The 111,122-nt window shown below is 40.4% G+C and overlaps 6 protein-coding genes across 7 annotated transcripts in view; 2 read left to right on the top strand and 4 right to left on the bottom strand.

Moving 5' to 3' along the window:
- Nucleotides 1-20,987, top strand: part of LOC120723511 (heparan-sulfate 6-O-sulfotransferase 3-B-like) — a 23,088-nt gene extending 2,101 nt beyond the window's left edge. The window contains exon 2 of the mRNA XM_040014995.1: nt 19,916-20,987. Coding sequence (XP_039870929.1) covers nt 19,916-20,684 — 769 coding nt within the window. The 3' untranslated portion in view covers nt 20,685-20,987. The remainder of the gene's footprint in view (nt 1-19,915) is intronic.
- A 6,033-nt stretch (nt 20,988-27,020) lies between these two features.
- On the bottom strand, nt 27,021-32,030 carry LOC120723498 (2-oxoglutarate receptor 1-like). The gene is made up of 2 exons (XM_040014973.1): nt 29,989-32,030; nt 27,021-29,090 (listed from the first exon to the last, which is right to left on the bottom strand). Exon 2 carries the CDS (start codon nt 29,079-29,081, stop codon nt 28,092-28,094), a length of 990 nt encoding a protein of 329 aa, XP_039870907.1. The 5' UTR covers nt 29,082-29,090; nt 29,989-32,030; the 3' UTR covers nt 27,021-28,091.
- Nucleotides 32,031-32,126: 96 nt separating this feature from the next.
- LOC120723497 (kelch-like protein 41b) lies at nt 32,127-41,246 on the bottom strand. The gene is made up of 6 exons (XM_040014972.1): nt 40,005-41,246; nt 38,940-39,097; nt 38,457-38,564; nt 34,534-34,719; nt 32,634-32,780; nt 32,127-32,531 (listed from the first exon to the last, which is right to left on the bottom strand). The coding sequence occupies exons 1-6, from the start codon at nt 41,115-41,117 to the stop codon at nt 32,420-32,422; spliced, it is 1,824 nt and encodes a 607-aa protein (XP_039870906.1). The 5' UTR covers nt 41,118-41,246; the 3' UTR covers nt 32,127-32,419.
- Nucleotides 41,247-44,171: 2,925 nt separating this feature from the next.
- LOC120723496 (collagen alpha-1(XXVIII) chain-like) lies at nt 44,172-78,518 on the bottom strand. 2 transcript variants are annotated; one of them, XM_040014969.1, is made up of 36 exons: nt 78,041-78,518; nt 77,752-77,909; nt 76,171-76,745; nt 73,762-73,782; nt 73,611-73,670; nt 71,121-71,174; nt 70,985-71,029; nt 70,769-70,795; nt 70,371-70,415; nt 70,215-70,259; nt 69,821-69,874; nt 66,700-66,768; nt 66,530-66,598; nt 64,744-64,812; nt 62,069-62,137; nt 61,210-61,278; nt 59,084-59,152; nt 58,409-58,477; nt 58,223-58,294; nt 57,373-57,441; nt 57,214-57,285; nt 57,036-57,104; nt 56,479-56,547; nt 55,215-55,283; nt 54,526-54,594; nt 53,516-53,584; nt 51,942-52,010; nt 51,736-51,804; nt 51,564-51,644; nt 51,328-51,363; nt 51,213-51,249; nt 50,491-51,048; nt 48,930-49,216; nt 48,671-48,845; nt 45,275-45,469; nt 44,172-45,113 (listed from the first exon to the last, which is right to left on the bottom strand). In XM_040014969.1, exons 2-36 carry the CDS (start codon nt 77,900-77,902, stop codon nt 45,106-45,108), a joined length of 3,633 nt encoding a protein of 1,210 aa, XP_039870903.1. In that variant the 5' UTR covers nt 77,903-77,909; nt 78,041-78,518; the 3' UTR covers nt 44,172-45,105. The 2 variants fall into 2 exon arrangements, with proteins under 2 accessions (XP_039870903.1, XP_039870905.1); XM_040014971.1 differs by lacking the exons at nt 76,171-76,745; nt 78,041-78,518 and having other exon boundaries at nt 77,752-77,845.
- Nucleotides 78,519-91,798: 13,280 nt separating this feature from the next.
- Nucleotides 91,799-95,583, top strand: LOC120723491 (ATP synthase subunit beta, mitochondrial). The gene is made up of 10 exons (XM_040014965.1): nt 91,799-91,935; nt 92,724-92,897; nt 92,999-93,173; nt 93,355-93,476; nt 93,556-93,740; nt 93,833-93,991; nt 94,177-94,299; nt 94,476-94,688; nt 94,773-94,974; nt 95,115-95,583. Exons 1-10 carry the CDS (start codon nt 91,833-91,835, stop codon nt 95,210-95,212), a joined length of 1,554 nt encoding a protein of 517 aa, XP_039870899.1. The 5' UTR covers nt 91,799-91,832; the 3' UTR covers nt 95,213-95,583.
- Nucleotides 95,584-96,751: 1,168 nt separating this feature from the next.
- Nucleotides 96,752-106,295, bottom strand: LOC120723492 (retinol dehydrogenase 7-like). Its single transcript, XM_040014966.1, has 5 exons — nt 106,177-106,295; nt 102,291-102,605; nt 97,365-97,623; nt 97,130-97,293; nt 96,752-97,049 (listed from the first exon to the last, which is right to left on the bottom strand). Exons 2-5 carry the CDS (start codon nt 102,601-102,603, stop codon nt 96,826-96,828), a joined length of 960 nt encoding a protein of 319 aa, XP_039870900.1. The 5' UTR covers nt 102,604-102,605; nt 106,177-106,295; the 3' UTR covers nt 96,752-96,825.
- Nucleotides 106,296-111,122: the final 4,827 nt, after the last annotated feature.

Consider the following 111,122-nt stretch of genomic DNA (forward strand, 5'->3'; position numbering starts at 1 on the left):
AGAGAAAATGCTTTTCAGATGTGTTCCAGAGCCCATGCAGTGATTTCCATTAGAGAAAGATTTCTGTTTGTAATACTCTTTCAATGTCCACAGTTATTTTCAAATCACTGTATTCTTTTGTGTGTTTTTAAATGTGTTTGTAATTTTATAGTTAATAGGCTAAGATATGCATTGGGACAAATAATTATTAGATTCCTTGTTGAATTTGTAAGTTTGCTCACTTACAAAGAAATACACTCTCTTCATGTTTATGGAGAGAGGCAGAAATGCAGAAAAAAAACACATAAAATTGATATCATTGCATATCATTCAATAAAATAAGTGTTTGATTCCAAAGCAAAACATGACTTAGCACTTGGTGAAGAAATCCTTGTTGCCAAGGACAGCGGTAAGACGTGTCTTGTAGTTGATCACCAGGTTAGCAGACATTTCAGGAAGGATTTTGGACAACTTCAAAAAGTCTTTTAGTTTTTTGGCTGCTGTTTGGCAGCTTGAAGCTTCAGCTCAGCTGAAGGAGGAAGGTTCTTGTCAAAGATTTTACTTGGCCATGCCCATTGGTCCATCAATCTGTTGAAGTCATTCTGCACCCTTAGCAGAAAAAGAATTCAATTCAAATTTTATTTATACAGGGCCATATTACATCAACAGTTGCTTCAAGGTGCTTTATATTGTAAAGTAGACCCTACAATTATACATACAAAGAAAAACCCAACAATCATATGACCCCCTATGAGTAAGTACTCTGGCGATAGTGGGAAGGAAAAACTCCCTTTTAACAGGAAGTGATAGTATATGGTATCACAATGATATAGATGGTAAGGTGATATGTTAAATCACCAATCATCAATATGTTAAATCTAATCCAAACATGGCAGATCAATTTGATGCCACAGAGCTCCGTTTTCTCTGGTGGGGAGGTTGGAATGGAAGAAATCGATTCTGTGGCAGATGTGCTTAATACACATAACAAGCTGCCATCAGGAGTATTGATTAACTGATTGACTCTTTTTTTTTGTTTTTGAACATGTAATGATCTGTAATTGATTGATACTAATGTAATGTGGCCTTGAGGGTATTTAAAGGCACCTATAAATAAAATGTATTATTATTATTTTTATGTTTTGTAAGTTGCAAACTTAGAAATTCAGAAGGGGATCAAATAATTATTTTCTCCCACTGTATATCTGCTTTGCTTATCTTGAAGTGCCAAATCAACATTGTAGGTCATGACACCAATTCTCCTTATTGGCATGTAATGCAGGGTATAGGGCTGATAAAGCTGCAGTGTCAACATGAGCACCGCATTGCATGTCCACTCCAGCACACTTGCAAACAGCTGAGCAGACAAGTCGCTTCCTCATCCGCAGGTTTGTTTCAATTTGCTGTAATTACAGGAGCAGCACAGCTAAGCTTAAGGTAGTAAATCACTTAAGAAGGGCACGGTCCTCTGAGGTGTTCCGGCTGCGTGTTGAAGCCAATTTGCTCTGCAATTGGTTGAGAGAGCAAATCTCCATATGTTACTGTGAGTGTTAAAGGGGCTAGACGAGGACGAGGAGTGCCTTCAAGAATCCTCCAAATCCATTAACTGCTCTCAGTGGCAGCCATCAGACTTAATTTAAGGCTTTGGAATAGTTTTGAGGAGTCACCTCAGAGCCAAATCAGCGCTATGAGTGAATCAACAACACTTCAGTCAACACTTGTCAACTCAATATAATAGCTAGAGAATAATCAGCACTCATTAGCGTTGACATTCAGCTGGCTGGCGAGGTGACTTCATGTTTAAAGATGGAAACAAATCTGGTTTATGCAGCCCTTTCTATTTAAAATAGTCATTTTATATTGTGTTGTGAGTAAAAGAAAACAGGAAGTGGTAGATGGGAGATCATGCTTCCACTCATGGAGATAATGACTGTAAAATGAACACTTGTGGGTGTCAATTATTCTGTGGCTCATATGCACCAGACAATCGCTGATATAGGACACCAAAGTACCTCGGGGGACGAGCTCACTGGTAATGTGACATTGATCCATGCAGAGAACCACTCATTCTGCCATTCCACAGCAAGGTCAGAGGTCACTGCTGCTCCTGAGTGGCTTTTAGGAATCTGGCATCTTAATAAGGATCGAATCAGCGTCTGCTGTCTAATGGCATTCAGTGTGCTGCTGCAATTTGCTGTGTGTATGTTCTAGAAGAAGGTATCAAATCGGAGCCAAATGCACCATGAGTCACAACTCAGCTTATACCCGTGAATTTGTTGGAAGAGCTGTGAGTCATAACTCACTTAACAGCCACAAATCTGTCACCCGAAGTTTTCATTTCCCGCAGCATAATGCTTGCTTGATTTTCTGTCCGCCACCTTTAGGAAGAAATATTGGGGAACCATTACGCAGCGCAGAGCGCCGTGGAAGGAAAGGAACAATTAAGGGAAGGCTTTCTGTCGTTTTAGATTAAAGCTGCTGAATCGCAGAGTCATCTGTATTGCCACCAGGTTTCATGCAGCTTTATCAGAACTGAAAGACTCTTGTCTTGTCACTTCAGGCGATGCAGACCATTCACGATGGACTGTGACGCACACAGCGAAGGGAGCAGGAGAAATAGAACTGAGTCCGTGTGTGTTTGCGTTTTTATAGAGACGTGTTACGACTCATCTTAATACGATATGTAATGCTACTCTGATCCGTTCTGTAAGATCATCCTGCCTCGCTAGATTTATTTGTATTTCAGCCTTGATCCCTGTGTTCTAAAGAGAGGTTAAATAGTGTTAGAGCTGTTTTCCCAAATATCTATAATCCTCGCTGCTTTATACTATACCGAAGTTAGGGCATAATCATAAGTAGCAAAGCACTCAAAATGTTTTCCCTTGACTGACTGCAAAAGAAAATCCAACTTAGTCAAAGCATGTTGATATTAAAGTCACAGATAGCAACGAGAGTGCAGACGGTCAGTGATCAAACCTGGGAATAGATGAAGCCCACTTTTATCTCAAGGCTACATTAAGCAGGATGTGATGTAGTTTGCAGACAGAGACAGACAAAAACACATAACATGGGTAAAAAGTTTATATTTTATCATTTTCTGCTACTTTATGTTTCAGAGACCTTTATTAGCTTGATTTTTTTCATCAAGGTTAAGCTTGTGCTTTTGTACCTTTTTGGCTTGTGCACCTGCCGTGTATAGTTGGAGGGTCCGTGCATAAGTATCATTTATCTGGAGCTGATCTCATCACATCCCAGATGAGCGGGCATATCCTGCTTCCATTGTTTAACTCCTGCTATTGCAAATGTAGATTAACCCACATCAGCTTGTTCTTCAATACCGATGCCGCTTGAGTGGTCATAACTCTTTTCTTGAGTTGTTGTCACATTAAGTGAAGACATGTAATTCAAAGTCGTAAAGCATCAGCTTGCTCTGTTATCAAAGTTTGTCAATGAAAGCTTTAAAAGGATGTTAGAAAAAGGCTTAAAAGGAAAAAGGAAGGGCCAATGTAGAAAATCCAGGAACTGCCATTCTTCTAACAGCTGCTTCAGGCTAGTCATTCCCCACAGACTCGCAAATAAGGTTTTGTATCTAGTTTGTTGCCTCTTTCCTGTGTTGCGCCTTTAAATTTCATTGAATTAAATTTTCCAGCATTTAATGGCTTTAATTAAATTTAGACTTAAGCAAAGTCCTTGTAGAAGCAAGTCTTGCAACTTGGCAGCCATATGGAAATAGCTCTGGTTAAGCTTATAAGACTTGATGTTTACATCCCTAAGAATAATCAGTGTTGTAAAGGTGGGAGGGGTAAGAAATTCACCAGGGTCATCAGAAGGGCACTGTCCTTCATGGGTTTCTCCTTAATAAGCCTACGAAACTTCAAGAGAGCATTACATTAATACTTGGCATCCTGGGCGTGCCCTCCTCTGATTTTACCCCTTACGTTGGATATCTTGTGGCCTAGTTAAGAATTTTTTCCTCTTCTTCCAAAGGTACTGCTGCTTCTTCACTCAGCAGGGTGTAACAGTGACTTGATGGTACAGTAAGTTGAAAAGCCCATCTTTGAACCCCCATGTTCTCCAGGAGTCTGGTTGTTGACGTGGCCACACACAAATCTGCTGCATCCCACCTCAATAGGGAACACTTGAGTACACCAGCTGCGTTGTTCTGCCTCTGCTGCTGTGTCTCTATATTTTAGCCTTTTGCATTTATGTGCTGCCCACTGCAGTCTCCTTTAGCTCTGTGTGCAGGGACCGCTACAAGATTCACCACAAGATCTGTGAGTAGTTGTAGCGATCTCTGGTGGAAAAGAGTTTCTGCTTCAGATCTGCTCCTTTGTCTTTCAGTATCCAGTAGGGCAGCTTCCACTCTTGCAGATTGTTTTGATATAACACTTCTTGGTCTTACAAACAGAGTGAACTTTATAGGACTAGGCTTAGGAGAGGGCATTGTGGGTACTTGTCCTTCCTTCCAGGATGACCATCAGTTGACTTAGGACCTCATTTTGCCTCCAGGTGTGTCACCCTTGACAACGGCAATTATATTTCTATGGCACATTTCATTATATATAAACTCAATGTGCTTAACACATAAGATAAAAACTAAAGAACCTGTGTAGGTTTACAATGGCCTAAGACTGTGAGAATGGCAAAAATAAAACATGGAGAGAAAACACAGCTGTTAAGTGTAAGTCTGTGCGGGGAAAAAAGGTTTTTAGTCTGTTTTTGAATGTGTGCACAGATGTAATTGATCTCAGGTCAACAGGAAGCTTGTTCCAAAGTACAGGAAGACAGTAACTGAAAACACCTTCATCATGCTTGGATCTGATTCGAGGAAGATTTAAAAGATCTCCACCTGATGACTTGAGAGACACCGTGGTTTTTTAGCCAATTAATGTAGTGAACACTAGGCGGATCTTCTTCAGTTTGCTGCTTTAGGTTCTTAGATATGGAGAAAATAAGATAAGGCATGGATAAGCTAACTTGGATAAGGCAGCTTGGATGATGAAGCTCATTTGACTTCCATCTCTCTCTATGTGAACCGATGGTGTTTCCCATTTTCCCATTTCGTCCATTGGGCATTATTCTGGTTAAAAATGTTTTTCTTAAAAATCACACAGAAAGCAGTTTCCTTATAGACTGCCATTATAAATAAGACATCAGTGAAGCTGCTGAGAGGACTCCTCCAGTTGCTACCAAGGTCGATTGTCTTTTTCAATCCATCAACATTTCATAGACTGAAGGTTTGCATAATCTTTCCACCGCCTGTGAAATATTTCTATGATTTTGTCCCAGTGTAAACACAAGGGAGGCTCCAGCAGGTGAGTTCCTTTAATAATCATTGTTTTTAATCATTTTGATTATAGAACTGCTTTTGACTACGGTGGGAAAACTTTCATATTAATAAAAAATAAAATGGAATGTGGCAACTGTATGAATGTGGCCCCTAAGGTAAAAAACAATGCATTTGATAACTTAACTACAGTTTTTTTTTTTTTATCAGGTCATGTCATGCAAAGCGACTGGTTACTAGGCAAGAATGTATATGTCCACTGAAGCTTCCCTGCTTTCTCTAGCTGACTGCATAATGAAACATATTTTGGTCTCAGGGGATTTTGAAATGAGGTGAAGTGTGTCTAAAAATTCTTTGCTGTACCCTGAATGTGGAGAATATTTCAGGGCATGTTCACAATCTACACCTTGGCTGTGTTGAAATCGGTCTCTTTTCATGGTCACACAATTCAGTGATGAAATATCTTCTCTACCTGGATTCTTCTTATTAATGTACTTCGGGAATATTTTGCACATTTGCTGTGTGTTGTTGGTCCTGCTGGTATGTTCTGGATACAGAAGCACCATCTGTCTGCTTTTGAGCAGCACTTCATAGTCACCTTGAAGTCACCTCTCTCCCACACACACTGGCAGTGTGGAAACTAATAACACAAGAAAATACATAAACTACAGCAGGGTATTAGAGAAACTTGACCATACCTGCACTGTAATAGGTGGAAATGTTTCATATCTGTAATTATCATTTTATTCTCTTTATGCTGCTGTCATTGTAGGTTGTTGACATATTGAAAGATTTTTCAGTGAGTGAGTAAAAAAACAACTAAAATTAGAGACTGATCACTAATCAACTCCTCATTTTTAGGTGAGTTGGCATAAAACAGGTTCAGTGTTCAGCTATAGGGATGCATCATGCAAACAGTTTTTCTTGCTTGTAAGACCAGCAGCAAGCTGGTGACAGTGAATTTGATAACACACAACACAACACAAATACTCCTTTCACAAAAGTAGAATATAATGAGAACTGTGATTGCCATTTCCCGTTTTTTCCCCCCATCCACCCCTGACTTAATCTAAGCAGCATACCCAGCTATCCTTATGTCTCGTAATTTCCCTCTTAACACGTAAAACTTACATGGCCACTTCAAGTAGTTTTTGATAGGCACACCACTGCCAAAGCCTCCTTCAGGGCTGTGCTCACAGCACGGGGCTATAGCATTCAGATCGCAACGGGGTATGAAATTGCTGTAAGGCCACATGTCAGCCCTGCTTGAATTGCCGGGCAGTCTTGCTCGTCCTCGACTGCTGGCCTCACACTGAGCAGTCAGAGAGTGTAACCTTACTACTGACCTCATTATTTCAGATTTAAACAAAGAATGGCCAGAACACAGATGAGCCAGGGTTTTAATTAGGATTCCTTACACATATAATGTGGTCTTAGCTATTAATCTGGCAATGGCACCCTATTACTGATGGCCATAATGGCTTTAAAGGCTTTAAAATATGGAAAGACAAGAAACAGGAAGCTGACATGGTTTAGTAACCAAGAAGGAAAAAAGGTAAGAAAGTTTTGATCAAAATACTGAAATACTTTATTATTTATGGAAATAATAGTCTATTGGGAGAAAAACGTCTCTTGACATTAATCTTCCCTCACAGTGGCAATGAGTCAGAGAGCCTTATGTGGAGATTTCAGAGAGGGGTGTGTATTATTGAGGTTTTCTTTCATTCTGAAGGGGGAAACCTTAAATGTCTGTGGGCATAATGCTGTCTTTTTACTGTCAACCTTGCCTTTGACTGTAATTCAGTGTCTATGCTTTCGCATGAGGTCATTTCAGGCTGCTGACAACAACACAGCTGTTAAAAATCGGTGTGACAAATGCAAAAATAAAAGAAAATGAGAACTCCAGGAACCAGATATCATAAAAACACTCCAAGTGGGTGTGGGATTCCTTTAAATGACAATTTGTAACTTTTTAAAGACAACAACATTAATTACACCAGTTCATAGTCAGTAAAATCTACTTCTGCGTTTAATTTCATACATACAGTTTACATCTTCTGGTATGACAGTAGCTTATAGTGGCTAGTTTTTATGAGAAATATTCCTGTGCATGTTATCTGCTTAACTTATTGCATTTACCATTTATTAACTTAGGGTTATTAATCTGAAGCCAAAAAAAGCTAGCACTGGCTGGTGTGACAATGCTAGTTTGTGCTACTGTTATAGTACAATTTAAAACAATGGGGGAGATAGAAATGCAAAGCTGGCAGGCAGCATACCCGACAAGCGACTGAAGAGACAAACAATGAAAGTAAAGGATACTGTTGATTTAGTGTTTTTTAAACATTAGTGGGTAGTCTAGGCAAGCCAACCCTGGAAAGTTCAGGCCTGACAATTCTGTGATTTAATTTTAGACAATAAACGTCTATGGCGTTATTTTTGTGCCACTATTCTGTCAGTTCAGCCTTATATATTATGTTTAACCCAAGTGACCACCCGGTCAGCTGGTGGGTAACAGGCATCTCCGAAAAAGTTAGAGCACTTTTGCAAATATGTGATGTCTTGATAAATTGAGCAGATATTTGAAGTTTACACAGCACCATTCTCGCATGAAAATATCTTAAAAGTTTATTTTGTGACCCAGAAAGAGTAATATTTCAAACTCTGTGTTCCTCCACCACTGCCTCGTTTGAGTTTTGGACGAAATGGATTCTGGGATATTGCATTTCGTCATTTTGAGCTGATTGGAGACCAAAACAGCCAATCAGATTTTTTTGCATCCAAGTCTGTGATTGGTTGGTTTTGTGGCACAAATATAATGGTGTACAGAAAGGGCAGAAATGTTGAGAGCGCAAGCAACACATTGCGAGCGAGCACAAATGCAAAAACTGAGCGAGAGGGGCTGCTATTGTGTGTGTGTGTGTATGGATAATAGCAAACACTGAAATACATTTTTTTACACGCAGCAATGAATTTAGTTCACTCAAATTTAGCTTTTCTTCATTCAAAATAAATTTCTCCTCAAAATGCAACACCTGGAATTTTTTTTTACGTGCGCTCAAATTCTTTTTACGTGCGCTCAGAATAGTGGCACAAAAATAACACCATAGACGTCTGATGTATGTTTCTGATATTCGTGTTTGATGCCCCTAAGACTATTATGTCTACTATCTTTTTTGTTGTCTTTTTTTTTTTTTGTAATTCTGTGCGACTAATTTAAAAAAATTAAGAGATTTTAAGTTAGCCACTTACGAGATAAGTGGCATTATCTAATACGAAACTATAATCTGCCTAAATGTTACACTGTATCGTTGAAAGAACAGAAAGATACCAGTCTGAAATGTACAGTGTAGATTTTTGCACACCTCTGTATAGGAGACATTTCACAACTTCTAATTTGTCACTTGCTGTGGGTGGGAAAGTAGATGTACAGTACCTGACACCAGAGTTTTATTTTTAGGAAAGGGTAAATGTACAGGCCTTTTGGGAGATCCTATGCGGCAGTCTGATATTGTGATGTAGGCTTACAAGGGATAAAATCTCCACAGGTTTAGCATTGAGGGGTTTTTTTTCCTTTGCAAATTCTTCCTATCCTTATACAGCTCTGACTAGCCTTTGGTGGCAGCAGACGAGGTATATGACACCAAGTGTTTGATGATGAGGTGTAGACGCTTGATGCGCTCAATCCGAGGTATGTGTTAGCGTATGTCTTTTCACACTCGTGACACAACATATCCTCACCAGATTCTTAGTGACGTCTGTCTGCATTCAAAATATCACATTTTGAATGACTTGTCAGAGGGTGATTTATCCCCTAGCTAGCCTGTTATGCCAGTATCATTGTAAAGGTGACCTCAATCACATGCTTTATGATTCAGGTCACATTTACAATATATATATTTTTTTATTATTTTCTTTTCTTTTTTCTTTTTACCAAACTGTTGACCTATTGATATTTACTCTGATTACTTATTATGCTTTATTATTTATACTTTATGTATGATTTATTTTTATTTATTGTTTTAAGTCTTTAACAGATCACTGATGCATTTGACATCTGATGAAAATCATGTATAACTGCCTTGAAAAACTGCAACCTTATGGCCCCAGTATACATGTAACATTGATTGGTTTGCTTGAGGAAAGTTACTACAGCTATGTAGCATTTACACCAGTGCTTAGGGTGTAGGTAACTGCAGCAGTATTCTCCTGAATGACAGGTGTCACTTCTCAGACAGCACCTTATTTCAGAGAAGTAATTCTTGCTTCTCCATTTTCAACTGGAAAAAAAAATGACATAAGTGCCAATCTTCCCTCCCTGAGCCTGGTTCTGCCAGAGCTTTCTTCCTGTAAAAAGGGAGTTTTTCCTTCCCACTGTCACCAACTGCTTGTTTAGTAGTCTGGTTGTTGATTGATATCTAACCATAATAAGAGAGACACAGAGTTACACAAACAAGTATCTTTTATCTAGACATTTCTTTTGTGTGTAAATGTCTGGTTTAAATCCTTCTCCTAAAAAGTAAAGAAATAGTGTTAAAGTAGAAGGAAAAAAAGTAAAATTGCCCGAATTCTGAAAAAAATCAAAGCTTTCACTGCACTCTTTAAGGCAGTGAGCAGTGTCCTGTATTTTAGTGAGAAATAAGAGATATTTCAGAGGATCTTGGTAATCTTCATACTCCTTCGGGGGATTAGGGACAGTCGAAGACAGACTTTATTGTGGGGGAGGGGGGTGGGGATGGGTGGGGACTGGCTGTGTTTTGGTGTGTGTTTAGATTTTGTTCAAACAAGGGGAAAAAAATCAAAAGCAGGAAGTTTTTGTTAAAAAGGATTAAAATCGGTTAGATCTTTTGGTATAAGACAGACGAGCCAACATGAAACTGCTAAATTGTTTAGGGACTACACTTCAGATTTAGTCCTTTTTACTTCATTTTAGTATCCTTTTCAAGTGCAGTCTTCCTTTTATCCCTACTCTATGTACATGGACCGAGAGGAAAAGCTGACACCTGACAAAGCTGCAAAGATTAAGATGTCAAAGTAAGGTTGAGGCTAAGACACTGTAATGACTAAATCTGCACATGCCAGGTAAGTGTGCTGATGTCCCTGGTGCTATTCTTGACATGGTTGTGTCTAAAAAAGGAAAAAAAAAGAACCTTATGGAGAATTACATCTGAAAGGCAGACATTTTTATTTTTTTCATAAATGGAGATTTCTGTTGCAAATATAAATTTATATTGAACTGTTGATTACTCAATTCAAATATAAGTGGCCTCCAGCTCTTCAGGTAGTCTATCACCCAGTTTTTAGCAAAACCACACCTTCACACCCGGCTTGCCTGGACACCGCGTCTTTCTCCGTCCCCTTGTCTCCACACCACCATCCCTGAGGCTTTTTTTATTGCTGAAAATAGCTTTTGATATCTCTGACCAATGAAGATCACAGTGCAGCCCTTGCCCATCTCTTCTCTCCTCAAGCTCTCCCTCTAAATCTATGTTCTGTATCAGTTATCAAGCAGTGGTACCTGCAGATACTCTCCACAACTGGGTAATGTTTCGGAGGGGAGAGTGCACTTCTGAGAGACCATTTACTACTCAAAGAGAAAGTACTGTGTTGTAGTTTCTGTGTGTGCTGTGCTTGGTGGATGGTGAACCCGCTGTGCTGCAGATGGGGACAGGGATCATTTTGCTTGTAATTGGGACACAAAGATTAAATTAGTACAGAAGAGTGAAAATGGATCCCGCTTGACCTCTTGGCCCAGAGCCTGATGAGATGAGATTTCTGTGGTCTCAGTTCGTCTGAGCAGCTTCACTTGATCATCCTGATAACGTGCCCTTTACCTCTGCCCTCTGACATTCCTCTTCCAGTTGTCTAACTTGTTCCTGGATTTGCAGATATCCGCTGTCTGTAGTGGGGTTTTTTTTTTTCAAACTCTTCTAACTTTTTCCTTCTGCTCTTCTGTAGCCTTCCATTCACCAAGAGGCAATTTGAGAAAGAATGATAGCTAAATGCAGCGTTAGCTGCTGTAGACATTTATATACAGGCTTATTCTGGCCTCATAAAAAAAAATCTAAGGATTTTTTTCCATGGGTGGGACTGGGGAATTTATTTATACAGTTTAACACTCAGATTATCTTCTTCATTGGGGTTGTTTAAGTTTGTTTTGACAAGATTTTCATTATTTGATGAATTAATGAAAGAAAAATATTTTCCACAACCTCTATTTGATGTTATTCTGACTGAACTACAAATACAAATTTACATTAATATATTTGTATTAATAAATCCTAAACTTGGATAGACAGCTGGGTGATCTTCTATGTAGCTGGATTGTGCTATCATACCAGTCTGTGATAGCTAGTAACTGATACCATACGTCAGGGACAGGGTGGTGGATGGAAATAATGTGCACCGATTCATACAGCTGCTATGTCATCCACATAGAAAAAGTAAATGCACAAAGAGGAGTTTATTTCCAACTTGTAGCATGAAAAGAAAGGAAGTAGATAATGCAATAATGAACTTACTTACTTAAATTACTTACTGACTAGTAACCACAAGTTACTATAAACACTAATAACTAGTTGTTTCTTCTCTATTTACTCAAATCATAATATTGTTGGCAAATCAGTCAATTTTAGCATTTAAAAATGACTTCTGGAAAGATGAAACTGAAATGTGGAGACAGCAGGAGCGTGTGACTAAGGATGGCGGTGGCTGAGGCAATTTGTAATTCCATGTTAGATCCCTTGGGGGCAAAGAAACACCTTTAAAATTGATCTGCTCCAACTGCGTAAGTTATCAATCCCCGGGCTTCAGGAGCGAAATTGTCCTGCCCTGTGCTTGTTTTAAGAGTCACTTCTTCTCCCATCTTGGCTGATAGAAATACCTCAGAAAGCGATACTTCATTCACAGCGTGTATTGGAACAGTACAAAGCTGAGCCATAGCAAATACGAGGGTCTCAAATACAACATAATCCATTTTCAGGTTTTAAAAGAGAAAATAAACAAGATTGCTGTGGATCCACACAGCTTCTCTATTGGCTGGTTTTTCTGTGGCATGAAAAGCTTCCATCAAGGCTTTTATCATGAGTCTGATGGCGTCCTTGATGGTAGTGAGTGAATTAACAAGGCACATATCGATCTTTTGCTGTGAGTTTCCTCTGTAGCTTTTTGATGATGATTTAGAGAGTAAGAGAGAGACAATCAGGAAGAGAGATGGAAAGAGGGCGATCAATAGTGTTTGCAGGTTTGCTGTGTGGGGTAAGGTGACAGGCAGCAACGAGGACATTGACAAGGTGTCAGATTGATCGCCAGCAAAATACGACAAGCCGATTTAATTTTGCCTTCAGGACCAACATGCATGATCTCACACCCACTGTTGTGTGTTGGCAATGACTGAGCTATTATTTGACCGTAGCTTCAGGTAGCTTTGTTCAAACTTCTCTGAGGTTTGAATGAGCATCAGGCTTTGGCTCGATCGACCGAGAACCTGAAAACATTGAAAATGTTCAGGCCTGAAAGATTTGACACATGTGGAATTAACTAGGACTGAAGGCAGACGATATCTGATATAAATGGATGATAAAGAAGAGATCATGCTGGATAGAACTAACATGCAAAAGCAATGAGCATCACAGGAAAAGGTTGGAAAGCTAGAGTTTCTCAGCTCTGTATTGCAGATTATAGAATGTCAATTACTTGGAAAAAATAATCATTGGCAAGACTATGTCAAGTTTAGCTAATGTTAATGTTAAGTAATTGGTGCACCTAATGCTAAATGTTAGGGGGTATCTACAAACATAGAGCCTGTAATCTCAGGCATCAATCAAATAGCCACTAGAACAGTCATTGCATTTATAAAGAAGCTTTATTAAAAACCATAAAAAAGGGTTTATAGTTCAATTGAATACAGTTTTATTTATACAGCGCCAAATCACAACAACAGTTGCCTCAAGGTGCTTTATATTGTAAGGTAGACCCACAATAATACATGCAGAGAAAACCCAACAATCATACGACCCCCTATGAGCAAGCACTTTGGCAATAGTGGGGAGGAGGAAGCAATAGTACAGGGTGGGTGGGCCATTTATATGGATACACCGTAATAACATGGGAATGGTTGGTAATATTAAAGTCCTGTTCGTGGCACATTAGTATATGTGAGGGGGCAAACTCCTCGAGATGGGTGGGGACCATGGTGGCCATTTAGAAGTCGGCCATCTTGGATAGAACTTTTGTTTTTTCAATAAGAAGAGGGCCATGTGACACATCAAACTTATTGGTAATGTCACAAGAAAAACAATGTTGTGCTTGGTTTCAACGTAACTTTATTCTTTCATGAGTTATTTACAAGTTTCTGATCACTTATAAAATGTGTTCAATGTGCTGCCCATTCAATTCAATTCAATTCAATTCAATTTTATTTATATAGCGCCAAATCACAACAAAAGTCGCCTCAAGGCGCTTCATAGATACAGAGAAAAACCCAACAATCATATGACCCCCTATGAGCAAGCACTTTGGCGACAGTGGGAAGGAAAAACTCCCTTTTAACAGGAAGAAACCTCCGGCAGAACCAGGCTCAGGGAGGGGCGGCCATCTGCTGCGACCGGTTGGGGTGAGAGAAGGAAGACAGGATAAAGACATGCTGTGGAAGAGAGACAGAGGTTAATAACAGATATGATTGTGTTGGATTGTCAATGCAACCCTCTTCTCCCACTCTTCACACACTGATAGCAACACTGCAGGAGAAATGCCAGCACAGGCATCCAGTATCCGTAGTTTCAGGTGCTGCACATCTCGTATTTTCACACCATAGACAATTGCCTTCAGATGACCCCAAAGATAAAAGTCTAAGGGGGTCAGATCGGGAGACCTTGGGGGCCGTTCAACTGGCCCACGACGACCAATCCACTTTCCAGGCAACTGTTCATCTAGGAATGCTTCCTATTGAAAAAACAAAAGTTCTATCCAAGATGGCTGACTTCTAAATGGCCACCATGGTCACCACCCATCTCGAAGAGTTTGCCCCCTCACATATACTAATGTGCCACGAACAGGACTTTTGATGTGAATGGTGAAGTTAACAAACAAAACCACCGCTATTGGTCTGACACTAACCCACATTGGATGGATCCCTCCAAGATTGTTGGAACAACAAAAGTGATGGTTTGGTGTGGTATATGGGGTACAACGATAGTGGGTCCATTCTTCATCAATGGAAACCTCAAGGCCACTGGATATTTGAAATTGCTACATGATGATGTGTTTCCCTCTTTATGCACTGAAGCTGGCACGTTCCCTGAGTTTTTCCAGCAAGATGGTGCACCACCACCTTATGGGTGCCAGATCCGAGCATTCCTAGATGAACAGTTGCCTGGAAAGTGGATTGGTCGTTGTGGGCCAGTTGAACGGCCCCCAAGGTCTCCCGATCTGACCCCCTTAGACTTTTATCTTTGGGGTCATCTGAAGGCAATTGTCTATGGTGTGAAAATACGAGATGTGCAGCACCTGAAACTACGGATATTGGATGCCTGTGCTGGCATTTCTCCTGCGGTGTTGCTATCAGTGTGTGAAGAGTGGGAGAAGAGGGTTGCATTGACAATCCAACACAATGGGCAGCACATTGAACACATTTTATAAGTGATCAGAAACTTGTAAATAACTCATGAAAGAATAAAGTTACGTTGAAACCAAGCACAACATTGTTTTTCTTGTGACATTACCAATAAAGTTGATGTGTCACATGGCCCTCTTCCTATTGAAAAAAACAAAAGTTCTATCCAAGATGGCCGACTTCTAAATGGCCACCATGGTCCCCACCCATCTCGAGGAGTTTGCCCCCTCACATATACTAATGTGCCACGAACAGGACTTTAATATTACCAACCATTCCCATGTTATTACGGTGTATCCATATAAATGGCCCACCCTGTATATGGTATCACAATGGTAAAATGACCAAATTAATACTATCCTTAAATGACTGTGTGAATTGCTAGTCTTGGTAGCCAGGGATCGGCCCACCAGGAGCTCATAAAGCACCCGACCCCTATGGTGCCTCCTGCAGGTGGAGGGCCCATGTCCCTTTTTCGGGCTGTGCCTGGCCGGGCCCCAGTAACCCTATCCCTGGCAGGATGAATTGTTCCCTTGATGGTCTTCTGATAGGGGTCTTCTGAATCGCTCTCTGTCTGGTCCCTCACCCACAACCAATTTACCATGAGAGACCCTACCAGGGGGCAAAAGCCCCAGACAATATAGCCCCTGGGATTTCTGGGAGACACAAACCCCTCAGGTAGTGATTTGCGGAGGGGCTACACTGCAGTTCATTTCACATTTTCTTTTATGTGAAAAGAAAATGATCCCTTCACTCTGCAGGACTCCGAACCTCTGCTATTGTTTTCGCCCTTTTTAGCTAATTATGCTGGTCCTCTGTCCTGTTCGCTCTCTGCCCTGTCACAACTAGTGGACAGAAAACGTTAGTTCATGAATGCAGGGAAACATTTATTCTAACAAATGAGTTAATATTCCCAAGTAGCCAAAACAAATTTACTTTACTTCAGCTTTCAACAAATGCTCTTTAACAAGACCTTCCGTTTTAGAGTGAAATGTTTCTACTGAAAGCACTTTAGCCACTTCAGATTCAAAAGAACACTTCCTATGGTTGAGGTCATGGTTATTTTCTGCTTTCATAAACGCCATAAAATTCTCGATCAAAGTGAGAGTTTATGTTTGCTGCATGAGAAGACTCCGACTACACACCCAGTGAGGAATCATTCTTGACCTTCTTCGCGTGACCCGCGCCTCTGTCCCTGACACGAGTAAGCAGAGAGCTTTGACATTTACTGCTCTTTGTCAATAGGTCATGATGAAAGCACAGACACACAAAGGCTGCTTTGCATGGACATTTATTGATCTGACTGTCTTGTGGTTAGCTGTACAGATAGATGATAGGCGCAGGAGGAGGAAAAGGCTGAGATGTTTTCCAGGAAGTACAACAAAGGCTGTTTTTGTGAGGCGCTCTTGTGTGCCCATCCATCTACTGCTGTCTGTTCAACTCAGTAAAGACGGCAGAGTAATTCACTTAGCTTGCACTGTGCATGGCTATTATCTCTGGATGGTGTGTCTGTCTGCGGGTGTTCTGCTGTGATATCATTACACCACTCACTTAAGTATATATCACAACTGATTGATATTGCTGTCTGGCAATAATTGCTAAATTGCTGACCTTTTAGGGCTGTTTGGCTGTGCAGTCTTTACTCTGTAGCACAAATGCTCTCTCAATTAATCACATTTTATTCAGTTTAGCATTGAAGTTTAAGCTATTACAGCTGTACAGATGCTCTTTTTACATCCGGTATACATTATCCAACAGTCCAGCATTCTGCTAATACCACGTCCTGGGACTCATGTGGATGTTACATTGGCAAGAGATTCAGACGTCAGATTATTCCAATCAAAAGAATTCACTACCACCTTTCTGGCGAGATAAACTACAAGATGTCACCATCTTGTAGTTGGAGACTGGTTCTGCCGGAGGTTTCTTCCTGTTAAAAGGGAGTTTTTCCTTCCAACTGTCACCAAAGTGCTTGCTCATAAGGGGTCATATGATTGTTTGGTTTTTCTCTGTATGTATTACTATAGGGTCTACCTTACAATATAAAGCACCTTGAGGCAACTGTTGTTGTGATTTGGTGCTGTATAAATAAAATTGAATTGAATTGAATCCAGAGGCCCTTTGTCCATACCTCGACGATTCAAAACTGTTTTCACAGCATTCGAGGAACCTAAACGATATTTGGCATCTGGTTTTAATGTTGTGTTGCATCACCCAAAGAAATATTTAATGCTACAGTCAAACACTTCTGCTTTTCTTTCACTAGCAAAATGAGATGAAATTCATCTCCTTTGTATTAATTTCTTTCATAACATGGGGTGGCTGTAGCTCAGGTGGCAGAGCAGGTCAGCCACTAATCAGAAGGTCGGTGGTTCAATCCCAGGCTGCCTCCTGGCTGCATGCCAAATATCCTTGGGCAAGATACTAACCCCGTGTTTGCCTACTGGTGGTGGTCAGAGGGCCCGGTGGCGCCAGTGTCCGGCAGCCTCGCCTCTGTCAGTGCGCACCAGGGCAGCTATGGCTACAACGTAGCTTGCCATCGCCAGTGTGTGAATGGGTGAATGACTGAATGTAGTGTGAAGCGCTTTGGGGTCCTTAGGGACTAGAAAAGCGCTATACAAATGCAGGCCATTTACCATTTTACCATAACATCACTGCAGACAGTTCTCCTTTCATGATAGGTGTCCTTTTTTGATTTTCATTTTGTCCTTTGTAAAAATGTAATCAAAAGTATTTTTCTTAAAGGACGATGACTAAAAATTAAAACAATATGAAAGATACTTTTACAAAAACTCAGTAAAACAGGAATCAAATGTATAATGTCTTGAAAAACAGGTCAAACAAAGGCAAAATTAAGCAGAAAGCTTAGAGCGAGAGGGCTTGAACAGGCAGCAAAAATCCGAGTTCGTTAGGATAATTTTTACCATTGCATTATACACTCAGTACTGCAATGGTTTCGTGTCTGCACTGGGCTCTCTCCACGTACTCTAGGTTCCCCCCAGAGTGCAAAGACACAACTCTTTTATTTATTTAAAGAGTTTATTATTAATTTTTTATTATTAAGAGTTTATTAATTCTAATTAATTGGCCTTAGGTTTGAATCATCTCTTCCTCTGTGTTAGCCATCTGTGATTTTTAGATCTCAGAAGTTGTCGGCTGTCACTCAGGGCAATTTTCAGTGTTTTGTTTTATAAAGAGGCTTCACAATAACTGTGAAGCATTTCAAGCCTGACTGATAAAAACTGTAACTCAAATTAAAGCACCATGTGAAATGTGTGTGTTCCGGCACTGCTTTTATTAGCACCAGCATACTAAACCCACCTTCAGCTAATCACGCAGTCGCACACATGCACACTCATATGCTACACTATAAAAAGAAACACACAAACCATAAGGGATTATTACACCTGCAGGGTAAGAGTTGGTTCAAGAAAGGTACATCAACAAGTCATAAGACCAGTAGATGAGGAAATTTCTTTTTGCGTTATGTGCTGAAACCATTCCTGCAAATAGGTTTAAAAGAGAATTTTCCAGTGCAGCATTGCTGGTAAGTGTCCTTGGAGCTGAAACCTCCCAGAAAGTAAAATTCAGCTGTGCGGAATGAAAGAAAGAAAATGTTCCGCTTTTTATTTTATTTAGGCCTTATGTCAGGCTTCTGCATGACATGGTAAGGTCATGGTGATCTGTGCACACAAGACGAACATTTTCAATTTCTCCTTTATCTATGCTGTTTTCGTTTAGTAGAAGGAATAAAAAAACTTTTGAAAATGGCTGAATTTCTCCTGCCGATGACTCCCTCAGTCACCTTGTTGTTATGCTGGTCATCACTGAAATCAATAGATAAGAGCAGAAAGCTGTGTTTGTTCGCTGAAAGGCTTCCGTGCAGCTAGGTTACAGCAATTTTTGAAACGCTGTTAGAGGCAGATCAGAGACAGGAAAGGTGCTGGAGATGAAAAAACTCATTACTAGAGGCAGGAAGGAGCAAATTGGTGTGACAAAAACAAAAATAATTCCACATTTGCAGGATATTAAATGCTATGCGTGCTTGGTTTGTGTTTCTTTCAATGTCATTATTCTCTAACACCCTCAGACATACTCAGTGATGTTTTTCATTTAAACCCTAATCAGACTTTCAGTGCACTCCATATACTTCCAACGCTGTGTTATCTTTTTTCCGCTCATATTTCTTTTTTTAACTGTGGCAGGATATGAGAAATTTGATGTATAGTTTCATCCTCCTTCGCTGTGTTGAAAATGTGACTCGCTGACACGTTTCTTCGACCTTAGTATCTTTCTCTGAGTACTGCCTGTACTCAATACCACGTGCTGTTGTAACTCAGTTGAAGTTTGAGGTTTTAAAAGAGAATGATAAAGAAAATATATCTATGTAGTGGTTGAAAAAACATCATAAACTGTGAGCGGATCAGCTGAAATATGAATTTTTGCCTTTGTAAGTGAAATTATGTCAGTATGCAAATATTGAGTTACAGGCAGCAGGTGTTTAGTTTAGCGTGGCATTAAAACAACAAACAAAAAGCCTGATTTGTGGTATTAGGGGAAGTCATGTTTATGATTTATGAATTTTTTGCCTGTAAACCTTCATTATTATTTTTCAGCTATGCTAATGTAAATATTGGCTTACTTTTACTCTTCTTTTTTTTGTGCCAGTTAGGCTACGCCCACACATACACGGTCATTTTTGCCTGTAGTTTGCGTGAAAGACACCAACTCGTTTGCTAACACTCGATGCCGACTGGAAATGGAGACCTTTGAGACATTCAAAGTAAAAGCTGGACCTTTTTAAACATGTTTGCTCCATGTTCACTTAGTGAACTTTATGTTTATACAGAAATGAGTGTGGGTTCAGATTTTTTATCTACCTCTTGGAAAAAAGGAGCCTGGTTCTGAATGCTGTTGGGTACCTCCTCCTGTCATGTCCAATATTGTTGGGTCTTTACCTTGGAATTAATTTTTAAGCTAGTGCGATGTGCATGCCAAGCACCTCGTCTAACGCGTCTCTTAATCTGTCTCTGCAGGAATTACTACTACATCACTATGCTACGTGACCCTGTGTCACGCTACCTCAGTGAGTGGAAGCACGTGCAGCGTGGGGCTACCTGGAAAACTGCCCTCCACATGTGTGATGGTCGCCCTCCCACTCAGGATGAGCTTCCTGCCTGTTACAGCGGTGAAGACTGGACAGGGGTGCCCCTTCCTGACTTCATGAACTGCCCTTCGAACCTTGCTAACAACCGGCAAGTCCGCATGCTGGCAGACCTGAGCCTGGTGGGATGCTACAACATGTCGTCCATGAGCGAGCTGGAGAGAGGCCGCGTGCTGCTCGCAAGCGCCAAGTCCAACCTACGCAACATGGCCTTCTTTGGCCTGACGGAGTTTCAGCGCAAGACGCAGTATCTGTTTGAACGGACGTTTGGCCTGCATTTCATCCGGCCCTTCACGCAGATCAACAGCACGCGAGCTGCTAGCGTGGGAATCAGCGAGAAGGTGCGGTGGCGCATCGAAGGGCTCAACGCCCTCGACATGGAGCTTTACGAGTATGCCAAGGAGCTGTTCCTGCGGCGCTACCAGTATAACCGCCAGAGGCAACACCAGGAGGAGCGGCTCAGGAGACGGCAGGAGAGGCAGCAGAGACAGCGGCTGCACAGGACCTATTTGGCTGAACTCTGGAGACTGGGAATAGGAGGAGGAGGAGCAGAGGAGGTGGAAGAGGAGGAGGTTGAGGTGAAGGTGCTAGAGGAGGTAGCCACCACAGAGGACTATGGCAGCCAGGTCGTGCGGTGGTGAGGAGAACACGGGAACTGCAAACACTTCATCGGTGACTGACGGCTGGTTGATTCATTGTGCTTTACTCCCCTCCCTCTGTCTTCCTCCATCTCGCCTCTGCTGTGAATCTGCCAAAACCTCCTGCCCTCCCAGCCTCATAGCGCTTTGTCAGACTGCCGAATGGTGTCTTAATATTTATGATGGATGTATTTCTCATGGCGACATTTTGTATTTACATTTTTTTCTTATGGCTATTTTTGGCACTGTGGTTGCGAAATTGATTGATTGATTTATTAGCAAGTGCTCTGAGTGTTCTCAAAGCAGCAAAAATGTTTCTTAAACCATCGTTAGAAGAACTAAGTGAAAAACAAGTGTTCATTAAGGAGGCCCATTTTAGTAAATTTCAAACTGGTGACTGCCTTGTGGTGAAGGATCCTCAGTGTCATGTGTGTGATCTTGCGCTGTGTTGAACAGTGAAATCTTGTAGTTAATCTGTGGTGTTTGGCTTCGTAGGAATATCAAAGCACAAACCTGGCAATAGTCTGCAGTGTGTTTTCTTCTTTCCGACTGATTAAGCTGCAATATAAGAGAAACAGTCGAAGCAATTTCTCGCAGGAAATGTGTTCAATAAAAATATGCAGCAGCCAGTGATGTTAATTTGTACCTGATGGACTCTCTGTTATGCATGTGTACATGCAAGTGTTCTTGCCTTGCTCCTTTTTTTCACAGCATGTTCTCACCATAAAAATCTGAAATCTTCCCTCGGTGTGCCGACTTCTTCCACCACCATGCACGCACAGATACAGTGACGCACACTGATGAAGCTTTTTCTCAAGGAGAGGAGGAGAGCTGTTGGCCTGACAGACAGGCTGTCAGAGCCAATTTCAGAACTCTTACATCACAGAGACAGAACATTGGTATTTCCACCATTAGGCCATTGATTATGGGGCTCTTTGCTTCCAGATTGATCATTTAAAGTTCAATTGACCATGACTCCGGCTTAGCACAAAGTAACAAAAACCCAGCAGCTTGCTGAACACATTTTCCTCCCTAATTTGACAAACATGTTGCTCTGCTGAAGTTCCATTTACACTGCAGTAGCCCACATAGCAAAATTGGTATGGCCCGGATCTGGCCTACACAATTTGCTTACACATGGCCACATACCACAAAGAATGACGGCCCTTTGGTGGCCCAGATCTGGCTTTGCCAGATGTGGCCCACACATAGGCCAGCACAAGGCCATTTGCAGACACACTGGTGGTCCTGTGCTGGCCCATGTGTGGATTACCTCTGGCAAAGCCAGATCTGGGCCACCAAAGGGCCGTCATTCTTTGTGGTATGTGGGCAATATGTAAGTTGTGTGCAGCCACGGGTCAGTTGCAGACACACTGCTGACCCTGTGCTGGCCCAGAACAGTTTCAGCTCTGACCCCAGATGTCAGCCTAATGTGTAACTTAATCAAGCCATGTAATAACAACATGTGCCGGAACATAATAGTGCAAAAGTAACATGACGAAACTCTGTTCAGACAGTGAATGGACTGATTCTTAGATAACGCTTTTCTACTCTCCCATATTACTCAAAGTGCTCTATACAACATGCTACATTCACCCAATCACACACTTTCTCTAAACTGAGTGCTTCTTAACTACATTCATACACATTCACACTCTTGACATGCAGACTGGAGGAGCCAGGGGTCTAACCACTAACCCTCCGATCAGTAGGTGACCTGAGCTACAGCCACCCACTGGCAAAGATGAGTAAACCGTCACTAGGTTTTGGATAAAGTGTACACTCACAAACCTGTCAAACCTGCATTTGAAATGTTGGCTACCATAACAGTATAACATTGCAACATGGCATTTGGGTTTTCTAACTAAAATAGGAACATAAATAGTGCCATCATTGCCAGACCTGGCCCACATCTGGTTGACTTACACCCCGCCATGACATCAGTCAGTCAGAGGTGCCAGCTTGATGCCGGTTGCAGGGAAGACCTGTTTTCTGTGAGCCTGGGCCACATAACCCAAACCACAATCAAGACAGATATGGCATGCCATGACATAGACAGTGCCATCTATGCCAGGCCTGGTCCATATCTGGATGACATACAGTGGGGCAAAAAAGTATTTAGTCAGCCACCAATTGTGCAAGTTCCCCCACCTAAAATGATGACAGAGGTCAGTAATTTGCACCAGAGGTACACTTCAACTGTGAGAGACAGAATGTGAAAAAAAAAATCCATGAATCCACATGGTAGGATTTGTAAAGAATTTATTCGTAAATCAGGGTGGAAAATAAGTATTTGGTCAATAACAAAAATACAACTCAATACTTTGTAACATAACCTTTGTTGGCAATAACAGAGGTCAAACGTTTACTATAGGTCTTTACCAGGTTTGCACACACAGTAGCTGGTATTGTGGCCCATTCCTCCATGCAGATCTTCTCGAGAGCAGTGATGTTTTGGGGCTGTCGCCGAGCAACACGGACTTTCAACTCCCGCCACAGATTTTCTATGGGGTTGAGGTCTGGAGACTGGCTAGGCCACTCCAGGACTTTCAAATGCTTCTTATGGAGCCACTCCTTTGTTGCCCGGGCGGTGTGTTTTGGATCATTGTCATGTTGGAAGACCCAGCCTCGTTTCATCTTCAAAGTTCTCACTGATGGAAGGAGGTTTTGGCTCAAACTCTCACGATACATGGCCCCATTCATTCTGTCCTTAACACGGATCAGTCGTCCTGTCCCCTTGGCAGAAAAACAGCCCCATAGCATGATGTTTCCACCCCCATGCTTCACAGTAGGTATGGTGTTCTTGGGATGCAACTCAGTATTCTTCTTCCTCCAAACACGACGAGTTGAGTTTATACCAAAAAGTTCTACTTTGGTTTCATCTGACCACATGACATTCTCCCAATCCTCTGCTGTATCATCCATGTGCTCTCTGGCAAACTTCAGACGGGCCTGGACATGCACTGGCTTCAGCAGCGGAACACGTCTGGCACTGCGGGATTTGATTCCCTGCCGTTGTAGTGTGTTACTGATGGTGACCTTTGTTACTCTGCTCCCAGCTCTCTGCAGGTCATTCACCAGGTCCCCCCGTGTGGTTCTGGGATCTTTGCTCACCGTTCTCATGATCATTTTGACCCCACGGGATGAGATCTTGCGTGGAGCCCCAGATCGAGGGAGATTATCAGTGGTCTTGTATGTCTTCCATTTTCTGATGATTGCTCCCACAGTTGATTTTTTCACACCAAGCTGCTTGCCTATTGTAGATTCACTCTTCCCGGTCTGGTGCAGGTCTACAATACTTTTCCTGGTGTTCTTCGAAAGCTCTTTGGTCTTGGCCATGGCGGAGTTTGGAGTCTGACTGTTTGAGGCTGCGGACAGGTGTCTTTTATACAGATGATGAGTTCAAACAGGTGCCATTCATACAGGTAACGAGTGGGGGACAGAAAAGCTTCTTACAGAAGACGTTACAGGTCTGTGAGAGCCAGAGATTTTCCTTGTTTGAGGTGACCAAATACTTATTTTCCACCCTAATTTACGAATAAATTCTTTACAAATCCTACCATGTGAATTCATGGATTTTTTTTTCACATTCTGTCTCTCACAGTTGAAGTGTACCTCTGGTGCAAATTACTGACCTCTGTCATCATTTTAAGTGGGGGAACTTGCACAATCGGTGGCTGACTAAATACTTTTTTGCCCCACTGTACGTGTTATCGTGCCAGAAGTCAGCCAGCAGTGCCGGTTTGATCCTAGATCCGGGCCAGACCTGTCTGCTATGTGGGAGACTGCTCCATGCAGGTGTTTTGTCTATGAGAAGGCAAATGAGGATGAGGAGAAGATCAGTCAGGAGGCAGAAAAGGAAATGCCATAGACAAAAATAGCCTCTTTATTCCCAGCTGTAGCTTCAATTCTACTTGCACAGCTTGTATGAGAGCAAAACAAAACAAAAAACATGTTAGTGATGCAGGATTTTTTTTTCCCCCCGTACAAAACCAGAGGACTGATGGCTTCCTTAACATTTACAACAAATAATATCACGAATTTTAGGCTTTCTTTGTAAATGTAATCTCAGATATAAATCAGGAAAGGGAACAACAGCAGAACAACACGCTGTATCCAGGCAGAAGCAGCAATAGACAAATGATATAAAAGCTTCTGTTGAGGATGTCTTTGGGTTGACAGTATGACTTTGTTCCGGGACTTCTGGGTGATTGTTTGTGTGTTCTCACAAATTTTGTGCTTTGGTTTGACTTAGTAATATTGGCCTCTTTGAAGGTCCCAAGTCCTTGGCTCTTGCTCTTAGAGCATCTAGGCTTGAGAAATGAGAAAATTGCGCAGCCTGTCTTGCTAGCACATGGGAAAGGTGAACGCATCTGCATGGAGAACTCTGCTAAGTGCTCACATATCCCAGAGTCTTTCACAGATCATGACTGGAGGAGGTGTTGTCAGGCTATATAATCGTTTTATAGCACTGTTGGGGAAATGCAACAAAGCAGGATGACTAATGCAGTGTTTTTAGGGCCAGCAATTAAAACATTTCTGACCATTTCCAATGTGATGCAAAGAGAAACCTCAAAGAAAAAAGTGCTAGAGGTAGATGGTGGAGGTGAATTAAAACGAGTCAATTTGCTGATTCTAAATTATATTTGATGACTCCTGTTAGAAAAAGTTCACACACAGAATACATTTATTTATTTTGGTTATTGTTTTTATTTAAATGTTGCTTATCTTGTCAAAAAGCATTATTGCTCACACTATTCATACTGAGACCTTCAACAGCCACATCAAGCACTGTACATGAAATTTATATATACTTTCAACAGATTGGATATAAAGATTGCTGTCTTTTGATGTGCTTTAAATAACAAAGTAGCATGTTGTGAATCACACACAGCAAATTCAAAAGTGTTCAATGTTTTGGTGTTAGTAGTCTTCTTGCAAAAGTAGAGTTAATTTTACTCTAAGTAGAGTCACATTCTTTTAAGGTAACTCTGAGGTGTAAAATGATAGTAGTTTAAATCTAGTGTTAAAAATGAGTATTTCTATGTCAAATCTGGAGGTGTTACAATGGAAACATTAACTCTTGACCTCTTAACTCTGAACTCCTACAGGGGCTATGACACCAATAGAGTAAATTCACAGACTCCGCCCCCAGCACCATAGGCTCCAATCGAAGCTGAAGTGAAGCTGTTTCAGAACATTTTGCTCTACATATTTGAGTTGTTTGCCATGCTTGGTAAGTCATTTTTTCAAAGATTGTTTCAATTATTATTATGAGCTTTTACTTCTGTGGCTCTTTGGAGTTGAGACAAAGCTGTGTGAAAGGCATTAGCCATGTTGCTCGGTGATAGCATAATATTCTGTTTTAGCTAGCTGAAAGGTATTGTTTGCAGGCAAATACCACAGCCTTGAAAAAAAGCTTGCATGTGAATTTTCAGTCAAATTTTTGGTCAAATACACCTAAAACAATGTCTAGAATGTGAAATGTTGGTATAATGGTGCTACTTGAAGCCTGAAAACGATCTCCCATAAAAAAAAATGAGCAAACAGCAGTAGCAGACGTCCTGACTGGATTCTACGTTAGCATTTAGATCTCTCCAGAGTTTTGTGCACACGGTTTAGGTAAAAATGAAAAAGGTTGAGGTTTTACATTTAGTTCAGTATTACCTGTTGCCTGTGTCCTTGTCTTTTGGGAAAATACTCTACACAAGTAATGGCTCAAAGAGGATTCCTTTTTTTTTTACTGTGCTGCAATTGATTACTGGATTATTTGTGCCATTAATTAGTGTCAACTAATTTTTATTCAATCTCCACATAGGATATGCTTGTGAAGATGGAATATGGGGGAGAGCAGAAGTGCGTTGAAGTTCCACAAAGTGATGAATGAAGGACATGCATATTGTATTGAAGAAATAAGTGATGAGAATGCTGTTATTTGCATTTACCAGCTCACCTATGTCAGACCTTTTGATAAACAAAATTCTAATGAAAGTGAGAACACGTACACTGTTACATCTTTCAGAAAATGTTTTGAAATTGTGGTGCACAGTTCAAAATAAATGTTTTTCAAAAACCATTGCGTCTTTTTAGTAAATGTTTATTTCCAAAAGAAATTTTTAGAAGTTCAGAACAGTAAAATTCCCGCTTTTTAGAATTAATTAGAAGATAACTCTTACGTAGTTAAACTAAAATACTCTTTGAGAGTTAATATATAAACTCTTAACACCTAGTTAGCATTAGTAAGTGTTAAATTATCAACTCTAGACAGATTTGGTGTTTAACACTAAATCAGAGTTAACGTACCAACTCTCCAAAAAGAGTTAAATTAACACTCTCTGGTGTGGACCCATATAGACACTTTAATAGTGTTGAAATCAAATCTGACAGTGTTAATTTGGACATGCTGGATTTGCTGTGCAGGTTTAACAAAATGGTAATCCATCCAACTTTAAATAGGTTCGTTCCTTTATCAAATTTAGTCAAATGAGCCAAAGCCTTTGGTGCTTATGGGGAAAAAATCAGATTCAACATTCCAGTATAGGTGTAACTCAATAAAATAAAATATGCTTAATGCAATATGATACGTTTGACAGCATAATATTTTAAGATTATTTAACCAGACAATGATAGGCTAAAATGACTCAGCTAGCTACAACTCCTTTTTGAATTTTAGCGTGTTGTTATAGTAGATGTTTTAAAATGTATAAAATAGCTGTAACAGCAATAATGCCTGTAAAAGTTGCACATATCTATCTATCATGTTGCCCATCAATTTTTGATATACTCTGAAACTTTAAGGTGAGATCTAGCAGTTCTCTATATTCAGGCACAACTGTGGCATCTCGTTGGGGAGAGCAAAGCAGGCAGTGCTTGCCTTATGAAATCTAAAAATAGACACTAATGGAAAACAATGTGAGCAAGTCTCCTAGTATCTCAATGTTCTGTCCTAGAAGCTACCCTCATTGTATCTTGTGGCTTTATTTTTCAACCTGATTGCTCATAGGGGGTTGTCTTACTAGCTGAAAGAATCTGAATAAAATTAGCATGTCAGAGGCTCAGGCATTCTGTTAGGAAATCTGAATCACAAACAAAAGAGTTTAGAAATACAAACTCTCTTCCAAGGTCCATAGCTACACAGTAAATATTTTTGGGGCTTCAAACAAAGGAATCCATTGTAAGTCAGGTAAATATGCTCAGGGGACTTCCAGTCAGAGAAAGAAAAACTGTAGACAAAGGTCTTAACTATTGAGTCATTAATACATTGAGTCCTTATTATTTTCACTTCTGGGTTGCTGCACAGTTTCCCAAGACGAACCTACGGTAAAGATGACACAATGAGTGCATATTATTACAGCATGCCTACAGTATGAGTCACAGAGCTACTGAAGAAAGAAAGTTAGGTGTTGTCAGTCATGTAGCAGACTTGTCCCTGCTTGACTTGCTAATGACGGCCAGGTGGACCAGTGACCTTGTTTTGGTCAGGCAGCGTTCCCAGTGGAAAGCGTTGAGAAAGGCCCTCCTAAATGTATCACCTGAAAGAGTGTAGAGCACCAGGTTGAAAAAGGTGTTAAATCCAGCCAGAGGCCGGGAGATGATATACGCTGCATGCACGATGTTCTCTGCCGGACAAGTCGCGTTATGATATCTTGATTCTATCCGCAACAAACGCAGGACGTGATATGGCATAAAACATACAACAAACACCACCAGGATCAGTACAGTCACACGCCGTGCTCGCATCCGACAGAGACTTGTTGTGCGTGGTCCGTTTGCCAGCTGTTTTACTATCCCAGTGTAACACATAAACACCACCACAAGGGGAAGTAGAAATCCAAACGCAGTAAGTAGCCAGCCGTACAACCGCACAGTAGCGACGGGTTCGGTACTTGCAAAGTCTATGCACTTCTTGTTATCATTCACTGATATCATGCTCAACATGGGTGTTATTTCAGCGGCAGAGATGATCCAAACAGCTGAGCAGGCAATTATACCCCAGCGCTTCTGCTGTACCTGTGCTGCACTCAGTGGTTTAATCACCACTACATAACGAAAAACTGCCAGACATGTTAGAAAGAGGATGCTCCCATAAAGGTTCAAATGAAACCCAACGCGCACGACACGGCACATGAATCCGCAGAGAGACCACTTATCCCATCTGCTGTAGTAGTAGACCAGGAACGGCAGGCTGAGGACGTAGAGAAGATCGGTCACCGCCAGGTTGACCAAGATGATGCTGCTGCTCTTCCAGGGACGCAGCTTTGTCAAGTAAATGCTGATAGATGTTACATTTCCAACCAAGCCCACAATGAAGATGAGACTATAAGCCACAGGCAGGTAGTAGTGTTTCATCAGTTCATCCAAATCGGTACAGTTGGAATTGTTGGAGTGGTTGATGGCCATAGTTCAGTCCTATTGAGAATGAGAAATGATTTTAATAACCACACTGAAAACTAAAAAAATCCCCCCAAAATAGAATGTCCCCTGCATTTATGAAAATGTAACTGAAGTAATTTAAAAGGAATTGGGGAGACACAATGTAGCAAAATTAGCAGTCCAATAAATTAATTAATTTTTAATTATTCAAAATTATTAATATTACAAGAAGGGCTGGTTAGAGTTTTCAAACAGACTTCAAATATTCACATTTAATGTTAGTGATGTTTTTGGTATAGCTGCTATTTCTGATCACTAAAATTTGGAAATCACACCGTGAGAAACATGGGAATGAACACAACATGAGTAGTGCAGGACTTAACATAAAAACAAACAGAAATATTAATATATTAAATATAATTGGCACGCATTGAACAAATGCCTTTTCTTTAACAACACCTCTATTCTTGTGTACTGTATTCATGACATATATATTTTCTGAGCAATACAATAGGCAACACGCAAATCATTTCATTTCCCCCCAGCTGTCAGATCACAGCAAGCAGCAATTACTGCTCATGGAAGGAAGGCGAGAGCAGGACAAGCAAAGAAACAAACAATCAGGGAAACTCGGTGGGAAAGAAGCAAGCAAAATCATTCTTTTTCAACAGTCTGATTTCTGAAAGCCTCTCAGTATATGACAGTGCCTATGGCATCCCGTAATGCTGTCAGTACGATCTGTTCTCATTATGGATGTCAGGGGATGTGTGAGGTGTCACTTACACATCATAAACACTTGGTTTTCATGAGGCAGGAACTTGCACTCATTAAAATGATTACATTTTGCAAAAAACTACAAACTGTAAATTATTATTTCAGTGTTACATCTCAGCATAAAGGTAACATTCGATTATATAAAAGGTTTTTTACTCACTTCTACTGCCAGTATCCTCACCAGTATGCACTTCAGTCCTTTAGCATCTCGTCTCTATTTTCACTTCCATCCCACAGTCACACCCTCTTTTATTCTTTCCTTTCACTGTTACACACCACAAGTGGGAAAGTCCAGAATATTTTTACTTGAAGTCCTGTGTTGTGTGCTTCAGCTTCAGCTATGTGAAGTGCATACTTCCTGGTATCACGCTTAAGCTGATAAAGCTCAAGGGTCAATTTGTCTATGTAGCTTAGGTTTCAGGTGGTGAGGTGAGGGAATGGAATGTCGGGGATCTAGCAACACAGGAAACAGTCCAGTGTTCGTTTACAAGAATGAACTCAAGCCTTTCTAATGAGGTCTTTATTATTTCTTGAAACGAGCGTGTGAATACCTCAGCATGGCACTACCGAGCTAAATTTAGCACACGGTTTCTGATTAAAGGAACAAGAAGGTTTAGAAGCAGGAAATGAACACTTAATTATAATAGTGTGTTACCATTTTACTTTAACTTTCTACAAATTCGACCGTAAGTTTCAATCAAAAGTGTCACACTAAAACTTATATGTTGTGAACTGTGCTTCAGTTGTGCACATCTGTAATCAGCAAACTGCTGCTCACAGTAAAATGCAGCATTTTCTAGAAGTCAGATATCAGTAACTAGTAATATAATTAGTTCTGTCCAGCAAATGTAATGTACAGCAAAAAACTAATATTATATTTTACAGTGGTTCTGAGACTATTTTACTTTTCTAACATGTGTTTTTATTTTTTTGACTACTTGGCTTCTTGTGTTCCTTCTTCCTGATGTTGCTACTACTACTTACCTGAGGATAAAAACAGGAGAAAGGAGCAGCAAAGTGTGAATAAGGACAATTTCCAAAAGCGCAACGGCTGAGTTTTCTGCACTTCTATCCTGAGGCAATTAAAGCATTTTGTTCCTAGTCATCTCAAAGAGCTCACAAGTGCTGCTAGAAATAGACAAGATTTAAAACCAAGTGCATTTGACCTATACAGCTCCTTCTCTGCCTCACGATAGGACCTGGACACGTTCCATCTGTCCATCCATCCATTTTTTTCCACTTATAAAATTCATGGACTCTACTTCACTAGAAAATCCTGAAGGAGAATGTCTGGCCTTCAATTCATACCCAGAAGTTCAATCACACTTGTGTTATGCAGTAGTAAGACAACCTCTGAATGGCTCAAAAAAGGAACTAAATTTAAGGGTTCAGAGTGGCCTAGTCAAATTCAGGGCTCAAATCCAATTAAGGTACTTTTGCATGATCTTAAATAGGCTTATAATGCATGAAAACCCTCCAATGTGGTTGAATTAAAACAATTGTGCATAAAGGAATGGGCCAAAATTCCTCTACAGCAACGTGAAAGACTCATTGGCAGTCATTACAAATACTTGGGTGCAGTTTTCGTTGCTAAAGGTAGTACCAAACCAGCAATTACTTTTTCACATATGATTAGGTAGGTCTGGCTACCTGTTTTCTTTTTAATAAATAAAATGTCTATTTAAAAACTGTATTTTGCATTTACTCAGGTTGTGTGTGTGATCTCAAACATGTAAGTCTGAAAAACAAGCAAAAATTTAAAAAAGGAGAGAAATCAGGTAGTGGGAGGGGGGTACTTTTTCATAGCGTTGTAGTTCGGTACTTATAAATAGGTTGCTTGTCTTTGTTAATGATTTACTTCAAGCATTAATGATTGCAGCCGCCTTAACACATCTTCCCACCTCATGTAGTCATCAGCTACAGACCACACTGAAATATTGATTTAAACCTTGTTCAATTTCCTCTTTCTTTTGTGTCAGTCTTTATAATGTAAACATAAAAACATGCACGCTGTTATTTTTCAGTGTCAGGGTAAGCTGCAAAAACACACCTACAATTCTCACATTACGTTTGACTGCTGCTATCGCTAGAGCGTGCAGTGTTGACCGCAGTCATGCTTAATATTTTTCCTGTGTTTAAAGGTTATTACGCTGAGTGTCAAGTCTACACCTGACATTACCTCAAAGCATAACACATCTGCATCTACAAATATATGTCTTTTTTCCCTTGGCTGCCCTGGACATGCTGATGTTCTCTGTAATGTCCCTCACGCACACACTTAAAAGCAGTAAAAGAAGCTGAAGTTTACAAATGTTTATTTTACAAAAGGGAAGCTAGAAAAGTGAATAGAAATCACTCTAAATTGTGATTCCTATTCACTGTCGGGATGGCGCAGTCCAGAAGCAAGTGTTTTATTGTAGAGATAAAAATCATCTTAGTTCAGAAAAAAATGAATGTCAAAGATCAACTCGACGCACAGAAATCTGAGTAGAGAGGATTAGGAAGCCAGGGGGTAGCTCGCCTAAGGAGGAGAGGGTGACAGAAGGTGTTGATGGTGGGGATGTGTAAGAAAGAAAAGAAACTGCTTCTGTCTACAGTTTAGGCATCTTTGCAGCATTGAGGCGCATAGAAACACAGGAGGATCCAGCAGCATAGCGCATCTCCCTCAGCATGCCGCTCCACTGCTTCTTGTCTTCCTCATACCTAACAAGAGCGAGAATTGGGTCATTTTTCCCAAACGAGCAAAGTAGCAATATAAAAAATAAAAGCCTGTAAATCTGGGTCCCTCAACTTAATAAGACTTACTGCCAGACATCAGTGACCTCTGTGGGAGTCACCTCCTTGTTCTCCATCTGAACCATAGCAAAGCCACCCACAGCGTAAAGCGAGCCACCATTGCTTACTAGGTTGACAGAGCTTCTCTCCTGAGGAAACTCTGTGAAGGGCTCCCACCTGAGGAGACACAACATTAGGAGAAGGTAGGAAATAAGTCTAAGCTATTCCTGTTGTTGTAGTTTGTACCGCAGTCATTTTTTCCAGTTTCAGTATTTCTCTTTTCTTTTGGCAGATAACTGAACTGTAGTTTATCAAAGCCAAATGAGTGCAACATTTTTTTTTAAACGAAAAAATTCTGTTGGTTATAAACAAGTAAATTAACCAGTCCTGTAACTTAAATGTATTTATATTTTGCACTTAATTGCAGAAATTTTAATGTCAGAGTTTAAACTAGCTAGCTTAAATACTGTTAATCTGAGCCAATAGGCTCCAGTTAGCTATAGCAACTACAGCGCCAAAGCAAATCTAAATCAACCTGATAGCGGTTCCTGCTGCAAATAAATAAACCACACTAAGATAAATCTATAAATGTTTTATTAGTATTGAGGCTCCTTTTAATCCTATCCAGATACTGCACTAGCTAGAGCAGATAAATCGCACTGAGAAGCCAGCTATCTAAAATTATTAGAGAAAGGTTTGACTCAATGGGCATGAAGAACCAGTGAGCGCTGTGATCGTTCTAACCATCTTGGGGGATGTGGGATGATTTTAAATGTGACATGTAATAAAACATCCTGTTCTACCACATCCCAAAGGTGCTCTACTGGCAAGGCTGGACTGGTCATCTGGCATTTTGGGCCAATGGATTGAAAGGCCGCTGCCGTGCAAACACTGATGGGGGCCCATTGGTTCATTTTTATTACTGACACTGTATTGCCCAATTAAATCTCTTAAATGCGATCAGCCCCTCCCCTCTCCTCCCTTCTCTATTCACTGGTGCAGCTTGTGGAAGAAGTTTAGTGTAGAAGAAGTGAGTAAAAGGTGGAGCTGAAAAGCTAAGAGAAAATAATAAAAAGAAACTTAAAAATAGATGCAGCAAAATGGGTCAAATTAACAACATATTTGTTGTTGGCGCTGCTGCACCGTGAACAGCAACTAGTAACCAGACCTCACAGTTACAGGAGGCTGCTGCTGAACCAGCTGTGTAGAAGTGAGTAAGAGATGGAGGAAGATGAAACTCACATGATAAGAAGATAGATGGTGGGACATAATTAGGAAAGGAGCAAATGGCTACTTTCATCATGAGCCACTGCTTATATCTAAAATGTAGCAACTAAGAAATAACCCAAAAACAACTGTACCTGATGAGAACCTGTTTCAATATCTATAATCAAACAAAAACATAAAAAATGCATAATATGTGTATGCCTGACAGATATACATATTCTTAAAAAAAAATAATAATAATAAGAAAATGGTTGGCCGCCTGGACCAAAAATGCCAGGGCTGATTTTTTTGTCCCAGTCCAGCCCTGTCCACTGGAGTAAGACCTTGTGACTGGTGACTTGAGCAGTCTGTCTATCTCTGACCTCTAACATGAACAAGAGGGCTGCTGCTTACTGGATACTTTTTCAGAACATTCCCGGGAAACCCTAGAGATGATAGTGTGGGAAAACTTCAGTAGAAAATTTCAGTCGTTTCTAAAACCCTTAGACCATGACTTGCTCCCTTAAATGACCCTTCTTACCCGTTCCGATGCTCAGTTTGATCTTGAGCAGACTTCCTTGACCAGGCCTACATGATGCACTGAGTTGCTGCCATGCGATTGGCTCATTAGATATATGCATTAACAAACTGCTGAATAGGTGTACCTAATAAAGTGACCAGTGAGTGTTCTCATTTAACAGGAAAGTTGCAAACATATTCATACTTGTTCGTTGCAAAGTCATAGGCTTCACACGAGGCAGTGAGGCCTTCCTCGTTGACTCCACCAACCACTATGATCTTGCCATTGTGGACAACTGCTCCAAACATGGCTCTGGGTGTCTTCATGGCTGCCTGCTCCCTCCACTCTGACTGTTTGTGGTTATACACAAACATCTTGTTAAGGGCTTTGCTGTGAAGATGAAGGAAAGATGTGGGACTTTCAGCATCAAAAGCTGTCAAACTTTTTTGTTCATTTTTGGTGTTGATTTGGTGATGTCACCTACACAAATAGATGCAATTAATGGGTGCTTTAAGCATCTTTTTTGTACAAATACGAAGCTCTAAAATGAAAATGATGATAATTTAAATCAATTGCTTTTAAATAAGGAAAGATACATGTTTGTTTACCGACAAAGAAATTTAATCTTAAAGCCAATGTTTAAATGATTGATTATAAAAATGTATCCTCATGTCTTCATTATTATTATTTTTTTTACTAATTGGACTAATGGACTTACAGTGTGTTTCAACATGAAGCCTTCATTAAAAAAAAAAATCATGATTTCTCTATTTGAAAGGGCACAGCCTCTAAACACCAATCAACAGGAACACATTTGAAGAAAGAAAAGCTTCACATGGATAAAGAGCAGAACAGGAGTGAGTAAATGGACTAAAAAAAGTTCTACAAGAAAAGAAAAGAGAAATGACACAAAAAGCAGTTAGTAAACGTAATCTATATAACAAACAAAGGTGTCCTGAGAAGGAGCGCTTAAAGACATAGGGACAAAATTAGTAAAGGTTCACAAACCTTTACTAATTGCAGTCAATGTTAGGTTGACATTCATTGTTACTTAATCAAAAGACTGAAAGTCTGAACAGTGATTCCATTTTCCTCCTAATTAAACATTTGCTGTGTCCGTTTTGGAAACAGTTACAGTGGGGCAAAAAAGTATTTAGTCAGCCACCGATTGTGCAAGTTCCCCCACCTAAAATGATGACAGAGGTCAGTAATTTGCACCAGAGGTACACTTCAACTGTGAGAGACAGAATGTGAAAGAAAAATCCATGAATTCACATGGTAGGATTTGTAAAGAATTTATTCGTAAATCAGGGTGGAAAATAAGTATTTGGTCACCTCAAACAAGGAAAATCTCTGGCTCTCACAGACCTGTAACGTCTTCTGTAAGAAGCTTTTCTGTCCCCCACTCGTTACCTGTATGAATGGCACCTGTTTGAACTCATCATCTGTATAAAAGACACCTGTCCACAGCCTCAAACAGTTAGACTCCAAACTCCGCCATGGCCAAGACCAAAGAGCTTTCGAAGGACACCAGGAAAAGTATTGTAGACCTGCACCAGACTGGGAAGAGTGAATCTACAATAGGCAAGCAGCTTGGTGTGAAAAAATCAACTGTGGGAGCAATCATCAGAAAATGGAAGACATACAAGACCACTGATAATCTCCCTCGATCTGGGGCTCCATGCAAGATCTCATCCCGTGGGGTCAAAATGATCATGAGAACGGTGAGCAAAGATCCCAGAACCACACGGGGGGACCTGGTGAATGACCTGCAGAGAGCTGGGACCAAAGTAACAAAGGTCACCATCAGTAACACACTACAACGGCAGGGAATCAAATCCCGCAGTGCCAGACGTGTTCCGCTGCTGAAGCCAATGCATGTCCAGGCCCGTCTGAAGTTTGCCAGAGAGCACATGGATGATACAGCAGAGGATTGGGAGAATGTCATGTGGTCAGATGAAACCAAAGTAGAACTTTTTGGTATAAACTCAACTCGTCGTGTTTGGGGGAAGAAGAATACTGAGTTGCATCCCAAGAACACCATACCTACTGTGAAGCATGGGGGTGGAAACATCATGCTATGGGGCTGTTTTTCTGCCAAGGGGACAGGACGACTGATCCGTGTTAAGGACAGAATGAATGGGGCCATGTATCGTGAGATTTTGAGCCAAAACCTCCTTCCATCAGTGAGAACTTTGAAGATGAAACGAGGCTGGGTCTTCCAACATGACAATGATCCAAAACACACCGCCTGGGCAACAAAGGAGTGGCTCCGTAAGAAGCATTTGAAAGTCCTGGAGTGGCCTAGCCAGTCTCCAGACCTCAACCCCATAGAAAATCTGTGGCGGGAGTTGAAAGTCCGTGTTGCTCGACGACAGCCCCAAAACATCACTGCTCTCGAGAAGATCTGCATGGAGGAATGGGCCAAAATACCAGCTACTGTGTGTGCAAACCTGGTAAAGACCTATAGTAAACGTTTGACCTCTGTTATTGCCAACAAAGGTTATGTTACAAAGTATTGAGTTGTATTTTTGTTATTGACCAAATACTTATTTTCCACCCTGATTTACGAATAAATTCTTTACAAATCCTACCATGTGGATTCATGGATTTTTTTTTTTTTCACATTCTGTCTCTCACAGTTGAAGTGTACCTCTGGTGCAAATTACTGACCTCTGTCATCATTTTAGGTGGGGGAACTTGCACAATCGGTGGCTGACTAAATACTTTTTTGCCCCACTGTAAATGTTGTTAAATAGGCAAACGGAGCAGCTAGGCCAAAAAGTATTCTTATGCGGTTACAAAACTAACCGATCTTTTTTTAAAGATCTGAATTTAAAGTTTAAAGTTGTAACTTAAAACTGTAACTTTAGTTACAACAAGCTGTTGAGTGTAGAGAAAAGTGCTGGAGTGAATGGGCTACTGTAGTATGCTGTAGAAAAGTGCCATTTACCCTTACCTCTTGCTCTTATTTTCCTCTTGGTTGAGACCTTCTGGTGATAGTCCTAGCTAAATTAAGCCAGGTCGAGCACACCTGTTTACATTTGATAATTAGCAGCCTGTTTTACTGACAGCTGAACTCAAGAGCTGACTGCATGTCTTATTACAGTTTTAAAGCCCAAGGTTCATTTTGTTGTAAAAAGTGTGTCCCTTCCCAACTCTGGCTTCTATCTCAGGCATAGAGAGAGAGAAAAAATAGCATATGCTGGCTGTAACAAGAGATGCACAGGGCTGGTATTTTCCATGATTGCAGCATATATTAGATTACACACTCACATTTGTTCAACTATCTCTGTGGGGACACCCATCTCACATTCTTCACCCGGCATTTCAACGGCTCCCCTCTGGGCGATGCCTCCACTGCATTTCCTGCAGGACTGAGAGGAGGAGAGCCACCTTTGTCCCCAAAGCCACTCTGCTTTTTAACTCCAGCCGGTAAGACCATTTCCCACACCCATAAACATAAACTACACTCTTCTTATACTACGGACACTTTATTCACTTTTAGTCACTTACAGTTATTTATTCACCTTTCAGTCACTTTAACTTCAAAACCGTGTAATTTTAAAACTGTATATACTGTATATTCTGTGTATTTATTATTTCACTCTTATTGCCTGTTCTTATTGTCCTTATCTTCAATGTTATGCTGCTCTGTTGTTTGTTAATTGCTCCTTGGGGATAAATAAAGTCTTCTGATTCTGATTCTCACAATAAACACCCTTGTCTTAAATATCACGACAGAATACAAAACCCATACTAATCTTTATCCTAAGACTAGGATAATCAGTGAGTGTGGTGGAGGTGTGATCCCTGGCCCAGCTACAGGGGAGGGGTGGTGCCAGGGAGGTTGGAGGGACAGGTGGATGTGATTGTCCTGACAAGGATTTCCCTTTTTCAGTGATGTTGGACACCAGAGGGGAGAGGAGTGTGCAGCTGACTGGAAGTCGGCTGCTGAGTGTGCCGAGCGGGAAAAAGTATTACTGTGTTCTCAATAAAAAGCTCAAACCGAATGGAAACACAGTGTGTTGGGTCAGAATTCTTTACAGTGAGCATTCAGATTAAAGTTTCCACTCTAAAGTATAAGAACAAGAAACATACAAACATACAGAAGGTCCTTTACTCACTTGTCATCCGTCTTTCCTCCAATGCTATAGACCAGCCCTTTGTGGGAGACAACTGCATGGCCGTGGATCTTCAGGGGAAGCTTTTTGGTCTCGCTCCACCTCATCTTTCTGAAGAATGTGACAATTGTAAGCAACTGAACTCATTAAGTGTTATTCTCTTCCCTTGAATTCATTGCTTCTAATTTCTTTGGGATTTTTTAAAAAAAAGTTATATATATGAGTAATGTCAATAACTTAAATGGCCCACAAATGAATGCAAGAATTAAAATAAATAAATAAATAAAAATAAAAACAGCCAGAGCCGATCAACAACTTCAGATTTACCATAATTAATTAATTAAATTCAATACCAGAAAATCCTTAGTTAAAACAAAGAAATGCAATTAAATCTCCTTGGTTAATTATCACCTAAAAATGATCAAATGTGAGATGTTTAATGAGAAATGGGGGAAGTAAGGATCAAAACAAAGAAATACCACTGACTCAGTATCATAGCACATCACACTATCCAATGATTCATTGGACTGGAGGTCTTTTCCAGCCACAGCAAACAGCAGGTTCTCGCTCTCTCCGATGTTAAAGAGACATCTTGGAGAAGGCATTGGGGGCAGCGCGATCCAGTCTGAGCTGAACGGATCCAACTGTGGAGGAGGAAAAAAAAACAAAACTATAACTCACAAGAGTGGAGAAAGCATACTTTTAGCACCCATTAGCTCTTTGTCTTTTTCACCTCATGAATCTGCTTGTTATGCTCCATGATATCCGCATATTGATTATGCTGTAAGATACAGCAGTTCAAGGCCTCTATCACATTCTTAATTGTGTATATTGCTTAGACCTGATGGATAACTTGGGGAATGTAATTCATCTTTTATTGGAAAGAGAATTCAGATAGAACTATGTTGCAACCTTTTTGTTATCACATGCTAAAAAAAAACACTTATATTTTCCTTCTAGTTTATTTATAGTTTGAATAAGGAATTAAAATAAAATCCCACAAGATGGTTTAGGTTAACTGATACTACTGTTTCTTTTATCCACTACACTTGAAAACTAGTGCTAGACCAGCTATCATTTAACTTTTAAAAGTTTCACAACCACCATAACATCTAAAGCTAACTATGTAACACAATATAACCCAGTGATACTGAATCAGATTTATACTGTATTTCTGTACTGTTGATATAAACATTTAATTAAAAAAAAACAGACTTTTTCCCTGCCTTTAAGCTTCTTGCTTCTTGCAAAAAATGAGACTGTTTGCTGTTTTCAAAGTGTCTTAGTTTCAGGATGAGGAACACATTTTACTTCAAATAAGGAATATCCTCAGTTTCTGGCTCATGTGACACTTTTTCAAGTTTCTCTACCGCTTAGTAATTAGCTAGCTTTGGTGCAATACCGTCTTTTTGAGTGATTTCACCCAGCAGCAGCCAGCGACCTCCTGCAACGACTCGTGACCAGTCAGGAAATATACATTTTTCCTTACCAAATAGGAGATCGCCTACTACAGAGAAAAGATAATGTCAAATGAAAAGAAAACCTCCTCACCAAATATGCATAACATTGCAGAGGAACATCCTTGTTTTCCTCGTCGACAAAGAGTCCTCCAATGATGTATAGCTGGTTCTTCTTTGTCACCAGGCTAACGTGGTTACGTGGCACCTGCTCGGACATGGCTGCCAGGAAGCACTCGTTCTCACTGACGTCGTATCCCACTGCTGCCGTGTCATTGATCATCAGGATGAAGTCACGAGCATACATGCCTTGTCTGCGATTATCATTCAGAAATCCAGGGAATGGACTGTCCTCCTCTTCACCTCCTTCCTTGCTGGCCCCCTCCTCTCCCTCATTCTTCTTGGGTTTCTCTGGCAGTTTGCCCTTGAAAGCATCCCTGATGACCTGAATCATCTTCTGAAGCTCTGGGTCAGCTTTGATAATCTCTTCAGTCTCCACTCTCTCTTTGAAGTATTTCTCAGGCAGGAGGCGGAACCGGATACAGTTGAAAGCATCCTTCAGGACCTTGAGGCGTTTCTCCCTGTCATGGCGGACCCAGGCCATGACGGCTTCGAAAACCAGTTCCTCTCTCTCAACATTCAACGAGTCTCCACCAATAATGGCAAACAGTTCATGGGCTGCGAGTTTTAGGAATTCCTCTTCCTTATAAAGGAGTTCAAAGCGGTCAGCAATGTAGTTGCGTGCTGCGATGGCGAGCCTGGGACAGCTGAGCACCAGGCCCATCCTAAAGATGGCCAAGCAGTTACCCAAGGACAGCTTCTTCTGAAGGTAGTTGACACACACTGTGAAGACAGAAGGGATCTGGAACCTGTTTGCCACAGCAATTATATCCTGAACATTGTCATCGGTGAGATCAATTTCAGCTGAGTAGAGGTACTGAATAATCATGTCCAGGATGGAAGGGTTAACATCCTCAAGGACCACCTCTTTGGTGTTCTCCACCTCCTTCCCATCTTCAGTAAAGAAAATTTCCCTGAAGTAAGGGCTGCAGGCAGCCATGATCAGCCGATGGCAGGGAAAGCTACGATCGCCTACCTTCAGGTGACAGTCCACAAACTTGTTCTCATTCAAAAGCTCTTTCAGGCCGTCCTGGAGCAGGGTGCTCTGAAACAGGCGCAGCTCCTCCTTGATGGCGTTGGGGTCCATGGTGTCAGGAGGTAAACAGTAGGAGAACAAAGGAGTTGGTGGAGAGAGGAAAGAGACAGTGGCCACAGGTCCTCTTGGCAGTCAGTGCTGGCTGGAAAAGGCAGAGCAAAGAAAAGGTTCCCTGTGTGAAGACCCTGCAATTTAATCCTGTTCCACTCTAAATATAGTTCCCTCTAGCCCCCTGAATGGTTCAGCTTCTATGGAATTTAACTGGGCCAAATCACAGTGCACCACAGGCCAGGGTTGAGCAGCTGCTGCCATAGACTGAAAGAAGCAACTGGCTGGGGATATGCCACCATGATTCAGCTCCCAGAGTGTCACAGGGTAGGTAACAGTGGAGACAATGTGGTCACATCCTACAAATAGCTTTCCTTAAGCTGGAGTCTTAAGAGATATTTACAGCAATCGATGTCATATTCAAAATAAGTGCACCCTCTTGAAGTTGGACATATTGTTCACTGGCTTATTGAGTTTTTTTGCATTTACATTTTCAGATAATTATAGCCACTGATGTACTTTTGTACTGAAACATACTCCAATTTCCATTGCTTCGCATTATATTATTGATATCAGATTTTGCAGATAATATAAAGTCAGTTTTAAATTGCGGCACATCTGAACCTAGGACCAAAAGATTCCCCCAATGTTATGATACCATCCTTCTTAACTTCTTGTTTTATCATAGTAAAAAAGTAGCCTAAATAAGTAAACCTATGATAATAAAAGAAAAGCCAAAAAAATAATCCATCATCAAAGCTGAACTCAGAAACCAACAAATTATCAGTGCTTTTTTTAGGCTTATGAAATGAGATAGTATAATACTCACACAAGAACTTTCAGGTGGTCTTCGTTCCAAATGAAAACCACCTGTGTTTAACTGTGAGTAGGTTTTTCTGTTTGATGTATTTTAACATTATAGTATTGCATCAAGTCTTGGTAGCCGGGGATCGGACCGCCAGGGCCTCCACTCCTGGCCACCGCTCACAATGCACCCGACCCTACGGTGCCTCCTGCGGTGGGCCTGCAGGAAGATGGGCCCATGTCCAGGGGTGCACATAAGTGGTCTGCAGGTGTGCATGCGCTTTCAAAATAAAAGACGCACACCGGGTCCCACCGGGACGAGGCCCTGGGGCAGAACCAGGACATGCTGGAGAGATTATATACCTCTTGGTGTTCCCCCAGACAACCTGGAGGAGGTAGCTGGGGAGAGGGAGGTCTGGGCTTCTCTACTTAGGCTGCTGCCCCCGCGACCTGGCCCTGGATAAGCAGAAGAAGATGGATGGATGGAGATAGCATCAACAATTCACTTTAACTGACAATATTAACATTTATATTTATGCTAATATCTGAGCTCGAAGTCAAACAGAAAAATATTGACGAGAAATGAAAAGAAATGAAATTCAAAATCAATTCATGGAAATCAAATGCTAATGGATTACAGCAGACTGATAGTCCACCACAAATGGGTCATTTGTAACGTGCGTTTGTGCACTTTACAGAGAACACAAAAAATTCAGGATAATAATAAGCTAATGTGGCAAGTTCTTGTAAATTACTCACATGAGCAGGAGTCTATTGATATGAGTGAATTTTGCATAATGACAGCAAAAATTGTCTCTAGAAGAACTTCTTTCCACCAATCAGCATTATTCAGCACTTTCCTTGTTGGCTGTTGGTATGTGTCAGCATGTGTGTGTGGCACTCCGCTATTGAACCTTTTAAAACACTCTTCCATTCACCAAGATGATTTTAAAATGAAAACATTTATTTGATTTCCTTGGTCTTGAATGGATGGATGGTCACACCGCAGAAGTTACTACAAGATGTTAAAATGCCAATTAAAAAAGGTAATTACTGGTGCGTCTGAATCAATATGAGTCTTATTCCTGTTGCCTGATAAAGTGAGGAGTGTGTAGAGTTAGGTAACATTTCTCCCGTGGGCAGCGCTAAAGATAGATCACACTATGCCACTTGTCGAGGAGTGTCTAATGTAATTTAAGGAGAAGGATAGAGCTGACTCTGCCACTTCCCTAAAGCCACAGCAGGTTAATTATGCACACTTACACCATATTGAAATCACATTTAAGTAGCCATTTGTCCAGGGGTATTAAGGGACTGTATAAAAATTACTGTTGGGGAAAGTGGATCAAAATTAAATTATATTTTACTCTGACTGGCCCCTTATTCTCGTTGGGTGCTTACTTGTTTTATAAAAGATGGAGTTGTTTCGGTCGGTCACCCACCACCCAGCCTTTGTAACCTGGCACACAAAGCATGCCCAGGTTGAAGACATGTACAGGCATTTCAATATATAACCGATTACAGAGAGGAGAATGTTGCAACAGAAAGATGTAGAACCCTTAGCAATCACTTAGAAGAAGTTTAAACAGGAAGCTATTTATATTCTGTACCAGCGCCAATGCAGAGGTTTTTTCCCTATGATCGCGTATCATCAGAAGAACATTGCCCAGATTCTGGTGTTTTTCAACACAAATATAAATGGTTACAGGGCTGCAGTAATAATAAAGCCAGCAGTGATCACAAACAAAGTTTTACCCTTTTCAAATGGGGCATCCCAACTGTGGAGATGATTTGACTGTGAAACCAATGGACATCAGCCACTCTTGGTACATTACCTGATTTACTCTCCTTTCTGACCAATGCTGACCACTATTTACAAAAATAATTTCATGTTGTATTTAATGTGACTTAACATAATTGATGGAGCTCATGAAGTCATCATGAAAATAGTCACAGAGCATTCCATCTTTTATATTCAGTCTATGAAAGCCTATGTTAATGTTCATATCTGAACCATTAACCATCAAGAACCATGAACTGCTACGCTAAAAGCAATTTGGTTTTATTATGAGCCTTGATGAACCGTTGAATCGACGCACTGATAACATGAAACATGTTCCAAACTTTAAACATCCTCAGTCAAAATGTTTCTCCTAATAATATTAATAAATACTACAAATGCTGATGTTAGGACACTTTTTATATGATCAATTTTGGGATTTTTAGGAAGGCTTAAATAAAATATAGACATTGGAAAAGAATAAAAGTCAGCTTTATTTTTAGAAAAAATACCCCCATACTCCAAATCATGTTTATACAATAACGTTGGTGCATTTTACACATATTACTTTAGAAATGATTTATCAAAAATGTTTGATATTAAATGATGACCATGTAGCACTACAGTATGTATGAATGCAGTCAGTATAGCGTAGCAACAAAGATGGGGTGTTCAACAGTAGGTTTTCTGCTCATACAGCAGACGTCAGTAATGACATTAATACTTGTTACCCAGTAGAGGGCAGTGTGTGTGAGTATACATGTATGCATGTATTTCCATTATTGTTACAGCTTGTGAAGTGAAACAGTGTAAACATTTTTCATTCAGTAAATCTAAGAAAAAACACATTCAAATGCTCAAAAAGATTCCATAAAGTTAGGAATCATATATATGAAAAGAAAAAAAACTATATTTGATCGATACAAGGGATGAGAAGCTTCATCTCTACTGTGTGTTTTTAGTTTTTTGTGAATATGCACTAATAGACCTCAGAGTGATTGAGTAAGGAAATTAAATCTATATGGCAAGTCATGAAGCACTGGAGTTATTAGTTATAGTCCATCTTTTCAACACGTTTGCAGCACTCAGGCTTTGTATGAAAAAAATGATCTGTGGGTATGTCAAGTCCTCTGGAACTCCTAACACGCTACGAGCCAGCCTTCATCTGTATTCCTGAGAGAAGACGGATGATCTCCTGCCCTATCTATCCATGCTACGTTCCTTTTTTTCCACTGTAATTACAAGAGATCCTGGAGGAGGAGGCAAAAATGTGGAGATGATACAGAACATCAGTGTACATGTATATGCCTGAAAATTATGCTAAAACTTCACATAACCCTGTGAAAAATGGCTGGTCATAGCTGCCCCTCCTCAAAATGTAGGCAGATGTGTGACGGATGCCCTCACTCAGCCACCTGGAAAAAATATATATGAGAAAGTCAATACTCCCAAACATTTGGATGGAAGCGGAGTGTCGAAGCCTCAATATTTCAGTCATGAAATAGGCAAATAAAGCAGCAAGGTGTGAAAGACATAAAAGACAAAAATATGGCTGACATAAATCATGAGAGCATACCAGTTGATCTGACTTCCACACATGTCCTCTTGCACTCGTCCTCTGTGTCAAATCGATTTTTGTTGCCATTGCAGCCTCCGTACCAGAACTGGGCGCACGCGTTTGCTTGTTTGTCATAGTACCAGCGGATGCTGTAGTCCCTGCACGTGCCTTGGTCCAGAACCAAGCCACAGCGGGGGTCCAAGGGGACAGTCTCTGCAGGAGAAGATGTCATATGAATGAGAGAACTCGTTTCCACCTAATCTAACCTCAGAGTGGCCCTTTCTGCTCCGTTTCTTCACCATGCTGTCAGAAAAGAGCAGATTGCACAAAATCAGCCACACTGCATCAAAAATAATTGGCTTCCCTGTTCTTCACCTTGCTGCGCACACAGCAGAAAGGCCACATCAACGAAAGCTGCTCCCTTTCTGCTGCCTGTACTCAAAGCACACTGGACTGGAACTCCAAAGGAGCTTCATTTACTCCATCAGGTGTCATCACACCACATTTGCAGCCATCTGAAAACTGAGATTGCTGACTATTCGTTTAATGCCCCAGTGTCACTATCCCTTATCAGCACTATACTATACTGCTATCAGCACTATACGGACAAAAATATAACAGGGTGCAAAACACAGAAAACATTTAAACATGAACGGATTATTATGAACCACCCCCACACTGAAGGCAGAGGTTTGGATTTCAGTAATTATCTGATATCATAACTAATTTTCTGTGCCATTATTCATTTCAGTTGTTGACATTAACATCTGTTTGCAGGTTCTTACAAAAAATATTCATGTCACAAAAAAATACTGTGGCCATGAGGTGGCGTATCATTTTAGGTCCATTGGCCTATTTTAAGTAACTCTGAAAGCTGCCATTAGTCCAAAGTTATTAAAAGATAAAGAATTTTCCTATTATGTGATAATAGTTGTCAACTAGTTAGTTGTCAAACAGCTAACTAGTTGTCAAACAGCTAACAGATCATCTGCAGAGGAATGGTTTATTTGAAGAGTTTCAGTCAGGTTTCAGAGCTCATCACAGCACAGAAACAGCTTTAGTGAAGGTTACAAATGATCTTCTTATGGCCTCTGACAGTGGACTCATCTCTGTGCTTGTCCTGCTAGACCTTAGTGCAGCATTCGATACTGTCGACCATAATATCCTATTAGAGCGATTAGAACATGCTGTAGGTATTACAGGTACTGCACTGCAGTGGTTTGTATCATATCTATCTAATAGACTCCAGTTTGTTCATGTAAATGGAGAGTCCTCTTCACACACTGAAGTTAATTATGGAGTTCCACAGGGTTCAGTGCTAGGACCAATTCTGTTTACATTATACATGCTTCCCTTAGGCAGTATCATTAGAAGACATAGCATACATTTTCACTGCTATGCAGATGACACCCAGCTCTATCTGTCCATGAAGCCAGATAACACACACCAATTAGTTAAACTGCAGGAACTGTCTTAAAGACATAAAGACCTGGATGGCCGCTAACTTTCTGCTTCTTAATTCAGATAAAACTGAGGTTATTGTACTCGGCCCTGAAAAGCCTAGAAATATGGTATCTAACCAGATTCTTACTCTGGATGGCATTACCTTGGCCTCCAGTAACACTGTGAGGAACCTTGGAGTCATTTTTGACCAAGACATGTCCTTCAATGCACATATTAAACAAATATGTAAGACTGCGTTCTTCCATTTGCGCAACATCTCTAAAATTAGAAATATCCTGTCTCAGAGTGACGCTGAAAAACTAGTTCATGCATTTATTACTTCCAGGCTGGACTACTGTAATTCATTATTATCAGGATGTCCAAAAAACTCACTGAAAAGCCTTCAGTTAATCCAAAATGCTGCAGCAAGGGTACTGACAGGGACTAGAAAGAGAGAGCATATTTCTCCTGTTTTGGCTTCCCTTCATTGGCTTCCTGTTAAATCCAGAATTGAATTCAAAATCCTGCTCCTCACATACAAGGTCTTAAATAATCAGGCCCCATCTTATCTCAATGACCTTGTAGTACCATATCACCCTATTAGAGCACTTCGCTCTTGCTCTGCAGGCCTACTTGTTGTTCCTAGAGTATTTAAAAGTAGAATGGGAGGGAGAGCCTTCAGTTTTCAGGCCCCTCTTCTGTGGAACCAGCTTCCAGTTTGGATTCGGGAGACAGACACTATCTCTACTTTTAAGATTAGGCTTAAAACTTTCCTTTTTGCTAAAGCATATAGTTAGGGCTGGACCAGGTGACCCTGAATCCTCCCTTAGTTATGCTGCAATAGACATAGGCTGCCGGGGGATTCCCATGATGCATTGAGTTTTTCCTTTCCAGTCACCTTTCTCACTCACTATGTATTAATAGACCTCTCTGCATTGAATCATATCTGTTATTAACCTCTGTCTCTCTTCCACAGCATGTCTTTTATCCTGTCTTCCTTCTCTCACCCCAACCGGTCGCAGCAGATGGCCGCCCCTCCCTGAGCCTGGTTCTGCCGGAGGTTTCTTCCTGTTAAAAGGGAGTTTTTCCTTCCCACTGTTGCCAAAGTGCTTGCTCATAGGGGGTCATATGATTGTTGGGTTTTTTTCTCTGTATCTATGAAGCGCCTTGGGGCGACTTATGTTGTGATTTGGCGCTATATAAATAAAATTGAATTGAATTGAATTGAATTGAATTAAATAAAGTATTATCCTCCTCTCGTGTCCTTAATTAAGGATATTGTACATTTAGAAAAAAAAATAGTTTAGTTATAGCGTGACATATCATTTTAACATGTCAACTAGCTAGCTAACTTATTGCTAACCTTTAGCTCTATTTAACCTTGTAAATATACTGCATTGATTGTAACACCTTGGGCCATAGTCACACTGAGAGTCGCACTTTATTGGACCTTTCCAAAAGAGTTGAAACAGCTGCAAAGGTTTGGCCAATGTCTTTTATCCTGTCTTCCTTCTCTCACCCCAGGCGGTCGTGGCAGCTGGCCGCCCCTCCCTGAGCCTGTTTCTGCTGGAGGCTTCTTCCTGTTAAAAGGGAGTTTTTCCTTCCCACTGTTGCCAAACCACTTGCTCATAGGGGATCATATGATTGTTGGGTTTTTCTCTGCATGTATTATTGTAGGGTCTACCTTGAGGCGACTGTTGTTGTGATTTGGCGTTGTATAAATAAAACTGAATTGAATGTCATATTAAACCCTATTGTTTATGAATGGGACATCAATCGAGTTCATATGTATGTGAGGGCAGATACACATAGTATGTGTATTGTCTTTTAAATATTGAGGTCCTAACTGAATTTTTGCTCATGGTATGTCTTTGCAGTGCGGGAATTTATTTATTTTGGATCTCTGTAATAAAAATAACTTTGCTCATAAGAAAGGTAGAAAAGTAGAGCAGAGTATTGGACTTCATATACCTTTGGGAAGAACTGGCCTTGGTACAGGTACATACTGTACAGAAACACCGGAGGATGTTGTACTTATGCTTGTGGATGAAGATGATGATGACGATGAAGAGTGTTCCCTGGATGGAGAGAGATGTTTGTCTGAGGTGCTGTGGGTAAATGTGTCCCCACGCTGCACCCCTCCTTCCTATTGAGGAAAAAAACAGAAACCAGTTGTTAGAATCATAAATGTGTGTAATGTACATATAAAGATGTATTCTTGTTTTCATACATGTACTCTGTTGGATCCTTTAATCTCATGCTGGGTGGTCTCTATCATTCCTCCATGGCTGTGTGTGCTGATACCAGTGTTGATACCAGTCTGACGTCCATTCTCTACTTCCGGTTGGGTCACAGGCCTGTACCCATAGCCACCAGTAGCATACTTTCCATTGATTAAATTTTTGTTCCCATTATAACCATTGTTTCCATAGCCGTTGTAGCCATTAGTTATTCTGTTATATATTAGGGCTCCATTCTCATCTTCACAGAACTGGCTGACCAGCTTGGATTCGAGGGCTGTGACACAAAGACACAGAAGTTAGGAACTAGGAAAAAGGATTTAACTAATTACTGTTTTGTCACTATTCGCTCCCCAGACATAGCCTAAAAGATTTTTTTAGGAATTATTTTCTGTTAAATTTCTAACTATCAGATGGCTTTGCATTAATTTGGTACACAAACAAACATACAGGTCATATGCAGAGGTGGAATACTAATATACTTCATTTAGTGCCAGTAACAGATAAAACTTGAAAAATAAACATTCCTATCGCCCATGCCTTTATAAAGCTTTGCCTTCTGCTAATTAGCAGATTCCGGGTCGTGAACACACTACATTCATTATAATAATGCCTACTTTTGCTCCAGTAACGTGCAAAGCTACAGTGAAACCGAACTGGCTAAGTGTGCAAAAGTACAGTAGCTGGCTGGTTTAGGTTAAGCTCTTCAGAAGTGTTATTGAAGATGCATAATCTATTATTTCTTCAAATTGTCACTCACATCAACATAGAATGCTAAATTATGGATTGCCACAGACAGTAGGGCTAACCACAAACTAACCAACTAACAGTGGAAGATCAGAACACTAATGAGATTTGAAACCACGATGAGGTTATTCTGCCTAGATTAAATAATAATGAGTATATGTGACTTGCATATCTGTAGTTAGACTTGGTGCATTGTTAAAAAAAAAAAAGTAAATGTAACTATAGGGCACATAAACGTGAGCTAAATAGGTGTCTAAAATAGCTTGTATAAGATATAAGTTAAGATATGATTTTTTAATAATATAACACAAAATTGTAGATTTCAAGTCACACAAGCACTTCACATATAAATGGATCCATATAAAAATGGAAAAATCTATTTTTAAAAAATTGGTTCACTAGAGGCGGGAATCACCAGGCAACTCACAATACGACATCCCTAAGGTAATCCTGGGGACATTTTGTGCCATTACGGGGTTTTTTTTCATGCTATTTTGGCTGTGCTGAATGAATACAACTAATTTGCCAGAGGATATTATTTTATTTTAATTTTAGAATTCTTGTCTCAGTTCCTTAGGGATATTATCACATACTTCAGTCAATTCTTCACATTTTGTGAAGGATGCTGCTGAAGAATGCTTTATTACAGTTAGCTGTAATAAATCACCGAAAATCACATTTATGTTGCTTTTTACAAAGACATCATTCCTGTTCTATAGGAATATAATCAGAATACAATCAGCAAGCAACTCAACTCATTAACAAAGACTCATATTAAGTGTAAGTAAAGAAAATGCCTCTTACCTGGCAGGGTGTTGAAGTCATCAATGAGGAACATGTGCTCCGTGTCTGGATCAGATGCGATTAGATTCAGTTCTTTCAGGAATTCGGCCTGCGTTGAGTCTGAGGTGTTAACGATCCCCAGGGCAAACATCTCAATATTGGCAGCGTGTGCTTCTCGCACAGCTATATCCAGCTTCACTGGTTCTCGCTTGTCGGTTTGCCCATCAGTAATCACGATGGCCACTTTGCTTACTCCCAAACGTGAACTATGGAAGACCTCCTGCGTCGCCTTGCGGATAGCTGTACCAGTGTAGGTGCCCTCTCCCATATATGGGATGTTTCTGATTGCATTCTTGACATCCTGTTTGGTGACATAGCGGGCCAAGTTGAATACAGTTCTCACCTCAAGGCTGTACAGGACCAGGCCAATCCTGGTGGCGTTTCGGCCCACTGTTACCCGGTCCACTAATGCATTCACAAAGTCCTTGATGATTTCAAAGTTCTCAGGCCCCACACTCTCTGAGCTGTCAATGACAAACACCAGCTCCATAGGCCTCTCCTTACACTTGATCCCACATCCTAGAATCACATCACATCAACATATGAGATCATGGCGGAAATGTCACATTGATGAGTTCCAGTCTGTGGAACTGGATCCAGCACTTTACAGATCAGATGACACAGTGGCTTTCATTGAGAAATTAAATCTACTACAATATTTATGCTATCAAAAGATATTTTACCACAGATCTCTTTGATCAATCGAATGACGTCTTCTCTCTGCAATGAATACACAATATAAGCATATGGATAATCACAAAAAGTAAAACGATACAGATATGAACACATGACACTCACAGTGAGGCCAGCTTCACCTTTGGCACCGAGTCGGCCCTAGGATCAAAAATATTAAAAAAAGTTTATTCACAAAGTGTCACTGTTTCTGCAAATCTTCCAGTTTCATGTGGCAGACAAATGTCAGTAGCGATAACAAGCAGCATAGGAGCAGGTTCAGGGGTTGGAGCCCTCTCCCCAGCCATCACAAAACAGAACACAACAAACTGAGATATGAAGGAATCATTAGCGTCACTCACAGGTTGCCCTGGGATTCCAGGGTCTCCTACATCTCCTTTGAGCCCCTTCAGCCCCCTCTCCCCTGTCAAACCTCGATCACCCTGTTGCACACCACATTGCAAAACATCAGCACTCAAAGAATTATAAATGCTCACAACCCCACATTCAGTCCCGGGTAACACAGTAACTGACTTTAGCTCCAGGAAAGCCTTCTCCAGGTATTCCTCTTGGTCCTACCACACCCTGGGCCCCCTGTTCACCCTGAATCAAACACACAAGGCAGTTGTGTTACAGCTTGTGATAGATACTTACAGATTTAGGTAGTACACAGAGCCCTGGATGTCTTGATATTTTATAGATATGTGAATGTCTATCAAGGACAATAAATTACAGCCTACCTTTGGCCCTTGAACTCCTTGCCCTTGAGGACCTGTTGGCCCAGGTGGACCAGGTCTCCCAGGGTTACCCTGCAAGTCAAAACATGTTGCTTGTATAACTACAGCTCAAGGTCAGTTACAAAATAGCTACAATGTGACAAAAAAGCAGATTTGTAATTTATGAAAGAAATATTTGTTGCAGCCATACAAATGGCACAGTTACTGGGGTCAAGGCAGCAGACCTGCTGACTTGCTGTTCACATAAGTATACAGGCTCCACCTGTGGCGAGGTGTAGGCAGGGAGACACCTGTCAGGTGGAATGTTATTAAAAAAGCCAGGAACAATATTCTATTACTTAAGCCTTTTGCTGTAGTCATGACTGAATGTCAACTTGTCATGACTACAGCAAATTCAAGTCACGTGCAGCTACCAGTTATCATCAAACTCCAAAGTGAATTCAGTAATGTGTTTTCTCTTGTCTGTGTGTTCAGTATTAAAGCTTAAAGTTGGCAAAATATCCTCAATTTTTCTTGAATGGCTTAAAAAAAAAAGAAAATAAGTAAAATAAGATTACTGATTTTGATTAGAAAACATCCACAACTCAACCTTGCACATGCATGTGTGACATCTGTACACTCCTCTACTTTGAATGCTTTGTAGTCTGTATGCTGCTATGACAACTCGATTTCTGGGCTGCAGTGCATCTGTGAAAACAGCTTAATCCAAGAAATTATCTGATGTCATGACCCACAAAAAATTTTGACTGTAATACGTTTCCTGTTTGGGTTGACTTCATAATGTGAGAAAAGGCAATAGCAGCTATATATATCACATGTGCAATTAATAACTCAACCCAACAAAAAATGTACTTTATCTATAAGAGTATGAAACACACTTTGTATTCTTGTAATAAAGAGCAGCAACTTCAAGGTTACCAGTGTTGTTGTGAATGTTTCACATCACCATTTTCTCAGCACGGACAAGAGCTGACAAGTGTCAGTGTGCTCTGCTTTCCCTTTTTTTTCCTATTATTTGCGTCTTCAATTAAAACCTGCCTACTGCTGCATGACTTTGACAGAGCTCGGACCTGCACAGACAGTGGCCTGAAGCCTGTGGGGAATCTGGATATGATATGTGAGAACGTGCGGGGTGCCGGGTGTTCTTTTAGTAAGGCCTGTTAGGCCAAGTGTTTCTCATCAGACACATATGTCTGTGGAGATTCACACCCTGCACCCATGTGTCACAGTGCTGTTGGAAAAATCACGATAAATGCCACCAAAAAATGAACAAGCAGCCCAGTTGTGGGCATGTTTGCACAGAAGATGATGCACTGTGTTTTTTTTTCAACCTGTTATTCTTCAGAGAATGTAACTCAGTCACAACCATCTGGCAGTACTTAGGAGAAATTTGAAAAAGGCTCCTCTCAAGTAAACACCTTAGAATGTTGTCCTCGACTCATGTTCCCATAAACCAAATAAAAAACCAAATAAAAATGAATAATATAATAATATTTCTGATTACAAAACAGGTAAAAGGGAGTTGCTTAAAACAGAAGAGGTTAAAGATTTGAAAAATGTAAAGGTTTTAAATTTACCAGAGGTCCTGGGAGGCCTTCACCTGGAGGTCCTGGTAAACCAGGCAACCCTCGAAATCCAATATCGCCCTGCAAAGATGGATGCACAGCAAAGATAGATGAACACTGACAGCACAGCAATTTACAATCTGTCAAACAAACTCGTGCACTGACTAAAATCATGTTTCCCTTAATTAGCTTCCCTAAACAAAAGACCAAATCTTTCAATGGTGAGATAATCTCACTTATCTTCAGTGCGGATTCAAACACAACTTGGAAATTCATCTTACCAGGACTTGACAATGGCTTTGGCTCTAAATTCTGACCTCGCAGAAAGAACCATCTGTGTCATATAAGGTTTACATCCTACAAGATTTTTCAAACATGGGACATTTTTGATTGAATTTTGCATTCAAACCAATAATGAATTCCATAATGTTTATAAGCAGTGACTAACTATCATCACAATACTGTATGACAGATCCAGGAGCTTTGCAGACCGCATGTCTACATGTTATAATTGTATACTGAACCTGCGGGAAGCGTCATAAACAGCAACAACTGTTAATGTGGGCTTCTGTTATTCATGTTTGTGCTGTTGCTGGTCCTTTAGCATAGTTCCTATGTTTTTCCTTCCCAGTGTTGCCAAGTGTGTGCTGATAGGGTATTGTCTTAATGTTGGGGTTTTTCTGCAGTACTGTTTCGTCATTAGCTTACAATTTTAAGCACATCAACTGTTGTTGCAATTTGGTGCTATATAAATAAAATTGATTTGAAAATGGAAGTGAATTGATTTCATATAGCTTTAGTGTGTAGACATATTTTTAAAATGACTATGTAGACCTGCAAATTACCAACACATCACTATACTGGGACCTTTGTACAAACCACAAAGTCTGCTGGAAAGTGTGGAAACCTACTGTAACCTTACTATAATTCTCAACTTTTTTTTAAACAAAGACCCAACTTTACACTGACATTTGAAAGAAATGCACGCTAGAAAGTTCCATCTTATGGATCCACATTCTCACCTTCGGTCCAGGAACGCCCACTCCCTCCGGCCCAGGTTCTCCTGGAAGTCCAGGCAGCCCAGGAGGACCCTGAAAAAGCAAAAAGCTAACTCAAGTATGGATTTCCAGAAAGAAGAGTAAGTTAATATTGTACTCTGAGTATAATACTTGAAATTGAATAAGAAATTGTCTGGCTTTTATAAAATAATGCAATAAAACAGGATTTAATGTGTAAAATTGGAACAGTTAGCACCACAGGGGGATTTTGTTACCTTTGGACAGCACCAGGTTAGCGGCTTCTCATTGTTCCCGGACTTTATGCTAAGGTAAGCTAAGCATCTGGTTTACAGACCAAACATTTGGTTTCAATCTTCATATCCAACCCTCAATGAGAAAGTAAAATATAGTAAGTGATTTTTTTTCTTATTTTTTTAAGGCACCACCTTCATTCTTACTGCCCTTAATGCAAATCATGTTAATTTCATCTCCCTCTGGTTTAAGTTAAAGGAAACATACTCAGGATATGTGTAAGGGCCACCTACTGTAAAGTTGGGTAATAAATGTCTCACTGATTGATAGAGGGAACTGAGCGGCAGTACAAGAGAGGCAAATGCTAGATGGATGGAGGACTAGATATAGTATGCAGATGAAAGGTATGGCTGTACAGATTTATGAGGAGACATATGTCATTGTCTAAATCAGCTCCTCACCATGGGGCCAGGATAGCCGTCTCCTTTGGGACCAAATGGGCCTGGAGGGCCTCGATCTCCTCGGTCACCCTACAGGAGGCAGATACATAGGAATCAATAATTCATTCATACAAAGGATACAAAGAGATTTACAGACTTGCAAAACAAACTAAAGTGGAATATGCACATAAATGGACACATATGCTCCTTTGCTTGGTCCCTTATATTAACCCTCTCAAGGCAGGCGTTGCAGATTTGCAACAAGTAAAAGCTAACAACCTGATTACCCCACATACATATTTTATGAGGTTTTTTTTTACTTAGAAGTACCACTGCAGGTAACTTAATTTGAGCCTGAGAGGGTTAAGTATTGAGCAAAACATAAAAACAGGTTGTAGCATTTTATTAGCTGAGATTTTCAGCAAATGTATAGAAAGCATGACAGGAAGCTGTGCTTCCCATCCTAATTTTTGACATATTCTCTGTTCTTTCTAGATGGACTGTAAATGGCCTTGATGATGAAAGCACAAACATGTGTTTCCTGATCTGCCTCTCGTTACTTGTTTGATTATTGATTCTTTTCCAGATTTGGACGCACTCAGTACATGTTTAAATGTGTTTGTTCGAAAATCTGACTCATGCTTGTTTCTACAGGCAGGCACCCAATAGAAATGCAACGTACGGCATAACAACATGGTATGCAGGGTGCTCAGCTGCGGACAGGAAAGTACTGCAGAGGGTCATCAACACAGCCCAGAAGATCACTGGCTGCTCTCTGCCCAGCCTGGAGGTCACTGCAAACTCTCGGTACCTCAGCAGAGCTGGCAATATCATCAAGGACCACTCTCACCCCAGCAACCAACTGTTTGAACTATTACCGTCAGGCCGACGGTACAGGTCACATAAAACCAGGACAAACAGATTCAGGGATAGCTTCTTTCCCAGAGCTATCACCGTAGTAAATAAGCACAAAAACAATTGAACCTATTCCATACCGTCACTGTCATTATATTATGCTGCTATTCATACTGTCATTATATTAATGCTGCTATCCTGTATATATTGTACATACTATTGTTTGAGTACTTACGATTGTTTTTTTTGTTTGTTTTTTTGTACTTTTTATATTTTACATTTATATTTATTATTGGAACTTGCACCAAGGGAGTGGCACTCCAATTTCGTTGTACTGTGTACAATGACAATAAAGGCTATTCTATTCTATTCAATACATAATTATATGTGTATTTCTTTTTCAACCAGACAATAATAATATCAGTTTTACCTTAGGACCAGGAAGTCCATAGCCAGTCTCCCCAACTGGACCAGGAGGGCCATTTGGACCAGGATCGCCCTACAACACATTTTTAGTAACAAAGCTGCCCTTAGTACAGAAGGTTGTACATAGATGTGCAACATGGATGTTGTACATCTAATATAAAAAGGTTAACTTTAATAGACACTGTATATACAATATAAAATGTAGAACATTTTAGGACTGTGCTGTTGCTACTTAGAAGCAAATTAAAGACTTCTACCACTGATAATATTGTTTAATAATGGGTTAATGCTACGAACAAAACATACTAATTCAATTCAATTCAGTTTTATTTATATAGTGCCAAATCACAGCAGAGATTCTACATTAATGTAGTATGTATGTAGTACAATAACAATAATGCCAATAATAAGTTTACATGCATCAGGAGAATCAATGTTTCTTTCTACAAAGAGTCTTGGAACAACCTAAAATAACTACCACATATTTTGTGAAAATGTGAAGAAAACATGACGAATCTCCGCAGTCTTACACTGATGGCTCAGTAAAACTGAATCTTTTACCTTGGGTCCAGTGATGAAGCGTCCTGGAGGACCAGGCAAACCCAGCCTGCCTTGCGCTCCTGGTTCTCCCTGACAAAGTTCATTGTATGCAAACTGGTTAAGACCAAAAACGTACAGAGGATATTTTCTCATTATCTCTTTCCAGGTAAATGTTAATGATGGCCTAATGATTGCTCACCTTTGGTCCTGAGGGTCCAGCAATGCCTGGCGGCCCAGTCAAGCCTCTGATTCCTCTTTGGCCTTGGTCACCCTTGAAGGTCACATCAGGAATATACTCACTGGTCTGACTTACTTACTGACTTGCAGGAAAATGAAATATGGAATATTACTTTTTTACCTTTTCACCTTGGATACCAATTCCAGGAGCGCCATCTGGCCCTCTTAGGCCAATAGCTCCGGGCTCGCCCTAAAGACACACATGCATCCAAGTATTTGGCCCCATCCTGTTTTTGTTTTTTTTAATGTTTTGCCTATTTGTCATACTTACATGTTTTACATCATCAAACAAAATGTAATAATAGATATTGCTAACCTGGTTGTAACACCCTTGTTAGTAAGAACTGCAATTCAGCAACTGGCAGTTGCTGAATTGCAGTTCTTCAGAGTCTTTCATATCCATGCAGAAGAATCTTGGCTCACTCTTTGCACAAACTTTTTAATTGGAGACTTTTCAAAAACCCAAAACCTTCATTTGGTTGTTTTTGAGTGATTCAGAGTAAGCCAAGTGGGCTTGAGCTTCAGGATATGAACTGATGGCTGGACATTCTCTTCAGGATTTTCTCACAGATAGCAGAATTCATGGTTTCATCAATTAAGGCAAGTTGTCCAGGTCCTAAAACAGCAAAGCCCCAGACAATCATACTACCATTGTTCATAATGGAGCTCAATGTGGTTTGATTGAGTCCTAAAGCCTTAGAAATGGATATATAATCCTTCCCAAACTGATAGATGTCAACTATCTTTAGAAAATTTCTATATATCATGGGATGCTGCATTGGTTCTTGAGACCTTTTAGCCTACTTCACTTGATCAGACAGGTTTTACTTAAGGGATTTTTTTGATACAACAGAAAATTTAATTACCATGTGCAGCGAGATAGATTTGGATAGCTTTTTCCCCTAATAAATAAAATGATCATTTAAAAACTGCATTTTGCATTTGCTCAGGTTAAAACATCTTCAAACTACCTTCTGTCCAGGGGCTCCATCCTCCCCTGGAAGCCCAGGCAAACCTGGCATTCCTGATGATCCTGGTTCACCCTGAGGACAGATTGGTGGCTCTGTATGAGTTATGGAGGGAATGTTTAATACTTTAAATAATGTATACTGATAACTGCTGCTGATGTGGGTTTTTACCAAATGGTTTCAACTCACCTTAGCTCCAGGGTCTCCAGCCCCTCTCTCCCCTGGAGCACCAATTTCACCTGGAAACCCTTGGTCTCCCTGTGTTAGGCAATAACATCTTCACATCTTGTCGTAATTACTAAAACACTTACACCAGTATTGTTAATATTTGCTAAGCGGACTATTACCAGAGAGCCACGTATTTTTTAAGAAAATATACTTGCTGGCATTATTTTGTACAGGCCTGGTCACACCAGCGTTTATGCTGAGACACCAGGAAGACTTGCAATGAAAGTTTACATAACAGCTTAAAATACAGGACGGACTGAGTACCTGGTCAGTTTAGCATTCAATATACTTTGATTTAACATCCTCACCCAGTTGTACACTTGATAATCTATGTGGATATATCGCTCCAATTGTAGGTTAACCTTTAATTTCTGTCTTCAGTGCTGAGAGCAGAACACGTACAATACTGTAGAGATAAATGTGACTAAAAGCATCAGCCTTGCTTGCTTGGCTATCAAATCATTAATCAGCTTGCCAGATCCTGCAGTTTAAGTCATCATTGCTAAGCATTATACCACTTAACTATGTGACGTTTCAGGGTCATATGATCCAGTTCCAACTATAAACTCTGTGGCCTCCACATAGAAATCCTGACCCCTTGTTATTACCACTAAGAATTTGAGCATATGTACAAACCTTGGGCCCAGGCATGCCTTCTCCTGGTGGACCTCTGCTTCCCGGTGGCCCCCTTGGACCCTCTATGCCCTGCAGGTATGAATAAATGCAGTAATTAAAAGAAGCCTGAATGGAATCTGTAAACAGGGAGTGTTTTTGCTGAAGGCAGAGTAATTAGAATTTTTTCTGGAACATCAGAAGGAGGCGAACTTTTCTTCTAACACAAAATTTAAATGATTTCATTGGTTCAGTGCAATATATGTTTCTAGTTTAAACACATATTAAAATTAAAAACAGTTTAGCATGAAAAGTTTTTCTTCTTCCAGTAGGCTGGTTTATTATTTTCTATAATCAGGTGATTAATGGAGACTTTTTCAGTCCTATTATGAAGCCTTTTCTTTAAATAAATTCAGCTGTACACAAAGCCCAGTGTAAGAGCACACCTGTCTCCCTCTCTTCCACAAGTGAGTGAATGGTGAACCAGAACCAGACCTGTTCTGATAGCAATTAGCTGATGTTTTGATGACAGTGAAAAACTCTTTGGCTAAGCTGTCAGCAGCCAACAGTTTCCACTAGCTGTTGTTATTGTGTCAGAGCATGAATTTTTATGCACTTCTGCATCATGTTGGTTAAATTATGATTGTTGATCAAAAGCTTGTATTAATAAAGCAACACCTGATCTCATGTAATCATAATTTCTGTCATTTGTTATCAAAGAATAGGGAAAAAGTAGCTCAAAGCAGATGCTTCTTTATTTATTTATTAGTAGGTCTGCAAAAAACAAATACTGATGCTAGCAGCTTGAAGGTGTTCTATTTTGGCACGGGCATGATTTAAGCTAAATGCTAATGTCAGATTGACCTGTTCTCAACGAACGTGCTACATTGAAGATCTTGGCAGAATTATTGTTTACTGTGGTCAGTATTGGGGAGTTACAGAATACATGAACAGGCGTTACATATTTAAAATACAAAATGTGAGTAACTGCATTCTGTTACAGTTACCGCTTAAATAGGTGATAATTAGAATACAGTTACTTTGGTGGAATAAATGGATTACACAGCAGTTTTTTCCTGTTTCATATGTTAGGTTATCCCCTCTCTAATTTTGGTAATTCTGCGCATTGCCGGTGTTCTGACAAAACACCCTACCTATCAAGCTCTCCTACTTGTTGTTACTGACAGTTTATTACAGTCAATTGTCAATTTGTTAACTTTTCAAGCTAACATGCGTTTTGTTTTTTGTGCAAAAATACTCCAATTTGGAGTCTCAATTGAAGTCATATTTCAAGTCTTGATTTAGTGCTTCTAAACTTCTGTAAACTGGCATACAGTGTAAACCTTGTCAATTAATTTTAGTCCTCCTGCAGTTAGTGGACACCACGCTCCATTGTTATGTCGAAGAAAGTAATATTGCACCACATACTTGTTAATTGAGTGATAACGTTGTTTATTTCTAAGAACCTTGATATTGGTCATTTTATTTACTGTATAAATCCAAGCAGGAAGCACGTTTTGATAAGTGTGATTTGGCCATCAAAGCGTCCTACCTATAGATATGTATGATGGAGGCATAAACCACGTAAGGTAGTATATTCTGATAAGGTAGCACAGATTGATTGACATGACTATAAATTTACGCTACTGTAAGATGTTTTGACAAAGTAGGACGTTTTGTCAGAACACCGGAAATCCAGACAAACACGCAATAAGAGGCTGTACTGTATGCGTCCTATTAATGTTGGTAGCATCAGTTACACATTGGACCCGGAGCCAGCACAACAGAGCCAGTAGTGCACAGGCAGGAACGCATTTCTTACTTGGAAACTCCAACGTAGTTCAGCATGTTTGCACGCTCCTTAGCACTAAAAAAGGGCTTCGCTTGGATTGAGAATCATTGATAAACTACAAACTTCTGTCATATTGCATATGGTATCTTACTTAAACAATACATTTGCCTCATTATGTTATTGATAATTGTCAGTTCATCACTATTACCTTACATTAACAAGTCAAAACATGGATGGTGACAGTAACAATTAAAAAAAACTATTAAAAAAAATCAATATAAGCCCACTGTGATTAAAACATGAAAAGATTAATGTATTAGAGCCACTGTGGGAATCATATCATGAGTCCAACACTTGCCTTCTCACCCTGTATGCCTAGTCCTGGGAGACCGACAAGCCCTGGAAGACCCGGTGGCCCAAAATCCCCCTACAAGTTCAGATAACAACATGTAAATGTTAATAGGTTGACAGTGCCTCACACTGAAATGTGATTTATTATATGTGGAAAACACCCATCTGTGTACAATTCTATAGCGCTCCATTTTAATGAATTAATAATATAGGCCACACATGATGACATCTGCTCCTTTTGCCTCACTTCCTTTTATCTGTCACATGCTATAATAACATCACAAATATATGATGGTAATGCAGAGAACCCTGCAGGCGGTGTTTGTCATTACTGCATGAAAACTTTGTGATTACCTCCAATAAACTTCACTACAAAGCCCACGGTAAAACTGTCAGCAACATCGGTGTCGAGAACACCCGTGTAAATCACAACGAAAAAGTTTTTTTTGGGGGGAAATGATTTTTCATGTAGCAGAAAGAATTACATAGCTAAAAATCAACTCAGCCTTTCTTTGTCTGTAAGTCTGTGAGCTAAAATGCTGCCAGATGGCTGTGAAGCTCTACAAACGCATCCTGAAAGACAAACCTTTACCTTTATGTCTATGTCTGACTGTACCTGACTGCAGGCTAACTTTTCCACATTCATCAGCACAAGCAGTGAAACTGCCCTCCTCCTACACTATCCATGCTTTGACCTTGATTCATCATCTGTGGACTGTGACCTCCTACATAACACTGCACTGAATGCATTCATCCGTGGCTCTGCCAACTTATGGCCTTCTTCACAACAGGACTCTGGCTTTCTCTTCATGGCTGTGTGAAGGCTTTTCAGCAGGCGCCTTAGTTAAGGCCTCTTTAAACTCCACCTTGTCTCCTTTGATTCCAGCACCCGGCTGTCCTCTGGGTCCCCGTGGCCCCTCCAAGCCTCGCTCTCCCTGCCAAGATGGACAAAAAAGTTACTGCAAATTGACTCTTGAAATATTAGTAAGATGTATGAAAATAATGCCAAAATAGGAGCAGAAAAATAAGTATAAAAGTTAGAATAATAAGATATTAGTCAAAATACAGATGTTATTTTCCAAAATAACTCACACGGTGTAAAACATTACACGACTTTGAAGCCAAACAGGAGTTTTAGTTTAACCAATGTATCATCTTTCAGCTGCTTCCTCATTCCACGAGGTTTCACCACAGCAGATGGATCCACATACTTGATTTGGCACAGTTTCTGTACCAGATGCCCTTCCTGACACAACATACAGGCCTGGGGCCCTGCACTAAGAATACACTGGTTTATAACCCCTCCCACTCACCCACCCAAGGCTGGATTTATGTCTCCTCAGTGTCAGACTGGGGATGTCTTATATGTAAAGCAAATGTGTTAACCACTACAGCATGCTTTTCATTCACAATGAAGTATTTCAACTTTTTAATCTGACTTTAAAGAGAATGATGGCTTTGTAACTGAAAAGCTGCCATTGGAGTAATGTGCATTACGAGCTGTTTCTCAGTTAGCTTCATGGCTTCTTGTGATGGTTTAGCAAAAACAAAATGCTTATTTTTATTATAAATGTTCAGTTTGATTTATGTCAGTTACTGATAGAAGAGTGTAACTTGCTCACCAGAAGTGGCCTGAAAGATCCAAACTTGCACACAGTTTCTGTTTCTTCTACGGAAAGCAGAAGTAGCCATACTATATACTATATAGGAATATTGTGGTATTTCATGTATTTCAAAACGTGCCCAGAGGAGATATAAGTATTACACAAAGAGAAAAAGCAGGAGGAGAAATTCACTGAGGGATTAGAAAGATAATACAGGATGACAGTCAGTAAAATGAAAAAAAAAATGCTGCATAATGTCCTGCACTTTATAGACTGCAGAAAAATCCGATTTCCCTTAAGGAAATATTTCTGCGTCTTCCAAGGACATCCAAGGACAACAGAAACAATGTCGCATAGAGGAGTACACTGGTTAACATGCCGCTCTTGCATGTTAGCCTCAAGAGGTAAAGATTTACTGTCGTAACTCTATGATCCCTCACAAGCTGAGGTGCTAATGATGTGGAAAAAGCTGCAGAGCTCCTGTGAATCTGGAGCCTGTCGAGGCTTGTCATGTGAAGAATGCTGCTTTGGAACAAGAACGCCATTAAAAAAAGTGGGGAAAAAGCACCCTTGAGGCCAATCTTCAGCAGTGGGGGATCCACCTTCTCCTGTGTGTGTGTGTGTGTGTGTCGGGGGGGGCATGGCTGATACCATCACCAAGGCAAGTCGCCAAGTGATAAATCAAATAGTAGTCTGAAGCAGTCTAAAGTTGAAAATTTCACCTGAATTCCACTTCCTGTGATACAAAACTGCTCTGTTAGTCTTATAACAAAGCCACAGAGTTTTTACAGTAACTATGTTTAATTTAGCTGTGTGCATTTATCAAAACAACAGAGCTGCATGACAAATGCACAGATCTGACACCTGTAATTTGAAAGAAACCACAAACATTTTACAAAGGAACGCTTCCAACAGTAATAATACATTTTTGCAATTACACCGATGTTGAGCTATGTTGTTTTTAATTGCTTGGGGAATCAATACAACTTTTGTGGGAGATATTTAAAATGATCTAAGGGCTGAGTCTGATAAATATTTTAATATTTTTCAACATTAAAAAGAATGAAATAACTCTGCTGGATGTTTCAAATTGTCTTAAATTTTCCACTTTCATTTCAAAAATGTCTCTGTCTGCATGAAAACACAAAAAAACACGTCACTCAAAATCATGCCAAAAGAACAGGTGGAGGCATAAATCTAAACATACAGAAATGTTGGCCAATCAGAAGCCCATAAACAAAAACACGCTGTGCAATCTGAAAAAGGACGGGAAAACTAAGAATAACAACAGGAAACATTAAAGCATCACAAAAACATGCTGTGTATGTCTTCTGCACAGTATAAGGAGTACATTTCTCACACTCAAATACTGAATGAAAAATTTTTTTGGCCCAAAAATGTCAAAGATATCTCTCATGTGGAAATTGCTTTGGAAAATGAAAACAACATGAGAGAAAGTATATATCCACATGTGCTTAAAAGACACTGAGTGTGCATATATGAATGTGTGTGCCTGATGGCCTTGAGAAAACACAGACATACGAAAAGACTCTTTATTTCCTCTCTCAGTGAGTCACTGACATGATGCCCTGGCTTTTTTCTTGAACCATCTCTGAAGCTTTATGTGGAGATGTTCTCATGTCCTGTGCTGGATACGATCAACGGACTAGATCACAGCTTGAGGTAATGAGAGCCATACCACACTGTTAATTTATGGAACTTTTGTGTTGAGTTATCATGTCTTGTAATCCTACACATCATCAATTTCCTGTCATTACATTCTGGAATCTGGAGCCCAGATGGATCTTTGTGTAGGTCAGTTTGTAGATATGAAAGGTATGAATGCCTTAAACAGGGTCAAAGGGGTTAAAAGAGTTTCCCTGGCTGTTTTTTTACACGAAAAAGGTCAGACTTAAAAAGCATGAACGCTAACTCACCTTTGGTCCAGGCAGACCTTCTCCTATCAGCCCTCTCTCTCCTTGGACTCCCTGTGGTCCTTGAGGTCCCTGAGTAAAACAAAGGAAACTGAAAAGATGTCTCACATGCAAACTAAGTTGTCTCTGAAGATAAAATGTAATGTCCCAGCTTGGATGTCAACATTTCGTTCTGTTGCTTCTTTACTTGTCTCTTGTCTAAGGTGTGGTAACCCCCGCCAAATGTTTCCATCTGGCCAAGGTATTAGCAATAGATCCTTAAACAGTGAGGGGGATTCACAGAGGGGAAGGTTTTCCTTCAGGGACTTTTGCCAGAAAGCTTTTTTAAAAGTCAGGTGTAGTAGTTTATAGAGCAGCAAGGTTCACATATATATTAGGTTTTATTGGATGTCTGAGAGACAAGAGACAGGAGACTGAGGTTGGTGTTCCATGTGTTTCCAAATGTCAAAATTCTGATTTTTACTGTTATTCTTTCATATTTTCATTTTTTAAATTACTTTTAAGTTGTACTTTGATTTTAGCCATCATTTACCTGCAACAGAAGTTTAAAACTTGAATTAGATATTATGTGTAGCTAGCCCTCCTGAGTATTTGTTACATTTAATAAAAACTGTTGATGGGAAAAAAAAAAAAAAAGCCCATATATATATGGGCTTTTATATATATCTATATCTATATCTATCTATATATATATATATATATATATATATATATATATATATATATATATATATATATATATATATATATATACATACATATTGAAAGCCCTGAAATATAAGACTTTTAAAACCAGCTCACAATGTTAGCCTTAGTTTTCTATAGAGAGAAATTCTCCAAGCAGTTGTTGTTTTTTTTAGGTATCATAAAAACACAAAGCTAGGGCCGCAAAATTAATAACATTTGAATCTCAATCACGATTTTGGGTTCCCGTAATTAAATTAACATGACAGATTGATATTACCAGATCAAGTATTCCTCATATCAGCGCCTGACCACATGCCCGCATTCTGTATGGCTGAAGACATTTGTCCACAAACACAGTAAGTAACAAAATCTATAAGAAAATGGTCAACGTATTGCACAAAAGATACATTATTCCCTCAGCAATTATTGTTCTAAAGTTGCAATGCTTATGCAGGGTGCAAAACATTGCAAGGGAAAAAGAGAGGCATATCCCAGCTGTCAAGCACTTTGCTTTGAGTTTTAATCACACTGATCTCAATGGTACAATTAATGTAAGTTAGATTGTCTCTCCAGGTAAAATATGTCTCTGCATGGCTGTCCATATTTTCTTCTGTCGCTTCTTTACATGTCAAACGATTCTATCATTCACATTTATACAGAAATAGATCACTTTTTAAACTATTTAATACACTGCTGAAGCAAAACTGTATGTGTCTAAGAGGTATTTTTCTTCCTAAACATGCTCATAATGGTCTTTATTTAATGTCCACTGGACAAATCTTCACACCTTTCAAGGTTTACTCTTGTTTCTGCCTCCTTTGCCTTGTCCAAAAACAGCGCTCTTCCAGTTTAGCAAGCTAGTTGCCATAGTTACTCAGGTTGTTTCACCATTCACTATTTCAGCTGCTTGGAAGAAGGTACCACGAGCAAAAAATGCTATCTTCTCGCATTTTATTTATTTATTTATGTATGTATCCAGAAGTTTAAGTACCTCCTAGACATCATTACTCCATACCCATTACATTGTACATTTGGCATTTTGACATTACATTGCCATCATCTACAATGCTAATGTGAAGTGTGAGTTGCTAGTTTATCTCACCGGTGGTCCAGGCTCACCAATTCCTAGAGGACCTGGAGGCCCTGGTTGCCCCTGGAAACCAATATCACCCTGCAAGAAAGTGAGAGGAGTGCTCATACAGGGTGAGAGTCAGGTGGATTATTATGCCTTTGTAACTTAATTTTCCAAAAGAATAGGGTAGCAGACTTTACCTTGGGTCCCGGAAGGCCAATCCCTTGTTCCCCTTGGATTCCAGGTGGCCCAGGAAGTCCCCTTTCCCCCTATAAAAAGACAAGCAGCGACAGACTTGTGGATACAAAGGCGCATAAACAGTTGCACGTACAGTTGTAAACAACAGCAAAAACTAGCAAAAAAAAATCCGAAATGACTGACTTTTTTTCCCACACCCACATAAACATACATGATCTGCTTCCTCTCCTTCTCAGCTGTTTTTAAAGGGGATTTAGTACTATGGGGTTCCTTCATTCCTTTAGCTTTATTGTTAAAGAATGCAATTAGTCACGCAGAGGTCATAAATCACAGCTTTGCTGTGCAACAGGAGGGCGAGCAAAAGGCGTGAAGAGGCTGTAGAAATGTTAGCAGGCGCATACCAGTAGATTTTTTTTCTTCTGTTGCCCTTTCAAGCAAGTTGGGACAATGTTTAATGCCAGACATTAGTCTGCCATTCAGGTGATATAGGATGACAGCCAGATTATCAACATGAACATTCTTCCAAAATAATTAAGGAGGGAACACTTGGTGGGGGAGTGTGTGCTTATGGCAGAATTGGCAGGTATAACACGGGACTGGGGGCTTAAAAAGTGGAAACAGACAAATAAGCTGACAAGGTAATAACAGATGAGCTACTTCAGAGGGCTTTCCAATGTTCCAGCAGGGACGGATCATAACTCACAATAAAAGCGTTCAAATGTATAGTCATTGAATCAGTGTTATCAGTTAGTAGAGCTACTTGACATTTGTGATGTTATTTATGCCGGCGCTGGATGAAGTTAATCAAATTGCATTTTAAATGTCAATGTTGTGCGTGTGATATTTTGCATCTGACGATCAAACACTTTATTTATGTCACATTCTTCCATAGGCAGCAAAGCGTTTCACGTTTCACCACTACTACTCCACAGGTACCAGAATTATTGGAGGCTCCTTTGATACGGCTATGTAAGACTTAACCCAAAGCAGACTTCAAAGGACTTTATGTGTCCAGCTTAAAAAAAAGTGTATCCTTTAGATATACATCTGGTTTTTAAGATTTTGGGTCACCTTTGATGAATGATTTTGGGCTGGAGAAGGGGAAAGGCCAGTCTCTGGTTCAGAGAGAATTCCATCACATATAAAGGAATGTCTGATTTATGTCTCCTTTAGTTCACTTTTGTACTCTCGGAACAAGTTCTAAAGACATGTAGTGCAGCCTTGTTGAAAATCAAATGAACTTATAGCCCTTCCACAGGGGCCACAGTGGAAGGTGGAGTGAAAAGGCTGCCACAATCAGATGCATCTATCTTAAATCGAAAAAATGCTTTATTCTCTACACAACAATCAAACAAAAGTAAGGACTGGCTTGATTGCTCAAAAATAAAGTTCCTCTAAAGCCAAAAACTATTTTGGCTTCAACTGTACTACTGCTTTAATTAAGTATTTGGATACAGGCTTAAAATGACATTGTAGGTGTATCTATGGTTGCTTTAATTGACAGGTACACCTGCATGGGTATAGGTTTACCTACACAGGTGACTTAAGCTTCAACTCAACCAGTGATGCTGGTGCTTTTTGGAGAATTTTTACTCTCATCAGTGTTTTCATTGGGACATCTAACGATTTTATTTCATTTCTTTTTCTTAAGTAATTTCCCCATTTTTTTAACATAACTTTTAATTTCCCTGTGCCATGTTTTTCAAACATTTGTTTTCTGCTCTTACTTATAAACTGTTTTTCTTTTAGTCAATTTTCTGTTTTCACATTAATTATTACCTTCTGGCTAAACCTGTCAGTTAGTGGTTAACTTATTGCACACCTGGAAGAGTAAGAAAATCAACACATTTTTTGTGTGTAACAAGAAAATATATATATATTTTTAAAGAAAAGCAATAAATAAAACACATTAACCCTTTATTTCACATGAATTGTGTGACTTTAAATCCAGGCACCTTAAAATGACTTAAATCTATTGTATCCATTTGGAGATGTATTAACCAAAGTGGGGTTGCATCAACACTAACCAGATACTTACTCTGAATAGCCAATCACCTGAAAAACAAGTTAATACATTGACTGTAGGCTGGACTATCAGAATATCCTAACAATTCATTGAAAAGCCCTCAGTTGAACCTAAATGCTGCAGTAAGAGTACTTACAGGGACTAGAAAGAGAGAGCCTATTTCTCCCATATTGGTTTCCCTTCATTGGCTCCCCGTTAAGTCTAGCATCTCTCTTCTGTGGGCCAAACTCCCACGAGACAGCCTGTTTACCTTTAGAATAAGGCTTAAAAATTTTCCTTTGTAATCAAGTTTAGTTAGGGCTGGATAAGGTGAGGTAAATGGTAAATGGACTGATTCTTACATAGCGCTTCTCTACTCTTTCTGAGAACTCAAAGCATTTTATACAACTTACCCACCCATTCAAACTTCTTCATTCAAGTACTCTCATCTACGCTTTTGATAAAGCTTATAGTCAGGGCTGGATCAGATCACACTGAATCCTCCTTTAGTTATGGTGCAATAGTCCTAGACTGCTGGAGGCTTTCTCTGATGCAATGATTGTTTCCCCTTTACTCACCTCTTTTAACCCTCTATATGTTGATACACCACTTTGCATTTAATAATTAGTTATTATTAAAGTCTGGCTCTCTTCAACAATATGTCTTTTGTCCTGCCCCCTTCTCCCCACTCCCAGCTGGACACGGCAGATGGCTCCCCTTCCCTGAGCCTGGCTCTGCCGGAGGTTTCTTCCTGTTAAAAGGGAGTTTTTCCTTCCCACTTTTGCCAAATGATTGCTCATAGGGGTAGTTTTCTCAGTATTATTGTAGGGTCTTTACTTTACAATATAAAGCACTTTGCATAAATGTTGTTGAGATTTGGTGAAATATAAATAAAATAAAATAAAATTGTTTAAAACTGATGATGTTGGCAAAAAATTGCAAATAATATTGCAAACAGGTAGTGGGTAAAAAAGATGAAAAGAAAGTAAAAGCAAACAAATCTCTACCCATTATGTGAACCGAGGCTACACTACACTACATACTATCAGTATTTTAGATGGAAGCTTCAAACATGTCAACCACTGCAATTGGCTTCATTGAGACAGAGGAGTACTTACTTTTTTGCCCATCACACCTTCAGGTCCAGTATCACCAGGTGGGCCGGATAAGCCCTAAAAGTTAAATGAGTGTGTGAGTGACACACTTATATATAAGTAAGTAGTAGACAGAAGTAGTACATTAAGTTAATGTAAATTAATTATGGATAACATAGACCAACATCTTTGAAATAAAAATACTGTCCTGATGTCCTACTGACCTGAACAACAACATGCTAAGGCTGTATGGATAGGCTACACCTGTTGATGTGTACCTGCCCACTAACAGTCACTATTTAAAAAATATCATACAATTTAATGATACAAATTTGTCCTCTTTTTTATCATTCTTAAGTGCATTGTGGGATGTTTTGACAGTTGATTTGATACCAAGAGAAATAAAATTTAAATTTACTTGAAGTCCACGATTTCCTCTTGGTCCAACTGGTCCTTCAGGACCCTGTAATAAATGACATTTGTTAAGCTTCATATTCACAAGCAGTGCTTTAGCAACTTTGTAATATTTGAACACATATTAGATTTGTTTCACAACATTCAAATTGCAACATACTCTGTCTCCCTTAATTCCAGGTGTGCCACACTCCCCCCTCTCTCCCTGTGATAGAATAAAAAGTGTTAGGTGAGTTCTTTAGTATAGCATCATTATGCATAATTTAGGACTTTTATCCCATGGTTTTTCTGTGACACATTTATGACACAGAGTGTAATTCCCAAAGATAACTTTATTATTGTACAATGGGAAATATGTAAACACAAGATTGACATCAAAGATAGTTGGACAAAGTTGTACAACTGAAACAAAACTGAACTGCATCACATTTCCAGTATTACTGTATTATATCATGTACGGAGTATATAATTCTGTAGTTTCCCACAAGCATGGGGAAGTTTGCATAACCATGAAGACAGAGAGAGAGACATAAAGAGAGACTAGAATCTATACATTACCTTCTCCCCTTTGTATCCTGGTTTCCCCTGTGTGTACAAAACATCACGTCAGGAGGAGAAAGACAAAGAGAAAAGCGCTGCCATACAGTTAACAAAAAAATACTTCATACTTCTCATTCTACAACAATGATTTATGGAAGAGCGATGTTAAGGCTTTCACACTGAATATGTCAGTCTTGACTTAGCCTTGACCTTACCAACTTGATTTAAGCTCACCTCTGCTCCAATTCGACCTGGAAGTCCACCGAGCCCACTCTCACCCTGTGAAAAAGGGAATTTTAGTTTAAAAAGGAAAGGCAGGCCACGTTGTTTGCATGTGCTTTAACTGTGTAAAATAAATACAAGTCTGCACCTTTTGTCCTTTTGGGCCAGGGCTTCCATCCTCTCCAGGACGACCCTTCTTGCCCTGTAGAGAAAAACATTGTAGCAAGGTTAAAGATACATAATCATAGACAGAGTAACATTTCTGTTTGTTAATACTTTGTCTAAAATAAATATGTAAAATCTTATTTAATTAACTTTATTCCCAGTACAGATAGTGAATAACTGTATTTTACTGTAACTACCTAGCAATACACCTTTAAGTCTGGCCCATGCCATCTCTTGCAGGAGACCCTTCAGCATGTTGAACAGCTGTCAGTGGAAGCGAAGGCCAATAAAATAGCCTTTCTTCTTCCTATTGCTGTTCTGCAATGCACAGTATAACAGCTCTTTTTGTTTAACAGAAACATGTTTCCAGTTCATCACAGCCGCTGAGTCTGGGAGCAGATGAGACAAAAGAGATGTGGTCTGCATGCGAGTGTAAGTCCGTAGCCGAACAACCGTCTGGTTGTTTTTGCTGTTTTTGTGTTGTGAACTATGCATGTTCTTACATTGTAAGTATACGCCTTCTTGTGTGTTTCTGTCTTCATACAGTGTTTCCGTCAGTGTGTGCAGATAGACACAGCTTTGGTTTTGGAGCATTAGGTTTGAGAGGGTAATTACGCTGTTCTCATCCTGTGAAAATACATCAAAGCAAAACTGCAGTGTCTAATTGAAGCTGACCTTCTCGCCGCAATAAAAGATATCCTCTTGTCACGACATGGCTTTGGCAGGCAAAGGAGGTCTTTCATTGTAACATTGTATCTGCTGAGATGTGTCCTCACACAATCCGAAGTTCACGGGTTGCTTTAACAGACGTGATTCTGCAGATTTCTCATGTACATTTAGATCATTTCTGAAAAAAATCGCTAGAGGAATGTACTCTAACTGCTTCAGGGTTGTTTAAAACCATAAGATTTACTAAACTCCCTCCAAAAATGTGCAAGTAGTCTTTTGGCATAGACATTGAGTTGTTATCTGTGCTGTGCTTGTTATCAAGCAAGCCAGTTTTGGCGTCACTGTCTTTTCAGCACAGTAGAAAAGTATGGATTATGACAGTAAAATAAATGATAACAACTGAAAATTGATAAATGAATTATTAAATATAATTTCATAACTTTATACTACAGAAATACATCTTACATAGTGGCGTTTTTTAAATGTCATTCTAATTTATAATTTTTTGATCTGGAAAAGCAGAAAATACAATTTTCTAATGACTAAAGCTAAAAATGTAACTGAAGAAAGGCTGTTTAGCAGTGTACTCGAGCTGTTTAACTTCTTCTAAATTGTATTTCTCTGAGGAAGATATTTAGAATTCAAATGCTGCAGTTATTTGCTTCTGTAAAACAGAGCTCTATAGTGAGTGACAACCCCAACCCTGGTATGTTTGGAGGCTTTTGGTGAGTGAGGCTCAAAACTTAGAACACTGTACCAACTGTCTAGTAGCCTCTAGCCTCTGGGGCTTTTCTGTTGCCAGCGATACTGGTACATTACAAAAAGTAAATAATGAAGAGGACCAACTCCAAATTCTTTAACTTAATCTAAAATCATCAGGTAAACAGTTGAAACGTGGACATATTTGGGTGTTCCAACATGATAATGATCCCAAACCCACATCAAAACTGGTTTTTGAATAGATAACACAAGCAAGATTAAGCAAACTATTAACTTTTTGGAGTGGGCATCCCAAAGCTCTGACCTCAGCCTTATTGAAACTATGATTAAAAACAGGGTCTCTATCAGGAAACCAACCAATTTAAATGACCTATGAAAACAAGTTTGGTCAAATATCCATCAGAATGATACAGGAAGCATCTGGTTCAGAGTTGACTTACTAAAGGACATCCAGCCAAATATATATATATATATATATATGAGCCAGTATATGTAATTTTGGTAGCTCAGTCAATTTTTTAACTGTACTGGCAACAACTTTAAAATTAAACATGCTAACTGAGGTCTGTAAAGTCTGAAAAGTAGCTCTTGGGCTTTTTTTTTTTAGTAATTTCTTTGAGCACTGCAATATTTGACATTTGGGTGAAGTTTGGGAATTTGTGAATATTTTCTGCTCTCAATAATCTTGCTCACTGTACAATGATGGACTACAAGTTATTTGAAAATGGCCATATAACTCTTTCCAGATTGATGCAGAACAATGATTGATTTTTTTAAGGTTACTGATGATGAGTCTCCTGCTTTGTGTTAACAAATATCTGAATGCTACAGACTAGTGAACATTCAAGATCCTTGTTTTTATAGAGGTCACACCTCTCACACCTGGTTTTGAGCAACTCTGTAAAATTAAATTAAATATTTATCTTTTATTTATATGTAAAATGCAGTTATTTTCCTTGTGTTGTTACATATGAAAAAAGGCAATGTTACCCAATTTTATTTATCTAATTACATATTATATACTTTATTTAGTAATTATTGATTATTGGACACTTTTCTGCTCCATAGATGTTGGCATACTCACAGCAGGTCCACTGGGTCCCCTCTCACCCTTCTCACATGCACATTTGCTCTGCAGGGGGCACTTCAAAAAACAAGAGAAGAAGAGTGAGATGGACCATACAGGGGCATATATAACAAAATATGTCTGGAAAAACATGAGGCTCAAGACTTACCCCTTCATCAGCCACAGCTGTCTGTGATGGAAGAAACAGAACAATATCAAGATGTTGTAACCTTCTTCTTCTTTTTTTTTTTTTTTTTTACATATATACAATTCAACAGAGTAGCTCAAAATTGAAGGTAAGACAATATTCTTCTGGCTTCAAAAGACACATCTAAAGACACGTCTGTTATTAGAGGACCTGAGTGTTGCTGTTCAATGAGAACTAAAGATAAAAGACAAGTTCTCAGCTGGGACAGGACTACATGATTATGACATACAGATGCTGACTGTACAAGGCAATGAGATGAAAGTCGTGAGTGTAGATGCTGCTGGGCTGTTGCATGCCATGAGAATTCAGTCTGTCAGATCCAGTGTTCTGGGAACCTCGGTGCAGGTTTTCCATCAAGATTTTCCTTTGTCATGTGTACCACCTGTGTCCACAGTAAAGCTTAAGTTTGAAGCCTGAGTGGCATTTGAGGGGCTTGTTGAATGATGAAGCATGCTTGCATGGGTTTGCTGCGTTGCTGTATTTACCGCACCCAATTTTCCCACAAAGAGTTATAATGTGAAGCACATGTTGCTGCCAGTAGCCTGGAAGCATGTCTGGAGAATGTTTCAGAGCAACACATGCTGCAATTGTCTTGGCAGAAATACTTATAAAAGTTAACTTACCTAACTTAAGTCAACATAAAATGTTTCTTAGTTTCATCACGTTTCTCTACAGAGTTTTATTGCTAATGACAGCAGATCTATTACCATGGCAGCCGGTAGGAGGTGTACATAGGGGATGCAATAAGGCAAGAAATCAAAGCAGTGGGTGGTAACAATGGCAGCAGCAGTGGAAGTGCTTATTCAGTGCCTTGAGATACTAAAGACATTTGATTTGGAAAGCATCTGTCTGCATAATGGCTTTTTGAAGATTTTATCTGTCATAATTCTTTTCCCCTCTGGAAACAGGCAAATATCAAACATACATGCAATTTCACAAGCAGTGTAAGAGCCGTAGGTATATGGTTTCTAGCCAGTTCAGAATGATAACGTGTAAGTCTGAACATGCATGAGCGTAGGCTTTTCTTCCAAGGTGCTTAAATGAAATTGTATTTAGAAAACTATAATTGGGCAATTTATATTTTTGTGCCATGAAAAATTAATTGCACCCTGCATGATTTCTTAGCGTTAGTGCGTATTTGTCAAACCCCCAAAAAGCAAAAAATGAAATTTTGCATCCGGTTAAACACATTTGAGTATGAGAAAAAGCAACATGAATAAATACAAAATGTAGTTCTTTAATGATTATTTAAGGGGGGAGGGGGGCTCCAAAGCTTAGTTCATTTTCACTAGGCATGCCTAGGCTTGATTAATGCCATACTCGATAAATCCTGAAATCACTTAAAAAGAACCTGTTTGACAAACCTGTTTGCTAAATGATCTCAGAAACTAACACATCATGACTCTTTCTTTAAAAGAAAAAACAACAAAAAAAAAAAACTGTTGAAAAACAATGTCAAGAACAGAGTCTGGAAAAACTTTGGACTCTACTGACCCACATGAAGAGCCATTATTCACAAATGGAGAAAACTAGAAACAGTGGTCCAAAAGTGCTTCAATAACTAATACAACAGGTCACAAAAGAACCCAGAACAACATCTAAATGTCTGTAAAGGTTCTCAGTCATCAAGGTCATCGAAGTCTAAGGAGGGTCATGGACCCCCTATTGATCCTCTACCTTATCACACTAGCCAAGGTGTGAAAATGGTGTGGGTCACAATCCAAGCCAGGGTTTCGGGTGAACCCACTGACCCACACCCGTTTTCACACCTTGGCTCGTTTGATTAGGTAGACGATCAGTAGGGGGTGCATGACCCTCTTGGGGGACACTCCCATAGGGCTTAAAATCTGGGACTCTCCACCAATTGCTCTACGAACTCAAGAAGCTTCTCGGATGAGAGGTGAAACGTCTTCAAGAAACTTAAACAAGTCCAGACACTTTTCTTTCCAAGCTCCTTAAACAACAACATCTAAAGAAATGCAATCTTCACTTTCCTCAGTTAAGGTCAGGGTTCAACAGGAAGAATAAGCCTGGACAAAAATGGCATCCGTGGGAAAAGTCCAAGCCAGAAAAACACATAAAGGCTTGTCTCATAGGAAGGCTTGGGCAGCATTACAGCTTAATAACTTAAATCATTATTTTGTGTTTACTCTGGTTATCTTTTTTAATATTAAAATGTGTTTGATTATCTGAAACATGTAAGTGTGACAAATGCCAAAGACTAAAAAATCAAGAAAGGGGGCAATTTTTTTTTTTTTTTTATTGCAGTGTACCATAAAAAGCTAATATGCCAGTCTGGAATCTACTATGTTTGCTATAGTGTAGCATACAATCCAAAACAAGCAAAAACTAAATGTTGTTTTTACTCACAATTTCTTTAATAACTTTTTCCGCAACGTTTCTGTCCTGCAGGTTGTGAAGGTAGCGGGAAGCTGGAGAGTTAGCAATTAGCTGCAGCTGTGCTTTATTAGCCAGCTCGTTGGCTTCAGGCGTGATTCCTATGGCAAAGAAACGGACACCCTGGTTCTTGGCATCAGCCACAGCTGAAAATATGTCTGGGTTCCTTGGGTGAGAGATGCCATCAAAGAGCAGAATGGCCACCTTTACGCTGCTGGTATCTGACTCTTCTGAGTAGATGCGGGTCAAGTTAGTGATGGCATAGGTGGTGTAGGTGCCGTGGCCAATGTACACAATTGGAGAAATTCGGGCCATAAAGTCTTCTGTGCCTCGCCACTGTTTGAAAGTCTGCTCTATGATGACGTGACTGCTGTACTGAAGGAGGGCTGCACGGGAACTCAACCCCCGTCCAGTCTGCAGCCGCAGGCCCTGCAGCCGGTCCATCAAGTCTAAGGCAAAGCGCTTTTCCTGGGCATGGTTGTCCTTGGCGCTCTCTGAGCTATCGATAAGAAAAGCTATCTCCAAACTGCAGTCCTCATCAACAAGCGCTGCAAAGAGAGGAGTTAGGCTTTATGAAACATGCAATAGCAAAAATATCAGCTGCCTTAAACTGAAATCTCTCAGCTTTTAAATATTAATGAAGCTATTAGTGAAGAGGCAGGAGAAAACAAGACAAGAGAGCAGAGACGACACGTAGCAAAGGGCCTCAGGTCAGAATCGAATCGCATTATATTATGTTTAACATATTACATTATGTTATATATATATAACCAATGAGTGACATCAACTAATGTTTAACATTTAAAATGCAGAGCGTAAAGGACCAAGTAAGTATTTAGCAAACGAAGCACATGTTGCATTTCACTGTTACAGGACAGCTGTTAAGCTTCACAGCAAACCTCTGGATACAATGAATTTTCCTGTATTTGTTGGCTGGAAATTTTCATTTTAATGATTTCATACCCAGCCAAATGCAAAGACCCCAGTGATCACAGTCAAACAAATTTCATTACTAGGGGTGACATTTTTATCAGACTGTCCTCTAGAGGGGGGAAAGGTGATTTATTAGGTTTATTGACTGTTATAGGCTGATCGCTTTTCCAGAAAAGTGGGATGACTTTGTGAATGTGACATGTCATTTTAAAAAGAAAATAAAAGTAACTCAACTTGCTGCACCAACCTTGGTGGAAGGAGGTCACAGATCTAATACAGGCTGAGGATAAATCACATTAATCGTCACGGGAATATGTCACAGAGAGAATGTGCCTGGGGAAACAGGACTCTGAGCGAATAAAACGTTTGGGTAACAGAGCACTGAATGGTCACGAGGGAGATGGATGATTCTGAGAAGCCTCAGAGATACGATCAATCCAAGTGGATTGCATCCTGCAGCGATGTCCTTGTTGAATATCATGTTCTACTTTTTACACCTGTAGCTGTACTGTTTCCTTACCTGAACAAATTCCACACCACTTCCTCCAAATTAGAGTATTAGTGGAAAAGAAAAAAAGTAGACTCTGGTTTTCTTAGAAATTCTTGAAACAAAAAACTTACATTTGCCATTTGGAGGTATGAAGTTTGAAGAATATACTTTGTTCTTCTTCTTAGGGGTTACTGCTGGTTCTTCATCGCCTTCTTCATAGTCCTGTGCCAACAGACCCTGAAGTCCCCACAGCAGCAGGAGCCAATGCATGGAGGGGACCATGACTTCTCTAACAGGGTTAAAGGAAAAACGATTAAAAAAGAGATGCATTTGAATACTGCGCACAAAACCCTGTACACACTCACAGAACAAGCTTTAACAAGCATAAATGTTTAAGACTCAGCCATCAAGCATGCATACCTTGCAGTGTTGCTGACTCCTTAAGAACTTGTGCCCTGTACTCCGTAGCTCTCCTGGCAGTGAAATTCAGGAAAAAGTTTAAAATAGGACAAATAAGAATTTCTTCAGTCAGAGTAAGTTTGATTCCATGTCCTGTGCGTCATGTTTATTGGCCTGTTGCAGAAGTTGTTGCAGAGTCTCCAGATGCAGCAGGCAGCATATAGTCACACCAGAAGCTGAAGCAGCAGTGAAAAGCCCCAAACCTTTATTCTGGCTCTCATGGGACTCCCATAAATTCAAGCCATCCCCAAGCTTGCATTAAATGAAGAGATGTCCGGCCCTTTTTCTGATGATCGCTCCCTTTGGGTGAGAGTGTGGGTGGGGTAGAGAGGCAGTTACAGACATTCTAGAAAGACATGATCGAGCAACCAGTAACCTTTCCCTCTAAGCTCATTTTTTTGTAATTGCTGGTTGGGTTCCAAGTGAGTATTTATCTGTGTTTTCAGTGTGTTTTGTGGCAGTAGGGCAATTTAGGACATAAAGATAACGATATTATAATATGTCTGGTGAGAAAATGGGCAATCTATCTAGTTTTTCAATATACAAGATGCCTCACTCATCCAAGCACTTTTTATACACCTAAGTGCTTTTTTGTGTTATCCTTGCCCAAGGATACTTGGTCATCCAGATTCGAGTACCCAGAGCTTAAACCACCACCCTTCTGATTGGTAGTTGACCTGCTCTACCTCCTGAGCTGTAGCCTCTCCACTGGTGTTACTCTATTATCTAACTGTCAATATGACTGGACCATTGAAGGTAAAGCCCTTTTTTCAGGTTAGCTATTTCAGGTAACTATTTTGCCTCTTGGAACCACTGTGAACTCATTGCAGTTTATAGATGGATGACAGAAGCTCATCTAAAAATGTCCCATTGACCCCCTGCTGTACATGTTATTAGCCTTCCATCTAAGCCAGTAGTATTTATTTTAATATTATTTTAATATTTATTCATATTTGTGTTTACCTGATAATTGTAAGTCCAGCCTTTTAGCTCAGATTTTGGACCCCACCATTAACAGAGGTAAACATTTAGCTCATTGTTTTTCCTGTCTGAATATACCGCTAATGTATATTGGATTTTTAGAATCTATTTGTGGCTAAAAGGAATAGTAAGAGTAAAAGAAAATAAAGCTTGAAGTCTCCATCAAGCCAAGGGAACAATCACTCCATGGTCATTTTCTGTAGGTTAACCAGTGCAAGCAGCCCCGTTCAAATGACCAAAGTCATTTGATGCAGTGTTATTGCAATCAGTATAGCTGTTTTTAAATTAGTGTGTTCTCATGGGCTCAACTTCACAATAATCCAAAAAACTGGAAAATTCCGGAAGGGAATTGTCTCTCTTATACGGAGCCCCACAAGGGACATGGGAGAAAAAAAAGTTAAGATGGACTTTTGCGAGATCTCGCAAAACAAACTCGGGATCTCGCAAAACAAACTCGGGATCTCGCAAAACAAACTCGGGATCTCGCAAAACTTTTGCAAGATCTTGCAAAACAAACTCGGGAGTTGAAAAGCTGAATTCCAACAATGGCGGCAGCTACTTAGTTGTAATATTACTCTTTCTGGGTCACAAAATACACTTTTAAGATATTTTCAGGCGTGAATATAGTTGTGTAAATGTCAGATACCTGTTCGGTTTACAAGACATCACATATTTGCAAAAGTGCTCCGACGTTTTCGGAGATCTGACATCCACTAGCTCGAAGCTAACGGGAAGTCGAGACCTACTACAGCCGGGAGGAACACCGCCTTCCCGGCACATCGTGCCTCGACCTCCCGGTCGGCTTCGAGCTGGCGGCCTCCGAAGAATGCGGCTAAAACTTTTGCAAGATCCCGAGTTTGTTTTGCGAGATCTCGCAAAAGTTTTGCGAGATCCCGAGTTTGTTTTGTGAGATCTTGCAAAAGTTTTGCGAGATCCCGAGTTTGTTTTGCGAGATCTTGCAAAAGTTTTGCGAGATCCCGAGTTTGTTTTGCGAGATCTCGCAAAACTTTTGCGAGATCTCGCAAAAGTCCATCTTAATTTTTTTTTCTCCCATGTCCCCTGCGGGGCTCCGTACTCTTAAGGTAACACACCGTGCAAAAGAAGTTAGGAGAATCCACCTATGAAAACACCCAGAGCAGTTATCTGTTTTTCCTTTGACTTGATTTCCTGACATTTACAATACTCCGAACTAAGTAAACTAATAAGAATATTTACAGACCAATTTAGTGTCTACAGGTAAATACTAGTGTAATATATTTCTGAGAGTACATCTGGATGGAATTTTCAATATTCATTTATTTATATTGTTCAGAACCAGTAGGTCTAATTTGGACCCACATGAATCCTTTTCAGTTCCAAAGAAAAGTTTCATAGCTCCTGAAATATATTATAATATCTGTGCAGTACTGGATCAGAGGAGTTTTGTATTCCCAGGGTTTAACCATATAACTTGAACCAGACTCCCATAACTCAGAAACTGGAATAACACTTGGACTAAATGAAGAAATGGATAGGCTCAATACAGCAGGAACTCAGCGTAATTGGCAGTCCAAATATAATCAAACAGTATATGAGCGACTTTGGCCTTTGCGATGCATGGCGCTCCCTTCACCCCAACAGTAAGGAATATACTTTTTTCTCACATGTTTATCACTCCTACTCTCGTCTGGATTATTTTTTGGTGAGCAGCTCACTGCTGAGTGACATTTCAGACACTGAGATTCACCCTATAGCTGTCAGCGATCATGCTCCTGTATCTTTAACACTAATGCACAAGAATAACACTACGCCAAGTAAAAACTGGAGATTTAATACATCACTGCTTAAAGATGAAGACTTTATTAAATATTTTTAAAAAGAATGGACTCTATATTTAGACTATAAAGACACTCCCGGAACTTCAGCATCTGTTCTATGGGAAGCAGATGGGAAGCAGGGAAAGCTGTGATGAGAGGTAAAATAATTTCTTTCTCATCACATAAAAAGAAAGAAGAAAACAAAAATATTCAGGAATTAGAAAAAAACATCAAATCCCTAGAAGAAGCCTACGTGTCTCACCAAGATCAAGAAACAATGAACAAAATACGCAAAACAAAACTAGAATTAAATGAGATAATTGATAAAAAAAAAAAAAAATTCTTAGTACAAAGACTACGCTTACTAAATTATGAACATGGTAATAAATCCGGTCAATTTCTAGCAAACCAGTTAAAAATAAATAAAGAAAAAACAACTATATGTGCTGTTCAAGATTCATCTGGGAACACAGATGAATCTTGTTCAAAACAAAAAAACAACATTTTCAGGGATTTCTATAAAACGTTGTATTGACCACAAATAAACCCATCTAAAAACGAAATTGATCAGTTTTTGGACAACAACTCTTCCAAAATTATTAGACACTCAAGCAATGGCACTGGATTCACCACTGACGCCAGGTGAACTCCAGGAAGCCCTGATAAGTGTGCCCAATAATAAGGCTTCGGGTCCAGACGGCTTTCCTGCAGAATTCTACAAAGAATTCTGGACGATTCTAGCACCAGTTTTTTACCAAACGTTGTTGGAAATCAAAGAAAAGGGCAGACTTCCATCAAATATGAATTCTGCAAACATTAATCTCCTGCTAAAACCAGGCAAAGACCCTGTATATCCCTCAAGCTATCGTCCAATATCCCTTATAAATGTAGACCATAAAATAATCTACAAAGCTCTCTCAAAGAGACTGGAGAAAATAACCCCCCTCTTAATTCATTCTGACCAAACTGGTTTCATAAAAGGTAGGCACTCATCAACAAATACACGTGATAGACTACTCATACAGTAAAAACATCGAAACTACAATATTTTCTTTAGATGCAGAAAAGGCGTTTGACAGAGTTACCTGGAAATTTCTATTTGCTTTTGGAACCTCTTTCATTAACTGGATAAAAATATTATACAATTCCCCAACAGCTCATGTCAAAACAAATGACCAAACATCCTCCAGCTTCTGTCTCCTGAGGGGCACCAGGCAGGGATGCCCACTCTCCCCTTCACTGTTTGCAATTTTTATTGAACCACTAGCAGCAGCAATTAGACAGAATTCAGTAATTAAGGGCATAAAATGCAAGAACGTGGAACATAAAATCAGCCTTTATGCGGATGATGTATTACTTTTTCTCCAACACTCACAAACCAATATCTCTGGGGTGATATTGGAAGCCTAGATTGGCTTCCTTAGCTCTTTGTGAAAATTTTTTAACTCATTTTACAGGCAGAATCTTATCTCTAAGAGTCTCACACCCCCCTGTGATGAGTCAGGCCCCAGCATTACGATGCTCTACTAACCTCAATCAGTTTGATCCAGTTTCGCTCCCTACTCTTAAGGGTATAACTGATCACCTAAAAAACTCAAACGCTGCTCATGACATCCTTCCATCTCGCATTATAAAAGATGGGTTTAACATTATCGGGCCCTGTATTTTATCATTAATTAACCTGTCATTGTTATCGGGTTGTGTTCCGGCTGCTTTTAAACACGCTGTAGTGCAACCTATACTCAAAAAGAGCTCCCTTGATCAGAATGACCTCGCTAACTTTAGACCCATTTTCAAACTCCAGTTTCTGTCTAAAATCCTAGAGAAGATTGTTCATTCCCAACTTCAAACCTATTTGGATGAAAATAATATCGGGGAAAATTTTCAGTCGGGGTTTAAGCCACGCCATAGCACAGAAACTGCATTACTGAGAGTCTTTAATGATCTTCTCTAATTGCTGATTCAGGGTGCCCTGTGGTGTTAATTTTGCTTGATTTGTCCTCTGCTTTTGATTTGGTGGACCATAATGTCCTTTTAATGAGGCTTGAGCATCTGGTGGGCATCACAGGCAGTGCCCTTAGCTGGTTTAAATCCTATCTCTCAGAAAGGTCCTTTTCTGTCACCATGGGTACCTACGCCTCCTCCATTGCCCCTGTTACCTCTGGTGTCCCCCAGGGGTCTGTGCTGGGTCCCATGCTGTTCTCTTTATACTTGTTACCCTTGGGCCGAATCTTTGATAAATACAACTTTTCTTTTCACTTTTATGCGGATGACATTCAAATCTATTTTGAACTAGCTGAGGATGTCACGTCGTCATTGCAACACTTCTTTGATTGTATGGATGAAGTTAAAAACTGGCTACTGAGCAATTCTCTCATTCTAAATGATAAGAAGACTGAAATTGTAATCTTTGATACTCCCTTCTCTTGGGCTGAACTAACTGGTATTTTTGGGCCCTTTGCTGACTCCCTTTCTGACACTGTGAGGAACCTGGGTGTTGTCTTGGACAGTTCCTTCAAGTTGGACAAACATGTGTCCTCCGTAGTTAAATCGAGTTTTAATCAACTACGTCTAATCTCTAAGGCCAAGCCCTACATACCACGTAAGGACCTGGAGAAACTTATCCATGCCTTTGTTACATCAAGGTTAGATTACTGTAATTCCCTTTATACTGGTCTCCATTCTGCCCTTGTTCACAAACTGCAGCTCGTTCAAAATGCGGCTGCGCGTCTCTTAACTGGAACTGGCAGGTTTGAGTCTATTACTCCAGTTCTTTCCGACCTGCACTGGCTCCCTATTAAATTTCGTATTGATTTTAAAATCTTATTGCTCACTTTTAAAATCATAAGTAACACCACGCCCAGCTATCTTACGGATCTCCTCAGCTCTTATATCCCTGGGAGAGCGCTTAGATCAGCAGGCCAAATGCTCCTGGTGCGACCTAGTTCTCGGCTCAAGACCAGAGGTGACCGCGCATTCGCCGCTGTCGCACCCTACCTCTGGAATAACCTCCCCCTAGCTATTCGGGCGTCTGATTCAATTCAATCTTTTAAATCTCGATTAAAAACTTATTTGTTTAGCCTTGCTTTCCCCGCCTCCTAGAGCCCACATTTTTAGTGTACTGGAACTTATCTTTATCACTTTGTTAATTTTTATAATGTTTTAACCTTCAGCATTGTGTGTGGACTTCACTGGTGCCTACTATGCCTGGTGTATTATTTGTTAGTTATGTCACCCGCCTGTTAGTATATTTTATTTGTATTTTGTATTTTATATTTGTATTTATTATTGCTCTTAACTCATTCTGTGAAGCACTTTGGCATACCTGTGGTTTTTTTAAATGTGCTATATAAATAAAATTGTATTGTATTGTATTGTATTGAATTGATAAACTCTTTTGCCAGAATATCAGATTACTCAATTAACTGGTCAAAATCTACAGTCCTTCCGATTAATTGCTCCTTCCATAATTCTTCTTCTACACCACTGCAATCAGGAAATATAAAATATTTAGGTATTAATGTTTCTCCCAAGCTTGCAGATCTAACTAAATTAAACCATATCCCACTTTTAAAGAAAGTAGAAGGCGATCTGGCTAGATGGAAATGTTTACCCATATCACTCATGGGAAGGGTTGCCGCTATAAAAATGATGGTCTTACCAAAAATAAATTATTTATTCTCAGTGATCCCAACTAAACTGCCACAAGATTGGTTCAGATCTCTAGATTCATATATGTCCAAATTCCTTTGGAAAGATAAACCCCCACATATAAGCTTAAAAACATTACAAAAGACCAAGGATAAAGGAGGATTAGAACTACCTAACTTTCAGCACTACTTCTTAGCCAACAGGCTTCAATTTATCTCAGGATGGCTAAAACATACCCTCTTAAATGAACTTTGGCTAGATGTAGAACAAGCACTTTGCAATAATCTAGAGATTTCAGACTAGTTCTGTGCGATATGACCAAATGTAACATTTTCTGTAAATTCTGTGACTCTCAGGCAGCTCGACTTGCGGGAAGTGTTTCCAGCTGCGCGTCATGTACCTGGAGTCGAGTGTTTTCACCGATGCATGAAACTATACATTTTTAGACATAAGTTGTAACAGCCGCCGTTTTCTTTGTGAGTATTTATTACACGGCGTGCTGCGGGTAAAAGCCTGTTCTAACGTTTGAGTCTAAGGTTTATTTTTTAGCACCTGGTGGCTCTTTTTTACGGAGCCCCGCAGGGGACATGGGAGGAAAAAAAATTAAGACGGACCTTTTCGAGATCTTGCAAAAAAACTTGGGATCTCGCAAAAGTTTTGCGAGATCTGAACTGGGCCCCGGTCCAGATGGGCCTGGGCCCCCTTTCCCTGGCGGGTTGCAGAGTATGGGGGTGCCTACTGGGGTCAGCAGGGGAGCTGGCCCCCAGGAAGGGGTCACTTGCTCCTCCCTTCCTTCCCTCCCCATCTCCAGCCTCCTCCCTCTTCCCACTCCACCACAATCACCCACAGGGCCTTGAGGTAAAGGTGTGTCACCAGGGTGCAGGGGAGGCACCCCCCCCCATCCCGTCCCGTTCTGGCTGCCTGTGCCTCAATTTTATCCCACACCTTAGACATTCACATTACTCACACTCTCATAGCACAAACATATAGGATCTTGGGGGTGGGCACGCTACACGGAATCCAAAAGACCATCAGGGTGTACAACCTCACCCCTGGCATCGCTGCCCACCTCTCTGGCAGGTAGTTCCATGCCCTCCTGGGTTTTAAATGCACCTTAGAACACACATGAATCAACACTACATATGAGCGGGCGATGGAAGGTTTGGAGTCTTCAAACACACCCTTTTTCTGCTGCCTGTTGGAGCGGGGGGGCTAGGAGGAGGAGTTGGCCGTCTGATTGGGGTCTGGAAAGTGGGGCCACCATGCTGCTGCCGAGTCGGGGCGGTCTGCATCTCCCCACCCCAGGGAAAAGGGTAACACCACCTGGGTCTGGGTGCAGTTTCCCCCTCGAGGGGCAAGGGTACCTAGACCTGGGGCTTAGAGTACGCTTGGGGAGTGTGATTGTGTGTACAGTGTCTGTTTATGTCTGTCTCCACGTTGGGTGAGTGTTGAGTAATTGCATATGAGAGCATGAGGGTGGGAATGGACGTTTGTATCTGTGTGTGCCTGTTTGTCTGTGTCCATATGTCAGGTCGGGTATCAGACGCCACCTCTCTGGGGACATCTCAGGCCCTCCAAGGTATGGAGGCTTATCTCCCCCACCACTTCCCCTACCAGTGGCAGACGCCCTCAGACATTGGTGCGTTGGTGGGTCTTTGTGTCCGGGGATGGGCGCCCAGGTACACACCGGCTCACTCCTTGGTGGCTGCTTGTCGGGGCCTGGAGCCTGGGGCTCGCTCGGGCCACTTCAGGGGTGGGGTGCCCTCAGCCTCTCGGCCTGGGGCTCGGTCACTCTGACACAGCTGGCTGCCGGCGGAGCTCACGTGCACGTCACTGCAACCCCCCCTGGCTTCTGCTCTGCGGCTGCTGAGTGAGCCCTCATCTGGGGATCTCCTCAGCTCTTTCTGGGATAGTGGCGCGGCTGCCCCTCTGTTGGTCTTCCTTGGTCTCTTGTGTTCTGAGGACCTCTGGATGTCTGGAGTTTTGATCTCCTCCATACCTGCTTCATGCCCTGGAGGATGGGGCTATGCCCCCACCCACACCTTCTAGCAGATCATTACATGAAGGAACCTTTTAAATACAAGCGCGCTCATGCTCACAGGTGTACACACGGGTGCTCACACACACAAACTACACCGTTTTTGGCTCCTACCTTAAAGCACACTGTGCGCTGTCGATCTTGCTATTTAAAAATGTTAAAAAATTAGTAAATAATTGCATTCTGGTGTTGTTTATCAATCAATCAATCAAATTGATTGATTTATATTCTACTCAGCATCACAATGTTTTCTGTAAACCATAAAAAATTTTCTGTACACGAAAGTTTTGCTGGTTTGGTCTTCGCACCACCTGAGCAGAAGAAAAAGAAAAGAAAGAAAAAGAAAGAAAGAAAAAAACCCACTTGGTGTTGTTATTGCCTCCTTTGTTACTGAATTTAGGTAAAGGTAAGCGGTCACAAAAAAATGCTCTCTTTCAAAGATAAAGCTGCTTAAATCTTATTTGGCTCCCTTTCTTTCAAGTTTCAAGTGCTGATTAAGCAAAGCAAGAAACTCTTGAAGTTACTTTTGTCGTTTCTGCTTCTGCTTTGGATATTTCACATGAATCAAGGGAACGTCTGTTGCACAGACTCTTTTTTTGTTCCATAACACACACCATATGGTAAAACTAGGATGCAGCATAGCGCTGAATTTCAATATGATACGTCTAATAAAAATGAAGGGCCAAAAAATTTAGAAAATCTTCTGTAAAACTAAACAAAAAGCTGCAAATCCACAAAACTCTCATGACACTTTTTTGAGCTCTGTTTTCTCACTTTTTTGTATTATTAAAAACGGGCTGCATTTTCCATCTATGAACTTTTATTTGTTGATGGTTTTCTAAACGCAACACCCACCGTGACTCTAAATTTCACAACAATTAACTGACATTCATTGAGAGCATGATAATAAATTAATAAAGATGATCCTATCTGAAAGTGTACTGTGATGCTCTGAGCACATGCAGACACCACTAAAGGGCATCACTAAAGAGCAGGGCATGGTATTTTTATGCAGTGACACAGAATTGAATTTTAATGAGCAAATAGCTTCATTGGAAGAAGTGTATGGCAAATCGTTCTTTTATGACACTATGGAAGAAACCACTTAGCTCTTTGAAATTCCATAACCCCTCCAGACATCTTTCCGGTGACTTTAGTTTAATCACTGCTTTTACAAGATAATGCATGATCTTTAAACAGATAGTTACAGCACCACAGACGCATGACATGCGAAGCTCTTGATTGTCGCATCAATGCATATCACATATTTTTAAGATTGTTTGGAGCAACAAAACACGCATATGTGTCCCAACAAGCCCTCGCATCAGTGTGGTGTAAAGGAGAGCTGAGGGCTATACCACAGTGGAGTCAATAGCTCAGGCTTTTGGTTGCCATGTAAAAGGTTTTCACAGAACTCTTTGCAGTTCTACATCGACCTAAATATGCCTGAGAGATAAAGCAGCAGCCAGGTCCTGGTAATCAAATGAAACTGATTAACTGATCATCAGTAAGTGTGAGCACTTCCATAAAAGCAGAAGTCTGGATGCTAACATAATCGCACAGTCTTTCCAGGACTGAATGTTCCAGCAAATTCACCACAAGGTCAGACCATGCAATGTTTGCAGAAACTGCAAAAATCCAAAACCTAGATCTCAGACTCTGCAGGCCTCAGCTAACATGTTAAATGTTAAAGTTCAAGACATTTGAAAACGACTGACAAAATAAGCCGGTTCCGCTTTCTTAATTCTTCGATAAGTCAGGGCCAAGCCAGCTCCGATCAGCCAGAACCTTGTTACCATGGTTCCGAATAGGTAGATATCTTCAGCACTCAGGCTCACCCAAGCCCAAACTTCTCGTTGAGAAAGGGGTGTCAATTGCATATGCAAGCACGGCTTCCACTGTGAGCATTCTAACTGCTCCCATCATCTCATGATCAAAAATAGGAAATACAGTTTGCCCATAGATAGTGCCCATAGAAGGTCAAAGGTTACTTTTTGTCGATTCAAACAGAGAGTAGATTCTACAGATAACTCCGTAATGATTAACATTAGCACATTAAGCTTATGTGCTTGAATCGCAACCACATCGACCTCTGCTGCATTTGACTGTTTGAATAAACATGTTGATTCTTGTATCACACTCTTGTGAACTCATATAGCAGATCACTGTGGCTACAGTAACAGAAACTCAAAGTCTGTCTAACACTAAGTAAAGGCTGCTAATTGACGTCAGTATTATTCCACCAACAACATTGGAGCTTTTTCAGCAGAATTGTTAAAATAGTTTTTTTCAACGAGCTTCTACCTGTAACAATCCAGCAACACAAACCACAAAGCCTAGCAACTAATCTCAGTCATCAGTCATCAGTCATCAGACATTACTTTGGGGCATGCAAAGGATGCTTAACTCATGTGCTGTTTTTGCAGGCAAATTCAGACTAGTAGAGCTCTATCTGAGCTTGCTGGTTGTCAGATAGTCATCTACAGGCTGAGGAGGGATGCCAATTTTTCACTTAAAGCAATGACCCAAATTATAGGTGTTTAAAAAATTTGTTTCAAAAACTAATAGAATACCACGAGTGCATCAGCAAACACTGAACTTGATTATTTCATGCTGACTGGACTCTCCTGCAGTTTTGACAAAAGTCAAAATCAGACATCACATCTGATTACAAAGCATACTTAAGATTAGAATGGTTCTATACAGAGCATAAGATTAGCACACAGACATTCCTGCTTGTTAAAGTGTTAACTATGTGCTGCTGAAAAGGCAAAGTGTAATAAAACAAAGACAGCAGACTTTTCTATACATATTCATACACTAAAAACCCCAAACAACTGTGCATACACTAGCAAAGAGCATGAGTCACACATTCTATATCTTTTGGTACGGCAGCTCCCTCTACTGTAAATCTAGTGGAATTACAATTCACAATTTCCCAGTTTCATCCTGCAGACTAACTCAAAATATTTCTCTTGAAATCTCTTTCTATATGAAATCTCTCTCTCTCTCTCTCTCCCTCTCTCTCAGTGCATGTGTATCGCTCTCTCTCTCTCTCTTTTGATTGATTAAGAAACTGATAGACCTGTGCAGACGCCTTGAGCCATCTGTTATGTCTTTATATTTTGTTAGCAAAATGGGAATTATATGTAGCAATTCATTGAAACATGGGCGAACAAACAGTCTGAATTGTATAAGGCACAAACAGAGATTCGAACACAGATGAAACGCTACCTTTGTTTCATCCTCTGACAAGTTTGGCATGGTGGATCACAATTTAATCAAACTGAATCAAATTAAACACAATTCAATTATATTTATACAGTGCCAAATTACAGAGAGACAGAAATAAATATGTGTATAAACAGATAATGAGTGGAAAAAGGTGCATCATGGGAAGCCCCTAGCATCCTAGGCCTATTATAGAAGGATTCAAGGTCATCCGATCCAGCCCTCACTATAAGCTTTGCTAAAAAGGAAAGTTTTAAGCCTAATCTTAAAAGGGTGAGAGGGTGTTTTTCTCCCAAATCCAAGTTGGGAGCTAGTTCCACAGAAGAGGGCTTCTGCTTCCCAATCTACTTTATACTCTAACAACAAGTAACCCTGCAGTCTGAGGAAGGGTTAAACACTATAATGGGCTGATACAGTAATATGAGGTCTTTAAGATCCGATGGGCGCTGATTATTTAAGATCCTGTATTCGTAGAGAAGAAATTTAAATGAGATTCTGTATGTAACAGGGGGCCAATGTTGGAGAAATAAAATCTCTCTTACTAGACTCTGTCAGTAATCTCACTGCACCATTCTGGATAAACTTTTCAGAGAGTTTTTTGGAGAGCCTAATAATAATGCACTACAACAGTCTGCCCTAGAATTAATAGATGCATGAACTAGTTTTTCAGCATCACTCTGAGTCAGGATGTTAGTGATTTTAGAGATACTGTGCAAATGCAAGTCCTACATTTTTTTAATATAAAAATTGAGAGATGCATCCTGGTCAAAAACAAGATTCCAAGATTCCTCAAAGTGTTACTGGAGGACAATGTAATGCCATCCATAGTAAGTATCTTATTAAACACCATATTTCTAGCATTTATAGGGCACATTACAGATTCAATTATTGTACTCGGCCCCATTAGATGTTGCTTTTTATAATTCCATCAGTTGAGAAGATTTTCAAAACCACTGTCTGAAATATGGCTGCAAAACAGGACCGAGCCTCAGATGGCTGTAGACACTCACTGTCTACAGTCATCTGTGCGTTTTTCTACCCAGGTATGCTTTTACGGCATTGGCAGTGTATATCATGGTCATGCTAAATGGCTTTGTGACATCCACTGATCATTTTAGAAACAGCGGATTGATTAAATGAAAGGATGCAAGTCAAGTCTTTGCTGTTTATTTTCCTGTTTCTTAAGGACATGACTTTCAGCAACAACTGCTGCTACTTCACTGATGAACAGTTTATTCACACCATCAAAATGGAAAACAAATGATCAATAATGAATGTAAAAAAGGAGTATTATAGTAAAATATTGAACAATATAAAGGGAGTATGGGATATTTTAAATTGCATTGTTAAAAGCAGTTCTGGACAACAAAATTGTCCTCAATATTTTATTGATAATGGCAATAAATATGCAAAATTTAAAAAAGTGGTTTGACAGGAACAAACTAAATCTAAGTAAAACTAAAATCACAATTCAATTATTGTTGAATTAACCCTAACCCTATTGCTGTTATTACTATTATTACTATTATTGCACAGTACTCTCCAATTTATGCTGTGAAACTTTAACATTAGCAAGGTAATTTCGATTTACATGTACAATAAAAATAAAGGGCTATTCTGTTCTGTAAAGTCTACTGGCTGTTGCTATAATGTAAACACGGTAGAAGTGTCTTGAGGCAAAATGAGGCAACTATTTCTCATTTTAATGAGGGCACTGTCAGTGACCTATAATAAAAATAGGTTACATGGATAACACTAGTTATTTAGAGTTTCATCAGGGTTTTTATTTAATTTGGCTACCCCACTGAGAGTCCAAACCATCGACATTAACTAAAACAAAGAATTATAACTGGGATTATAAAATTTCGTTTGGGCGGTCATTTGGTTCAAATAAGCCAGCTCTATCGAGGTCACAATGTCAACTGCATGTGCTTAACTACTACGCATGCTCGTTGTGGCGTGTTTTACGTTGTGCGCAGGCGCAGTTCGTCTAAGCGGTCATACGTTATAAAGCCTGAAGTTCCTCTGTCTCTTTCCACCTTCAGCCATTTTGACAATGTTAGGAGCTGTGGGACGCTGCTGCACCGGGGCTTTGCAGGCTCTGAAGCCTGGAGTCCAGCCCTTGAAGGCTCTTGTTGGATCTCCAGCTGTCCTTTCACGTGAGTCCTGCATGCTCGTTGTTTCTGGAAAGAAGATTGTTTAAAGAACAGACGCATTTACGTGGCTGTCAGAAGAGGGCAGGGACCATGCTAAACTTAGCTGGTGTTAGCAACACGCTGGCTTGCCTGCCGGTGGCTTAGCAGGCCTTAATATTAAAATGTACATTTTAAATCAGCCGGAGTATTTCCAAAACATTAAATGGGTACACATGTGTGCAAACAGATCTTTTCATGGTTACTTCGCATTGTGAAATGAGCAGACTGTATTATTCTTGTGTTATTAGAAATGACCTCTGTAATGACATGAGGCGGTCGAAGACTGCTGTTAGCATTAGTAGTTGCAGATTAGTAGGGTTAGACAGTCGGTAACACAGTTCACTTTTGTGATACGTGTGGAGGTAATACAGTGCCAAAATAACAAAACTATAAAGGGAAAAACAAAGTTGTGTCACTGAGTTTGTGGCCAAGTATGCAGCATTAGCAATTCTAGCTCGGAATCGCTATCCATTCATCTGTCACTGTTGGCGCTGACGCTATTTAGTGGGAGAACTCGCTTATTTGCACTTGATAAAATAAACTGAAATTTTACTGAATTCTGCTTAGTACTGCTGTTTCACTTTCCAGTTTAAAAACTTATTCGCAGATTAGCCTAAGCCACTTGACATTGAGATGTACCGGCCGGACACACACAAGTATAGAAGCCCTTTTCGGTGCTTCTTCCGGCCATAATGCATAACAAGGTCACAGCTGCAGCACATCTGTATGACACTCAGTGGTTCATGTTCCAGGTAGAGACTATGTCGCACCTGCCGCCGCTGCCAGCACCGCCAACGGACGCATTGTGGCTGTCATTGGTGCCGTTGTCGATGTCCAGTTCGATGAGGGTCTCCCTCCCATTCTCAATGCCCTGGAGGTGGCAGGCCGTGAATCCAGGCTAGTCCTGGAGGTGGCACAGCATCTCGGTGAGCCAGCTGGATTATACTCTTCACCTACCTACCTACAATACCACTAGCAACTCTTTCTTAGGTTAAACAGACACATCAAAATCTCTTTCTGTTTTTAGGGGAGAACACAGTGCGTACCATTGCTATGGATGGTACCGAGGGTCTGGTCCGTGGACAGAAGGTTCTGGACACTGGTGCCCCCATCAGAATTCCAGTGGGTCCCGAGACCCTGGGCAGGATTATGAATGTCATCGGGGAGCCTATTGATGAGAGGGGTCCCATCTCCACCAAACAGTAAGTACACTTTGAAAATATCCTGCAGTTTTTTGTATGAGGTTTAAACATGCACAGTCTGAAGCAATAATAAACCTGTTATGATAGGACATATATAGATGCTGTGCTTTAAATGTTAACTGGTGTGTTCAGTGATTACATTAATCTACTTTTTTTTTTTTTTTTTCCCCCTTCTTCCCAGGACTGCACCTATCCATGCAGAGGCTCCTGAATTCACTGACATGAGTGTGGAACAGGAGATTCTGGTTACTGGCATTAAGGTTGTGGACCTGCTGGCTCCCTATGCCAAGGGAGGAAAGATCGGTATGAGCCCAAACATGCACGTTTTCTCAGCCTTGACTTTGATGCGTGATAAACTAACTTGGTTTTCTCGACTTGACAGGTCTGTTCGGTGGTGCCGGTGTAGGCAAGACTGTATTGATCATGGAGCTGATCAACAACGTGGCCAAGGCCCATGGTGGTTACTCTGTGTTTGCTGGTGTGGGAGAGCGTACCCGTGAGGGAAATGACTTGTACCATGAAATGATTGAGTCTGGTGTGATCAACCTGAAGGATACCACCTCCAAGGTGAGGACTGTGGAAAGCAACTTTAAAAAGATGCATTTTTATTACAGCACATTCCAAAATGTCTGATTTAACCAAACTCTTGTCCATGCTAGGTGGCGCTGGTGTACGGACAGATGAACGAGCCCCCCGGTGCCCGTGCCAGAGTTGCTCTGACTGGATTGACTGTGGCTGAATATTTCCGTGACCAGGAGGGTCAGGATGTGCTGCTCTTCATTGACAACATCTTCCGCTTCACACAGGCTGGCTCTGAGGTCTGTGCAACTTGATTTAAACCAAAGCTTTCCTTAAAAATAAAGATTTACAACTGCTCTAGCTACACCACACATCCAATGTAAAGATTCTCATTTCAAAAGTTATTTTGTTTTCCACCTCTTCCTCCTTCAAATACACTGATTCTGTCAAACTGCAATCTTGATGACTTCACCTTCTCTCTCAGGTGTCTGCTCTGCTGGGTCGTATTCCCTCTGCTGTGGGTTACCAGCCCACTCTGGCCACTGACATGGGTACCATGCAGGAGAGAATCACCACCACCAAGAAGGGTTCAATCACATCTGTGCAGGTGAGGTTTGAGGAGTGCTGAGTCTGCATTTTAGAAATCAAAAATCTATTTACTATGACATAAGCTGGAAACTATCTTACTGACGGTAAGGAATAAATCCTGGTTTTATATGTTGCTTGGCAACCTAAAGGGTAACCTAGGACTTCCAAAAATGCTAACAAGTCCTGTGTTTCCAGGCCATTTACGTGCCTGCTGACGATTTGACTGACCCTGCCCCCGCCACCACCTTCGCTCACTTGGATGCCACCACCGTGTTGTCCCGTGCCATCGCTGAGCTGGGCATCTACCCTGCTGTCGACCCCCTGGACTCAACTTCCCGTATCATGGACCCCAACATTGTCGGAGCCGAGCACTACGATGTTGCTCGTGGCGTGCAGAAAATCCTTCAGGTTTGCAGCTTTATTGGTACCATTAGAATTAACATGACAACTGTAAGTGCTTCAAACAAACTAGGCTACTTTCTTCTTCTGTAGGACTACAAATCACTACAGGATATCATTGCCATCCTGGGTATGGATGAGCTGTCTGAGGAGGATAAACTCACTGTGGCCCGTGCCCGTAAGATCCAGCGTTTCCTGTCTCAGCCATTCCAAGTGGCCGAGGTCTTCACTGGCCACTTGGGCAAGCTGGTGCCCCTCAAGGAAACCATCAAGGGCTTCAAGAGCATCCTTGGTGGTAAGTTTGAATTGTCCATATTTATTTATTTATTTATTTATTTATTTATTTATTTTTTTTTTTAAATGGCTTGTGATCCTCAACTTCCTCAGCTCTGTTTATAATTTAATTGCCTTTTATTTGTTCTCATTTCATTTCAGGTGAGTATGATGCTCTGCCCGAGCAAGCCTTCTACATGGTCGGTCCAATTGAGGAGGTGGTTCAGAAAGCTGAGAAACTGGCTGAGGAGCACTCATAAACATCCAGACAACCTAACTGAAGGGAAGAGAGAAGAGTAGAAGCAGAGAGGCCCTGTGGTTAGGAGCACTTGGTTTGTAAAACATGTCAAAATACAAATGTACCTGTCTTGTCATCCTGAAAAAGTTCTATTTAATGTTTCCAGTGAAAGATGGAATAAAACAGTCTTTACATAAAACTCATCGTTAACTGCATATTTTCTCAATGGTTATACTTGTAGTGGAAAATCTTGTTGCTGGTAAAGGAGTTAAAGGAAATGGCTGTCCTTGTCTACTTTGACCAGAAGATGGCATTCTGGAGCTGCTATGTTAAGCTATCAACTGTGCTGCAGCTTGTCACATGCTGAAATAAAACAGTTGAACAATTCTGTCATTCTGCAGTTGTTTACTTGGTCAAAGTAGTCAAGACTATCTGAAATTGTACATTTTATATGTACAAATTAAGTCAACATGCGCCAATTTACATGCTTTCCAAAAACATGTACAGCAGAGTTTTATTGAACCTAAAAAAAAAAAAAAAGGTTTTAGCCACAATAACCTATTTAACGCTTGAATCGGGGGTAAAAAAAATAAAGTTAGTACGAAATCAAATCCTTTCTAAAGACAGTTGACTGTCATGCAGACATAACGGTGTTGACAGATGCAGCCAGTTTGACAAAGACTAAAACTAAATATTTAAAACGTGATGTTTCAGAGATAATTTCATTTTAACGTTGTTTATTTCAGTGTTTCAAGCTTTTCACAGAAGCGTTATACAAATGACCACTCTAGATCTCAAACTGCTGTCAGAAGCCAGCAGGGACTACATGAATATAAGAATAAACAAAAGTGTGACGGTACTACCTAAATACAGAGTTGTGGCTCTAAATCTGGTTTTATTAGAAAGCACTAATGGCATTACTGCTTACAGGAACGCGTGTGTGTGTGTGTGTGTGTGTGTGTGTGTGTGGGGTAGGTATCATATAGGAGAGATTGTTAGTGCCACTAGAGACACAAAAAATACTAATATATATTTAAACAGTTTGACTCCTCGTCTAGATAGGAGTCATGAAGTAAAATGAACAGAATGAAGCTTACAACCTCGTGTCCACCAGGTCAGTGACTCCCTCCAAGGTAAGATTAGCACTGCATCCTAAAAAACAAGATTTTACCTTTTCTATATCTTTTGGACATACAGTTCTATTTTTATCTGTGCAGCTAACTCTACCAATAACTAAACATTTTGCTTTGTAACTTAAGTTAAAATCCTGCAGGTGACATTGCAGTCTTGTTTTGGTACTGCAAAACAAGGCATTTCTACTATTTGAAGTATAGCAACAACACGCTCCTGATCGCTGTGTACTTTGAAACCAAGTGTGAACTGGACTCTGGTCTTAACCTTTCCCACATGCCTATCAATAATCTCATGGACACAGGTCTTTTCATCTGTTCAGACTAGCTGTAGATAAGATGGCCTTGAAAATGCCTTTGTGAAAAAGGTGCAAAGGTTCCTTTCTGAGAAAGTAATGTGATAAGTAATGAGAACAGATTGAAAGACAAAGCCTTTCTGAAATCAGTTAAATTTACTGATGCATGAGATGTACATACAGAGAGAATGCCTTTATTACATGCAAAGTTATTCTATCTGCTTGGCGATGGGAATAGCTTCCAGCTTCAGGATGTAATCACTGATGCAGGTTGGCATGTAGGATAGTGGCAGCCAGAAGAACTTGGCGTCCCAGCCCGGGGAGTAGCGAGTGCGAGGATGGACAGCAGCTACGGCATGTTCCATGCAGCTGACCACTTTCATCAAGTCTGCATCACTCATTTTGGCAACTTTGTCAGTTAAGGTTGTTAATGCTAAAAGGGGCAAATAAATGAAAGAACAAATAATCAGTTGGGAACCAAAATAAATGGAAGAAGTGGTGATCCACATATACCTTTCTGTAGGTATACCGTTCCATAATCATCTCGGACTTCCTGTGGAAGTTTATCCCAGATCATTTTAATGTTTTTGCTCAGGATAGCACTGTTGGTCACATTTGTCTTGAAGAAGCCTGGCTCAATGCAGAGGACTTTCACACCAAAAGGTGCCATATTTAACCTAAGAAGGACACTTCATCAACCCGGGAAATCTTTGTATTATCATACCAATATTTTATGAGTTCTCCTTACCTGAGGCTGTCATTGAATGCTTCAACACCGTACTTTGAGACAGTATATGGGCCCCCAACAGGACTGATCCTTCCAAACACACTGGCAACGTTCACCACCCTTCCCCTTGCCTTTTTTATGAGCGGTAGGACGCTTAGGGTCACACCAATCACCCCATTCAGGTTCACATCCAGCATGGGTTTGTAGTCATTGAGGGTCAGCCAGTCACATGGGGCACTGGGAATGGAGATGCCGGCATTGTTCACTACAGCCCACAGGCCTAAAATAATGAAAAAGAGCACATACAGTCTACTGAAATTCATCTGTTCTTGACCAGAATGTTTTATGTGCACTAGCAACAGTAGTTGATCGATATCCAAATGGGAAAAATAATTCAAAGCGAAATTATTCTGCTCAAGTCCAGGTCCATATTTTTATCCCTAAACTCTACTACAGTCGGGCTGCATGACAGAGTTTAGAATAAACCCTGCTTATCTCATACTGGTTCTTATCTGTATGTCTGTAAAAGCAAACTCGGTCTCCTCCTCCTATAAGACCCTCCTATCATTAGCTTTCTTCTGACTGGCTGCCTGGGATGACCATATTATGCTTCCAAGGAGCCAGACATTCTTTTTAATAGTTGAGCAATAGTTCTGCAGGCTTTCTGGAGGTCTTTAAATGTTTTTCTTTGGACATTTGGACCCTAAAGGGACCCCAGAGAGTACTGCGCAGTATCTTAGGACTGTGCTCTTCTGGACAGAGATCTGGGATTTTATTCCTGGGACTTGCTGGAGGTGTGTGTGTGTGTGTGTGTGTGTGTGTGTGTGTGTGTGTGTGTGTGTGTGTGTGTGTGTGTGTGTGTGTGTGTGTGTGTGTGTGTGTGTGTGTGTGTGTGTGTGTGTGTGTGTGTATATAATGATCTGACAATACTATAATATTGGCCATATTATATTTACATTGCCACAGTGAGTTGACTTTAGTCTCATGAACATTAACTAATTGTTATTTATTAACTAACCTTAAATTACTGTTCAGCACAGAAATGAAGCCCAACAATCATGTTTTACAGTCCCGTGGTCTCAGCCTTAGATACTCAACTAAAGTGATGTCATGACAAAAATGAATGACCAACAAAACATTTTTCTCCTTCATTTCTGTCAAACAAAGCTGTATGTAACGTGTCTCGCAGTTTCATGGTTGCTAGGCAACCTGTACAACGCGACGAAGCGTATACCGTCCCATTTCACAAGCCTCTCACTTCCACACTTCTCGTACTTATAGTACGCACCGTACGTAGTGCGCGTACTTCAAGCGTGCAGTCTCTTAATTGGGACACAGCCGTAGTCACCTCAAATTGTTTTCACTTCACAGCTGTGCCTTGTCAGGGTTCATTTGTGAAATTTCTTGCTTTCTTAATGGGGTTGGGACCATCAGTTGTGTTGGTCAGGTTGGTACACTGCTGATAGCCCTATTTGACAACCGTTAGAATTCATTTTATGGCAAGAACTAATCAGCTAATTAAAAAGAAATGAAAGTACATTATTACTTTAAGGACTGAAGGTCAGTCAGTACAGAATATTGCAAAAACTTTGAATGTGTCCCCAAGTGCAGTCACAAAAACCATTATGGCTACGATGAAACTGGCTCACATGAGGACCGCCCCAGGAAAGGAAGACCAAGTGTCACCTCTGCTGCTGAGGAAAAATTCATCCGAGTCACCAGCCTCAGAAGTCACAAGTTAACAGCACCTCAGATTAGAGCCCAAATAAATGCCACACAGAGTTCCAGTAGCAGACACATGCATAGTTCTCACTGTAAAGCATGGAGGAGTAGGTGTGATGCTTTACTGTTGACACTGTTGGGGATTTATTCAAAATTGAAAGCACACTGAATCAGCATGGCTACCACAGCATCCTGTGGGATGAGATGGACTGCAGAGTGAAGACAAAAGGGCCAATGAGTGCTCAGCATCTCTGGGAAATCCTTCAAGCTTGTTGGAAAACCATTTCAGGTGACGACCTCATGAAGCTCATTGAGAGAATGCCAAGAGTGTGCAAAGGAGTAATCAAAGCAAAGGGTGGATATTTTGAAGACAACTAAACAACAACTAAAACATGTTTTGAGTTATTTCACACTTTTGTCTTTACTACATAATTCCACGTGTTCATTCAGAGTTTTGATGCCTTCAGTGAGAATCTACAATGTAAATAGTCATGAAACTGGTGAAAAAACCTTAAATGAAATCTTGTATCTAAGCAGCAGGATTTTAAATTTGTTCTGAATTTAACAGGGAGCCAATGAAGAGACGCGAATATAGGAGGGATATGCTCTCTATTTCTAGTCCCTGTGAGTCCTCTTGCTGCAGCATTTTGGATTAACTGGAGGCTTTTCAGGGAGTTTTTAGGACATCTTGATAATAATGAATTACAGTAGTCCATCCTAGAAGTAATAAATGCATGAACTAGTTTTTCAGCATCACTCCGAGACAGGAAATTTCTAACTTTAGAGATTTTGCACAAATGGATGTGCACAATATTGTCACATAATAAAATTAGGAATTAAATAAAAAATTTCTAACTGGGATGTTGGATCTTGGAACAAGCTTTTTAACTAGTTGTTTAGTCCTATGTACCCACATAATCCACCATTTGCGCTTCCTGTCATATGGAGTGTTACTAGCAGAGTTTCAGTGATGCTCAGTGGAGTCCTTTATTTACATTTGGGTCACACATAGCTGCTGGCATCTCCTCCTTCATACCCTGGTTGTACTTGGTATAATCTGTTTCTGCCTCAAGTGCTGAAACATATTTGTTGCTTCCACCTTCAACCAAGAACAGTTTTTTGCATATTTTGCAAAGTACTTTATTGGAGGTTGTTGAAGCAGCTCTCTTTTAGGTATTCAAATTGTTGCTGACACATGTGCCTGGGCTTCCGTCATGCGTGCACATACTAAGGAAAGTTAACATGTGGCATTTCTATTAGAGTGATATCAGGCTATTACATTTTTATATCACTTAAAAATGTATACATGTCTTCTGCAATAATACAGTGGGGCAAAAAAGTATTTAGTCAGCCACCGATTGTGCAAGTTCCCCCACCTAAAATGATGACAGAGGTCAGTAATTTGCACCAGAGGTACACTTCAACTGTGAGAGACAGAATGTGAAAAAAAAAAAAAAAAAATCCATGAATCCACATGGTAGGATTTGTAAAGAATTTATTCGTAAATCAGGGTGGAAAATAAGTATTTGGTCAATAACAAAAATACAACTCAATACTTTGTAACATAACCTTTGTTGGCAATAACAGAGGTCAAACGTTTACTATAGGTCTTTACCAGGTTTGCACACACAGTAGCTGGTATTTTGGCCCATTCCTCCATGCAGATCTTCTCGAGAGCAGTGATGTTTTGGGGCTGTCGCCGAGCAACACGGACTTTCAACTCCCGCCACAGATTTTCTATGGGGTTGAGGTCTGGAGACTGGCTAGGCCACTCCAGGACTTTCAAATGCTTCTTATGGAGCCACTCCTTTGTTGCCCGGGCGGTGTGTTTTGGATCATTGTCATGTTGGAAGACCCAGCCTCGTTTCATCTTCAAAGTTCTCACTGATGGAAGGAGGTTTTGGCTCAAAATCTCACGATACATGGCCCCATTCATTCTGTCCTTAACACGGATCAGTCGTCCTGTCCCCTTGGCAGAAAAACAGCCCCATAGCATGATGTTTCCACCCCCATGCTTCACAGTAGGTATGGTGTTCTTGGGATGCAACTCAGTATTCTTCTTCCTCCAAACACGACGAGTTGAGTTTATACCAAAAAGTTCTACTTTGGTTTCATCTGACCACATGACATTCTCCCAATCCTCTGCTGTATCATCCATGTGCTCTCTGGCAAACTTCAGACGGGCCTGGACATGCACTGGCTTCAGCTGCGGAACACGTCTGGCACTGCGGGATTTGATTCCCTGCCGTTGTAGTGTGTTACTGATGGTGACCTTTGTTACTTTGGTCCCAGCTCTCTGCAGGTCATTCACCAGGTCCCCCCGTGTGGTTCTGGGATCTTTGCTCACCGTTCTCATGATCATTTTGACCCCACGGGATGAGATCTTGCGTGGAGCCCCAGATCGAGGGAGATTATCAGTGGTCTTGTATGTCTTCCATTTTCTGATGATTGCTCCCACAGTTGATTTTTTCACACCAAGCTGCTTGCCTATTGTAGATTCACTCTTCCCAGTCTGGTGCAGGTCTACAATACTTTTCCTGGTGTCCTTCGAAAGCTCTTTGGTCTTGGCCATGGCGGAGTTTGGAGTCTGACTGTTTGAGGCTGTGGACAGGTGTCTTTTATACAGATGATGAGTTCAGACAGGTGCCATTCATACAGGTAACGAGTGGGGGACAGAAAAGCTTCTTACAGAAGACGTTACAGGTCTGTGAGAGCCAGAGATTTTCCTTGTTTGAGGTGACCAAATACTTATTTTCCACCCTAATTTACAAATAAATTCTCTACAAATCCTACCATGTGAATTCATGGATTTTTTTTTCACATTCTGTCTCTCACAGTTGAAGTGTACCTCTGGTGCAAATTACTGACCTCTGTCATCATTTTAAGTGGGGGAACTTGCACAATCGGTGGCTGACTAAATACTTTTTTGCCCCACTGTACCTGTATACATTTTTATATCACTTAAAAATGTATACAGGTATTATTGCAGAAGACATGATATGGCACAGTCCTACCAGGAAATGTACAGTTGGTGAGACCTCTGTGATTTTCAACCATTTATTTATTTTTTACCAGTTGGCATAAAGAAAAAGAACATCCTATAGACTTACTTGGTCTTAATGGTGCTATTGAAAGTCAGAGGTCACAAACATAAACAGCACTCAAACGCTGTGGGGAAACAGCTATTTAAATGAAGTGCAGGTATTTCCACCAAATAAAACTTACCACGTGCCCCAACCATATCCTTGATCATTGCCGCCACTTTGTCAATGCTTTCCTGAGAACTAACATCCAGATGAGTTGTGATCAGGTTGCTGGAGCAGGACTTCTCTAGATCCTCTTCTCCTTTCTCAGTGAAACAAGAGGCAATCACTCGAAAGCCCTGCTTGTCAAGATGTCGGGCCAGAAGATTCCCAAAGCCACTGTCGCAGCCTGTGATGTACACATACTTGCTGTTTTTGTCAGAGACCCTGGGGAGCTCTCTGATCCAACGGTACAGGTAGTAGAGAACCACCAGGCCCAGAAGGTACAGGTACATGACTGGAAGGACAAAGGAACGTATGTTTACTTATTACTGGCTGTTTTAACAAAGTGAACAGAGTAAGCCACGTGACAACACTGTTGTGTAAGGCCAACTTTAATGTACCTCTGCATGTTTGATCTGGCTTTCTTTTTTCTTAATAACAGAAGCCAGTGTTCTTTTCGTCGACAGTCCCAAGCCCAAGTCTCATGGCCAAAGTTAACAGGCATCCATGTGCTGAGCAACAGGATTCACTGTTAAGCAGTGGCCTGCTGGAGGTCATTTTGTATCTGAGCAAACGATCAGGAACACACTTGATGAGGGTGGCCTGAGGGTCCGACGTCCTCTGACAGACTAATTTGAGCTGGGTGTTCTTCCAGTGTATGTGTTGGTGTTCTTAAGGTCAGTCATTGCAAACAAGGCCTGTGCAGGTGTACACCCTGTATGAACCTCATACAGTTCAAATTGGGAGAAAAGCTAAAATAAATGTGCTAATAATAACTGACATCTAAATGAACTTTTGCTATTAACAAAGGGCAAAAAAAGACGACTGTAAAGTTAGGCTTGGTTGTACTTAATAACATGATATTAATAATCATGATTAAACGTATTCAACTTATTAAAGCTTATTACTTTGAGCTGAACCAAAGTAGGTGACATGGATTCAAAATGGTTTATGCTACAAGTCTGTGTCCCCTCATTAAATTAAGCTAAACTAAACTTATTTAAAGAATTCCCAGTGTTCCAGGCTAACTGGTTTTCATGTTGAGTGATAAGTTTTGTTTACGTATTTCACTGTCTTGTTCCAGATGTTGCATCTGCAGATTCATCATTTTAATTATTAATCATTTGTTTGTAAATGCTGGTAAGTAAATGCTGTTTATTTCAGCATACAACTATTCAATTCAGTTCAATTCAATTTTTTAGTATAGCCCCAACAAGAGCTGCCCCAAGGTGCTTTACATTGTACTGTAAAGGCAAATACTTGTTGGCAGTGGGAAGGAAAAAAAACTCTCTTTTAACAGGAAGAAACCTCCAACAAAACCAGACTCTGGGAGGGGCGGCCATCTGCAGCCACAGTTACCAGTTTACAGAAGTGCATGTCTGTGACAATACATCATAAAACATTACGTGGTTAAAAAATAAATGCATTTCATTGATTAAACTCGTAATTGTACGGTGTAGCGTATAATTGTAGTGGCTTTATCTTACAATATAAAGCGACTAGAGCAGGGGCGGAGCGTGGGGGTGGCTTACTGGGCTTAAGCCCGGGTTGTTTTGTCAGAAGCCCGGGGTCTTTTGGAGTGTAATTTTTTCCATAGTTAGATGCCTGGCTGACAAGTGTATAAAACAAAAAGTACACACAATATTCGAAGCACATAGTGCACACTGTGGGAATTTAGGACTGTGCGTGAATCCCCCCTGATATTGGTATGATCCGAGCTCAGGCACTAAGTGACTGAGCGAGAGGGCGGGGCAGCTGCTGCCTGTGAGTGCGCTGTTGGAGAAACGGAGCCAGCCATACTAAGGAGAGCTTAAGTTTGACCAGGTACCAAAGCAAATCATTCATACCGTACAAATAATGTAAATATGACGGTGTATCACGAAAGATTGATATCAAACTGATCACTTGACCAATATTACCTTACTTGCTCTTCAAGTGAATCAACAAATGGCGAAATGAAAAGCCGAACAAATGCTATTTTTTTTTTTTTTTTTTTTTTTTTTTTTTTAGAGAGTCTTAGCTTACGTGTGTTTATTTCATATTTTCAGTTCTTACCCTCCCCGACTAAATCGGTTTCAGTTATGTACTGAAATATAAGAATGGACATTAGAGGCTTCTTTCAAAGAAAAAACTCTGGTAGATGTTATTTTATATATTATGCTTTGTATGTTGTTCAGTATATTTCTATGCAAAACAAGAGGGATTTCAGTACACAGCAGGATATCCACAGTTTAAACCAGATATTTACATACACTTTAGGGAGAAAACATAAAACATTTTTACTCTACGACATCAATTTAGAGTAAACTTTTGTTTTAGATAAATATTGAAATATCTTTTGAATTAGTTAAATGTCAGAATAAAGAGAGACAGAGCTTCTATTTTTTATCACTTTGATCAAATGTAGGAGTACATGTACACTAAGTTTGTTAATTAATAAGAAAACTCCAGACATTCCATCCTGAGCTGAAGAAGCTTCTGATAGGTTAGTAGAGTCCATGTGAGTAAATTGGTGGCACAGCTGTGGATGCATATAAGGCAAAACACAGAGCCTGTTTCTGTGACATGGGAAAATCAAGAGACATCAACCAAAACACCAAAAAAAGAACTGTGGAGCTCCATAAGTGTGGCTCAATTTTGAATACAATTTGGTGCCATTTGCAATTAAGAAATACAGATAGTTTCTCTCTTTACTCTTAGAGTTAACAAATATGTTTTTTAAATTTATCAATCTAAAAAAATAAACATTTAGTCTGATTTGATGTTACAATTTAAAAAGTGTTTGTGTTTTGATCTGAAGAGTGTGTAAATATCTGGTTTCAACTGTATATTTGATGATTGTCAGCACAAAGAGGGAGAGAGAGGAACAGAGAGGGAGATGGAGAATGAGGACAGAACAGAGGGTCTGGTTGAATTGGGGTTTAGTCCTCATGTCTTGATACAGCCCTGACTTTGTTCTGCCTTGCTGCTTAATTAAAAACCTAGTCTAAGGTGTCCTGCACATGTGATATATATTTTTCCCTATATGAAGTCATTCTTTTTTGAACAAAACTCAAAACAGAGCCAATTAATCTTTCAGTCATTTCTACCCCCCCCCCCCCCCCCTAAAAAAAAAAAAAAAAAAAAAAAAAAAAAAAATCCCACATGCATACTACCCTTTAGGGCTAAGCCCCGGGTGTTTCAAATGTCTGGCTCCGCCTCTGGACTAGAGGCAACTGTTGTGTTCCCAGTTCCCAGGGAGCCTCCCTCACTTAATGCACTATGGACCATATCAACTCAGTGCCTTCCTCTCCTCTATACAGGAAGCGTAAGGCTCAGACATTCCTATGATTATGCCTTTTCCTGTTAGTTTGCATTTGTGGGAGCTGATTTCTTTAACCGCTCTTTACAGAGACTTTTTTTTTTTTGCCCTCTACCTGCTCAGTTTGAAGGAAGAGTCCACGGCCAACATTGTTCATTATTTTAAATAAAAAACAAACAAACTCAGTGACGATGTTAAGTCGTCTAAAGTTAATTAAACTTGCAGCTAAACGCACTTCATTTAAAGTCCACCTCTAAATGTTCACAGGTGTGACCAATTTACGACTGCAAACTTTTGGAGTTTATTTGTTGACTGGTTGAAATAGTTGACGTGGAATCCAGCTAACCTGGAAGATGGGACTTGGACGCTTCTTTGCTCAATGTGACAGCAGAACAAAGCTGGGGTCATATGGAACCGAGTTCAAAGTACATTAACTCGAAGTTTCTTAACCCTTTTGAAACAAATATTAAAGCGTCCACCAAACGTACTGAAAATGTAACACTATTCATCTACTCAGCTACTGACTTATGCCAGTAATGTGCTGTCAGTTCACGGGATTTCTTACCTGATCCGAAGAAGATTTCACAGACAGTTTGTGACAACGTACGTATCCCCAACAGAGTTTGTTACCCCTGCATCGGAAGTGCGCACTGGACAGGGAGAGCCGATCCAGTTGACCCCGCCTACTAGTTTAGTCTTTTCTGTTCTTTCTTTCTTCTTTCTTTCTTACAGTTGTATTGGCGGTTGGCAAACAATTGAAAGGTGCATTACCGCCACCAACTGGTATGTAGTATGGTCTGGAACGAAGCTCAAAAAAAAAGAAAAAAAAAAATCCTTCCAAACAGGTTCCCCTCTCTTAAAAAGTGAAATAAGGCCTGATAACTTTTACTTCCCGATTCCTTTCGCAACAAATCAACCAAATCCAGTGTGATTTTTAGGTTACTAAGATTTTGAATCAAATGTCTCCTCTCAACCTGATACCTCTGACACTGCAACATGACATGTTCTACAGTTTCCTCTACCCCACAGTAATCACATTTTCCGGTACTATGTTTCCCTATCATGAATAACGTATTATTCAAGCCAGTATGTCCAAATCTCAGTCTGGATATGATCACCTCCTCCCTCCTAGTCCGTCCTGCATTCCTCATTCCTCCCACCCTCCTTTGAATCATATACAACCATTGTCCCTTCCTTTCCTCCTCCCACTGCTTTTGCCATCTTGCTCTCATATCTTGCCTTACCATACTCCTTATCTCTGCTTGGCCAAAACTAACAGCCATGTCAACCACCCCATGTTTTACGGCCTCCTTTGCTACTCTATCTGCCTTTTCATTTGCCCACACACCATAGTGTGCTGGCACCCACAAAAACATGACTGCAAGTCCCATCATGCGTATCCAGAAAAGTGACTGCTGAATTTCCGCCAAAACATCTGCTCTACTGTCTGAGTGACTATGCTGTAGACTGACCAATGATGAACTTAAATCTGAACAAATGACAGCATGTAATGGTCTCATGTCCTCCACCCACTGAACAGCTAATAATATTGCGATCATTTCCCCAGTGTACACAGAAAGCCCATCACTAATCCTTTTACCCATTTCCACCGAAAACTCTGGGACCACGACTGCAACACCGGTTTGACCGGTTGTGTTCTTTGAGGCGTCTGTATATATTTGAACATAACTATAATATTGGTCAATGTAAACCTGTACCGCATGAGAGTTCAAAGTAAATGCCCTATCCTCATTCTTCTTGTTCAACAATGTTAAGTCTACTGTAGCATCAAGAAGTAGCCATGGAGGTACTGCCGGTAACGGCACTCTGTGACTAATGTTTAACTGATCCAGATTAAATGCTGTTGCTTGTCTCCCCACAATCCATCCAAAGCTCTTCTTTTCCCTCTTTTCTTTCTCCCAGCAAGGCTTAAGTACTTCATGCGTTGGGTGATCCTGCCCATGGCCCTGTAAATTAGCCCAATAATTAAGTATGAGCTGCTCCCTTCTCAGTCCCAACGGCATCTCTCCCATCTCCACCTGTAAAGCTGCTGTTGGAGTTGTTTTAAATGCACCTGTGCAAATTCGTAGTGCCTGATACTGAATATGGTCTAACTTTACCAGAGTTGTGTCTGCTGCTGAGTTATATGCTACACACCCATAATCCAACAGTGATCTGACCAACCCAGTGTATATGGCCCTCAAAGACTTTCTATCCGCTCCCCAGTCCCTCCCAACTAAACATCTCATTATATTCAACACTTTTTTACACTTGTCCACCACTTTCTCAATATGTGCAGCCCATGTTAACCTTTCATCAAACCACAATCCAAGAAACTTAAATTTACTCACCCTTTCTAATTCGTGATCATACAACTTAAGCTTGATGACTGTACCAACTCTCTTCCTCGTAAAAAACATCACCTTGGTTTTATCAACCGAAAATTTAAAACCCCACTTATAAGACCACTCTTCGACTCTGCTAATCGTTCCCTGCAGTTTCTTCACAATATACTCTATATTTTCCCTCTCTTCCATATTGCTCCATCATCAGCAAAAAGTGAACACCCCACCCCTGCCTCCATATCATTAAACACATCATCCATCATTAAAGAAAATAACATAGGGCTCACTATGCTCCCTTGAGGTGTACCATTTTCCACCAAAAACCTTTCAGAAAGAACCTTCCCAACCCTCACTTGAATATGTCGCCCCTTTAAAAAATCCATTATCCACCCATACATCCTCCCCCTAATACCCAATTCACAGAGTTTAATTAGTAGGCCATCTCTCCACATCATATCATAAGCCTTTTCTATATCAAAAAACACCGCAACTACACTCTCACTGTTTGTTTGTGCTTTCTGAACTTCATGTTCCAAACATAAAACTGGATCCATAGTATTCCTCCCTCTTCTAAACCCACTTTGATATTTAGAGATAAGTCCTCTAGTTTCCAAATAGTACGTCAATCTTTCAGTTACCATACGCTCCATCACTTTAGAAATGTGCGATGTTAACGCTATAGGTCTAAAATTTCCTGGATTTGTTACATCCTTTCCAGGTTTCCGTATGGGTACCACCACAGCTTCCTTCCAGCTTTGCGGCAGTTTCCCACCCTCCCAAACTCTGTTATACAACCCTAACAAAAGTTCTTTAGCTGACTCACTGAGTTGGTTCAACATGGTATAGCATACCTGATCTTTTCCCGGTGCTGATAATTTAGATTTCTGTAGTACCCGATGTAGTTCTGGCTTTGTAAAAAGGATATTTAATGAATCATCTGCATCCCCTACCAGGTCCATTAAGCCTCTATTCTCTGCAATAGTCATGTCTCTGCCTCGTCGCCCTTCCTCACTAACATTGCCTGAACTGTGGACTTTAACAAAAGTTTTAACCAACACATTTGCTTTTTCCTCATCTGTTACAGCTTTGACGTCTCCATCCCTCAGGATTGGATAATCACACTCCCTTTTCATACCATTCATCCTTCTAATCATCGACCAAATGTTCTGTATTCTCGTCTCCCTCCCCACTGAATTACAAAACCCCCTCCAAAAGTCCCTCTTTGCACTTTTAGTGGTTCTTTTTACCTCAGCTTGCAACCTTTTATATTCAATGAAATTCTGAAAACTGTGATTGTTCTTCAAAGTCTTAAATGCCCTATTTCGACATTTAATCACCCTATCACACTCCTTTGTCCACCAAGGTACAATCTTCTTCTCCCCTCTACCGTCTGTCCTTTTCATTACCCTGCTGGCCGCCTCTAAAACTGCCTTACAAATAAAACAATTTAACTCATCCACCCCCACATTCATATCAATCTTTTGCATTTCATGATCACTAACTAATCTAAATGTATCCCAATCAGCATCTCTAAAACACCACTGCTTCACCCCCTGTACGTCTCGTTTTTCTACACTGAACTCAATCATCGTCACTATAGGATAATTGTCACTGCCTACCGTTGTCTCATTCAAGACCTGCCATGAACAAATACCTGCCAGCGAGTCTGACACCAATGTAAGGTCAATTGCTGATTCTGCACCTGTTCTAACATCCACTCTCGTGCCACTTCCATCATTCAAACACACAAAATTCTTCATCTCCATCAATTCCTCAATCACTGCACCATTCCGATCATTACTATTACCCCATAATGTGCTGTGTGCATTAAAATTCCCACACCAAATTACTTTCCCCTTCAAATATGCATCAAGTTCACCCACCAATATCAGTTTATTAGCTGGATTGTAGAAATTAATCACTCTGAAACTTTCAGTCCCTCCCCAGACTTCAAGTATAATATACTCTAACTGTGTTCTCAAAGCTACAACTCTATATTGAATCCCTTGTGCCACAAATATAGCACACCCTCCTCCATTACCCTCCTTTCTATCTCTGCGAACACTACTAAAACCTTTAATAACAAAATCTAAAGTAGGTTTGAGCCATGTCTCCTGAACACAGATTATGTCTGTTTTCTTTTTTCATTGTTTGATGAATCCTTTAAATTCTTGTCCATTTGCAATCAGACTTCTGGCATTCCACTGTAAAATAATCACATTACACTCTCCTCTGGTCCTCCTGCCTTCCCCTCCCCTCCAAGCCTTTTTTTGACAGTTTCCCAAGATATATCTTTAATGCCAAAAAACCTCTCCGCTCCCTTCACAACTATTTAAATTTTTTCCGTTTTGTGTTTCACCTGGTCTGTACAATTTATGACGTAGGCAATAAACAAAATCATCTTCTCCACTGTCAGTCCTGTACGAGCCCCCTGTGGATGTATTACTTCTGGCATCGAAGGTCGAGCCTTTTCTGTCCCGTCCTTTGTCTTTTGCACCCTTTTGACAGCCTCAGCGTAACTTAAGTTGTGAGCTACTTTGACTTGCTCGACCTCCACAGCCTTCTTCCTTACTTCACACCCCCCATAACTCACCCTGTACTGCCCCCCACAGTTACTGCATTTATTCTGTACACTATCCACACATTCGTCATATCGGTGTTCCCCTCCACACTTGGGGCACCTCTTTTTCCCTTTGCAAACTGCAGCGATGTGTCCGTATCTTTGGCATTTATAGCACCTGAGGGGTGGAGGCACATATGATCTAACAGGAAAGCTCATGCAACCTATTTTAACTCTGTCCGGCAGGACAGCCTCCTGGAATTCCAATAGAACCGACAGGCTACTCACCCTCTCCCCATTAATCGTTTTTAGCAGTCTTTGTACTTTGCTGACCTCACCACCATTAATACACCGCTTGAGCTTTTCCAGGTCCTCTCCTACAGGGATACCTGTAATCACCCCCCGTGTGACTTTGTTGTCTCCCAAGATCCTTTTGCCTCCCACAGGCTTCCTACAAATACTTTCAGCATTCAACACTTTATTTTTTTGTTCTTCTGTCTTAACCACTATCAGCAAGTTCCCATCCCTGAGAATTTTAGCCAGCTGAACATCTCCAAACTTCTTTTTCAGTTCTCTAGACAACGCTAGTGGCCTTAGCCGCACATC

The sequence above is a fragment of the Simochromis diagramma genome, unplaced genomic scaffold (assembly GCF_900408965.1).
Source record: "Simochromis diagramma unplaced genomic scaffold, fSimDia1.1 OVJJ01000680.1, whole genome shotgun sequence".
In the NCBI taxonomy this organism is placed as follows: Eukaryota; Metazoa; Chordata; class Actinopteri; order Cichliformes; family Cichlidae; genus Simochromis; species Simochromis diagramma.

Excerpts from the sequence above, each read along its gene's own strand:
- LOC120723491 (XM_040014965.1), top strand. The coding sequence starts at position 91,833 with ATGTTAGGAGCTGTGGGACGCTGCTGCACCGGGGCTTTGCAGGCTCTG. Across the intron at positions 92,898-92,998 it reads GGAGGTGGCACAGCATCTCG|GGGAGAACACAGTGCGTACC; the intron begins GTGAGCCAGCTG and ends TTCTGTTTTTAG. Across the intron at positions 94,689-94,772 it reads GCGTGCAGAAAATCCTTCAG|GACTACAAATCACTACAGGA; the intron begins GTTTGCAGCTTT and ends CTTCTTCTGTAG.
- LOC120723496 (XM_040014969.1), bottom strand. The coding sequence starts at position 77,902 with ATGGTCCCCTCCATGCATTGGCTCCTGCTGCTGTGGGGACTTCAGGGT. Across the intron at positions 70,260-70,370 it reads CTGGAATTAAGGGAGACAGA|GGTCCTGAAGGACCAGTTGG; the intron begins GTATGTTGCAAT and ends CATTTATTACAG. Across the intron at positions 54,595-55,214 it reads ACGGCTATCCTGGCCCCATG|GGTCCTCCTGGGCTGCCTGG; the intron begins GTGAGGAGCTGA and ends TTGCTTTTTCAG.
- LOC120723497 (XM_040014972.1), bottom strand. The coding sequence starts at position 41,117 with ATGGACCCCAACGCCATCAAGGAGGAGCTGCGCCTGTTTCAGAGCACC. Across the intron at positions 39,098-40,004 it reads TGCAATGTTATGCATATTTG|TTGGATCCGTTCAGCTCAGA; the intron begins GTGAGGAGGTTT and ends CCTCCTCCACAG. Across the intron at positions 38,565-38,939 it reads GTGATGTGCTATGATACTGA|AAAGATGAGGTGGAGCGAGA; the intron begins GTCAGTGGTATT and ends CACATTCTTCAG.
- LOC120723492 (XM_040014966.1), bottom strand. The coding sequence starts at position 102,603 with ATGTACCTGTACCTTCTGGGCCTGGTGGTTCTCTACTACCTGTACCGT. Across the intron at positions 97,624-102,290 it reads GGATATGGTTGGGGCACGTG|GCCTGTGGGCTGTAGTGAAC; the intron begins GTAAGTTTTATT and ends TCATTATTTTAG. Across the intron at positions 97,294-97,364 it reads GCATTCAATGACAGCCTCAG|GTTAAATATGGCACCTTTTG; the intron begins GTAAGGAGAACT and ends TGTCCTTCTTAG.
- LOC120723498 (XM_040014973.1), bottom strand. The coding sequence starts at position 29,081 with ATGGCCATCAACCACTCCAACAATTCCAACTGTACCGATTTGGATGAA.